A 144,179-nucleotide genomic window follows, 5' to 3' on the forward strand; every position below is an offset into this window, starting at 1 on the left:
GCTTTTGGGGTTGTTTTGGGGTTTCTTTTCCCAGGTGTCTATACCAGGCTAACCAGGATTCACTCTGCAGTCCCAGGCTAGGTTGGAACTCATAGTGTTCCTCTTACGTCTGCCTCCTGAGTGCTGGGATTAAAAGGCATGCACCACCACACCTGCCTTTTTAAATTGAGAATTTCATTTATTTATTTATTTATTTTGAGGCAGAGTCTCACTCTAGCCTAGGGTGAATTAGAACTCTTTAGCCCCAGGCTGGCCTTGGGCCATCGCAATCCTTCTATCTCAGCCTCATGAGTGGAGAATTGTTTTGTACAGGGGCATACATACATACACATGCCATAGTTTCTCACCACTGCAAACAACAGCCAGATGCTTGTGCCACTTTTTCCCTTTGGCTTTTACATGGGTGCTGGGGAATTGAACCCAGGCTGGTAGACTTTGCAAGAGAGCGCCTTAACCTGTTGAGCCACTTTTCCAGCCCAAATTGAGAATTTTAATACACACTTTAATTTGATCATATTCCCTTCCTGTTTCTCTCTTATGTTTCCCCTCCCTATCCCTATTCCACTGAGCCCCTTCCTCTTTCAAGTACTTTTTTTTTTTTCAAGGTATGTTATCAGCCCAGCCCAAACTGACCAGGAATGTACTCTGTGATCTCAGGATGGCCTCAAGCTCACAGCAACCCTCCTACCTTGGCCTCTCAAATGCTGGGATTAAAGGCATGCACCACCACCCCTGGCAGTTCTTCTGTTTTGATGCCTCATTCTTTTTGTTCTCTTCTGTCCTCAATACCAAAATGTTGGTGGGCTTGATATTGTGTAGCTGTGGTTGTGGGGCTAACTGGATCCACTATGAGGTCATGAATGTACTGGACACCTCTAGCCTGAAGGACAGCAAAACAGGCTTCCTACGAATACTTAATATAATCCCAAATTACAACTAAGTGTGGTACAGAAAGGGACATTTTCAAGTTATTGATTAGTGCATTTGAAACTGCTGAGAACTGAAGGGAGACTGTAGACGCTGGGAACATGGAGGAGGAGACAGGCTCACTGTCTCATAGGTGACAAGCACTCAGTGTTGACAGCTTATTATGAACTGGAATGCCAGGCATTGCTGGCAGGAAGGCAAATCAACACAGGGCCAGGAAAACAGGTATTTTCTTAAAATGATAAACATTTGCCTACAATGTGGTTTAAACAATTTGATTCCTAAATACTTACCTAAGAAAGAAGAAAGTATCTGTCCACACAAAGAATTACCCACGGACAAGAGAGACAGAAGTCTCAAAGTCCTCATCCTGAATAAAAAATCCAGATACACATGAGTATATAAAAGTCTAGAAAGGGAGGCAGAGGTAGGAGGATCGCCATGAGTTCAAGGCCACCCTGGGACTACATAGTTAATTCCAGGTCAGCCTGGACCAGAGTGAGACCCTACCTTGAAAAACCAAAAAAAAAAAAAAAAAAAAAAAAAAAAAAAATTCTAGAAAGGGAGGGCAAGAATATGGCTCAATGGTTAAAAGCACTTGCTTGCCTGCAAAGCCTGGTGGCCCAGATTTGATTCCCCAGTACCCACATAAAGCCAGATGCACAAAGTGGTGCATGTATCTGGAGTTCATTTGCACTGGCAAGAGGCCCTGATATGTCCATTCTTCTCCCCCCGCAACCATCAAATAAATAACTAGAATTTAAAAATAAATAAATAAATGGGGGCTGGAGAGATGGCTCAGCAGTTAAAGGCACTTTAAAAAAATTTTATTGATAACTTCCATCATTATAGAAAATAAACCATGATAATTTCTTGTCCCCTCACTTTCTCCTTCACAACTCGACTCTCCATATCTTCTCCCCCTCTCAATCAGTGTCTTTTTTATTTTGTTGTCATCATCTTTTCCTCCTATTATGAGGGTCTTCTGTAGGTAGTGCCAGGCACTGTAAGGTCATGGATATCCAGGTCATTTTGTGTCTGGAAGAGCCTGTTGTAAGGAGTCCTACCCTTCCTTTGGCTCTTACATTCTTTTTGCCACCTCTTCTGCAATGGACCCTGAGCCTTGGAAGGTATGGTAGAGATGTTTCAGTGCTGAGCATTCCTTTTTCTTTTTTTCAGGTAGGGTCTCACTGTAGCCCAGGCCGACCTGGAATTCACTATGTAGTCTCAGGGTGGTCTTGAACTCATGGTGATCCTCCTCCCTCTGCCTCCTAAATGCTGGGATTGAAGGTGTGCGCCACCACGTCTGGCTCTGAGCACTCCTCTTTCACTTCTTCTCTGCACTATGGTGCCTTGTGAATCACCCCAGAAGTCACCAAAAGGCACTTTTTTGTAAAGCCTGTCTGCCTGGGTTTGATTCCCCAGTACCCATGTTAAGCCAGATGCACAAAAGGATGCATGTGTCTGGAGTTCATTTGCAGTGGCTAGAGTCCCTGGCATGCTCATCTTCTCTCTTTCTATCTTTCTCTGTTTGCAAATAAATCAATAAAAATATTTTAAATAAATAAAATAAAGCTCTAGAAAAGGCAAATTAATCCATACATAGTGACCAAAAGCAGATTAGTGGTTGTCTGGGGATAGAAAAGGCAAGAGGGAAGGGTTACACCAAGGCACATGGGAAACTGAGGCTGATGTCCATGCCTTCTCGTTTAAATGTGGTGACCAATTCCGGGGTATACACATGTCAATATCTATCAAACAAAAGCACATCATGTTTTTGTAATCTTTTAATGCTTTAATCATTTTCCCTCTGTAACAGAAAAATAGAGGTTCTGGGGTGCTTCCTGGAACCCAAGGCCTGAGCTCATATCTGCAAACTAACCAAAGAATTGGCAATTCTACATTCAAGAGAATGATTTTTTTTTATTTTTTATTTTTGTTCATTTTTTATTTATTTATTTGAGAGCGACAGACACAGAGAGAAAGACAGATAGAGGGAGAGAGAGAGAATGGGCGCGCCAGGGCTTCCAGCCTCTGCAAACGAATTCCAGACGCGTGCGCCCCCTTGGGCATCTGGCTAACGTGGGACCTGGGGAACCGAGCCTGGAACCGGGGTCCTTAGGCTTCATAGGCAAGCGCTTAACCGCTAAGCCATCTCTCCAGCCCAAGAGTATGATTTTTTAAATACCACATTTTATTCAGATTTTACAAAGAAATGGGGAGAGGGGAAGGCTGGGAGGTAAGGGGAGAGAAAGTGGGGAGAAGTACACCACGTGGAGCCCAAAAGCCCATGTGGGCCACCTGCAGCCCAGGAGCTCATGTGAACAGATACAGATCTGGGGCGGGGGAGGGGGGGAGGCATGGAAAGAAAAGAGAAAAGAAATTTTAAGGAACTCCTGCCATGTGGGGAGCTGGAGGGGAAAAAGAACCCATGCATAGAGTAAGGGGGGGGAGGGAGGGGATCTTGGCTGGGCCTAGACTAGGGCCCGGATTAGGGCCTAGGCCCAGCTGAGGGAAAAACTCACCCACAGCTGGAAGTTCCCAAGTGATCAGAGAGCATACCCTCCCTTTGCAGAGGTCTTTATAACCTTAGGGAGGTGGGCCAGCTGGTTGGTTAGAGGCTGTCTCAGGAAGAGGTTAGCTCTGGCACCAAGTTCTGGGGCTGAACTTGACCAACCACAATGTTTAAATCCTATGACAGACCTTCCCACGAGGGGTCCTGATTGTGGAAAAACAGGTCTCTAGGAAACTAAGCAAAAGATAAGAAGTCAGATCATCTTGCCTTTTTACCTTCAGGGGCCCAGTCACCCTAACTCTAGCCCTTCCCCTCACCTCTTTATGACTTACCTTGATTTGAGATCAACCAGAATCACATGCTGCTGAAAAATCTGAGTCAGTTGTTGAAGTTGTAACTTTCTCTGAGCAACTTTTAAGATTTTATTTTTATTTATTTATTTGAGAGAGAGGCAGGTAGAAGGGAAGAGAGAGAGAGAGAATGGGTAAACCAGGGCCTCCAGCAACTGTAAACAAAACTCCAGATGCATGTGCTACCTTGTGCATCTGACTTACATGGGTCCTTGGGGCTTAAACCTGGGTCATTTGTCTTTGTAGGCAAGTGCCTTAACTGCTAAGCAATCTCTCCAGCCCTTGAACAATTTTAATTAGTTCAAAATTAAAAAAAAAACAACATATTGGAACAAAAATGCATAAAAGAGAGCAAGATCCTACCTCAAAAAAAGGAATGCATAAAAGAGATTTCATTAGCAAATTAAAACTCACATTAAAAAAAGTTAAAAAAGAAAAATTTATATTTTGTGGACTTAAACTGAAAAACTCACTCAAAGAAGAAAAAAAATTCAGAACAGAGTTCAGTTCTAATTAGAATTCCATACTATATTTACATTATATTTCTTTTTAAAACATAAATGGATTAATCATTTGCATCCATAATATTTATATAATTTTGCTTCAAAATGGTCAAAAAAATGGAAAGATTAACTTAATGCTTAAATTGGTAAGGAGTCAGGAATCTTTCGGAATGTTGTATAAACTGATAAAAATATGACCACTTTGCAAGAGGATAAGTTATCAAATGTCTTTAAGATGATCTGTAGAGAAATTACTGCTCACACATAGCTAAGATATTGTGATGGCTTTTGAATGCCAACCTAACCTCCAAATAAACAGATCCTCTAGTTTTCAAAAGATGAGTAATATACACTGACAATTCTCCAGAACACTGTGAGAAGCTTCAAAGTATTATGGAAAAGCCGCATTCCCAAATGTTACACTGTGTTGCAATTGTTGCATTACATATGGCATAAATATGCAAAAATCTTTCATTCTATCTATATAACATATGCAGAGTTAGGAGGCGCTTTAAAAATTATTTATTTGTGCATATTTGTGTGTGTTTGCGTGCCTGTGTGTGAAAGGTGTACATGTGGGTTCATGATGGGTGCTGGGGCATCAGAGGTCAGTCCTGGCCTGTCCACCTCATTGAAGGCAGGGTTTCTTCCTACAAAGCACTTTCAAAAAATTGTTTTGTTTATTTTTATTGATTTATTTGAGAGCAACAGACAGAAAGAGAAAGAGGCAGAGAGAGAGTGAGAGAATGGCGTGCCTGGGCCTCCAGCCACTGCAAACAAACTCCAGATGCATGTGCCATCTTGTGCATCTGGCTTACGTGGGTCCTGGGGAATCGAGCCACAAACCGGGGTCCTTAGGCTTCAGAGGCAAGCGCTTAACCTCTAAGCCATCTCTCCAGCCCCCTACAAAGCACGTTTAAAGATAAATAACTCTTTCTGATGTGGTAGGACCACTGAATCTAACTTCTTCTTGCTTAGTAGACAAATCAAATTTCCAAAGAGTTAAGAAGCTAGAACAAATACTATGTACTTAAAAATGAAACCTTCTCTGACATGGTGGCACACACCTTTAATCCCAGCACTTGGGAAGCAGAGGTAGAAAGATTGCTGTGAGTTCAAGGCTACCCTGAGACTACATAGTGAATTTCTGGGCCTAGGCAAAACCCTAGCTTGAAAATAACAACAAAACGAAAAAGAAAAAGAAAGCCGGGCATGGTGGCGCGCGCCTTTAATACCAGCACTAGGGAGGAAGAGGTAGGAGAATTGCTGTGAGTTCAAGGCTACCCTGAGACTACATAGTGAATTTCAGGTCAGCCTGAACTAGAGTGAGACCCAACCTCAAAAAACCAAAATAAATAAATAAATAAATAAAAGAAAAAAGAGAAAAAAATCTTGCTGACAGAAAGCTGGAAGAAGCCATTCTGCATGCAGTTCAATGGGAGAAAGAGAAATCACCAGTGAAGATACTCATCAGTGGACACTGCAAGCCTTATAATTGGCCAGCCAGGCCAAATAAGCCAATGGGTACAATAGTGGTACGTCTGTTATGAGGGAACCAACTGCCCTGTAATTGGACTGGAGGCCCACTCCATGGGTGGGAATATATCCCTGATACTGCAAACCTACAACAGGGGTAGTTATAAGCCCTAGGGGTGTAACATCTGCTGTTGTCTGGCCAAATGTGTATACTATGCTTATCAAACTGCCCAGTAAGCACTTCTGTTAATGTTCACACCCTTATATTAATGCTACTCTCACTTTTGGTAGAGAATCTTCTCTTTTTAGATGGCAGTGACCTTGGGACAACTCAGAAGGTATCATGGTGATGGAAAGAACTGACTGCAGTGCTCAGTTCCGCAATATCTGTATCACACCTTCCAAGGCTCAGGGTCTAATGCGGAAGAGGTGATGGAAAGAATGTAAGAGCCACAGGAAGGGCAGGACTCCATGCAACATGCTCCCTCCAGACACAAAATGGCCTGGATATCTATGGCCTCACAGTGCCTGACACTACCTGCATAAGACCATAATAAGAGGAGGAAAAGATCAAGACATCAAAAGTAAGAGAGAGACTGATTGAGATGGGGAGGGGATATGATGGAGAATGGAGTTTCAAAGGGGTAAGTGGGGGAGGGAAGGTATTACCATAGGGTATTTTTTATAATCATGGAAGTTGTTAATAAAAAAATTTTTAAAAATTAAAAAAAAAAGGTGTGCACCACCACATCCAGCTCAGAATGATGTTTGTTAAGATATTGGGAAAATAAAGCTGAGAAAGTAAAAAAAAAAAATCAATCTTGGGTGAAAGCATTTCATTCAGGGAAAGCGTCAGTATTAGAAGGGCCCAGAATCAGTAGCCAGTAAGACCATTCATGACATGGGGGCTACACAGAGATAACACTGTATAGTTTTAGTGGCCAGGCTTGAGAAGAATTCATACACACTATATGTGCAGCCATTTAAGACTTCAACCACCCTTGTTTGAACTTCTCCTGATTAGAGGCTGCTAGAATCTGGATCTTCAGGGTTTCAGTAAGAAAAGGAATTCAAATGGTCTCCACTGGGGGACTTTGGGGAAGGCATGTTTACCAAAGCCAAGGTTCTGGCAAGGGCTAAATCAAATTGAGGCTACCAAGAACTAGGAAAATGTGGGCTGGAGAGATGGCTTGGTGGTTAAGGCACTTGCCTGCAAAGCCAAAGGACCTTGGTTTAATTCCTCAGGACCCATGTAAGCCAGATGCACAAGGTGGTGCATGCACCTGGAGTTCATTTGCAGTGGCTGGAGATCCTGGTACACTCCTTCCTTCCTTCCTTCTTTCCTTCCTTCCTTCCTTCCTTCCTTCCTTCCTTCCTTCCTTCCTTCCTTTCTTTCTTTCTTTCTTTCCCTCCCTCTCTCTCTCCCTCTGCCTCTTCTCTCTCTCTCAAATAAATAAATAAAAATAAAATAAAAGGACAAAGGGAAGGTGGTGAAGGGGGATTTAAAAAAGGAAATAGGAAAATGTACCTCTTAGAATCACTATCCCAGCTGGGCTTGGTTCTCGCCTTTAATCCCAGCACTTAGGAGGCTGAGGCAGGAGGATCACTGGGAGTTCTAGGCCAGCTGGAGACTAATTCCTGGAGTAGAGCAAGACCCTACCTCAAAAAAAAAAAAAAGCCACCATTACAGGGAGATAGCTATTAAGAGTCAGAGCATCCAGGGAGAACAAACAGCCTGGAAGTTGTAATCTAGACCACTGTTCCTCCTCTTTTCTTCTTTATTATCTTGTACTCCACCCTATCCCCAGAGATAAAGTTCATTTGAGTTCTATCTAATAGAATAAATTAACATCTAAAGAGAAGAGTTCAAAGAAATAATAATAAAACTACATTCTACACTCTTCCACTCTGCCTTCCTCCCCTTTGTGCTTCCCCAGAACCCGTCTTCATCTTGGGACAACATTACACTCTCTGAGAATGAATGTTCTAGAAGAAGAGTACGAGACAGCTGCCAACCACAGCTGTGTGCGCACTGCTGCAGGGATCAGGGTGAGAGGAAGAAGTCCCCTGAAGGTTCATCCTTCTGCCCTCCAGCAAGCAGAGCAGGCAGCTGAATCGTCCTAAAGGTCAGGCATGGGCCCCGAGATCTCCAGGACAACAAATACTACCGAGAATTTCCTTGGGCTTCTTACACCTAATATGGAGCAGAACCACTTCTGGAGCCAGCATGGTGGCTCACGCCTTTACTCCCAGTACTAAGGAAGCAGAAGTAGGAGGACCACAGTGAGTTGGAGGCCAGCCTGGGACTACAGAGTAAGTGTCAGGGTTAGAGTGAGGCCCTACTGCAAAAAAAAAAAAAAAAAGCTGTGTGTGGTTGTGCTCCCCTTAAATCCTAGCAGAGGTAGGAGGATTGCTGTGAGTTGCAGGCCAGCCTAGGACCATGGAGTGAGCCCCGGGTCAGCCTGGGCGAGAGTGTGACTGAACCTCGAAACAAACAAACAAGCAAACAAACAAAGAAAAAAAAAAACTTCTGCAAATGTATGTCTTGGTTAAGAATATGCACCTTTCCAAAAAAAAAAAAAAAAAAAAATGTTGCCAGGCATGATGGTGCACACCTTTAATCCCAGCACTCGGGAGGCAGAGGTAGGAGGATCACTGTGAGTTCGAGGCCACCTGAGACTGCATAGTGAATCCCAGGTCAGCCTGGACTACAGTGAAACTCCTACCTCAAAAAAAAAAAAAAAAAATGCACTTTGTATTAGGGTTCTTAGTTTAAATCCAGTTCTGTCTTTCTCTCATGGAATAAGTTTCCTGACCATTTTTCAACTCTCTGAGCCACAGCGAGTGAGGCAGGGCTGTTAATATCTATTTCTGGCAGTTGCTTTGAAGATAAAGCATACAGTCCCCAGCGCAGTGCCTGGCTGGGTCCTGGCTGCGTGGGGATGGGAGAGTGGGGATTCTCTTCCCTTCAGTGACTGGATCCACATTCACCAAGCGCGGAACCCCAGGGTGTATGGAGGCTAGATTCCTGGGCCTACAAAGGTCCTAAGACACTAGATTGCTGGGGACTGGAGAACTTATGGGGTCGTTGATTCACAAGGCCACAACTGGGAGCTGGGGATGTGGCTCAGAGGTAGTGCTTACTGTGTGAAAGGCCCTGGATTTAATTTCTAGCACGGAAAGAAAAAGAGAGACAGAGTGAGAGAGATGGAAAGAAGAAAATGAAGAAGGAAGGAAGGGAGGGAGGGTGGGGGAAAAGGAAAAGGAAGGGAGGAGGGGGAGGTGAAGAGGAAGGGAAAGAAAGATAGAAGACCCAGTGATGTTGCTTAGTTGGTACTTACCTAGCACTGCGTAAAACTGGGTGCGGTAGTACAAGCCTGTTTGAGAGACAGAGAGAGAGAGAGAGAGAGAGAGAGAGAGAGAAGAAGAGGCAGAGAGAATGAGTGCGCCAGGGCATCTAGCCACTGCAAATGAACTCCAGATGCATGCGTCCCTTTGTGCATCTGGCTTACATGGGTCCTGGGGAATCGAATTAGGGTCCTTAGGCTTCACAGGCAAACGCTTTAACCACTAAGCCATTTCCCCAGCCCATTGGTGAATATTTTTCATGCCTCTAACTCAGCCTTCCTGAGTAGCTGCCTATCAGTTCTTTGAAGTATGTAAATGTAAAAAGAACAGAAAATAATTTAAGTACTAAAAATCTTTCATTGAAAAAATATTCAGCCTCTCAAAACATAGTAGCAATGGCAACGTAACACAACATTGGACATAAAACTATGATGCCAACATAAAATACAGCAAAACTGGAAAAAAAGAATCAACAACGTGCACAAATACAAATTCCCAGCAAAGGGCTGCCTGTCACAGGAAATAGAGATGTGCTGTGACATAGTTCTGGTGAGTGGTCCAGCTACACAGTAGTTATTTCCATTTTACTGGATGAGTTAGACTCCTTTGCAAAGTCTTTTGGGAGTTGCATCATTCTAATGAGAAAAGAGTACTCCAGCTAGAACCAAAAGGCATAGATTAAGGCTTTTAAAAGTGCTGATTAAAAAAAAAATAAAATATAAACAAAATGCTTATTAAGTGAAAGCTGGCTCGCTTTCATGGCATAATTTAGAGCCCTTATCAGACGTTTTTCTCCCTGGTTGCAGGCATTCTGTCCGTTCTAGGAGACTGCTCAGGCATGCTGGCCACAGGCCGCCCACCCACCCATGGGGTAGTTTTTATTTTTCCACACCTGTGCTTAATGAGTTGCATTTTGCAAACTTGGCCATTTTCAGAAGAGGGGAAGGATTTCATCATGGAAAAAAAAAATCAAGATAAGAAACCAAAACAACTGTAATTTCTCTCCATTCAACCTACCTAGAGACGACCCTGAAATATATAAACTTACTGTGGTCTCTTAAGGGTGAAAGTTCCCAAGGTCATCCAGTCAATGGCTTCCCCCTACAGAGTTGAAAGAGATTAACAACAGGATAAGGGACAAAGATTTTTTTTTTTTAGGAAAAACAGACCACTGCCATCTAAATGTAACCCTTGGGGTCAAGGGTCAAGAAGTTATTTCTTATCAGGGATTCCCCTCCCCCCAAGTAGGCAAGGAATTTGGTTAGGAGAAATATTGCCTCTAATGTGTTTATTAGTCTTGAAACAACCCATTTTCCACTCGGAACACAAAAGTTGCCTCTTAAAACATACTTCAAATTATTTTAATTTCAATTCTAAATGAGTGCATTTGATGATGCCTTTTTTTTTTTTTTTTTTTTAGGTAGGGTCTCGTTCTAGCTCAGGATGACCTGGAATTCACTATGTAATCTCAGGGTGGCCTCGAACTCTCATGGTAATTCTACCTCTGCCTCCAGAGTTCTGGGATTATGGGATTAAAGTCATGTGCCACCACGTTCAGCTCTCTCTTGTTCTCTCTCTCTCTCTTTTAAAAAATATTTTATTTTTCTTTATGCCAGGATCTCTAGCCACTGAACTCCAGATGAGTGTGCCCCCTTGTGGGTCCTGGGGAATAGAACCTGGGTCCATCTCCACAGCCAATCTTTTCTTTCTTCTTCTTTTTTTTTTTTCTTTTTTTTGAGGTAGGGTCTCATTCCATCCCAGGCTGACCTGGAACATTCCAGACTGGCCTCAAACTCACAGCAATCCTCCTACCTCAGTGCTGGGAATAAAGGCATGTGCTACCAAGCCCAGTGTGTTTTTTCATGCAACCAAGCCATCTTCAGTCTTCAACTTGAATGAGGTCAATTTAATTCAGATTTCCATAACTGCTCATGTTGTTCATTAACCAGCTCAAGCAACAAGATATGTAAAAAGCACCGCATGTCCCCACGCAAATGTGTGTGTCCTTGCTGTTATCACAAATTTAAGTTGTTAGAAATGTTGGAGAAAGCCTATCACCATGCAGTTCCCAGAAGAAACGAGGTAAGTCCTACATGGACATTTGCTCTGTCTTGGCACACGATGCCAGCACACAAACACTGAACTTCCAAACCAGTAACTGTGTGTAGCTGAGCATTCACTGCAAAATGACGACATGAAAATGCCTTGTGCATGCTGTTGTTACTTGGGAACAAGGCCTTGAGTCAAAATCAGGAGATGCTAAAAGTAACCCAGAATAAAGAAATGGTTCCTTTTCAAGTTGATTTTTCAAAAACAACTTTATGGAGGTATAATTTGCAGAACCTTAAGATTCACTCATTTTGCTGGGTGTGGTGGCATGTCTTTAGCCCCAGCACTTGGGAAGCAGTGGTAGGAGGGTCACTGTGAGTTCGAGGGCAGCCTGACACTATAGTGAATTCCAGGACAGTCTGGGCTAGCATGAAAAACCACACAAAAAAAGAGACTCATTTTAAGCGAACAACTGTAATTTTTAGTAACTTTACCAAATTATGTAGCCAATGCCATATTAGCATCACCCCAATAAGATTCCTCTGTGTGCATTTACAGTTCATTTCTGTTCCCAGTTCCACCCACTAGTCTTCCTTTTGTTTCCATTTTTTTTTTCTTTTTTTCCTTTTTATTTATTTGAGAGTGACAGACAGAGAGAAAGAGCCTGAGATAGCCAGAGAGAAAGAAATAATGGGCACCCCAGAACTCCAGATGCACATGCCATCTGGTTTACGTGGTTACTGAGAAATACAGCCTCGAACCAGGGTCCTTAGGCTTCACAGGCAAGCGCTTAACCGCTAAGCCATCTGTCCAGCCCTGCCTTCTGTTTCTATAGGCTCTGTCTTTCCTCCTCTCTTCCTGTCTCTCCCTTCCTCAGAGAAATCCAAGACTTTTCCTACAAGGAGGATACTTTACTTTTAAGAAGCCATCTGTCATTCTATTCTTCAGAATTCTTTAGGGAACTTAATGAATTCTTGGGACACTAGACAGAGTCAGTGTGGTCTTTAAAATTTAATTATCTCCGAGTTAGAGATAATAGAGGCATAATTACAAGGGATTTTGATAATGAAAGAATACTGTAGCAAGCCCTTTAACTACATATCTTAACTGCATGTCTCCCAAAGTTAAAAAAAAAAAAAAAACTTTCAAGAAAAAAGACAAACTCCCAAAACGTTACTATAACATTCAAATTTTGTTATGTGTTCATTTGTGAGATATTAGAGATTTTCCAGTTCCTTAACTTGTTTTTCTGTGGGACAGAAATATAACTTTCGTCTAAAATGTAAAATAAACCCCACCCCCCGCTTAGGGTTCTCACAAGGTATACTTTTCTAATTTATTTTGAGTATAGTAAATTTATTAAAATCTCACCTTTTTTTAGTAGACAAAATGCTCTTCTTTTTTTTTTTTTTGGTTTTTCGGGGTAGGGTCTCACTCTAGCCCAGGCTGACCTGGAATTCACTATGGAGTCTCAGAGTGGCCTCGAACTCATGGCAATCATTTTACCTCTGCCTCCTGAGTGCTGGGATTAAAGGCGTGCGCCACCACGCCCGGCTTCAAAATGCTTTTTTTTTTAAAAAAAAAAACTTTATTTCCTTTCTCCAGAATGTACATATTTTAAGAAAGCTCCCCCTCAGGTTATCTTGCCGGCATCCGGACTTCCAGGTATTCCCCCCGCCCCCCCAACCACCACCACCACCTGGGACTCTTCCCAGAAGTTTACCTACTGTTTTACAAGGAGCCTTTTACATTTGAAAGAGAAAGCTGTTTTGTCAAATGATGAGAAATTCCAAAAAAACTCTAGTCCAGACAGGATTCTAAATTTGGGGCAATCTCTGGCACTGTTTCAATTAGGAATGTTGGTCACAGAGATTCCTCAAGAGTTATTTTACACCACTTAAAGGAAACTGATATTTGCTGGGATTCCCCCCCCCCCGCTTAATTCCCTACATCAATAAAAACAAACAACAGTTCTGCGTCTTTAATGAGTTGAGGGTTTCATAGACCAGAGAGTTCACTTTACCCTTACGACAGTGACTGAGGGTGAAACTTTTGGAGAAATCAAGTACCTTTCAGAAATAAGTCTAACTTTGCTAGTAGCTTTGCCATATCTCGAAGCAGAAGGATCCCCTCGCTCTAGAGCTGAGGAGGGGAGTAAAACTGGGGGTCGGAGCTCCCCTACTCTTGAAGCCCTCCAGAAGCAAGGGGCCCACGTGACAACCGAGTTGAGGGTCCCCTGCCTGCCACGTCCCCGCGCGCCCCTCGCCCTCTAAGTGCACAAGGACGCAGGAGACTCTTAAGTGGAACTTTGCACATTCTGGAGCAAATAATCTAAATAAAAAAAAAATTGGCGGTGGGGGAGGACGGGTGGCGGAATTCTATGATGACATCGCCGTCTGCAAAAAGAGAATGCCAGATGAACTAGACGTGGGGGCTGGAGGGCGGCAAGAGTGAGGTGAGGGGTCTTCCTGACCCCCCCCCCCGCCAGGTCTTTACCGAGTCCCACAAAATCCCTGCTTTGTGCAAACGGCCCAGCGAACGTGGCACCCACGCAGGGTTTTCCAGCCTTCGAAGCCAGCCTCACTTCCCACTTCTCACGATTTCTCTTCCGATGGGAACGGCACCCCATTCCCCAGGAAAGGGAAAACTTTGCCGTATAAGTTTTTTTTTGTTGTTGTTGTTGTTCAGTAACTGTTGCTTCGTGCTTTCAAAGCAAGAATCAATAAAGTCCCGGTACCGGGTGACTTTTGGGGCCGGGTCCTTGGCCGGCCTGCGCTTGGGGCGCGGAGAACCGGGGTCCCCGGGTGGACACCGGCCACCGCCCCGCCCTGGGACGGCCAAGTCTGGATTTTTGCAGCTCCAAGGTGGTGGCTGCTTTATGGTTTTTTTTTTCCTCCCCACAAAACCTACTCCTGTGAGCACAGACTTTTCTCAGAGGTGACGCAATGTTCTCAAACACCACCACAGCTACCAATAAAAAAGGAAAAGGGAAGGGGGGGGTGAAGCCTTGCATCCCCCCCCCCCACACCTCCCTGGTTCTCTCCAGTCCACACTTTCACAGCCACTTCCCATCCCTAACCCATCCCCACCCCCAACATCCTCCAAAAAAAAAAAAAAAAAGTTTGAGGACCGGAAAGAAAACCAAGGAGAGACAGAAAAAAAAAAAAAAAGTTCTCCAGCCCCAGTCCTGGCGGGCCATCAGCATCTCTTTTGTTCGGGGCGAATCCACAGTCCCCCGTGACGTCACCCGCACTCGGGGCCAATGGGGGGAGCGGGAGCGCGCGTCCCTCCTCCGGGCGCGCAGGGCCTCGCGGGGGGCGGGGGGCACTGTCCCGATATAAGCCCCGGCTCCCGGGGCCCGGCCGCCCGCACCCTCCGCGCTGCACACGTAGGGCACGAGGGGGAGCGCGCCCCGGGGACCTGCAGACACAACTTGGGTGCCTCTCCCCCGTCCCCTTCCCCATCCTCGGGGACTCTTCCCGCAGTTGCTACTCGGTGGTCACTTTGCCTCCCGGGGAGGGTGGCTGTGTCCCCTCTCCGAGTCAAGATGCTCCGGGGTCCGGGACCCGGCCTGCCGCTGCTGCTGTTGGCGGTCCTGTGCTTGGGGACCGCGGTGCGCTGCACCCGAGCCTCCAAGAGTAAGAGGCAGGCTCAGCAAATCGTGCAGCCCCAGTCCCCGGTGCCTGTCAGTCAAAGCAAGCGTGAGTACCGACGGCCCCGGGGCTGGGACAGCCTGGCGGCGGGGAGGGGACCAGACAGCGCCCCGATGAAGTTGTGGCTGAAGTTTTGCGCGCGCGCGCGCGTGAGTGTGAGTGTGTGAGTGTGCGCTTCGTGGAGGAGACAAAAGGCTTTTTGGATTGATCAGGTTTGGGGCGTGTGTGTGTGTGTGTGTGTGTGTGTGTGTGGTGTGTTGGGGCAGAAGTACGCAAAAGAGACTCCCTTGAGGGCATGGGACTCTGCGATGTCTAGTGAATTCTGCACCTTCAGATTGTCTTGTGAATTAATGAAAATTCTTGCCTTTGAAGAGAACAAGAGATAATGTGTAAAATTTCCATCTGTGATGAGCGTGGTCCTTATTCCTCATTATTTTCTTTGTTGCTAGGTACTTGCCTAAGTATTTTAAAGATAGGCCAGGGGAAAGCTTATCTACATAGCGAGGTAGTTTCTGACCAACTTTTTTAAAAAAAAGAGTTGTAAATTGGGTCAGATTGCTCTGTGGCGCCTAGGAATTACCAAGAACGGACTGGAATTCCTCTTTCAGGTTTTCATTTTCAGACACACCCTCCCTCCCTTTACCTTGGCTAGAGGGAACCTCAAAGTTGCTCCCCCCCCAAAAAAAAACACACTTTTTTTTTTTTTCCCCCCGAGACAGGATCTCTAACTTGTTTGATAGTAGTTCTCTGCTCTGAAGCCTAGGCTGGCCTCAAACATGTGGCAATCCTCCTCATCAGCCTTCTCAGTTCTGGGGTCGCAAGTATGGCCCTATCATGCTTGCCTGAAAGTTCTCCTTGACTTGAGCTTTTGTATTGAAGTTCCTTACTTTTTGTTGTTGTTTGTTTGTTTGCTTGTTTTGGGGTAGGGTCTCACTTTATAGTCCAGGTTAATGTGAAATTCACTCTGTAGTCCAAGGCTGGCCTTGACTCACAGCGATCCTCCTATCCCTGCCTCCCCAGTGCTGGGATCAAAGGTGTGCACCGCCACGCCCTGCTTCGGTATTTTTACATCTTTCAAAAAATTTTTTAATTACTTTTTAATTTCAGGGCTGGAGAAATGGCTCAATGGCCAAATCACTTGCCTGCAAAGCCTAACAACCAGGGTTCAATTCCCCAGTACCCAAGTAAAGCCAGATACACCAGGTGGCACAAGGTCTGGAGTTCTTTTGCAGTGCCACTATGCCCTGACGCGCCCATTCTCTCTATCCGTCTCTCTTCTCTCTCTGCTTGCAAATAAATAAATAATTAATAAAGAAATAAAAGTATTGTTAATTACCTACCTTTCGAAATGCTTATTTCTTTGTAGTCCTGAGCAGACAGATGATCTCATTGCATAACATTAAACTGAGTTAAGAGATTTTTAAAAAATATACAAATATCCGCCTATATAAATTGTGCTTAATTCTTGGGATAGCTCCTTTCTATATTTTAGTAGAATATTGCTTATGGTTCTTCAGGTGTTCTGATAATTGACTTACTTCTCTATATTTGATGTTTAGGCTCACCAATTCACATATATTAGGAAAATTATGAAACTTGTTCAGGGGAAAGGAGGGACGGAAGTGTCATAACTTTTTTCTTCGATCTTTTCCAGCTGGTTGTTTTGACAATGGGAAACACTATCAGATAAACCAGCAATGGGAGCGCACCTACCTAGGCAATGCCTTGGTTTGTACCTGCTATGGAGGTAGCCGAGGCTTTAACTGCGAGAGCAAACCGGAACGTGAGTGGCGAAGGGTCTGGTCACCAGCATCCTTTCATAGATGTTGTCCTTCTAAAGCACATGCAACTTTCACCTTAAAAATAACTATGCCAAACTAGTTTCCAAAATCTTCTTGTTTGTCTCTACATTTTAGATAAGAGAATGAAAGATTTTACTTATCCTCCTTCCGTTAGACATAAAAAAAAGTTTTTAAAAGTTTGCTTGTAAAAGTTTATTAGAAAGTTATCTCGGATCTTTAAGATTGTGGGACAAAAGCCACTTTTGAGGCACTAGGCTATACAGACAGTGTGCCAGCAGCAGTTCAATGAAAGACCATTAACTGCTCCTCAGACTTTGAAGCCCATTGATAGGTTTCTTGAAAATTTAGAGTAAGTCCTTCAGAAACACTGGGGTGGTTAGGAGGGAACTATCTGCTAGGATCAACAAAGGCCAGCGCCTGCTGGGAGGTGGGGATCTTCAAACTGTTTGCTTTTCCTGTGGACCTTGGTTTGATTTCCCCAGTGACTGGAATCTGAAATCCTTTCTTAGCAATCTAGCTGCTGGTCATAGGGTCATAGTACTCTGTGTGGCTTTTTTTCCCCCCCCCCTGAGAATTCCTTATAGTACAAATTAATTTATAGAACCTTGGAGAGTTTGTCAAAAGTCGAACACTTTGGTGCTATTAGAGCCTCGGTCAAGAGTCTGTAAGTCTCACTTCCTGTCCAACCTGCAGTTGAGCCCTAGAACGGAAAAGTGGGGTTTCCTGTAGGATGGATTAGTGGGACAGAAAAGCTTGCTTATTTATGTATGTGAAGCTCACACACACTCTTTCTTCCCCACAGCTGAAGAGACTTGTTTTGACAAGTATACCGGGAACACTTACCGAGTGGGTGAGACTTACGAACGCCCTAAAGATTCCATGATCTGGGACTGTACCTGCATCGGGGCTGGGCGAGGGAGGATCAGCTGCACCATTGCAAGTAAGGAATGCATTCTCCACCTGTGATCTGTTACCATAAGTGAGAATTTCTCTGTTAAGTGCTCCTGCCGTCTTATGTTACCCATGACCGAGTATTTCTCACTTTGGGGATTTACCCCTGATGGGTGACCACATAGTCTTCCACCTTCACCCAACTGCTGGCAGTGTTTCTGGAAGCTGAGTCCAAGCAGTGGGTAAAGTCAGTGTTTAAAGTATGTGTGTGTGCACGCATACTTACAAACTTAGGATATTTACCTATGTTAAATTACCTGGGTATCTTCAGGAGATTTACCTATTTTAAATTACCTAGGTATCTTCAAGCCAGACTGATCATGTGGGTATCTGCAGTGATTGAGAAGTTGTTCATGAGGAGTGAAGCAGACATGCTTCTGTCCTTTTTTTGCTTGTGACACCAAGATAATCTTGCATCTCAGAGTCTGGATTCTTTATGACAAATAGGTTATACCAAGAAAGCAAAGCTCTTTTCCTAGGGAAGACATGGATTGAATGATCTACTCTGTGTCTCTAATTAATAATTACCAATGTTCTCTGTTAAAAACTACCCTTTAGGGGGCTGGAGAGATAGCTTAGCAGTTAAGGTGCTTGCCTCTAAAGACTGAAGGACCTAGGTTCAATTCCCCAGTACCCATGTAAGCCGGAAACACAAGGTAGCACGTGTGTCTGGAGTTTGTTTGCAGTAGCCCCGGTGTGCCCATTCTCATTTTCTGCTTTCTCTCTCAAATAAATAAATAACCCTTTAAACAAGTCAGCTTGAAGACTGTCCAAAAGAACAAGTCACTCTCTTGTTAAGAGTCAGAGGTCCACAGTACTTACAGTCTAGCATACCAATTTAGCCTGTGGATGGACCACTGGAGTTAAGTCTAAAAAAATAAAAGGATTTCCATGCTCATGGATATGTCTGCCTGCTTTCCATCAAAGTGACACTTCTGCCCCATATTGGAGTGGTATGATCGTGATGGTCCTTTCATTCAGGTAATCTGGGCTCACCTTGCTGTATGCATGGAAGCCATGTCTCCAAGCCTTTCTTTCTGTGATTTAGGACCCAATTTCCTGGAATCTCTCCAGGGAACCATTATTCATGACCTCTTTGCCATTCAGATTACAATATGGTCCCTTATGTCTTAAGCAAGACATGTAATTGAGTTGTGAGCAGATCTGTCAGTTTTTCCTCTGCCTCTGGTGGGAAGGCTCTGTATCTCATTTTGGCCCACATAATCACCTATCCTAGTAGAACATGAGATTCCTCTCTCCCTAATTCTCCATCCTCAGCTCTCTTTAACACATGCCCTTTGTCTTAAACAGACCGCTGCCATGAAGGGGGTCAGTCCTACAAGATCGGTGACACCTGGAGGAGACCACATGAGACCGGTGGTTACATGTTAGAGTGCGTGTGTCTGGGTAACGGGAAAGGAGAGTGGACCTGCAAGCCCATAGGTGTGTGGCTCTCGAGGGTGGATGCAGGCAGGGATGCATAGCAGCTATATTTATTGTTCAGCTAAATCAGAATCACATCTATGTGGACAGGAAATCTAAATTCTGATAGGAAAAAAAACATAGTGAAGTAGAGGCCGGGCTTGGTGGCACAAGCCTTTCACCTTAGCACTTGGGAGCCAGAGGTGAGTTCAAGGCCACCCTGGGACTACATAGTGAGATCTAGGTCAGCCTGGGCTAGAGCGAAACCCTACCTCAACCAACCAAAAATAAATGAATAAATAAAATAAAATAGTGAAATGGGAATTTCATTCAAACAGTGACATATCATTTGATCCATAGCCTTTAAAGAAATGCAATCACCAAGATCCTAACCACATATGGATATTTTAATCTTGGTTGAAAGCACAAGATGGGGTTGAAAGATTTTAGGAACAAGTCATTTCTTTTGTTTATATCTGATGTCAGGTTCCTCCTTGGTTGAGATCTAAGTGATTTAAGAGAAAAAGAAAATGACACTTCTGACACATTTCTTTGTTGGAATTCACTGGAATGAAACCAAATGGCAGGTGCTCTGGTCACACCTTGGTAATTTCTTTTCAAAAAACAAAGCAAACAAACAACAACAAAAAACTAAGCTCCTAGTCTCAGTCCACAGTTGATTTTGTCTTTTAATGTTCTCTAATGCAGTTTTAGGTTTTTCGAGATAGTCTCACTTTTTCTAGTCTGGGCTAACCTAGAATTCACTATGTGTCTCAAGATGGCCTTGAATGCATGGTGGTCTTGCTACTTCTGCCTCCCAAGTGCTAGGATTAAAGGTGTGTTCATCACCATGTCTGGCTCTAATGCAATTTTTGGCATTTTTTTTTTCTCTCCAGAAACCAAATTTTAAATAGCTTTCTTGTCATTTTTTTTAGATCCTCTGTAATTCATAATTGGTCATTCATAATTAGGACTGCAATCTTGCATATGCAGTCTCCCACAGAATTACATACAGGATTCTTTCCACTCAAAACGCTGGTGGGAAATGTGGGCCTGGCTGAAAATATGCAGTCCATGTAGTCATTTGGAGGACAGGATTTCTGCTGCCAACCCGGCTTGGGCTTCCCTTGGCTTTGGCTACTTGCTGTTTTCTTAGATGGAGGGTGTGCCTTCCTTTCTGAACAGAGTACCACTTAAAAAAAATGTGGCTGGGTTTTTGCTTACATGCTACCCTTTAAATTACAGGGAAACTGCTCAAGTTTAAATAACCTTTTTTTTTTTTTTTTTCCTATTCCTCTTCCAATCCTTTCTACAGCTGAGAAATGTTTTGATCATGCTGCTAGGACTTCCTACGTTGTCGGGGAAACCTGGGAAAAGCCCTACCAGGGCTGGATGATGGTGGACTGTACTTGTCTGGGAGAAGGGAATGGACGCATCACTTGCACCTCCAGAAGTATGTTTTAAATCTTTCTGTTGACTATCAGGCCAGGTACTGTTATCTGGATTTCTAGAGAGACTTGCTATGCTGGATCCCTGGAACACATCCAATACACCAACATGTTTTGGTAATTTTAGATACCAAGAAAAATTCTGTAACCAACATTCTTCCTCTTCAGGGAAGACTAAATCAATCAACAAGAGAATCTCAATTCAGTTATATCGAAGATGATCAACACTAAAAAGAACTTTAATGTGTATTCAAAACTAAATATGTCATGATAGAACTGAAGGTTGTCATTGAGATGTTTTTTGTTTAATGAGGGGAGTAAAGTCAGGTTAAAACTGCACTTGACACCCACTGCATAGTAGAGGAGGCTGAATGAAGGCTCTCTGCCAAGTCCCCCAGTTAGAAGTACTGGGAAGCCTTAACCTCCACAGCACTGCTTTCATTCTCTTAAGCTTCCAATTCTGTGCTTTGGAGGTGATGAATGCCTTTCTCATCTCTCTGACCCAAGCGCTCTTTGAAGTCTGGGATATTTTCCAATTCATATTTTCTTCCTATGCTACCTTATGCAAAATAAGTGCTTGTATAAAATTCCATGGAATAGGATGGGAGAGATGGCTCAGCGGTTAAGGTACTTGCCTCCAAAGCCTAACAACCTGTGGTTGATTCCCCAGTAGCCACGTAAAGCCAGATGCACAAAGTAGCCCAAACATCTCATTCATTTCCAGCCGCTAGAGGCCCTGGTGTACCCAATATTCTTTCTCTCTCAAATTAAAAAAATCCCATGGAATAAATTGCTTGTCTTTGAGAAACTTTGCCCAGCTTGCTATGGGAAGAGGTTTTTTTTTTTTTTTTTTTTTTTAATTTTATTTATGAGAGAGAGAACATTCCAGCCTCTTACTGCTGCAAAATGCACCACTTTGTGCAACTGGCTTTACATAGATACTGGAGGAATCCAGGCTAGCAGGCTTTACACTCAAGGGCCTTTAACTGCTGAGCCATCTCCCCAGTCCAGAAGAGGTTTACATAATAAGTAAAAGAATGTATTAAACTTCTAAGGCCTTGGAAGATTAAAGATCCTCACATTTAAATGAAAAAAGGTCTAATAAGACAGTAAGGTTTGGTTAAATATTATTTTCCATGATTTAGTTTTGGCTTAGCAAAGAATTTGAATTTGGATGAGCATTTTATTAGTTAGTCATTTTAAAATAGATTAGCTTAAATAAAATATAAAAAAAAATATAAAACTTCCAAGGTTTGAGATTATACAAAAGGAGCCTTGGAGACCAAAGGTAGCAATGAAGACTTGAAGACAGTCTTAGAAGGAACACTAAGGATTCCTGAGTCCAACTTCTTCACAGCACTAACAAGCTTTCTAACACACAATTCAAAAAGGCCATTTTGTTGGTGAATCTTGTTTTTGGTTTTTCAAGGTGGGGTCTAGCCCAGGCTGACTTGGAACTCACTATGTATGTAGTCTCAGGGTGACCTCAAACTCAATGGGATCCTTCTACCTCAGCCTCCCTTGAGTGCTGAGATTAAAGGATGCAACACCACTATTGTTGCTGATTCTTGATTGATAGTTTGTTTGTTTTTTTTCTCCTCTCTCTTTCTGTTTTGTTTTGCTTAAAACAGGGTCTCACCCGAAGTCTGGTTGACCTGGAATGTACTCTGTAGCCCAGACTGGTTTCTGACTCTGGTCACCCCCCTCCTTACTTCAGCACCCACAGTGCTGGGATTAAAGGTGTGCCCCGCCACCCCCTGCTGATTTTTATTTTATTTCATTTTGTCTCTTGGGTTTTTTTTTTTTTTTTGAGACTAAGTATGCAAGAATGACCTTGAACCTAGATGTTGGTTTTACAATAGTGGGCTGCCACCTAGGACTTTGTTGATTTTTGTGTTTTTTTGAGGTAGGGTTTCACTCTAGCTCAGGCTGTCCTGGAATTCCCTATGTAGTCTCAGGGTGGCCTCCCACCTCTACCTCCCAAACCTGGGATTAAAGGAGTGCACCACCTCACCCCACCCAGCTACTTCGTTGATTTTTATATGAGTGTTTGAGTGTAGGGTAAGAGAACACTTAGCCAAAGAAATGGTTAGTTTTCAGAAAGGTTTTACTTAACAAATAAAGATACTCCTGGCATTTTATAGCTTGGGGCAATTGGTAGAGGCCTTTCAGACTTGTATGCCTGCCTGTTGTTCCAGGGTTTTACAGAAAGTTCCCCAGTGAAAGGCAAGCTATATCCGGTAATTACTAGGAGAAAGCCTAGGAGAGTAAAAGGGGGAAAGAAATTACCAGAGCATGAAGTCGGTCACAGAAACAGTGGGAATGTATGGAAAGTAAAATGAGAAAATTAGAGAAAAATACTGGACAAGTTTTTTTTTTGTTTTGTTTTTCAAGATAGGGTCTTGCTCTAGTCCAGGCTGACCTGGAATTCACTATGTAGTCTCAGACTGGCCTTGAGCTCCCGCGATCCTTCTACACCAGCCTCCTCCGTGCTGGAATTAGAAACGTGCCTGAGGACGGATTTTGTTTCTTGTGCAAATGGAGAAGCCCAGCTAGACTGAGCGGAGCGGAGCTGGCCCTGCGCTCTCCGCAGGTCTCCCCCGTCTGGGGTCTGGGGTCGGCAGCACCAGCGCTGACTTGGAGCACATGACCACTCTGTGGTTACAGGCTCTCAGTGACTGTGCTCCTTAGAATCAACTACCTGCCAGTGTTCAACCCGATTTCCGTGTTTAACCGCTTCCTTTCTGAAACAGACAGATGCAACGATCAGGACACGAGGACATCCTACCGGATCGGGGACACCTGGAGCAAGAAGGATAACCGCGGGAACATGCTGCAGTGCGTGTGCACGGGCAACGGCCGCGGGGAGTGGAAGTGTGAGAGGCACGCCTCCGTGCAGAGCACCGGCACCGGTGAGCGCAGTGGCTGACCCACCCACGGAACTCACGGTCTCAGCTGAGAAGATGAGGCCATTTGCATAGTGTTGGTTGTTCATTTCCCTTTTAATGTCGAGTGTTAGCTGAATTTTGGAAGAAATCTTTAAATGAAATGAAAGTGCACTTCAGGGAATGGGAAATGGCTTACCTCTGAGACATGAGAGGTTTGAAAAAAAACAGGGGGGCTGGAGAGATGGCTCAGTGGTTAAAGGGATTTGCCTGTAAGCTGGCCAGTTCTGATTTTATTCCCCAGTACCCACGTAAAGCCAGATGCACAAGTAGCGTATACATCTGAAGTTTGTATGCAGTGGCAAGAGCCCTTGGTGTGCCCATCCTTTCTCTCTCTCAAATAAATTTAAAAAAGAAAAATGAATGGACTCTGGCTGAAGATTGTGGGTTAAATCCAACACCCAAACAAACAATAATAATTTGAAAAAGTTGGTTGTTAGAAAAGAAAATTGAAAACAAACAAAACTACCAACCTGCTGAGAAACAAAATTGGGAAAGAGTCTAACTTCTAAGAAATCCAGCATGGCTGTCCAGGGTGCTTCCCAATGAGTGCAATTTGCAAGAAGAGAGGAGGTCTGCTGAAGACTGTCACAATCCCCGAAAGTCAGTCCCAGAAAGAGAGGGCCCAGCTGTGTCGAGCTTAGGAGAGCTGCTGAGAGGAAAGGGAAGTGGACTGCGGTATAAAGCAGGTTCATGAGGGTGGGACAGAAAGACAGCAGGCAGGAATAAAATGCAGCTCAGGTAGACTGAGGCATAGAGCAGGGGAGAGAGTGACCGGAGTGAGGCAGGAAGTACGCTGTGGAGATCTGTACCCTTGAGTGACACAATGTCTATGTCACTTAGAAATATAATCCTGGTGGCTCCAGATGAGACCTTGGTAGGTAGGGTTTTATGGAAGACTTTGAAGGTTGAATGAAAGGCAAAAATGTTGAGTGAGAGGAACATTTCTTTCAAGTTGCAGGCAGTGGTAGTAACATGGAATTAAGAGTGATGCCTGGGGCCGGGCGTGGTGGCGCACGCCTTTAATCCCAGCACTTGGGAGGCAGAGGTAGGAGGATTGCCATGAGTTCAAGGCCACCCTGAGATGACAGAGTTAATTCCAGGTCAGCCTGGACCAGAGTGAGACCCTACCTCGAAAAACCAAAAAAAAAAAAAAAAAAAAAGAGTGATGCCTGGCAGATCCCGAGGGCCCTCACTCAGCTCTTAGTTATCTTTTCTCATCCAGTTTTTGTGACCTGCATTCTCATGCCTTTAGCGTCTGGTTCCTTTGCAGATGTCCGAACAGCTATTTACCAGCCCCAGCCTGCCTCATATGGCCACTGTGTCATGGACAGCGGTGTGGTCTACTCCGTGGGGATGCAGTGGCTGAAGACGCAAGGAAACAAGCAAATGCTCTGCACCTGCCTGGGCAATGGAGTCAGCTGTCAGGAGACAGGTAGACTTTATATCCGTGCACAGACGAGTGCCGGTAACTTGTTAGTCATTTTCGAAAAATACAAAGCAATAAAATTAGAAAAGCTTATGATTTGGGTTGGAGGGATGGCTTAGTGGTTAAAGCGCTTGCTTCCAAGTCAAAGGACCCAGGTTCAATCCCCCATGTAAGTCAGATGCACATGGTGGTGCATGCTTCTGGATGGAGGAGGCCCCACCACACCCATTCTCTCTCTCTCTCTCCCCCTCCTTTTCTCCTTTTGTTTCTTTCTTTCAAATGAATAACTACAAAGTTTTTTTTTTAAGTAAAGAAAATCTTATAACTCATCACTGTATGACAAATCATGATGACGTTTGACATTTGGCCACCATGCCCAGCCTCTTTTTTTTTTTTTTTTGTAGGTAGGATCTTACTCAAGCCCAGGCTGACCTAGAATTCATTATGTAGTCCCAGGCTGGCCTTAAACTCATGGCAATTCTCCTACCTCTACCTCCCGAGTGCTGGGATTAAAGGTGTGTGCCACCACGCCTGGCCCTAAAATGTATTTTTGTTCCCATCATGAGGATCAAACTGCTTTGTATTTTTTTTTTTTTTCTTTGAGGTAGGGTTTCACTCTAGCCCATGCTGACCTGGAATTCACTATGCAGTCTCAGGGTGGCCTTGAACTCCCAGTGATCCTCCTACCTCTGCCACTGCAGTGGTAGAATTAAAGGCGTGCACCACCACCCCTGGCTTGCTTTGTATTGGTTTTGTTTGCCAAAAATGTTGCTACAAAAGTTTCCTGAATATCTAATGATCTGTATCTTATATACTAAATCTCAAATTTTAGAGACATGTCTCATAAAAGTGCAACACATGTCTCTAAGTTACAAACATGGCAGTCACAAAGAAAATTTCACTAGGGGCTGGAGAGATGACTCAGTGGTTAAGGCACTTGCCTGCAAAGCCTAATGACCCGGGTTTGATTCCCCAGGACCCACATAAAGCCAGATACATAAGGTACAGATACATGCAGCACCTCGAAGACCCGGTGCACCCATTCGTCCTGTCTCTCTCTGCTTAGAAATAAATACATAAGATATAGTTTAAAACACATTTCACTAGGATAGCTTCACATACTATTTGTATGACCCAAACAGAGTCACACGTGCCTTTCCCCTCCCTGTCATCTTTGGTTAGCATCTTTGATAGACCTGTACTGATACAGCTTTACAAATGGAGAAACTGAGGCCTGGCAGCAGAAGTGTTTACCCAAGGGCATTGACAGAGGAGCTCAGGCCCATGGCCCCTCCTGAGTAATCATGCCTCCTGACCTAGAGCAGCTAGACGGCCCTTGGCACTCCCTGCTTCTTCCTCTGAGTGTGGGAAGGCAGCCCTATTGACCTGAGATGTGTTTTTGATTTTACAGCTGTGACCCAAACTTATGGTGGCAATTCCAACGGGGAGCCGTGTGTCCTCCCATTCACCTATAATGGCAGGACCTTCTATTCCTGCACCACAGAAGGGCGCCAAGATGGCCACCTGTGGTGCAGCACGACTTTGAATTATGAGCAGGACCAGAAGTATTCTTTCTGCACGGACCACACTGGTAAGCGACCTAGGAGAAATCAGAGCAGCGAGGGCTGTGCCCGCAGTCAAACCATTCGTGGTGAGGGCGCCCAAGAAGCAGCATGTAGGATGTGTTTGGACCCCAGGGACACGGAGCTCATTTCACAGCTGAGACTCTTCCCATGTTCCCAGGAGCCACTGGGAACTGACATTAAGGAGAAAGCCCTGTGGTTCTATTATTTTGACACCTAGGGATTATGAGTGATTAAAGATACTCACATATTGAAATCAGTGGATGAACCCACAGAGCTGAGAAGTACAGGATAAATGTCTGAGTGCCTCTGCTTATCTTCTGGCTAAAACCGTATTTTACACAAAGCTATCATTTAATCTTTTTCTTCTTGGCTGGGTAAGTGAGAGAGAATGCGAGATTTCAATCTGTTTTGAAGGTGAAGATGAAAACTGTGTTAAGAAGCTTAGCACTATATAGTCAGATATCTTTCAACCTGGGAATATTCCCGCTGGGAGTTAGTAGCAGGAACCTGCTCTCCCTAAGCCTCCTGTACATGTGGAAGCTCATCTGTAATTGTTTCACTGTTTGTGTGTTATCCTGGGCAGTTTTGGTTCAGACTCGAGGTGGGAATTCCAATGGTGCCTTGTGCCACTTCCCCTTCCTGTACAACAACCACAATTACACCGACTGTACTTCTGAGGGCAGGAGGGACAACATGAAATGGTGTGGAACCACACAGAACTATGATGCTGACCAGAAGTTTGGATTCTGTCCTATGGCTGGTAAGATGACCGGGGAACGCCCCTGGGGGCCGCAGGAACCGGCCGCTGACTTGTTGTTTACTTTTCTCCTTAAGACAACTTGGAAAATTATGCATATGTGTATGTATCATATGTATTATATATATATGCAAACTGAGAAGATAGACATCTAATCACTAATATGTTATAAAATCCCAGATGATTTGGTATCAAAAGTATATAAATTCACGGCTGGGGAGATGACTCAGTGGTTAAAGGTGCTTGCTTGAAAACCTTATTGGCCTGAGTTCGATTCCTCAGCACCCATGCAAAGTCAAAGTAGTGCATGTGTGGCACATGTGTACCCATGCACGCAAGCATGCACACACAAATATTTTTCAAGTGAATATAAACACAGTAAAATACATTTATTGGGCATGGGAATGTAAATTTGCAGCCGTGTGTCTGTAAAGAGTCCCTGGGTGAGTACCTTACAGTAATCAAACTGTGGTTGTCACAAACCTATAATTCTTCACACATGACTGGCATGATGCATTCTAACACTTGTTAACTACCAAAGTGATAAAAAAAGTAAAAATGGGAAAAAAATATGATACATAGAATTGTTTTAAGTCCCCAGTTTACCTTCATGAAAAAGAGGAACTAAATATTGATTATTTTGTTTTCAAATTTCAAGAGTTCCATTTGGTTTCCCAGTTGCAGAACCAGGAACCTGTGCTTTATGAAATGTGAAATGTGATAGAAGCAAGAAAACTCTACATTTTTATTTTTCTCATTCCAGCAACAGACATCATAGGGTATAAGAAGGAAACTCATTTTTGCTTGCAACTCTGTGCCCCAAATACAGTTTTACTTTGAACTAAAGTCAATTAAAACTAGGCAAAGTGAGGAGGCTGTAGTAAAAGTCAGTCTTTTAGAACAATGTGAGCCTGTGAAATGAATGTGTAGGGATTGTTCTCCAGTATTCCCCACCACGTTTCCTGGAATTGCCAAAACTTTGGACTATGTTTATGTCCCCCAGAGTTAGAAACTCATCTCATCAGCCCAGTAACATTTAGATATTGTTGAGGCATGCTCTTAGGGTATCTGGTGATTTTGCCTACATACCCATTTGGACCTTGTCATTTACTCTTAAATATTTTACTTATTTATTTGAGAGAAACAAAAAGGGGAAGATAGAGAGAGAATTGGTACAGCCAGGGCCTCTTACCAAGTGTATTTCTTACCCATTTTCTAACAGCCCATGAGGAAATCTGTACTACGAATGAAGGGGTCATGTATCGCATTGGAGATCAGTGGGATAAGCAGCATGACATGGGCCACATGATGAGGTGCACATGCGTTGGGAATGGTCGTGGGGAATGGACGTGCGTCGCCTACTCCCAGCTCCGAGGTATGCTGGCTCACTAGTGGAACTATTTCAGAAGGAAGGCACGAGTCCTGAGAGACAGGGCTGCTGCTGTGTTTACTGTGCTGGGGAAGTTTGTCATCCCCAGAAGCCAAATTCCAGAGCTCTGGAACATTCCCAGGATGTGAGTACTTAGGCTAAGCCTAAAGGATGCCTTCATAGGTGAGAACACCAACATGTGACCATTAGCTTTAGGTTGTGCCCTAGGACTTACTGAAGTTTGCTGCTCAAACATCTGATCTTTGCATAGCCAAACTTAAGACCCATAGAGAGGCTAATTTCCTTGTTCAAATTCAGTTTTGTTCCCTTTGGACCCAGTCATACAGGAGGAGTTGTTGACTTAGTAAAAACAATTTCAGTTTCCCATTTCTTTGTTTTGAAAAGTAACATTTAGGTAGAACTCTGAGCTGGTTAAGTATTCCACATAGCTAGTCTGCAGGTAGGGCCCTGACTTTATTTCTGTAATGATTTTCGGTGAGTGAAGCAGTCTGGGAGTAATCTTTATTGTGATGATGGCATCGCTGGAGGAGCCTTGCGACATGTACAAGAGCACTCTTTATTGCACGGATGAGGAAACAGACCCCAAGAGGGAAAATCATTTAAGGATTTCTCAGAATAACAAACAAGATTGATCTAATTTTTAAAAAACTGCGAACACCATAAATGCCATTTTATTTCCTTCCCATGTCTCTTCCTTCTTTACCCGTTACAGAGACCAGACTATGACATCATTCTGTGTGCTATGTTTATTTAATCTTCTTCTAACAAAGCAGATGTTTTGTTATCAACTAAGCAAGAAATTTAGACATATATGTGTTCCAAAATTGATTTTCCACAGGAAGGTGTATTCTTACCAGTCTTTAGTTGCATAAACTATGACAGTTATATCTATGAGTGAAAATGAGGAGGACCAAATACACTTTTTTTTGGGGGGGGGGAGCTTATTCTATACCAGTAGGAGAGTTATGTTAGTGGAAAGTGTTGAAAACTCAAGTGGTAGAACTATATGCTTTGAAAAGTAGTTTCTTTTTGTTACCACTGGCACTGAAAGCTCCTCACCTAGTCACCTGTTTCCTGAACAGATCAGTGCATTGTTGACGACATCACTTACAACGTGAACGACACGTTCCATAAGCGTCACGAGGAGGGACACATGCTGAACTGTACCTGCTTTGGTCAGGGCCGTGGCAAGTGGAAGTGCGATCCCATCGGTAAGCAGCGCCCGCGCCGCGCCTCCCCTCGCCTCGGGATGCTGGCCTGCAGGGCGCCTAAGGCAGTTTGACGCTTGTCAGCGAGTTCTCTGGTTCGCAGACAGTGCTGCAAAGGGTTTGCTCATTGTCAACCCGTCCGTTGCTCACCATCTCCTTGTAGTTGCTGAACTTGGTGACAAGTGTAACTCTGCTTTATCTGAGTGGAGTTTGTTCTTTGGTCCTAAGCCATGATAGTGCTTGCCATGACTGTTCATTCAATATCACAGGCAAAGGACTATGCCAATAAATACTTCTCTTAAAAAATACCCTAGGTTTTTTTTTGTTGTTGCTGTTTTTTGTCTCTCTCTCTCTGTTTTTGAGGTAGGGTCACACACTAGGGTAGGCTGTCCTGGAATTCACTATGTAGTCTCAGGCTGGCCTCGAACTCTCAGAGATCCTCCTACCTCTGCTTCCCAATTGCTGGGATTAAAGGCGTGCACCACCACGCCTGGCTTTTTAGTTTATTTTTTTTCTTAAAAAAAGATTTATTTTTATTATTTATTTATTAGAGTCAGAGAGGGAGAGAGAAAGAGCGAGAATGGGCATGCCAGGACCTCTAGCCTCTGCATACGAACTCCAGACACATACATGCACCACCATGTGCATCTGACTTATGTGGGACCTGGAGAATCAAACCTGGGTCCTTAGGCTTTGCAGGCAAACGTCTTAACTGCTAAACCATCTCTCCAGCTCTAATACTTTCTTTAAGGCAAAGAAACAAAAATATTTTAATTTCATCTGTTTGTAAGAAGAGTTGCAAATTTTTGTTCACATTCATAGACTATTGTGCTTTGGCACACTTTATCATTTCCTTGCATGTTTTCTAGATCAGTGCCAGGATTCAGAAACCCGGACCTTTTATCAGATTGGCGACTCGTGGGAGAAGTTTGTGCATGGTGTCCGATACCAGTGCTACTGCTATGGTCGTGGCATCGGGGAGTGGCATTGCCAGCCTTTACAGACCTACCCAGGTAAGCATTTCTGACAGTGAGCGATGAGTGGTCATAACAAGATATTATCTGTCTTTATTAATATTCAAGCCGTAATTGGGGGCCCCCTTCCCTATCCCATCCTTTTCTCATATCACTGTCCAATAATCAACTGGATTGCTAATAAAGTAATTCCTTACTCCAATCAAAAGGTATCAAAGGCTGTGAAAAGCTAAATGTTGATAATTTCATACTTTACACTGTCGAATACTCATTAGGTTAAAATATTCCAGTTTTATTTCACATTCATACCTGGAAATAGAAACCATAAAGTGGCTTTGGCTGGGAAAAAAGGTTGGCGGTTTCACATTCTGGTTCTTAAAGAGAAGACCCATAGAAAGAGGGCATGAGGTTCATTCAGCATGGAGTGTATTTTCGTCTACCATGCGCTCTATCCTGTGGTCTGAGTTCAGCTCGCCAGCACCCACTTAAAGGCTGAGTGGTAGAATGGGCCAGTCATCCCAGCAATGGGCAGGCAGAGACAGAAGACTCCCTGGGGCTTTCTGGCTAGCTCATGGAGCTGGATCGTGAGCTGCAGGTTTAGAGAGACCCGAAAACGACTGAGGAAGACACTCGGTGTTGGCCTCTAGCACACATGCATCCTATATGCATATGGTACCACACACACCCAACATATACATGCTCATAGAGGAAGAGAGTTAAGCTATCTTCCATTCCTCCACCTCCTCTTCTGCTCAGGGGGAGAGTGTAGCTAATTCTCTAGCTCTAACACTAGCCATTTGTGAAACTGAATGTCAACCACCCACCTGCATCCTTCATATGAACTTGAAACATCTACTACAAATTTACTATCAATTATATTATAAAGTTATAAAGCTACCATTGGGTTGGTTGGATTTTAAAAATGATACAAAGGATAGAAGTATTTAAGAAATACTATTAATATTTATGATCAATATTGGCAGTGCAGTTTGTTGAAAATAGTTTTTCATATTTTATTTTTTACATATAGATAATAAACCCTGGTAATTCCCTCCTCCCATTCCCCTTCCCAACTCCACTCTCCATCATATCCCCTCCCCCTCTCATCAGTCTCTCTTTTAGAAAATAGTTTTCTTTTCAGACCTTTTCTCTCTTAAAGTAAGCCACATAGCTGCTTGCTGGCAGCATTAAGGTAGACCTGTTGAATGGGACAGAGATTTACCTGTTTGCTGCACTTTAAAACCAGGAAATAGCCAAAGCTCATTGAGCCCTGAGGAGGTTCCAGGGAGAGGAGATGAGTGCTTGACCTTAGACACGCTGCTGCCTGCTTATCTGTGTGGCTGGTTTGCTTAGTGCCTCCTGCCTAGCATGTGGGGCCTTGAGAGTGTGGGAAGCATCAAGGAGCCATAGATTGCGGACAGACTGTCTCTGAGCCTTGCCCTGTTTATCCTTCCTCCACAGGACTTGGTAGAGTTGTTCAAACGAACAGAAAGATAACAGGCATGTGCTTTGTCAACAAGCAATCAGGAAAGCACAGCTCTCAGCAAATTAAGTAGAGAGAAAAGGTCCAAGTCAAAAAAAAAAAAAAAAAGAATCATGAATGTTTAACTTCTCCAGGGTCACCATTATTGGAAATTACTCATTTTGACCTTATTTTAAACTGATTTTGAAAGTGTAGATATTGTGCCATACTTTTTTTCTCAACCAGTTTATATAGTTCTTTTGAACAAACTGAATAAGAAAAGTAAAGACTTAACAATGATAATTGTTAGTGTCTGCCAGCTGGGTTGAAGGAAAAAGCTATCCTAACTAACCAGGCTCAAAGGATTATTGCAAATTTAAATTTAAATATTGCAAATGATGTATGCGTTTTTAACCTTCCTGGCTTCAAATTATATATGGTAGAGACAGTATAGGGATGAACAAGGATTTTATTGAGCTGGCAAAGTGTTGTACAAAGCAAACCTATCCTAAATCCCCTATTTGATTTAGCAGAGCTTCCTTAAAGGTGAACTGTGCCATAAGCCTAAATTTTTTGCTTTTCTTTAAAAAAAATTTATTTATTTGAGAGTGACAGATACAGAGAGAAAGACAGATAGAGGGAGAGAGAGAGAATGGGTGCGCCAGGGCTTCCAGCCTCTGCAAACGAACTCCAGATGCGTGCGCCCCCTTGTGCATCTGGCTAACGTGGGACCTGGGGAACCGAGCCTCGAACCGGGGTCCTTAGGCTTCACAGATAAGCGCTTAACCACTAAGCCATTTCTCCAGCCCCATAAGCCTAATTTTTTTTTAATTTATTTATTTATTTATTTGAGAGCGACAGACACAGAGAGAAAGACAGATAGAGGGAGAGAGAGAGAATGGGTGCGCCAGGGCTTCCAGCCTCTGCAAACGATCTCCAGACGCGTGCGCCCCCTTGTGCATCTGGCTAACGTGGGACCTGGGGAACCGAGCCTCGAACTGGGGTCTTTAGGCCTCACAGGCAAGTGCTTAACCACTAAGCCATCTCTCCAGCCCAAGCCTAAATTTTAAGAGAATTTCCCATCCATGCTAGAGGTCCGAGAAAGAACAAGCTTCGGTAGTCTCTCCTTCCCTTTCTTCTTGGTCGTGTCCCTGCCCCCTCCCCGTGTCCCTGTGACCGAAAGGGTGTGATTCATCTTAGAGGTTGACAGTTAAGTGCCTTTTTTGTTTGTTTGTTCGAGGTAACGTCTCACTCTAGCCCAGGATGACCTAGAATTCACTACGTAATCTCAGGCTGGTCTCCAACTCTCAGTGATCCCTCCGAGTGCTGGGATGAAAGGCATAGGCCACCATGAACGGCTGCGCTATCTCTTTAGACTTTGTTTTCAAAAAGATTTAACTTCACCCTCATAAGTGTTTTTTCTTCAATTGTTATTGACACCACATGAAATACATATGAGATCTCTGTATACCTGGAGAGATTCAATAGTAAGATTTCTTGAAAGGATCAATATTCAAACAACCGTAAGCATATAAATAACTTAAGGATGGAATGTCAGTAGTATTTCACATTTAAAAAATTTACCTAAGTATTTCTTTGGACTGTATCTCCATTTGTGACACTCTTCATGAACATGGGGGTGGGGTAGGGTTGTGGAATTGATTCTGCCAGTTGATTATGCAAACATCCTGCCTACTCTGGTATCCAGGCCACTTCAGAATGGAAAGCAGAATTTTAGATGTGGTTTTGACATTCATGTGCCTTGCAAAAGTGTGCATTAAATGAAATTAAGATTCAGTGAATATTTGTTAGTCTTCAACAAACTTTGAATTATTTCCAGCTGGAAGTGAGTATGCTCTTCTAGAATTTTTGGGTCCACACAGATCCATAAGTTACATATTTATTCTGCCAAAGAAAACTTTGTTTTCAAGCAGACTTTAAAGGCTAAGATAATAATTAAGTTTGAAAATCAATGTGTTCCCCCCACATAGGAGCTTTCAAAAAACCTTGAATATGTTAATAGTCTAGAGTAGTATTTTCTTAAAATGCAAAATTTTGCTCTGTTCGACAGCAAGAAATTCTAATTCTTACAATGTTATTAGAAGGAGCTTGTGCAGATGAACATTGACTGACATCAAAAGGAACAGCATTTGAAAGAAAGATAGGTTTCTGTTCTGTAAACATCATTTTTTTCAGCATTATTTCATTAGTATTCTAATTTTTTTGTTTATTTTTATTTATTTATTTGAGGGTGACAGACAGAGAAAGAAAAAGGGAGAGAAAGAGAGAGAGAGTGAGAGAGAGGGAGGGAGAAAATGGGTGCCCCAAAGCCTCCAGCCACTGGAAAGGAACTCCAGATGCATGCATCACCTTGTTCATCTGGCTTACATGGGTCCTGGGGAATTGAGCCTCGAACCAGGGTCCTTAGGCTTCACAGGCAAGCACTTAACTGCTAAACCATCTCTCCAGCCCTCATGAGTATTCTAAATGGAGTCTAATATTGAAATGGATTCCCTTAGTTTTTCAAACAAATATATTTAAAATTTTGTTAATGGTCATACATATCAATTGCTCTTGCTCAGGCTGACCTGGAATTCACTATGTAGTCTCAGAGTGGCCTTGATGTCACCATGATCCTCCTACCTCTGCCTCCCAAGGGCTGAGATAAAAGGTGTGCGCCACCATGTTCGACAGAGTGCAAATCTCTTAAGTGAGGTTACAGTCAGTGGTAGTAAGTGAAGCCACTTGTGTTTGTCTTTCTTGGTCCCCAGCCCCATGCATTCTGTGGTGGTTTGAAATAGATACCCCATAAACTCATGTGTTTTCACTGCTTGATCCCTAACTGGTGACAGTTTAGGAGTTGGAGCCTTGCTGGAGAAAGCATGTTACTGGGGACAGGCTTTGGACTGTTATAGTCCAGGAGACTTTGCCAGAGCTCAACTCACTTTATTTCTGCTTTCTGCCAGCTACTTTGGCAAGCAGTGATGCCCAGCCTCTGCTCTGCCATTTTACTAATATTTATTTATTTGTTTGATTTTTCAAGGTAAGGTCTCACTCTAGCCAAGGCTGACTTGGAATTCACTATGTAGTCTCAGGGTGGCCTCCAACTCACAGTGATCCTGCTACTTGAGTGCTGAGATTAAAGGCGTGTGCAGCCATGCCCAGCTATAACTATTTTTGAAAATATTTAATGTCTTAATAATTTGGCCAACAATGATCTTTAGAGTATACATTTTTGTTTTTCAAGGTAAGGTCTCACTCTAGCCCAGGCTGACGTGGAGTTCATTACATAGTCTCAAGGCGGCCTCAAACTCATGGCAATCTTCTTGAGTGCTGGGATTAAAGGTGTGCGCCACCATGCCTGGCTTTTTTGGTTGCTTTTGAACTAGGATCTTATTCTAGTCCAGGTTGAACTATAGCTCAGACTGGCCTCAAACTCATGGTGATCCTCCTATCTGAGCCTCTCCAGTGTTGGGACTAAAGATGTGTGGCACCATACCCTTCTAGTGTATACTTTTGAAATAAAACTAGATTTTTTGCCCCTAAAGTGATAAAGTGCTTAGACTGATGAAAAATAGAACTGGGTCTTTAATTATTACCTTTGTCTATTTGTCTAAGATTTGAGCCCATTTAGAAATATGTTTGTGTTACATCATGTCATATGGCCTTTGGAGTGTTGTTTGCTTCTTGGTAGATTTGTTCGTGGTAAAAACCTTCACAAATAAGAATCAGTCTTTAAAAAGGTTTACTATGATCAGTAAATGAAGTTTGCATTCTGAATTATCTTATTTGTGCTAGGGCAATTTTACTGTTGTTTCACAATTCTTACTTAGAAAACAGAAAAAAAAGCAAACTAAGAGGCATTTAGCTTTTCTTTTTTTTTTTTATAATTTTTATTAGCATTTTCCATGATTATAAAAAAAATCCTATGGTAATTCCCTCCCTTCCCCCCACACTTTCCCCTTTGAAATTCCATTCTCCATCATATTACCTCCCCATCACAATCATTGTACTTACATATATACAATATCTTTTTTTTTTTAAGTAAAGTTTGTATTTATTTGTGGGAGAGAGAGAGAGAGAGAGAGAAAGAAAAAGTGAATTTGTGTAAACCAGGGCCTTCAGCCCTGCAAACAAACCGCACGTGCATGCGCCGCCTTGTGCATCTGGTATATGTGGGTAATGAGGAGCCAAACCCAGGTTGTTAGGCTTTGCATGCAAGTGCCTTAACCACTCTGCCATCAAATCAGCCCTTCTGTTCTGTTTTTTAAAAGATCTTTATTTTATTTATTTATTTTTTTATTAATGACAGAAGGGAGAGGGAGTGAGAATGGATATGCCAGGGCCCCTTGCAAAAGAACTCTAGACACATGCACCCCCTTGTGCCCCTGGCATACATGGGACCTGGAGACTCAAACCTGGGTCCTTAGACTTCACAGGCATGCCTTCCTCTCTAAGCCAGCTCTCCAGCCCCTTGTTCTATTGTTTGTTTTTTTTTTTAAATGAACAAACTGTATTTGTGTCTCTGGTGGAAAGAATATAATCATTAGCTAAAATTGGATGTTTTTATTCCAATGCCACTATGTAAACTCTTAGTTAAACCCAAACACTTTTTTTACTATACTCACCTTTTTTAAAAATACATTTTATTTATTTCTTTACTTAGAGAGAATAGGTCTGCCAGGACCTCCAACTACTACAAACGAACTCCAGATTCATGTTCTACCTTGTGCTTCTGGCTTTATGTGGGTCCTGGGGAATCGAACCTGGGTCCTTGGGCTTCATGGGCAAGCACCTTAACTGCTAAGTCATCTCTGCAGCCCATTTATTATACTCATATCTTTAATGATGGCCATTCATGTATACTACAGTTTTAAGTCATAGTGGAAGAATACTTAACTAAATCACACATTGCATTTCCAGGCACAACTGGTCCTGTCCAAGTCATTATCACTGAGACCCCCAGCCAGCCCAACTCCCACCCCATTCAGTGGAACGCTCCCGAGCCGTCTCACATCACTCAGTACATTCTCAGATGGAGACCCGTGAGTATGCTCTCCGAAACCTGGCGTATTGAGTGTCCTGGTCTTACTAGATTAGGATGTAGGGCTTTCTGGCTTTTGAGTTAACAAATCTAATTAAGTATCATAATTTTGTTTTAATATTCTTAGTGATTAGTCAATAGGTGGCCAATCAAATTGATATGTAGATTTACTGTTTTAATATTTACAAGGAATTCCATCTTTATGTTAAGAAGATCTCTCTAACAAATATCCTCATCCAGTACTTGTGAGGAAAATCAGCCACTTTTGAATGTTTTTCAACTCCATTTGAGGATGAAATTGTTGGCATTCTTTCTATAGTTTGAAAAACATAGCTAATTTAAAATTCCCTTCTGATTAACTTCTTATGCAAAGCTTTACTTTTGATCCTATAAAGTTAGTTAGACTGCAGGAAAATGGGTAATGAAGCTGGGCGTGGTGGCGCACACCTTTAATCCCAGCAGAGGTAGGAGGAACACCATGAGTTCAAGGTCACCCTGAGACTACAGAGTTAATTCCAGGTCAGCCTGGACCAGAGTGAGACCCTACCTCGAAAAACCAAAAAAAAAAAAAAAAAAAAAAAAAAAAAAAAAAAAAAAAAAAGAAAGAAAGAAAGAAAATGGGTAAGTGGGTAATAAGGGAGAGAGGGAAGTGAGGGTTTGGGAGGGCAGTTGGCTTGTTTAAAGAATTGAGTATGAGTGTTTAAGTGTATCTACAAATTGAAAAAAATCATACTAAGGAAGCTATTGTTCTATTCAACTTACACTTTTCTCATCCTCTCAAGTCTGCTCTTTTTTTTTTTTTTTTTTTTTGGTTTTTCGAGGTAGGGTCTCACTCTGGCTCAGGCTGACCTGGAATTAACTCTGTAGTCTCAGGGTGGCCTTGAACTCATGGCGATCCTCCTACTTCTGCCTCCCGAGTGCTGGGATTAAAGGCGTGCGCCACCACGCCCAGCTCACAAGTCTGCTCTCTTATATCTCCAAAGTTCCTGACTTAATTTGAAAAGCACAATTTTTTAGACATAGGAGAAAAACGTCTATTTTTATCCGTCTTTATTTGTGAGAGCGTGCGAGTACCAGCAGGGACGCCTCAGGGCCCCTTGCCCTGTAAATGAACTCCAGATGCATGCGCCAGGTGTTGCATCTGGCATCATGGGGGCGCTAGGAGCTCAAACCTGGGCCAGAACGCTTTGCATGCAAGTCCCTTTAGCTGCTCAGCCATCTCCCAAGCCCCAAATGTCTATTTTTAAACAAAAGCAAAATGCCACATATGACTAACTTGTAGTTGAATTTAAACCCTTCAAGAGGAAGTCAAAGGTTTTTGGTTTTGGTCTTTTATTTTGAGGCTGGGTCTCATTCTAAGAGCCCAGGCTGACCTGGTGCTCCGTCTGCAGCCAGGCTGCTCTTGTGGCAGTTAGTTCTCTTACTTCAGCCTCCTGAGTGCTGGGGTTAAAGGCATGAGCTGTCCCCTCAGTCAAGCTTTGAAGATAACCTCTTTTTGTAATGAACAATGTGGAGTGTTGGTCACATGAGCCACTGATTTAACATCTGTCTCTCATCTTTTCATCTCACCTTCTCCCCCCCCCCCACTATATAGTCTCAGGGTGGCTTGAAATTCACAGGGATCTTCCTATCTCTGCCTCCTGAGTGCTGGGATTAAAGGCAAATATACCACAAAGCTCATCACCACCAATTTTATTTGAAATTTAGCTCTGAATTATTTGGCAAAGCCTATCCAAGTGGGGCATTCAAAAGTAGGTGCAGGGCTGGAGAGATGGCTTAGCGGTTAAGCGCTTGCCTGTGAAGCCTAAGTACCCCGGTTCGAGGCTCGGTTCCCCAGGTCCCACGTTAGCCAGATGCACAAGGGGGCGCACGCGTCTGGAGTTCGTTTGCAGAGGCTGGAAGCCCTGGCGCGCCCATTCTCTCTCTCTCCCTCTATCTGTCTTTCTCTCTGTGTCTGTCACTCTCAAATAAATAAATAAAATAAAAATTAAAAAAAAGTAGGTGCAATATGCATATTCAAATGGAAAATCACCAAAGAATGAGTTTTTAACAAAGAATTCCTCTTTTTTTAAATTACTGTGTGCCACCTGAGTTTATTTTCTGATGTTTGACAGCTAACTAGAGAAGCTCTCTCGTTGCATATAAATTTTGAGCTAATTGTAATGACTAATTTAAATTTCTTTCACAGTGAACTTGAGTTTAAATTTAAAGAGAGCTAGTGTCACTTTCATTTATCCCCAAGATATAAATGGGCACTTGAACATTTAAGTATGGACAAACTGGGTGATTGGGTAACTTAAAAAAAACTCACTGAAGCATTAAAAATGTATTTTGATACTTAAACTGCTTTAGAAGATTTATACTTAAAAGGATTTCTTCTTGTTTGAAGTCAGGGTGGTTCTTTCCCACATACTCTATTGCAGTGGCTTCAGTGGTCCATGACATATTAATGAAGTTGGACAGGATGTAAAAATGTAAACTGGCAGCAAAAGATTAAATAAACTGAATTACATTCTTCTCTAGTTTCTCCCAAACTTGGCTAACCACTCTTGATGGGTTGATGGGATGAGTCACAAAATCTTATAAATTGAACTTTCTTTGTTGTGGCCCCAGGGTGTGCATCAAAGCAATCTTCTGCCTCCCAGTGCTTCTGTGAGGCAAGACGCTTGAACTGTGTCCCCTTAAGTTCAAAGACAGAGTGTCTGTGCGCGGTAGTGCATACCTGTTAGTCCCAGAACTTTGGAGACTGTAGTGGAGAGGATAGCTGTGAGTTCAAGGCCAGCCTGGGGCCAGCCAGATCAGCCCAGGCTAGAGGGAGATCTTGAGCCTCGAAAAATAAACAACCAAACTAACAAGACACTGGAGAGGCAAAAATAAGTGTCCTGGTATATAATATTCCAATCTGGCCACAGGGAAGGTGTTCAGCACCTCAACTATAACTTTGAGTGATTCACTCTTCATCGCTCCACCTTTGAAGTGAGAGCGGTACCACCTGCACGGAGTGCAAGATGAGATGAATGAGGGGGCACCAGTGTGGCACCACATGTGGCACACGTTAACTTACCTGCTCATGCCAAGTTTTCATGACTTTCGACAAGAACGGAGCTACAGAACCAATCCCCCCCCACCCCATTCTTCTTTGAAACTGTTGACCCTCCTCTTGGAATATCCACCCTTGTGTAATATTTCCTTTTAATTTAAATATTCAGAAAAACTCCGTGGGCCCCTGGAAGGAAGCTACCATTCCAGGCAACCGCAACTCGTATACCATCAAAGGCCTGACCCCGGGTGTGATCTACGAGGGGCAGCTTATCAGCATCCAGCAGTACGGCCACCGCGAAGTGACTCGCTTCGACTTCACCACCAGCGCCAGCACGCCCGTGACCAGTACGTGTCCAGCGTCCTGGCTGGGCCCAAGTTACTCACCCTCGGGGTCTCCTCCAGAAATGCTCTCCTTTTCTGTTCACTTCCTTTCACAAATGAACCTTTCTTCCCTTCTTTTTTTTCTTTTTCTTTTTTTGTTTTGTTTTGGGTTTTCGAGGTAGGGTCTCATTTTAGCTCAGGCTGACCTGTAAATCTATGTAGTCTCAGGGTGGCCTCGAACTCACAGTGATCCTCCTACCTCTGTCTCCAAAGTGCTGGGATTAAAGGCGTGCGCCACCACACCCAGCCTCTTTTTTGCTTTTTCAAATAATCTGCAGTCAAGGATGGTGATTGTTCAAGGTGATCTAAGGCTGTCTTTCCCCTTTCTGCGATGTCCTAGGCAACACCGTGACAGGAGAGACAACACCCTTTTCTCCTGTTGTGGCCACTTCGGAGTCTGTCACTGAAATCACAGCCAGCAGCTTTGTGGTGTCCTGGGTCTCGGCTTCAGACACAGTGTCGGGATTCCGCGTGGAGTACGAGCTGAGCGAGGAGGGAGATGAGCCCCAGTACCTGGGTGAGCTGACTGGGGGCCTTGGTGGGGGCTGTGTGGGTGGGTGGCGGGCATCTCGTCCTGGGAGATGCACCTAGACCTGTGCTCTTTGAAACTGCTCCCCAGCTCAGACTGAACACACTTTCTCCTGGTCAAAGGAAGGAGGGGCAGTCCCTTGCTAGGCCTGGCTGGATCTCCCGGAGCACTTTCACGTTACCCTGGTTTACGTGGCATCAGGCCACATAGCAAAACCTATTTTCTTCACGGTTCTATTTGTCAGGATGAGGACAGTAGCTGGCGATGTTAGCTTTCGTGCTGAAGAGCACCTTCATGTATGTTTTTCAAATTCCCATGTAAGGGACTTTTTGACAAAAATTCTACTGCGCCATGGCTGAGCTAGGAGGATTGCCGAGTTAAAGGCCAGCTTGGGCTAGAGTGAGACTTTGCCTCAAAAACAAACAAGCCAATCAATCAATCAATCAATCAATCAGTCAGTCAGTCAGTCAGTCAACAAACCAAATAACACACCCATATGACCAGCACTAGAGCAAGAAAAGGAATACCCCCTTTGCCGGGCATGGTGGCATATGCCTTGAATCCCAGCATGTGGGAGGCAGAGGGACGAGGATCACAGTGAGTTCAAGGCCAGCCTGAGACTATATAGTGACTTCCAGGTCAGCCTGAGCTAGAGTGAGACCCTACCTCAAAAGACAAAACAAAAAACCAAACAATATCCCCCCAGCCCCTTCGCCACCATCCTTCTACCCATGGCTACCCCCTGACTAATAACTACAGAGAGCTATTTTTCAAAACGTGGAGATGGGTCATAAAAGTTACCCCTGAAACAATGGAACATGAAAGAACTATCCCGTAGTGCAGTGAAGATTGCTGACACTTTCCTTCTAGTTTTTTTTTTTTTTCTCTTAAGAGCTCGGGCGCTCTTGAACTGTGGGGGTGTTGCTCACTTCCAGCCAGTAACCTCTCCTTGGTCTTTCAAAGATCTTCCAAGTACAGCTACTTCTGTGAACATCCCTGACTTGCTTCCCGGCCGCAAGTACATTGTCAACGTCTATCAGATATCGGAAGAAGGAAAGCAGAGCCTGATCCTGTCTACTTCCCAGACAACAGGTACATGTGCCTCCGAGCTGGCCAAAGGTTCTGCCTGCGCGCTGTCGTCTTGAATGCCTGTAATCGCAGCACTTCCGAGGTAGGAGGATCGCTGTAGGTTCAAGGGCAGCCTGAGCATGCAGAGTGAGTTCCAAGTTTGAGCTAGAGTGAGACCCTGCCTCATACAAACCAACGAACAAGAAGTGCTTTCTTCCTGTAAATCACGGGCCCATAGCAGCACTGACTGTCGCATTTCCACCTTTCTTTCTAAGCACCTGATGCCCCTCCTGACCCTGCCGTGGACCAGGTTGACGATACCTCGATTGTTGTTCGCTGGAGCAGACCCCAGGCGCCCATCACAGGTCAGCCTAGCTTCCTGCGTTGGCTTCTGTGTTAGGCTCGGTCTGTAGGTATAGAGGGAATATATTTTGATTAAGGTCTGGCCTAAATCTGTTTCTCATATAGGTATTTGTGGGGGTGTGGGGGTGTGGGGGTGTGTTTACCAACTCCTTACATGCACATGCACCTATAAAGGCAGCCCATGGGTAGACTGAAGCAAGCATTCCTGGGTTGCAAAGGTAGAATGTTCCTGAAACCTCACTCTAATGCTTCCTTGGCAAGAAGGAGCTAAGTTTTCCACCCCAGCGTCTTCAGTGAGGTTCCCAGAAGACACGTACGTCTACACAGTGTTTGCTCCAAGAAGAGAGATCAGCTCACCATGACTAGTTACATCCGCAGCTTCTCTAGTTGACATTTATTAAGGCTCTGGAGTCTTCAGGGATGGTGGTCACGATTAAGAAAACTGTTATTAAGAGCACGGCTGTTCTGATTTTCTCTTTGGGCTGAGCAGTCGGCACCCTTATCCTACGAGGCTGTAACCATGAGAGAGTCCTCATGCCTTGCAGTCTCACAAGATCCAAAGGGCTGCTAGAAAGGGGACGATCTGCCATTTGTCTGCTCTCCGTTTCACAAGGCCTTGCTCTAACTTTGCTCACTCCTGCAGGATACAGGATTGTCTATTCGCCCTCAGTAGAAGGCGGTAGCACCGAGCTCAACCTTCCTGAAACTGCCAACTCCGTCACCCTCAGTGACCTGCAGCCGGGTGTTCAGTACAACATCACTATCTATGCCGTGGAAGAGAACCAAGAGAGCACTCCTGTGTTCATCCAACAAGAGACCACCGGCATCCCGCATTCAGGTGGCTGACACATGCCTTGGTGTGGGATTTCTTAGGGCTTGATCACGTTGTATCTTTAACCTCCTTCCTTGGAAAGATGAACCTCTGTGGGTTGTGGTCTTTGAACCCCCAGCCTCCTGAAAGGAGTTTCCAGGCACAGACATAGATGGTGCTCCCCAAGAAGAGCGCTCTATTTATTGTCTCTGTCAGCAGTTCCTGCATCCAAGTAATCTGATATATATATTCATTTTCCCCCTTAAACTTAGGGAAGTCAGCTGAAAAGTTGACACCTTATCAAAGACAGCTATTGAGTTTTCTTGTTAAAAACTGACACCATCACATCTTATTTTTCCCCATATACTACAAAATGAATCAGTGATGTATGTTGAAAGTTTTAGGGATTTTGTGTATTTAACTTCTGACTCTAATATGCTAGAAACTCGTATGCCTGTCTGTATATTTTAGATAAGTTTCCAACATCAAAATACAGGTTGTACGATGGAGCTAATAAGAGTATCTCTACAAAGTCTTTTTCTGATTATTAACCAACCTAGCTTTGCTCTGAAATTAGTGACTCTAAGCAGTGCCTGAAATGTTGAGGAACCTGTTTGTTTTTCTTTTTTTGCCAATAACTTTTAAGAAGAGTTAATGACCCATTTTTCTCTTTTCTTTTAGGTAAAGTTTCCCCTCCCAGGGACCTGCAGTTTGTGGAGGTGACAGATGTGAAGGTCACCATCATGTGGACTCCCCCTGACAGCGCTGTGACTGGCTACCGCGTGGATGTGATCCCCGTCAACCTACCTGGGGAGCACGGGCAGAGGCTACCTGTCAGCAGGAACACTTTTGCGGAAATCCCGGGACTGACCCCTGGGGTCACTTACTATTTCAAAGTGTTTGCTGTGAACCAGGGCAGAGAAAGCAAGCCACTCACTGCTCAACAGACGACCAGTACGTCCCGCCCCTCCCTGCCTATCTATCCTTCTGCCCTCACCTCCAAGTTCTCCCCTTTTAGGGTTATCTGTGATGGATACAATGCGTCAGTCACTCCCTGTCAAGTTGAGCAATAGGAAAACATCCAGTTATAGGGGAATAAACATAAAGCAGATCACAGATAGAAATAAAACTCAAGGTAGGCTCTGTGGGTGCTAAGTAATGGATGCCAACATGCATTTGCCACTGGTTGGAACCAACAGAGGGGAGTTTAAAATAACTAATTTCTTTTGTGAATGGAGACATGGATAAGTAATATGAGTGCACTTTTCTTTTGCCTCCCTTGTTTCTTTCATTCCTTCCTCCCTCCCATATGGGGCTAGGGATGGAAAGTACTCTACCACTTTTGACTACACAAATGCAGTGCTCTGCATCATGGTGACATTTGTATATGTGTGGAATTAAGTCTAGATCAAAGTTAAAATGCAGTCGCAGCTTTTACAGTAGAATCTCAAAACAGTACTTGCTAAGCTAGACCTGCAACGCACTGGCGGGATGCTTGGCGGCATGTCTGAGTCCTGAGTTCTATCCCCAGCACCTCAGTGAGAAGATACAGAAATAACAATTCCTAAGCATTTACTGCTATTGAGTTCCAAGTTGCCTGCTCAAGTTTTTACAAGCACCATCCTTGTATTTAGTCTATTTTTCTAATTTAGAAAGGAAAATTATGTTATTTTTGTTGGATAAGGAAAGAAACTTGAGACCTTTTTCAGTTCTGCAACGTGTCAGGTCACAGAGCTCAGAACTGATCGAGCTGGTTCTAAACACTCTTTCTCAAAGTCCATCTTCGTGGTTGTCACTCTCAGCTGCCCCTCGAAGGCCCTTCTCTCTGAAAGGCATTTTAAATTCCTATGGGAGCTGCTAGTTTTCAGACTCCCAAGAAAACTGACCGCATATGTGATTCTTTGAATTAGTACAAGCTCCCAGTGTCCCACCGTGAGTAATGGTGATTGTTGTCTTACCTGATCCATGAGAAAATAGCTTTTATTTCCCTAGTAAAGGACTAGTCATTCAGTAAATGCATAGACTAGTATCCTCAATCCATATGAAACTTTATTATTGGGCTCATTTTATTGGGCTTAGCCCCCCCCCCTTTAAAAAGGAGCTTTATTTATTTATTTATTACAGAGAGAGAGAGAGACAGAATGGGCACGTCAGGGCCTCTAGCATTGCAAACTGCAGATGCATGCACCACCATGTGCATCTGGCTTATGTGGGGCCTGGAGCATCAAACTGGGGTCCTTAGGCTTCACTGGCATGTGCATAGCCGTGTGTTAAGCCATCTCTCCAGCCTGGGCTTACCCTTTTTGGACCAGAGCAAATTGGGTTTGTAAGAGTTTGTTTTGCTTTAAAAAAAAAATACCATGACTATAATGAAACTATAATTTGTGAAGGTGATGGCAAAGTCCAGCTGCAATATCAACCTTTCCAAAAGATGACAGTCAAATAAAAAAGGTCAACAATTTCTTATAGCAGACGTAGAGTTTTGGCCAAATTCTATGAAGCACTCCATCTCCAGGGTCTTGATTTTGACTTCAGTTTCAACCTTCGGGAGAGATAATATGACTTAGTCAAGATTTAGGATTTCAATATGGTAATTACACTTTGTTTTTTTTGACATGTTGCATCTTATTATTTTTTCTAGAATTGGATGCTCCCACTAACCTCCAGTTCTTCAACGAAACTGACAGGAGCGTCCTGGTCACCTGGACTCCACCTCGGGCCCGGATTGCAGGTTACCGACTGACGGTGGGCCCTACCCGAGGAGGCCAACCGAAGCAGTACAATGTGGGGCCCTCAGCCTCCAAGTACCCCGTGCGGAATCTGCAACCTGGGACTGAGTACACTGTGACCCTGATGGCTGTGAAAGGCAACCAGCAGAGTCCCAAAGTCACTGGAATCTTTACTACTCGTAAGCTGAATTTCAAATGTCATGTAGCTTCTTGGTTATATTGATATTCTCTTCTCTTTATTTAATTAATTTATGTTGAGGGGGGTCGTTGAGGAAGGTATCACTGTAGTTCAGGCTGACATGGAATTCACTGTGTAGTTTCTTACTGGTCTCAAACTCACAGCCATCCTCCTACCTCAGCCTCCCGGGTGCTGGGATTAAAGGCATGCACTGCCATACCTGGCTCCATTTTTATTTTTTCAGTTTAAACAGTGTATTATTTAAAGCATGCTGCCAACAGTGTGTGCCATGGGCTGAATTCCAGCCTGAATTGTTTGTTTCTGGTCTGTACCAAGGCAAGGTGCATGTACCAGATGGTGCATCACCAAGCATGCTGTTTGGGCTGAGTGATAAATTTTTTGAGGTAAGATTTTCTCAATGAAGGAAGCAGTGTGTTAATTTGCAGACTTTTCTAAGCTCCTCCTATCCTCTTGTGCTGGTCAGGGTTTTGCTAAAGGAACAGACACAGCAGAGTGGATAGGTATTGTAAAAGATTCGTTACACTGGCTTGCACAGTACAGGTTGGGCAGTCTAGCAGTGGCTGGTGGCTGCTCAGTCCTTGAGGCTGGATGCTTTGGCACTCAGTCTGGTGCTGAGACCTGGAGGGGTCCATGGATTGCTGCTTGCTGGTTTTCAGTCCATGTTCAAAGACTGAAGAAGATGGTAGCAACAGGGTAGATGAACTCTCCAGCAAGGCGCAAGGAGAGAAGGCCTGTTTGGCCCTGAAACCTCCTCAGGTACAGGCTGCCACCAGAAGGAATGCTCCCTCTGGGTCTTCCTTTCTCAGGGAATCCTTGGGAATGCAGATCAACCCTAGACATGTCTTTTACTTGATTCACAACCTGATAAACACACTTTTAGTAAAAAAAAAAAAAAAAAATTATTAGATAATATGAGAAAAACTGAACTCTGTTATATAAAATTAATTTGCCAAATAATAAGACAAAAAAAATCAGCACCTGTGTCTCCATTGTAGCGTGTGGGCATAAAATGATAGCAAGACATGCTGAGTAAAAGATGTCTGTGGACTGAATGGATGCCAGCTAATAGAAAAAGAAGTTAGGGGTCTGGAGAGATGGCTTGGAGGTTAAGGTGCTTGCCTGTGAAGCCCAAGAACCCAGGTTCAACTCCCCTGAACCCACATAAGCCTGATGCACAAGGTGATGCATGTGTACAAGGTGGCACATGTGTCTGGAGTTCATTTGCAGTGGCTAAAGCCCTGACATGCCATTTCTTTCTCACTCTCTCTTATAAAAAGAAGATAGGAAAATGATTTCTTTTCTATCCTTGGCTGCTAAAGTCTATAGGACATCTCCAGAACAGAAGAGCTATTTTTTTAGTTTCTAAGAAACTTGAAATTCCACATAGAAAAAAAATACTAGTAATAATTTTTGGTTATGTTTATCCTTTTGCCAACAATTTAGAGGAAATGGTCTTAAACCTCCATCCTACATATCTATATCCCAATAAAGGCCTCTATTCACAAACTGATTTCTATTACACACATTCCATTTATGTTATGAAGAATTATGAAATACCCTATCAAGCTCCATGCATGTTATTTTCAACTTGACATTTTGAATTATGGAAGCACCTAACATAAGAACTTAATTTTCTTTTTCTGCATTTACTGCAATTGTCTACTCTGAGTTTATAGTTTTAAACAGCTTTCAACACATCGCTTACTAATTTAAAAATATAGATGTTCAAAAAATTTTAAAAAATTGGCTGGGGAAATGACTCAGCAGTTAAAGGCATTTGTTTGCAAAGCTTGCTTACCCAGGTTTGATTCCCCAGTACCCACATAAAGCCAGATGCACATTATGGTGCAGAGAGGCCCTGGTGTTTTCTATCTCTTGCAAATAGATTAAAATTAAAACAAACAAGTTAAACTTAGTTTATCAATAACTTGGGAATCTATTTCTCAAAGAAAAATAATTTTTCCTATAGAAATATATAATCTCCCATAAACCTCCATGTGCATTTTGTACACAGTGTTGGATTATTAATTACAGGTAAATGAAATATGCTTTTCACTTGAAAGAAAGCTCACTTGAAAATTTTACTATTGAAGTATGGTTTGAGTTAATCTAAAACCTACTCAAGAAATTAATCTATTTTTGTTTCTTATGCATGTCCATGTCCATTTCTTTGGATGTCCTCCAGGGAAGGAGAGTAGAGATACCATTATATGTGGACTTTCAGTAGATGTTTTCTATTTCTCTGCAGTGGAATGTAGAATTACATGTAGTCTTTTTCACATGCCTCAATATGTAGTTTATCTTTTGTTGGAAAAGCATTTTTAATGATGATAACTATAATTATGCATAGGGATTGTCAGTATAGATGTTTTAATCACTTTGGGGGCCTTTGATGTATATTAAATGCTGCCTTATGCTTTATTGGATGAATTTATATAAAATGTAATTATATTTGAATTCTTGGGTAGGTTTTTATATTTATATAGGCTATAACTATTTGAATTAAAGTATAATTATAAAGCTAATTTTATTAACTAAAATTTAATTAACAGTGCATTGCATGTAGTATGCTGTCAAAAAATATGAATAGATGATTGACTGAGGGACAAGTCATAACGAAAGCAGTTCAGCCATGCTCAGATTCAAATCACCCACTGTAAACAAGGAGTTACAGAACTCCATATGAGCCTCAAATATTCCCCAAGGCTGTAAATACCAGAAGGGTTTACATGTTTTTGAAATTAACTTTCTTGCTCTTTTACTATAACTGAATTCTGAAAATAAGTGTTAATGAATTTTCTAACGATTGCTAAATTCTTAAGAGCCATTGTGAGACCATGCAAAGCGGAAGCTATCTCAGCCTCTCCCTTACCGATAGGGCCCAGGTGACGCTCGACAGCCCAGCTGCTCTCCTGCCGAGACCGGCCGCCTCCCCCACTCACGCTCGCAGCCACGTTCTGTGTCGTACATCAGCTTGTGGTCTGGTGATTTTTAATTAATTTATTTATTTTTTGTGATAATGGCCTTCCCAGGCAGAGAGCATCAACTTGAACTTGGGAAGATTTGAGCTGGCTGCCTCAAACACTAGAAAACACCCAGTCTTCGGGCCTAGGACACATGAGGAGTCTGGCACTTGTGAAAAGGCTGTGGCTTTCACAGATGTTTCTTGAAAGAAATTGACTGTTCTCTGTACTGTTTCTTGTGAGGCGAGAACGGACACCCAGGGCTGGCCCAGGCATTTCAGCAAAGTCAGCAGCAAGCAGTGTCTGATTTCTGAGGCGCTGGAAGGCACCAGGGGTCACTCACTCTAGTTCTCCCCAAGTGCCATCAAAATAACACACTCACAAATTGGCTAAGAAGCAGTACAGTCATTACAGGAGTCTCTGAAAGTTGTCCACACATACGTTTGACAATGTCCAACTGTTTTAGAAAGAAAAATAGCCAGGTGTAGTGGCATACTCCTTTAATCCCAGCACTTGGGAGGCAGAGGTAGGATTGCTGTGAGTTCGAGGCCACCCTGAGACTACATAGTGACCTCCAGGTTAGCCTAGCTAGATAGAGTGAGACCCTACCTTGACCCCCCCCCCAAAAAAAAAAAACAAGGAAAGGTAAATGAAACATTAAAATCTAGACTGGAGAAAACATGGAAGCATTGCAAGACTGAACCTAGATTTCCTCATGAAATACACAAAAAGTGATCAATTGGAACTGAGTAGAGCCTGGAGTATGAAAATGTTTTCTTCTTTGCTTGGGGTTAGGGGTGAAGCCCAGCTGGTAGAATGCTTGCCTGCCTTGGGGGGTTTGCTCCCCAAGCACTGCATAAACCAGGGGTGGTGGCACACATCTATCTGTAATCCTACCACTTGGGAGGCGGGGGCAGAAGGATTAGAAGTTTGGGGGTTATCCTTGGCTACATAGTGAGTTTGAGGCCAACCTGAGCTCCCTGGTCTGAAAAATAAATTAGTCCTTATTTGTATAAGTCTGAAAGATAATGAGCCATTCATATTTAGAATGAATGCATACAGTCATTTGGACTGGTTTTTCTTCCCCTCAGTGTGAACAGGGTTTGGTTGTGAAGCAAAGAGGATATAATTGTAAATTTATCAGTCAGGGATATCAACAGATTGGACAACACTTGAACTTAACTTTCCCAAGTCAGACATCTTGGATTTTGAGACCTAAATTTATAACCAGACTTATAAGATTATTCAGAGCATCATCTTAAACGTGGGATAGGCTGTCTGGCTCAAGTAGAAAATACTCAGCCTAACTTTAATTCTGCATACATGTGATTTTTTTTTCTTCTCTCTCTTTCTTTCTTTTTTGAAGTAGGATCTTACTCCAGTGTAAGTGCCCTTGAACTCACTCTGCAGGCCACCCGTGAACCTCACCCAGCTTGAGTGCTGGGATTAAAGGCGTGCACCACCATGCCTCCCTTCCTTTCTCTTCCTATCACTTCCCTCCCCTTCCCTTCCCTTCCCTCTCTTCCCCTTCCCTTCCCCTCTTTCCCTCCTTCCCTCCTTCCTTGTGTCAGGATGCTGGGAGAGGCAAAATATACTAAATTTCTTCAGCACTGGTATTCTGAGTGAATGAACCCATGTCTGAAGAATGGATTTTTAAAAATATTTTATTTATTTATTTATTTATTTGAGACAAAGAGAGAGAGAATGGGCATGCCTGAGCATCCAGCCACTGCAAATGACTTCCAGATGCATGTGCCATGTGCATTGGTTTACATGGGTCCTGGGGAATTGAACCTAGATGGATTCCTTGGCTTTGCAAGCAATGCCTTAACCACTAAGCCATCTCTCTAGCCTAAATCTTTAAACTTAAAGTGCACCTATGGAGCTTGTCTTAACTGCAACTAAAAGTAATCTGCCATAAGTATGAAGTAACGGCATGAAGCCATCTTTTTATTATATCTAATTATAAGCCATTGTTCTTAATGTTTCAGAAATAAAATGACTATCAGTTTTTGGTGATGTTATATATTTTATAAGAAATTTTATACTGATGGTATAAGAATTTATTGCCACCAAATTCAGAGCCCCAAAATAATGAAAAGACAGAGATCATAGGATCCAAGAAGATGAAAGTGATTTCATGAGAGCATGTGGCCCCATTGTTTTATTCAAGTGTGAGCCACAGACCAGAGCTGGCATCATCTGCCAGTTAGAAGTGTAGTCTTGCCAACCCAGCATTGGACTTGCATAAGCAGCACCTGTAATTATACCAGGTCCCAGGTGATTTGTGTGACACATTACTGATAAGGAGCACAGATCCCCAAGTTCTCAGCTAATTGGAACCTAGGCTACATTCTCTATTTGTTGATTAAAGTCCTCAGCAAAAGTGCTTGTTAAGGGCTGGAGAGATGGCTTAGCGGTTAAGCGCTTGCCTGTGAAGCCTAAGGACCCCGGTTCGAGGCTCAGTTCCCCAGGTCCCACGTTAGCCAGATGCACAAGGGGGCACACGTGTCTGGAGTTCGTTTGCAGAGGCTGGAAGCCCTGGCGCGCCCATTCTCTCTCTCTCCCTCTATCTGTCTTTCTCTCTGTGTCTGTCACTCCCAAATAAATAAAAATTAAAAAAAAAAAAGTGCTTGTTAATCTACCTTCTCTGCAGTCACCTATGAGCGAGCCTAAGGTTTGGACACATGTGTTGGTTTATTTCACAGTGCAGCCTATGAGCTCCATTCCACCATACGACACAGAGGTGACGGAGACCACCATTGTGATCACATGGACCCCAGCTCCTAGGATTGGATTCAAGGTAAATCGCTCATGCTCCTAATCTCATGACATAGCCCCGAGGCACCTTTCTGTTTCTGGATGTGGTAAACAGGATACTGGAGACCTGGGTTTTGTAACTGCTCAGCCCTCCAGGGCCACAGTGTGTGAGAAAGTGTGATTGCTGCAAGGATGGACTGAGGCTTTTCTCTTTGGCAAAGGAGAAAAAAAAAATACTCATACAGGGAGCTGCTAGTTCCTGTTTTATTTTCTCTGTCCTTCCAACCCCAGCTACATTTTTTAAAAATATAGAAAAATTTCATTTGAAGTGTTGATCTAAATGGGTGTCACGCAGTTTACGAAAGTGAGACCAATTAAACTCAGAGTCACTTTAAAATCACATTTTTTTTTTTTTTTTTTTATCCAACCAGCTTCATCTTAGCTTGTGCAAAGCCCTGTGGGCAAATCTCTTAATAGGAGTTAAGATTGAGGTCTTCCTTGTAGGAAGCTGGAGTCGGGTTCTTAAAAGTAATGATAATAGGGAAGTAATGCATACAAATGAAGATGTTGAAGAGAATTCCATCTTTTGGCATTGAGAGTATGGGGAAAGATCAACTTACTACGACTGGAAATCAAAACTGAATCTCTGTGGTTGATCATTGATCAATGTTCACTTCAGTTTTGAGTAAGCAAGTAACTATACTGATGACCGTGGTACTTAAACATAGAAAGTGCCCTTTTGAGGACTGCCAGTATGCATACCTTTTAAATTCCCCTTAATGGTGCCATCCATTCTTTTCAGAAGCCCTATAGCATGTGAAGGCTAACTCTGGAGTTGAACACTGTTTGATGACACAGTATTGCCTAGACTTTTGAAAAAGGATTTAATACTATAGACACATTTATTTTAGTTCTTTTGTCCTTCAGTTAAAGTTATGAACATATTTCTGCAGTGGGAATGTTTTTGAGTACAAAGTGTTAAAGCCATTTATGTCTTTTAAATGGCAAGTAAAAAGTGAAGTGGGTGTGAATAACTCATTAGAGAGAGAGAGAGAGAGAGAGAGAGAGAGAGAGAGTGAGCGAGCTTGGGGATTCCTTGTAGCATAGAGAAAACAGAAAGGAACATGTGGTCCAAAGCCCCTGTGTTCTTCTGATTTGTACCAGGAGGTCTTTATCAAGCAAGGCAGTAATGACATTGCTCTGGAACCTTCCATTGTTGGGAAGATAACTCTTCTACACTGGTCCTACAATACAGGGAAATTCCAGCGAAACTGTAAAATAGAGTTAAAGCAAATCCCCAACCCAGCTCCTAATAAGGCACATTGTGAGTTTCTAAGGAGCTCACATAATACCAAGTGTGACCGCAGCCTCTCAACTCTGGAGAAGCTGTCTTCAAGTTGACTTCACTTTCCTTGGTCTAGCTGGGTGTGCGACCGAGCGAGGGAGGTGAAGCCCCCCGCGAAGTAACTTCTGACTCTGGAAGCATCGTAGTATCTGGTTTGACTCCTGGCGTGGAGTATACCTACACCATTCAAGTCCTGAGAGACGGGCAAGAACGGGATGCACCAATCGTGAACAGGGTGGTGACACGTGAGTCGAGGCTTTGTACATTGTTCTTTTGCTTTTAAATTATTTTCACATTTTTAAAAAAAGCTCCCGTATTAAAGCCAGGCATAATAATACATGCTTGTAATTCCAACACTCAGGAAGTAGAGGCAGGAGGATCAGGCATTCAAGGCCAGCCTTAGCTAAATAGTGAGTCTGAGGTCAGGCTGGGCTACATGAGACCCTGTCTCAAAAAGCCAAAACATGGAGTATAAAAAAAAGCCAAAACAAATCAAATTAACAAACTTCTCATCAGTGTCACTGTTTACTTATTATAATGGTACAGGTAGCTGGGTGTCGTGGTGCATGCCTTTAGTCCCAGCACTCGGGAAGCAGAGGCAGGAGGATTGCCGTGAATTCAAGGCCACCCTGAGACTCCATAGTGAATTCCAGGTCAGCCTGGGCTACAGTGAGACCCTACCAACAAAAACCAAAAGAAAAAAAAAGAGTGGTACAGGAAAAATAAACCATTACTTCAGATTTTGGTGCAATGGGTTCAGCTCTATGTATATTGTGTTATCACACTGAAAATCTGAATGGCACTATCTGGAAAAATTTTAAATTACATTGACTAGATGTGGTGGTGCATGCCTTTAGCCCCAACACTCAGAAGCAAACGTAAAAGAACTGCTGTGTAGCCGGGTGTGGTGGCACACGCCTTTAATGCCAACACTCAGGAGGCAGAGGTAGGAAGATCACCATGAGTTCGAGGCCAACTTGAGACACATTCCAGGTCAGCCTGGGCTAGAGAAAGACCCTATCTGGAAAAGCCAAGAAAAAAAGAACTGCTGAGAGTTCGAGGCCAGTCTGGAACTACAGAAACTACGGAGTGAGTCTCAGGTCAGCCCTGGGCTAGAGTGAGAACCTACCTTGAAAAATCAAAAAAAATAAAAAATAAAAATGTACATTGACAGTCTTCAGCAAGGGATTCTCTAAGTTCCAGTGGTATCGCCACCAGTATGGGCATTTGCATAATTAAGAAATGAAATAGACTTTGTTCCCTGTATCCAAACAATACATGCCATGTATTCCATGGTGTCAGAAGTGTCCTTCCACCACAAGAACACTTAGGAACTTTCAAGGTGGAAGCAATTTCAGTACTAGTACAAAATCAATCCTGAAGAGAGTCTTCGATCAGAAGGTGGCGGTCTGCCTCGCTCCTGAAGGCGGAAGGGAATGAGCAGAGGATGAGGGCACGAAGTACAGGGAACAGCTCACAAGGCAGCTGTTTGACCTTAGCTCAACTTCTCACTTGACATTTTCTTCCTGTGTAGCGTTGTCTCCACCGACAAACTTGCACTTGGAGGCAAACCCGGACACTGGAGTGCTCACGGTCTCGTGGGAGAGGAGCACCACCCCCGGTAAGCCTGGGAAGCACCTCAGGGCATGAATGCACAGTGCTCCCCAAGACACAGACTTGGGAAGTGGCGATTCCCTTCAGGGAAGAATAGAGGCCAAAGATAGGGTCCAAGTACTTGGCTCTCCAGATGAGTGAATGTTCATTTCCCACCATGTTTACTTAAGTCACAGGAAACAGTCACAGGCTGTGGAGGAAAAGGTCAGACTTCTCTATTGCAGAGAATCCTGGGGGCTGGATGGATAGAAGCATTCTGGATGATAACTTTTTGTTCAGTATATTTTAAAAAATGGCCAAGCAAATGTCTTAAACGATGCTACAGAATTCCTTTTATTTTGGGAGTTGCCATAAATCCGAAATTTATTTTTCACTGTCTTTTACAAATACAGTTATCCCCTTGAATCTCTTGGGACTGATTTCAGGATCCCCCATGTTTACCAAAATCTTCAGATGCCTAGATTCCTGGTGTTATATTTGTTTATCATCTACACACATCCTCCATAGATTCATTCAATTTATTTACTTGGGAAAGAGAGAGGGGCAGATAAAGCGATTGGGTGTGTTAGGGCCTCCAGCCACTGCAAACAAACTCCAGACACATGCACTACCTTTTGCATCTGACGTATGTAGATACTAGGGGATCGAACGGGGTCCTTAGACTTCACGGGCAAGAGTCTTAACCACAAAGCCATCTCTCCAGCCCCTCCATATACTTTAAATCATGTCTAGATTACTTATGATACTCAATACAATCTAAATAAAATAGTTTATACTAGATTGTTTAGCAAATGACATGTCTGAAAACAAAATCTATATGAGATGCATAGTTCTTTTTAAGTATTTTCTACCCATGTTGGTTGAATCATAGATGTGGAACCTATAAATTCGGAAGGCCGACTATATTTTGTAATTAGTTTCATCACACAAATGGCAGAAACGACCTTCATTTTACACCACAAGAAAACTTGACCTACACACAGTGACAGAAATTACACGATTCTCTTGGCTCTTGGGATTTTAGTCAGCCTCAAAGAGTTTTGTAAGCATTGAATGACAGGGGAGTCCTCAATAAATAGCAAGTCACTTGCTGCATCCCTTTTTGAGTCCGTCATTACAGTATGTCTGAGATCCCCTGGCTCATAAATGTTCCTTGCAGTAACGTTCTCTTGCTTTCTCCAGATATCACTGGCTATAGAATTACCACAACTCCCATGAATGGGCAGCAGGGAAGTTCTTTGGAAGAAGTGGTTCACGCTGATCAGAGTTCCTGTACTTTTGAAAACCTGAATCCTGGCCTGGAATACAATGTCAGTGTTTACACTGTCAAAGATGACAAGGAAAGTGTCCCTATCTCTGATACCATCATCCCAGGTAATAGAAAAATGAGCTGTTATCCTGAGTGGCAGTTTCCATAAGAGCAGGGATTAGCATCTTAATCCTCAGATACTTGAGTGTGTCAAATGTTTGTGGGGTGTAATTCCGACCTCCCGGTGCTCTCCGAAACCACGGAGCCAGTGCCGCTGTTTGGACAGAGGCTTTGCTGGTAACACTGCTTCACTGCCTGCTTCACTGGGACGCTGTGTGTCGCGAAGGGTATGTGACAGAGTGGCAGCCGTGGCATTAACTCTGCACTGTTTGCTCACGTGAAAAATTACTAAATGGTGTCATGTGTCTGTACTCTGTGCTGACAGGCTAAAAGTAATGTGGTAAATGCATCCCATCAGTACACTTGGGCCTCAATTTTACAGTCCATATCAATTTCCAACAGCTTTCTATAAGATTTTTTTTTTGTCTCCATATGTGAGCCCTGAAATGCACTTGGTTGACAACATCCAATTCTTTATCTTGCAGCTTCAAATTCCTTTTTCAAATTGGAGGAAAGCAGAAAGAAAGAAGTCAGGCCAAGCCTTCAGGGCATTCTTGTGAATTGAAAGGTAGCATCCCAAAGGCCTGGCTAGGGACAGGTGTCTTGTTTGTTTAAACTGGATTCTGACAGAAGGAAAGCATTGAGCACTATTTCATTTGCATTTATGAATATGAATTCATTAACCAGTTATAAATTAAAATGTGAGCTAATGGCCTGGGCTCAGAGCTGTCCAGCCTTGGCCTGGGAGTGTATTCATAATGCATAAGCACTACAGCCATGTCGAGTTTTGTATGGGGAACAAAACCAATTCAGCAAGCTTTTTTTTTTCTCCAACTTTCTTCATGAAAGCTTTTATTATAATTATTTTTTAACCAAAGGCTTTGGATGTTTATTCTCCACTTTGATGATTTGTACTACAGATATTATGTCTAAGTTCTTGGAGTGTTCTGACACCCTAAACATGCTTATGATATTTAGGAACCTTTGAAAAGTTCAAACTGTACTGGATGCATGAAAATCCCTAAAAGAATATGGTAACCTGTTCCATTCTCCCAGGGAAGGACATGACTCAGGATGGTCGGGAAGGCTTTTCAGATACTTTGGAACAAATTGCATATTACCATCATTGCTTTACCATTCAATTTTACTACTGGTAACCTGATATACACTGCTTGATTTTTACCTCTTTTTTGCCTCTATTTTCCTTTTGCCTCCTCTTTGCTTCATAACTCAATAGAGGTGCCCCAACTCACTGACCTAAGCTTTGTTGATATAACCGATTCAAGCATCGGCCTGAGGTGGACCCCGCTAAACTCTTCCACCATTATTGGGTACCGCATCACAGTAGTTGCGGCGGGAGAAGGTATCCCTATTTTTGAAGATTTTGTGGACTCCTCAGTAGGATACTACACAGTTACAGGGCTGGAGCCTGGCATTGACTATGACGTCAGCGTCATCACTCTCATTAATGGCGGAGAGAGTGCCCCTGCTACGCTGACACAGCAAACGGGTGAATTTCGAAAACTTCTGTGTTTGAAACATGGATAGTGTTGCATGCTGTCACCAGTCACTGTGGTTAGATGTGGACAAGCCCCATAGAAAAAGACAGGGTGGTCTGGGCAGATGAGGAATCAAATATGTACATTACCCTATTTAACCTAATTGGATGAAGACATATATGCATGTAAACTTAAGTGTACTTTCATTGAAACCAAAAACGTATACGTACATAAAGCTAGAGGAATCTAGATATCTGGTTGTAAGTAACAAATATGAAGACCTAGATGTTTGTTCTTTTTTTCTTTTTTGAAAACAATTCTGTGATAACCAGTTAATGCCAAAAGTACACACTTCCACAGTGCTCCATAATGCAGTGCCTTCCACCTCCTGTTAAATTCCCATATTCCTTCTTTGCTGCTGAATTTTGACTATCAAAATTCATGGTAGAATGGGAGGGGGTTGTTTCAAGGTAAAAAAACAAACAAACATATATATGTATATGTATATAGACTTCAAATATTCAACATTTTGCTGCATCACAAGGTAAAGAGACTCCTCTCTAACCACAGTCTGGAGACCAGCATGCAACATTTTATAGGTTCTCTGCCCTGCATGGTAAGAAACATGCTGAGAACCAATTTGCATGAACCCTTCTCACTTGTGAGTAGAATTCACTGGAGAACTGTGGCTATGCCAGTAGCTGGTAGAGATCTCACTTGGGGGGCGTGGGGGGGGCTCAGGTCCTTTCGTCTTCTGTCTTGTGTGCATGTGGTTCTTTGGAAAGAACTGCTGCGTTTCATTTTGCTGTGTGGCAACTTAAGCCTCTTCAGCCTGGGATCAAATCATCCTCAGTGGTAATGATGTACTGAAAACCAATATTTGAAAGTAGATTAAAATGATTCTTGAAAATACATTGATGGCAGAAAGGTTAAAGGGGCCTGGCAGTATTGTGGTAGTATTTTATTTTTAACGGTAGTCCACTATGATTTAGATTAGATTTAGACTTAGACTTTTTGCATGATTGAGTGTTTGCCTTTATGCATGAAATATTGATTTTACCTTTCCAGCTATTTTTTATTTGCTTTCACCTTAAAATCACATTAACTTAGTCTTCCCTCTCATTAAAAAACCCAGCTGTGCCTCCTCCCACTGACCTGCGATTCACCAATGTTGGTCCAGACACTATGCGTGTCACCTGGGCCCCGCCTCCATCGATTGAGCTGACCAACCTGCTGGTGCGCTATTCACCAGTGAAGAACGAGGAAGACGTGGCCGAGTTGTCCATTTCTCCTTCTGACAATGCAGTGGTCTTAACAAGTAAGCACTCCCATATGTGCTTGATACCTGCGAACTCTGACTTCTCACTTGCCAGACTCTGGGTAAAAGAAGCAGCAACAGACTTAATGGGTTTCCAAGCTTAAAATTCCGAAAGCTAATGTGACTGTTATTTTGATCTACCTTTGAGCTCTATAGCACTTAACAAACATAGCTCCAGACTTCGAGCACATTCTGCTTCCAAATAAGTCCATCAAAATAACTGAATATCAATAAATTTATATAACTAAGGGGGCGATGGGGGGAATGAGGACCATGGTGTCATCATATCTGTTTTATTGGCATTCTTTTGGTAAAGGTGTCATCAGGTAATCTAGGACTGCTTGGGATGTATTAGGATTTGGTGAAGAAGGAGCCAGGAAGAGGGTTAATTGGTACTTTGGGAATCACCTGTTTGCAGGGTTTCTCCGAAGGTTGAGGCTGTAAAAACAATGATCATTAAATAAGCAAGCAATGTATGAAATTTCTAGTTCCTACCAGTTTGGACAAGTCATTTTTTAAAAGTTTATTTTTTGAGGCAAGCCCAATGGACTGCCCCCCCTTTTTTTTTGCTTGAATACATTCTAATATTTATTTTGTCACCCCCACTTTTTTTAAAAAAGAGAGAGAAGTGGCATGCCAGGGCCTCCAGCCACGGTAATCGCCACCTTGTGCACATGTGTGACCTTGCACACTTCTGTCACCTTGTGTGTCTGGCTTATGTGGGACCTGGAGAGTCAAGCATGGGTCCTTAGGTTTTGCAGGCAATTATTAAGGCAATTAAAAATGCCTTAACTACTAAGACAATTCTCTAGCCCATAGAACAGTCATTTTAAAAAATATCTATTTGAGAGAGAGAGAGAGAGAGAGAGAAGCAGAGAGAGAAAATGGGCGCACCAGGGCCTCCAGCCTCTGCAAACAAATTCTAGACTAATGTGCCACCTTGTGCATCAGGCTTTATGTGGGTCCTGGGGAATCAAAACTGAGGTCCTTTAGCTTTGCAGGCAAGTGCTAAGGCATCTCTCCAGCCCACAGTGATTTTTTTATTAAAGTAAATAAGAGTTTCAACATGGTGCTGCATTTCACATAAACATTGCTTATTCCACTATTGTAGTAAAGTGCATAAAAACCACAAAACATTCCACACAAATAGCTTACATTTAGGTATATTCCCAAATAGAGCTTTGAAAACAGCCTTTCCCTTTCAAATATGTTTTAGAAAGTGAAGTACAAAGAAAGGCAGCTAAGCATGAATGTGGTCTCAGTTTCTCACGTTGTAGCCGAGGGCAAGAACATCCGTTTTCCTGTCTGGCTCTGGGCACAGGGCTGGTTCTGTTCCCGAGCTCCCAGCTATGTACCCAGCGTACTAGAACCCCCATCACATGCTGGCTCCAGCTTAGCCAGGCGCTGTCACATGATAATTATGTGTTCTAAGAATTTGCTATTCTAATACTACAACCTCATGGCAATTATTTACCCTCCAGAATCGTTATTGCCATTTTTTTTAATCGTTTTTTGTTCATTTTTGTTTATTTATTTGAGAGTGACAGACAGAGAGAAAGAGGCAGAGAGAGAGAGAGAGAGAGGTTGGGTGTGCCAGGGCCTCTAGCCACTACTAACAAACTCCAGATGAGTGTTCCTTCTTGTGCATCTGGCTAATGTGGGTTCTGGGGAATCAAGCCTTGAACTGGGGTCCTTAGGCTTCACAGGCAGGTGCTTAACCACTAAGCATTCTTTCCAGCCCCTTATTGCCCTGTTTTAAAGATGAAGCAGCCAGGTGTAGTGGCTTCCAGTATTTGGGAGGTTCAGGCAGGCAGGAGGGTTATCACAAAATCAAGGCTAGCCTGGGTTACATGGTCAGACTCTTGCTCAAAAGCAGGACCAGGGAAGTGGCTCAGTAGGAAAAGCTTTTGTCATGCAAGGGTAGTACCTGACTTCAGATCCCCAGAAAGAGCTTATGGAAAGCCTAGACACTATAGAACTGGCACCTATCACCCTACGAGTCAGATGGGTGGAGAAGACAGGAAAATAGCCTGGAAACTTGTGGGTCCGCTGGCCTGGAGAATTCAGTGTGGTGAACAAGGAGACCCTGTTTCAACAAGGTAGAAAGCAAGGACCAACACCTGAAAGTTGTCCTCTGACCTCAATACCCTCCCCCCACACACAATAAACAAATAGGCTCCCAGAAGTGACCCTTAATTATAGATTATACCACATAGTATTGATCACTTAGCTATAAGCAGACTAGACTGAATGCTTGGCCATTTTGTCAGTTGAAATAGTCCCAGAACTGCTTTTTTGTTGTTGTTGTTGTTGTTTTTGTTTAATGCTTTCAAGCAGAAGTTTAAAATAAGTTCCACTTGTCTCTTCAGATCTCTTACCTGGGACAGAATATTTAGTCAGTGTCTCCAGTGTCTACGAACAGCATGAGAGCATACCTCTTACAGGAAGACAGAAAACAGGTGAGTTGTGTTGCCAGCAAGCTTATAAAGTAGCTCTTGATTACTAATTTTAAATAAGAAAATGATATGCACCTTCTAAAGGCCCATCTCTGGCTTTGCAGTGGTGGTACATAAAGCCTTCCAAAGCAATGGGTGCCATTGTGACATTTTCCCGCACACTGTGTTTTTGGTGGTCTCTCTCCACCCCAGTTCTTTTCCACTTCCTGACCCCCTTCCAGGTCACTTCCCTTCTGCTCTCATGTCACAAAGTACAGTCTGTTCTCCCTTAGGACTTCTTCCACCACCCACCACCCTGTCACAATGCCACTTATAGTTTTAGAACTCATACCCACACCTCCACACACATTTGTACACAGAAAAATTAAGTCCAGGAGTCCATATGAGAAAATGTGGCACTTGTCTTTCTGGGTGGGGCTACGTTGCTTCACTTACTCATTCCCAATTCTTGCAAGTGTCATGATTTCATTCTTCTTTATAGCACATGTACCACATTATCTTTACCTGCTCCTCTGTTGATGGGTGTCTTGTCTGGGGCAGCAGTGAACAAGGATGTGCAAGTGTCTCTGAGGCAGGACTTAGAAGCTGTTGGAGTGGTATAGCTGGGTCATACTTCTGTGTTTACCCTTTCAAGACACCACACTGATTTCCATAGTAGCCATACCAGTTTACATTTCCACCAGCAGTAAATAAAGGCTTCTCCTTTTTCCACATCCTCATCAGCATTTATTGCTATTATTATTATTATTATTATTATTATGTTTGTTTGTTTGTTTTTGTTTTTCAAGGTTGGGTATCAGTCTAGCCCAGGCTGATCTAGAATTCACTATGTAGTCTCAAGCTGGCCTCAAACTCACCATGATCCTCCTACCTTTTTACTTGCTTCCTTGAAGATAGCCATTACGACTAGGGTGAGATAAAGTCTAAGAAACTTGCTTATTTCTCATTGGCTAAGGATGTTGGAACACTTTCAAAAATAATTTATTTTTCATTTTCATCACTGGTCTAGAAAATTAAAAGACAGCTTGCTTTATAATTAGTCATTGCTAATTAGGGCTGGGATGTAGCTCAGTTGGTAGAGGACTTACCCGGCATGCATGAAACCCTGGGTTTGATGCCAAGCATAGGATTAATGAGTGTTATAACTCCCAGAGAGGTTAAATGATTTGAGTATGAAATGAACATTCTGTTTTTAAAATTGCACTATATTTTTGGGTTGCTCAATGCCTAGAATGCGTGAGAACATGGGTTCAATCCCTACCACTGCAGAAAAACAACAAAAAGTGCTAGATTCTTAGCTCACGAGGAATTTCCTATATTATAACTTGTCCAGGAGAGTTGGTGTCTTTTTTATTTATTTATTTATTTATTTATTTATTTGAGAGCAACAGACACAGAGAGAAAGACAGGTAGAGGGAGAGAGAGAATGGGCGCGCCAGGGCTTCCAGCCACTGCAGACGAACTCCAGACGCGTGCGCCCCCTTGTGCATCTGGCTAACGTGGGACCTGGGGAACCGAGCCTCAAACCAGGGTCCTTAGGCTTCACAGGCAAGCGCTTAACCGCTAAGCCATCTCTCCAGCCCGAGAGTTGGTGTCTTAAGGACTGGAAGGTTCGTGTGCACTCTCACCACTCTCCCAATGATATCATTTCCTTCTTGAACACAGGAAGATGCTTTGGAAGCCACACATCTAATATGTAACAAAGGCTTTTACCTCAGAGATACACTGGTAGAATACACAGACATTGAAACCCCCAAAATACCAATGCCTGTATTCCAATGGGATACAGAAACCTACTGGAATTACATATATAAATTATGCATGCAAATTGCTTGGATTACTTAGCAAAAGAAAAAAAAATGTTGAATTATCTGATTAATTTTAAAATTCATGTAAGGCTCCGTACCTTACAACCTAGGTGGTATTTAATATCCCCACATCTTTTTTGCTTTCTAAGCTAGTGGTTTGTTTTTCTCCCCCTTTTCTCCTTGTCTGGAAAAAAAAATAGGTCTTGATTCCCCAACTGGCTTTGATTCTTCTGATATCACTGCCAACTCGTTCACTGTCCACTGGATGGCTCCTCGAGCGCCCATCACAGGCTTCAAAATTCGTCATCACCCTGAGCACGCTAGTGGCAGACCCCGAGAAGACCGAGTGCCACCCTCGAGGAATTCCATCACTCTCACCAACCTCAGCCCGGGCACGGAATATATCATCAGCATCGTTGCTGTTAATGGCAGAGAGGAGAGCGCCCCCTTGATTGGCCAACAGTCGACAGGTAAAGTTGTTTTCTGACTTTGCTGGGTGGTTGATAAGATCCATCAAAGAGCATCGCGGGGTCTGAGTCATCCTCTCCCAATAAATACACTGTGGCTAGAGATGCACAGGGGGAGGTGATGGAATGTGTGGCAAAAAGCAAAATCTCCTTCTTAGACTATATTTGGAAAGAGAATTTCTTTAACTTGAGAAAAATTTGAGCAGTCTGTATTTTGAAAATTTTTCCCTGGTTTAGATATTTCTGTTTTTTTTTTTTTGAGACAGGGTCTCATAGCCCAGTCTTGCCTGGAGCTGATTAGAACCCAGGGTTGTTTTGAAGTAAAGATATTACTGTCTGCACCTCTTAAATGTGTTAGTGTTATGAGAAAGAGTTACCACTCCCAGCTAGGATATTTATTTGTTTTTAATAATTAAAATTTTGCTCAGTACTCAGTAGGCAGGGGTAAGAGGATCATTGTGAGTTCTAGGCCTATCTGAGACTATACAGCGAATTCCAGATCAGCCTGGACTAGAGCAAGAACCTACATCAAAAAATATAAAATATATAAATAAAAGTTAAAAAATATATATAGAAAGACCATTCAAAATATAATGTTAAATTTTGCCTGGTGGTTCAGGTAATCCTAGATACTTGGCAGGCTGAACAAAAAGATGGGAAGGTCAAGGCCAGCCTGGGCAACTTAGTGATATCCTGTACATGTGGGATTCAGAGACATTTACCTAGTGTGTGTAACGTCCTAGGTTCAGTTTCTAGCACTGAACAAAATATATTTATACACATGTAGATAATTTTAGTTTAAGAGTGACATTTTTGCCTGGGAAGGGAAGAGAGAGATTGAAATAAAAGCCATACATATGTACATGAGTGTTCCACTGTAGTTTGGTGATTTTTGTGATTTCAATCTGCCCCCTTGCTGGAGAGATGCCTCAGTGGTTAAAAGCTCTTGCAGGCAAAGCCTACTGGATTTTCCCAGTACCCAGGTAAACAAGGCAAGATGCACAAAGTGGCACATGCATCTGTAGTTTGTTTGCAGTAGCAATAGCCATTGTTGTGCCCATACCTACTCTTTTACTCCTTGGAAAAAATGTTTGTAAATTTTTCCCAAATAAAATGTTGAAAGGGAAAAATCCTTTGATTGATTCTGAAGCCTTATTTTATATTCCAGTTTGAATGCTGTCCAATTTGAGATAGGGTCTCAGTCTAGCTCAGGCTGGTCTGGAATTCACTATCTAGTCTCAGGCTGGCCTTGAACTCCCAGTGATCCTCCTGCTATGCCTCCCAGTGCTGGAGTTAAAGGTGTGTGCTACTCTGTGCCCAGTTTCATTTTAATTTATTTATTTGAGAAAGAGAGAGAGAGAATGAACAGACACTGAGAGAGTATGGATGCATCAGGGGCTCTTGCCATTGCAGAGGAACTTCAGACATATGTGCCACTTAATTGCATGGGTACTGGGGAATTGAACATGGGCCGTCAAGATTATCAAGCAAGTACCTTTAACTGCTGAGCCATCTCTCCAGTCCTTTATTAAATTTTTAATTCATCAGACATGGTGACACATGCCTTTAGTCATAGCACTTGGGGAGGCAGAGGTAGGAGGATTGCTGTGAGTTCGAGGCCCTCCTGAGACTACATGAATTCCAGGTCAGCCTGAGCTAGAGTGAGGCCCTACCTCGGGGGGGGGGGGGAGAAAAAGAGGATTTTTTTTAAACATTCTTATTCATAGTTTTTAATCTTTCTAACTTCATTTGGCACTTATAATTTTGGATGAAGAAAACAAAGACAATTATCTTGAAAAAATAAGAGTGAATCTGAGTGTTTGACCTTTATGGGTGTGAAAATTTTACTTTTTTTTTTCTTCTTTTAAGTTTCTGATGTCCCAAGGGATCTAGAAGTCATTGCTTCAACCCCCACCAGCCTGCTGATCAGCTGGGAGGCACCTCCTGTCACCGTGAGGTACTACCGGATCACCTATGGAGAAACAGGTAAGTTAGTAATGAGCTGGTTTACAGTGACTGCATCAGAGTCCTTTGTGGGTAACCTAGAAGACCAGTAGTGGACACAAAATTAAGGAGATAACGATGGGCCCATTCAGCAAACCTTATCTTTCCCCAAACTATGTAGAAACTATGAATGATAATAGAAAATTGGGTATAAAATCAGGCTTAAAGGGGTTTTGTGCAACAAAAGCAGAGCTGAGGAAATAAGATTGTAAATTCACAATGTATTATCATTTATTAGTGAGTTTTCTTCTTTCTGTATTTTCTCATAAATATCTTCTGGTTTTACTTATTTATTTTATTTAATTAATTAATTAATTAATTTTTGTTTTTCACGGTAGGGTCTCACTCTAGCACAGTGTGACCTGGAACTCTGTATTCTTGGGGTGGTCTTGAACTCACACGATCCTCCTACCTCTGTCTTCTGAGTGCTGGGACTGAGGGAGGGCTCAACTTCCCCCCCTTCATTTTTTAAAAAATATTTTGTACTTATTGGGGGTGGGAGGAGAATGCAGCACAGCTGCAATGAAAGAGAGAGACAATGAGAACACACCAGAGCTGCCGTCCATACAAGATCAGTGCACCACTCTGCATTTGCCTTTATGTGGGTACTAGGGAACCCAGGCCCCAGCAGGCTCTGTATGCAAGCACCTTTCACCACTGAACCAGTTCCCAGGCTCTTCTTTTAATGTGCTACAACTCAGTGGCATCTTGAAACATTTTTTATGTGTGTGAATATACAAACGTGTATGTGTTCATGTGTGAGTGTGGGTATATAGGCACCACACTTGGCTCGGGTCAGAACAACTTTTGGTTCTGTCCTTGCCATTCCAGCTCATTTGATCTCACTCTGTTCTTTTGGCCATACTTACCAAGGGCTTCTGGGAAACTCTGTCTCTGCCTCCCATCTCGCTGTCAGTAGATGTCTGCTGTCAGAGTGCTGGAATGATAGAAGTCAGCCATAGCTTTAAAAAAATATGTTTATTGGGCTGGAGAGATGGCTTAGCGAGCGGTTAAGCGCTTGCCTATGAAGCCTAAGGCCCCTGGTTCGAGGCTCGATTCCCCAGGACCCACGTTAGCCAGATGCACAAGGGGGCGCATGCGTCTGGAGTTCATTTGCAGTGGCTGGAAGCCCTGGCACGCCCATTCTCTCTCTCTCTCTCTGCCTCTTTCTCTCCCTGTCTGTCACTCTCAAATAAATAAATAGAAATGAACAAAAAAAATTTTAAAAATGTTTATTTATTAGAGAGAGAGAATGGGCATGCAAGGGCCTCTAGCCATTGCAAATGAACTACAGATGCATGCACCACCGTGCACCTCTAGCTTATGTGGGTTCTGGGGAACCAAACCTGGGTCCTTGGGCTTTGCAGGCAAGCACTTTAACCACTAAGTCATCTCTCCAGCCCTGACTATGGCTTTTGTTAGTTTTTTTTTTTAACATGGAGTCTGAGGATTGAGCCTAGATACTCACATGTGAGTTTTGAGAATTTTATGTACTAAGCCATCTCCCCGGCCCAACTTCAGTGACATTTTATAGCAGTAACATTAAATTAAGATTTCTCCCAATTTTTATGTACTTATTAAGGCTTACTATGTGCATAAATATACTTTCCTTTTCAGGCTTTGTTAATAACACTCGTGAAAAGTAAATAAGCAGCAAGATATGATTTGCATAAAGTTTTCGGTGTGCTGATTACTCAGTAATACCCAAGTAATTCCAAGCGCCTCATATTCCCCACTAACCCCTTTTTCACGCAGGAGGAAATAGCCCTGTGCAGGAGTTCACTGTGCCTGGGAGCAAGTCCACCGCGACCATCAGCGACCTTAAGCCTGGAGCTGATTATGCCATCACCGTATATGCTGTCACTGGCCGTGGGGACAGCCCGGCCAGCAGCAAGCCGATTTCCATTGATTATCGAACAGGTACAAACTCTTGTGAGATGACAGAGGCTTATTTATTAAGATAGTTGTTTTTTTTTGGGGGGGGAGGTTCAAGATAGGGTCTCACTGTAGTCAGGACCGGCCTAGAATTCACTATGGAGTCTCAGGGTGGCCTCGACCTCACAGCAATCCCTATATCTCTGCCTCCTGAATGCTGACACTAAAGTTATGTGCCACACCACCTGGCTTTGAAGATAGTTTGAATACGGCATTCTCTTCACCATGAAGTTGATTTCTGTAGTTTTCTGTGTGGTGCTACAACCCAGAATCTCAATGTGCCTTATCACTGAGCTACATCCCCAGCCCTCATTTTTCTTTTTATTTGAGACAGAAAGTGAGGGGAGGCGGAGAGCATAAGTGCATTGGTGCCTCTAGTCACTGGAAACGAACTCCAGATGCATGTGCCACCTTGTGCATCTGGCTCTTAGGTGGGACCTGGAGAATCGAACCTGGGTCCTTACTTAGGCTTCGCAGGCAAGCACCTTAAGCACTAAGCCATCTCTCCAGCCTTCATTTTTCCTTTTAATATTGGACAAAAACCTGTAGTTGAGAACACAATTTTCATTGTTGTATCTCATGTGCCTAGTTTGTAAGAAGAAACTCCCCGCCCCCCCCCCAGACACAATTTCTCTGTAAATGGAACGATCACCTTGAAAACAGTTGTCTGGATGAGGCATCCTCCCCCCACACATCCCTCCATCAAAGCCAACTGTTTATTCTTGCCAAAGGCACACCTGGAAAGAACTAATAAGGTCATTTGGTCATTGAAAGGTTGCCTGTGCACCAGTACTAGAGGCAAAGGGCCTCGGGACTGAGGCTTCACTGCTCTTCCCTGGTTTCATTTGCAGAGATTGACAAGCCATCCCAGATGCAGGTGACGGACGTTCAGGATAACAGCATTAGCGTCAGATGGCTGCCTTCCAGTTCTCCTGTCACAGGCTACAGAGTGACCACCACTCCCAAAAATGGTGTAGGACCATCAAGAACAAAAACAGCAGGTCCAGGTAAGAATACTAAAGCCTGTCAGGCTGAATGGAGCAGAGCTACATAATTTTGCTTGTCTTGAGTCCTATAAGCTATATATGTATTCCATGGTATTGTTGCTCATAGTTCAAGGGTCAGGACTGTTTCCCACTCACTTCACGGCTGATGTTTGAGGATACATGCATTCTTGGTTTTGTACGCGTGGTTTTATTGTAGTGGTATGGATACTTTACATTACTAGATTCACCTTTGTGGTTTGTTTAGCATGCGCACCAGATGATGGACTGACGTTTTTATGTCCTTATACATCGGGTGCTATCTTTATGCAAAATAACATGTAAAATAGGATCTCAAGGCAGTCTCCTAAGGTCAAATTAATTTTCTTTCTTGCTTTTTTCCCCCAAAGTACAATATTAGTTGTTGGGGCATCATATTCAGTTCAAACTCACAGTGATCCTCCTACCTCCTCTCAAGTGGGGCACAGAAGAGGGGGCAAGTATGTGAAAGAGAGAGATGGGCACTCCAAGGCCTCTAGCCACTGCAAACAAACTCCAGATGCATGTGCCACCCTGTGCATCTGGCTTTTTTGGGGCACTGGGGAATCGAACCTGGGTCATTAGGCTCTGCAGGCAAGTGCCTTAACCGCTGAGCCATCTCTCCAGCTCCTATATTAAGTTCTAAAGCTTCCCTTTTGTGTGACCCTGTATAGCCATGAGCAGGTTTCCCCAAGAGGAAACTGAGGTTTGACATCTCTAGATTTTCATGAGTAATCCTGCAAATGAAAACTGCAGGCTGCCATGTGCTCAGATGGCCTTATAGTGCACAGTCACCACATTTGCTTTTCCCTCCCTTTGCAGATCAAACAGAAATGACCATTGAAGGCTTGCAGCCCACAGTGGAGTATGTGGTTAGTGTATATGCCCAGAATCGAAATGGAGAGAGCCAGCCCCTGGTTCAAACTGCGGTGACCAGTACGTAACTAATGCTTGGTTTCCATTTCCAAAGTTCAGTTTTGGTTCTTCAGTATCTGAATGCCCACGGCGTGTCTTTGGCAATCATACATAGGGAAAGACAACTTGTTGAGCTCAAGGAATCTTGAGATGAGCGTAGACACTTCCCCTGTTGGTGCCGTGGAGCAAGCTGACAGAAGTCGTGGACCTCCCCTTGGTGGATGCTGTGCTTTGAATTTCTTTTGCTCAAATGGCCTCAGCAAAATCTTAATTTGCCTTCAGCAAATCTGTGAAATATTTTTCTTGGACCTACTTTTCTATGACGGAATGGTAAAGTTGATTGCAAGTGTGCCTCATAAGCTACTATATTTGGAGGGTTGGGCTGGGATTAACATATTATAAATACTTGATAGAGAAGAATAAAAAGAGTTAAAGATTACATTGACAATCAACTGTACCATTTCCAAGGTATAGAAAAATCAGGTCTGTGAAACTAACATTGCAATGCAAAAACAAATCTTGGTAGAATATCTTTAAATTAATACAATAAATCTAAATCTCCATTGCGGGGACATTTGCAGGGTGTCTACATATCTCATGCACTACAACATTAAATATTTTTCTAAGAAAAAAAAACTAAGCAAATATCCAGAAACTTCCTATTTTAATAATGGGTTAATTGGAGTTTAATTCATCAAAGAAAATAGTATCTGCAAAACTGCTTTGCATGTTATAAAAAGGCTTATTTCACAACTTGCTTTTCACGTGACCTCTTACCATTAATTTGCCTAACAGACATTGATCGCCCTAAAGGACTGGCATTCACTGATGTGGATGTCGATTCCATCAAAATTGCTTGGGAAAGCCCACAGGGGCAAGTTTCCAGGTACAGGGTGACCTACTCGAGCCCTGAGGATGGAATCCATGAGCTATTCCCTGCACCTGATGGTGAAGAAGACACTGCAGAGCTGCAAGGCCTCAGGCCGGGTTCTGAGTACACAGTCAGTGTGGTTGCCTTGCACGATGATATGGAGAGCCAGCCCCTGATTGGAATCCAGTCCACAGGTATATCGGTAACCGCACCACCCGGGTGCTCTCGGGAGCAGCGGCTTTATGCCTTGAGCTACTGATTCCCATGTAAGGGGGAGTAGAAGGGTACCCTGTAACTCTTTAAAGAGGAGTGATAAACACAAAGTGAGGGTGAGAGTTCATAACTACCTCTAATAGAAGAAATCTGAAGTAGCTTGGCTTATAAAAAATGAGCCATCAAGGAAGATATTTGAAGATGATACTACAATTTCCTAAGCTGTATCTCCCCATGGTTACCCTAGCTATGTGTGAAGGAAAGCAGGTTAGCATCATAGAGCCTACTCTGAGAAAAGACCCCCAGACCAGGGTATTTCATAGCAAGCATTCCCTGAGAACACAAGGGTCCTGCCCTCGTTAGGCATGTGCTGGTGGGTAACTTGCTTAAAGGATTCTGACTCAGACACATAGGATGCAGTCATTAGGGAAAGTGCTCCCCACAATTCTCTCTCCTCCTGGCGCCATGCCTGGAGCAGAGTTGGGCTGGTAGACATGTGTCCTAGCGACACGCGCTCTGTGTTCCTGCTCTTTGCACCTCTTTCCTGCTTCTACTGGGAACAGTTTTCTTCTGCCGCTGCACCTCAGAGAGTTCTTGAAATGTAGCAGTGATTTCTCCGTGGGGTTCAAATAAAGAGACAATTAAAAGATGGAAAAGGGGCCATTGCTCATCTTTTCATATAAATAGGAAGTCAATGCTAATGACAAAGAAACCTATTTATTTGACTTTGGTTTGCTTAAGGGGTTGTTATTCTGAGACTCGATGGATATAAACACATTGTTCCAGCACTTTCTTCATTTTGTATCTCTTCTTGTCACTTTCTTGTACTGTCTTTGTTGGGCAGGGAATCCACCTGACCCTACAAGAACAATCCATTCGACTTGCAGTTCACCATGTTTTCCCTGTAAAGTATTCTCTAACCAGTGCTCATCCCGACAGCCATTCCTCCTCCAACCAACCTGAAGTTCACTCAAGTGACGCCTACAAGCTTGAGCGCCCAGTGGACAGCACCCAACGTTCAGCTCACTGGCTATAGAGTGCGTGTGACCCCGAAGGAGAAGACTGGGCCGATGAAGGAAATCAACCTTTCTCCAGACAGCTCCTCTGTGGTTGTATCAGGACTCATGGTAAGAAGTGACTGCCTGTCACTGGAGTGTGGAAGCAGGCCATTTCCTACAGCTCAGTTTGTGACAGTAAAACCTCAAACACCTAATTATGTTCTTTCCTTCTACCATAAAGTAATCTTATTGCAAATTTCTACCCATACATTCCTTTATATGGACCTAAGCTTCTCCACATGACTATTGGAGCAGTATTGCATAAATAGGTTTGAATTCTATGTGGTTCTTTTTAAGAGTATTTTCATTTCAAAAAGTTGTATTATCTATCTGGAGGGCAATATAGATAATTGATGCATCTGATGGCTGAATTTATATATATGAGCGGTGTCATCTTGACAAGAAATATTCTCAGAAGAGAAAGGAAGGGAGGAGGGTACTGAATAGGTTGATATTGTATATATGTAAGTAGAATGATTGAGATGGGGAGGTAATATGATAGAGAATGGAATTTCAAAGGGGAAAGTGTGGGGGGAGGGAGGGAGGGAATTACCATGGGATTTTTTTTATAATCATGGAAAATGCTAATAAAAATTAAAAAAAAATTCTCTAGTTTATACCAACTCAACTTGACTCTGATTAAAACATTTTTAAATCCTATACATTCATGCAGAAAGCTAGCTAGTATGGTAAGGGATTGATGTAAACATCAATTCCAAGGGAAACTACAGAAGAAGGTTCTGATACAGAATAGAAAACTTCTTTTGCTTCTCTGATCAGAAAAACATAATTGTCACCTGTCAAATCATAAAGGGGAACAAAAAAGCTTACTTCCATTTAACCCCAGAGAACATTTTAAAATTCATTTTATTTAAATCTATTGTCAGTTATCTGTAGAGAGGAGTGAAGCTAGATTAGGAATTTATGTAATTTTTTTCTTTTGAAACCATTGCAGTAATCTAATGTTTTAATGAAACTCCCTGAGCTTCATGCAGTGACATGGTGAAAGCTTACCATGCCTTTATTTCCAGGTGGCTACCAAATATGAAGTGAGTGTCTATGCTCTCAAGGACACATTGACAAGCAGACCAGCTCAGGGAGTCGTTACTACTCTGGAGAGTAAGTAAAACAATGTTCTAACAAACCTTCAGTATAAATAAAAATGAATATAATCACCTATCTTTTTGATTGGCCCACCTTGTGTTCCCCCCAGAATGTGGTCTGCTCACACACAGAATGGAGTCACTTCATGATGACTAATTCTATTTGCTATAATTCCTTTTGTATGGAGTTTAATTTGAGAAGACAAATTCTCATCTGTTATATCTTAGTGCAATATGAATGGGGCCAAATTTGGCCCAAATTATAGTTCTCTGCTTTACCAATAACTTGGCATATGTTCTTTAGTAGTTAAATACAGTCATGTTTCATCATCTACAAAATAGGGATCGATGATATTTTCTGTTGAGAAAAGTTGTGAAGCCTTACCCCAAAACAAGAAGAAACATGACAAGATGCAAGCACTGCTAGCGCGTATATATTCCTGCTGGCTGACTACGCTACCATCACCCTCCCACACGTTTCTACATTAGAGACAGTTAATCACTGTAGCACTTAATGAGGCATTCGCAGACACAAAAATATCCATAGGAACCGCTGGTAGATTTTATAAATCCTCTCTGTTCTTCAAAGGAAAAACATGAAAAGTGAATATTTTCATACTTCCCTAGTTACTGTTGACCTTTCCAAATGCCGAAGGAGATAACCTTCACAGTATTCGTCATTGCGCTTTCTGAAGTGGATGTATTTGTATAATTAGGAAATGGTTTAAAATACCAAGACCTTCCATGTATAAGCCAAGCAGCCACCAATCTCTAGCTATTATTGGTGCAGATGTCAGCCCTCCAAGAAGGGCCCGCGTGACAGATGCTACGGAAACCACAATCACCATCAGCTGGAGAACCAAGACAGAGACGATCACTGGCTTCCAAGTGGATGCCATCCCAGCCAGTGGCCAGACCCCAGTTCAGAGGACCATCAGCCCGGATGTCAGAAGTTACACCATCACAGGTCAGGAGCCTCTCCCGTCTGACCACGTGTGTGCCTGCAAAGTAAACTAGCATGTTAGTTATTGTGAGATTGAAATTATTTTCAAAATGTTTTAAGATACCCCAGTATGAAAAAGTTGTTATTCCATGATCCTTTGGATCTCTGATTTTTGTGCCTGTTTGTAAGATAAATAGTCTAAGCATTATTCATCAATTTTTTTCATCAATGGTTTTACTTATTTTAAATGTTTTTATTTATTTATTTGAGAGAGAAATAGACCGAGAGTGAGTATGGGTACACCAGGGCCTTCTGCCACTGCAAACAAACCATGATCTGAATTAGTCAGGGTTCTCTAAACAGAACCAATAGAATGAATTGTATTAAAAGGGAATTTATTGGATTAGTTTGTGGCAGTCCTACAATAGCAGTTTGCATGCCTGAGAGTCCAGGAACCCAGTAGCTGCTTAGTTCACAAAGCTGGATTCCTCAGCAGTACCAATCCAGCACTGAAGGCCTGGAGGCTTCCTGGAGAGCCACTGCTCTTCAAGTCTGTGCTGGTCTTTAGTCCACAATGGGAAGCAGCAAGCAGCATGTACCACCCTGAGACTACATAGTGAAATCCAGGTCAGCCTGAGCTATAGAGTGAGACCTTACCTCAAAGAGCCAAAAAAAAAAAAAAACAACCTTAAGTTTATAAATATGAAAAGAACTACTGGATAAAAGTCAAAGTTACCAGAATGTTCAATATTAGAGTCAACTTAAGTCGTTTTGGAGCCTTAAAATTCTGATTACAGGGACCAACCAGTGATTGATTACCTGCTTCCTCTCAAGAAACCTATTAAATATATGAGTTCCCTCCATCTTCTTTAAGAAGATAACTTCTAAAATAGCATTTTTGCATTTCAGAAGTGGTTTTAGACGGTATCTTTGTGGGCGTGACTGACTTATGAGATACACTCCTCATTAGCAGTTTGCATCCATGCTGTGCTCTGCTTTATTGTCCTGGTGTGGGCCACTTCCAGCATCTACATAAACTCAGGATGGTAGAAGAACCACGAAAATTGCAGGCCAGCTTGAGAACTCTCCCAATAATGCAGGGAAGGATAAACGCCATGCTCTTTTCAAACCCCAGGTTTACAGCCCGGCACTGACTATAAGATCTACCTATACACCCTGAACGACAACGCCCGGAGCTCACCCGTCATCATCGACGCCGCCACTGGTAACTACACATTGCACAAAGGAAACTGCCAGTTGTGTGAAATTCAGAAACAAATGAGATGCCAAGATTTCCCCATTCTAGCTCCCACTGCACCATGTTTGCAGTTTACAGAATTCTCAGCTCTCCTCAACTCTGTTTAGAAGGCTGGGGCATCGCATCGGGGGAGTAGCTTTCGTGGTCATTCATCTGGTAAGACGTTACCTTGTCTTTCAGCCATCGATGCCCCATCCAACCTGCGCTTCCTGACCACCACGCCCAACTCCCTGCTGGTATCATGGCAGCCGCCCCGTGCCAGGATTACTGGCTACATCATCAAGTATGAGAAGCCCGGGTCCCCTCCCAGAGAAGTGGTCCCTCGGCCCCGCCCTGGTGTTACAGAAGCCACCATTACTGGTACTGCTTCCTTCCTGTGACTGTCCTTCCTGTCTCAGATACTCAATGTCCTTAACACTGTAGTCTCTCTGGGTGCTATGTCATGAGCCAGAGATGCCCAGTCCTTTAGAAGGCATTCATGTTGAATATATCTCAAGGGGTACAAGCTCATCAGCATGCAGTTCCAGTGCTGGCATACGGCTCTGCCTGATTTGTTACTCTTATTGTATGTTCTATGTTTAGGAAAAAGATATTTTTCAAAACATACGTGCTAGGTAATTGAGATCCCTTCATTAATTTCCCATAAATCTGGTAATCTTATTGAACAAAGCCTCTCCGACCACCCACTGGAGAGAATGCTTGGATTGGGAAAAAGATTATAAATCTCTGATATTATTTTTGCCTCAAAGAGAAACTATACATATAGTATCATCTGGAAGTTAAAATCCCTAGAGAAAGCACAGATGACCTGCTTTCTTTTGTGGAGGCAGACAAACAGAATCTAGTGCAGGAGGCCTTGAGTTGGATCTTTCCATAGGGACCAGGTGAAGACTGGCCACTTTCTCCTGCACAGGGCTCAGCCTTGCCCTTCATTAAAAAAAAAAAAAAAAATTATTTGCGTGTGAAAGAGGGGCAGATATGAGAGAATGGGCCTCTAATCACTGCATACAAATTCCAGATGCATGTGCCACCTTGTACATCTGGCTTACCTGGGTACTGGGGAATAGAACCTGGTTCCTTAGGCTTTGCAGGCAAATGCCTTAACCTCTGAACCATCTCTCTAGCCCTTGCTATTATTCAGTTTTGCTCTGCCTCTTAGACCTAAATTCATATATGAAATCTGTTAGGGCCTCTCCCAAATTCATATTCCACTAATGAGATACATGCTGATGGACCCAAAGACTCAAAAGAAAGAACAGCCCAGAACTGCTCATTCGGGTGTCAGATGTGATTGTAAGATGATTAATTGGCCTAGTAATCTTCGTATACAGAACCATGAGTATTTATAGAAAAGCCAAGTATGTTTTGTTGTCAAGGGGTGTTTGCTCCCCAGTAGCCTCTGTTACGGAAATGACTCCTGCTTGACCATATGACCAATGTAATAAGATGCGTCTGATCTCCTGTCAGGCCTGGAGCCAGGAACCGAGTACACCATCTACGTCATTGCCCTGAAGAACAACCAGAAGAGCGAGCCCCTGATCGGCAGGAAAAAGACAGGTAAAGTGCTCTCCCTGGCTAGCAAGGGAAGGCTACGGCCAGACTGCTAACAATGCTTGGTGTGCACTGAAGAAATTCTCCAGGTTTTTGTGGACTTTTTTTCCTAATAGGTCTAGCTTCTATATTGTACTCCTGATGGGAATCACCAAGCATGCTCTCAGAGTTCAATTCTACAGCTAGTCAGAATAAAGCCTTGTCCATCTTTCAGAAATTCAAATCAGAATGTTTTTAAATTATTTTGAAACATGTTTTCTAATGGAGGGAGCGAAACTCCATATTTGTGTTTGTTATTTGGTTTATGAAAGTTGGAACCAAATAATGTAGTACTTGGTCACTGTGCAATTTTGGTTTATTGTGTTTGCAGTGATAGGAAAACTTTAAACATAAACATATGTGTTTTAAATCAATTTTTTTTTTTTTTTTTTACCATTTGAAACCACAAACTACTGTTGAGAAAATCTTTAATTCTCATGCTTCAGACACCAACATGATGATTCTGGCTTATACAGCTTATCTCTCAAATCCCAGAAGAAACAACAAGGGGGGGTCAGGCTGCGTGCTTCAGCTCCAATAGCACAGGCGTCTTCTGGGGCTCAGCGGTCCCAAGCTTTGTCTGATGAGCTCACACTAACACTTAATTTTCTGTCTGAACTGTAAAGAAATCTTTGAGGAAAAAAAAGTCATAAAGATTTCTTTCTAGAAAGTTCTGTGATATGACATGCGCTGGGTTTTTAGGGCTTGGATCTGGTTGATAATTAAATCGTTGCCTGAACTGATGATAATTTATTGCTGCTTCTGGGAGCTTAATGCGCTTTGCTTTTTTTTGGCTCTAACCTCTCTTGGCTAGATGAGCTTCCCCAACTGGTAACCCTTCCACACCCCAATCTTCATGGACCAGAGATCTTGGATGTTCCCTCCACAGTTCAAAAGACCCCATTCATCACCAACTCTGGGTATGACACCGGAAATGGTATTCAGCTTCCTGGCACATCCCATCAGCAGCCCAGTGTTGGGCAACAAATGATCTTTGAGGAACATGGTTTTAGGCGGACCACGCCACCCACCGCGGCCACCCCAGTAAGGCATAGGCCAAGACCATACCCGCCGAATGTAGAGGAGGACATCCAAATCGGTCACGTCCCCAGGGGAGACGTTGACCACCACCTCTACCCCCACACCGTGGGGCTCAATCCAAATGCTTCTACAGGACAGGAAGCTCTCTCTCAGACAACCATCTCTTGGACGCCATTCCAGGAGAGCTCTGAGTACATCATTTCATGTCAGCCTGTGGGTGTCGACGAAGAGCCTTTACAGGTAATTAGTTTTTGTCTTTGCTTGTGCCAGGAGCCTGAAAAGGAGTCAAATGGGTTACTGAGCAAGCCAGAGCTCCGTATGTAAAACAGCTTCCCTCCTAAGGAGTTTAGAAAGATGGCACATTTAAACTCTAGTGATTTTCTGACTTTTTTCCTTCTCTCTCTCCATGTGGCTCTACTCTGGAGGGTGTACCAGAGTGCCATCAACTTTTATTCAGTAGAGAGAATGAAGTTATTTTTATTATTCTCACACATTGGAGGGTCTGTGGTGAGATGGGCAGAGATGATCGTAGAAAAGGAAGAAGTATATTCTACCTGAATGTGCACTTGTGTGTGACAAGTCTGCAATGCCATTTGTCCTTGAAGAATTGCATGACCCACCGTATGTGCAAGAAACTTTGAAGCATATCAGCTGTTACAAGTGACAGATTTTTCAGTATTCTAATTTGTCCTACAGGACCTTTTCTTTTTAAGAAAATTTTCTTTTTTCTTAACTCTTTATTTTATTTATTTGAGAGGGAAAGGGCAGAGGCAGAGAGGAAGAGAGAGAATGGGCACTCCAGGGCCTTTAGCCACCATAAACAAACTCCAGATGCATGCACCATCTTGTGCATCTGGCTTACGTGGGTCCTGGGAAATTGAACCTGGGTTCCCTGGCTTTGTAGACAAATGCTAAGCCATCTCTCTAGCCCACAAGATACATTTTTTATAGTGCTATTTTTAGAAAGTGACAGAAATTTATGAAGTGTACTGTAGGAAACTTATGAGCTTAGAAATATGAGGATGTGCCTGTGTTTTTTTTAAGGACTCCAAGTTCAGGTCTAATGCCACCTTGCATGACATGAGTTTATCTTCAGAGAGTGCACATGCTTTATGGAAAGGGATAAAGCCAGGGGTTCCAACTGTGGACCCCTGACTGCCATAGGATTCGGAGGAGGCTGATACTGCTGAGGGGTCCCGGTAGCTGAAGGTAGATTTTTGGTGTAGAGATGCTGGTGGTTCACCCTCATTTGATGTCTCTCCTCTGTCCTCCTGCTTTGTTTAAACAGGGAGGGTGATTAATGGAATTAGAGAGGTCCCGTTTCTGTCCTCACTAATGCTTTTTCCTTTGGATGTACAGTTCCGAGTCCCTGGAACTTCTAACACTGCCACTCTAACGGGCCTGACCAGAGGGGCCACCTACAACATCATAGTGGAGGCACTGAAAAACCAGAGGAGGCACAAGGTGCGGGAGGAGGTCGTTACTGTGGGCAACTCCGGTAGGTGTCCTGTGCTCTTCACAAGTTCCCAGAGCCTGTCTCTTAGTAGTTCCTTTGCTCTTGCTGTCTTTTGCTGAGGCTGCACATCAAAGTGAAGTAAAAAGAGCATCTTAAAGTTCGGCTGTCTCCTAGGTCTTCACCAACATGCACACACACTGACAAGCTGTGACGGGTTGACAGGCTTGGAAGGCACTAGTGTTTGAGTTGACACAGACATGTTTTCCAGTTCTCCTGACTATGTTTTGGTCCTTTGGGAGAGTCTTACCTTACCAAAACTGGACAACTTTAAAGAAAAGTCCTCTTGTGCAAAAGTCAAGGACACCTGGCTTTTGTTCCTAATACTAAGCGCTACCAACACAGCCCACTTTTAGCCAGAGAGATCCATTATTCCAAAGTTCATTTTTTAAATACATTTTAATATTTGATAAATGTATATATATGTGCAAAATATTTTTGTTTTAAATCAGCATACTTACTTATGAGGGAGTGGGAGGGAGAATGGGTGTGCCAGGGCCTCTTGCCAGTGCAAACAAACTCCAGACAGATGCACCTACTCGGCGCATCTGGCTTTACATGGGTACTGGGGAATTGAACCTGGGTTGTCAGGCTTTGTAAGCAAGTGCCTCTAATGACTAAATGACCATTGGTTGATTCTTTGTATCCTCTGAAAAAATCCTTTTAAACCAGCAGCCTTTGCTTTTCAAGTCACAGCAGCTACAGCGTCTCCAGGGAACATAAGAAAGGGGGTAATGAAGTCATGAATTCTGAATCTTGCTGTATTGCAAGGAATGACACATTTTCACTTCCTCCATGTGGCAGGATTCTTTCTTAAAAGCATAAAACCTCTTGTATTTTTCCTTTATGTGGCTCGGGCTTCATATACTTTTTTTTTTTTTTTGAGGCAGGGTTTCACTCTAGCCTAGGCTGACCTGGAACTCATTCTGTAGCCCAGTCTAGTCTCAATCATGGTGATCCTCCTACCTCAGTCTCCAAAGTGCTAAGAGTGCCACCATGCCCAGTTTCATATTTTATTTTAAAGGTTTCGTCCCCATAATGTAAGTTCAAGTGGAATTTTAACTCCTGGATTTTTTATATTAATTTTATTTACTTGAGAGAGAGAGAAAAAAAGGCAGATAAGAGAAAATGGGCATTCCAGAGCCTCCAGCCACTGCAAACAAACTCCAGATGCACGTGCTTCCTTGTGCATCTGGCTTATGTGGGTCCTGGGTAATCTAACTAGGGTCCTACAGCTTTGCAGGCAAACACCTTAACCACTAAGTCATTTCCCCAGCACACTCCTGGACTATTTTTAAAATAGTGAAATCCCACTTAAGAGGCTCAGGTGGTTTGTCCTTTTTTTTGTAACTTCTTATTGCCAGCAGTAATCTTCTTCATTCTAGCCAGGTTTTCTTGGCTTTGAAATAATTCAGACTTTTTAGTTCTCGAAAATACTTTTTTCTTCCAGAGTAATGTATCTTTTGAAAGACTAGACACCTCAAATATCTACTGCATTTGAATGTTTCATTTTTACAAATGTTAGAAGAAATGTACACAATGAGATTTAAGTCGCAGCAAGTCAGCATGCTTAATTTTTAGAGAATAACTTGAGGCATGCTTTATTTACATTCATTATCAAATTTATATAAGACATAGAGATAGGATCTTAGGTAATGTGCAGGAACTTTGTTACTTATTCCTAAGTTTTCTATAGCCTTGGGATGACTTTATCGATGAAATCATGCAGTTTTACTTTGTATGTATTGACAAAGGGCTATTGCTTGGAATTCTTGACCACGTGTAACTCCTACACAATCTCAAGGAGGTACAGATAAGTTTTATTATTGTCTCTATGCTGTAGATAAAGGAAGAGAGGGAGGGAAATGCTAAATAATTAGCTCAAGGCCACCTGGGTACTTTGGAGAGGCATTCTGACCCAAATTCTTAAAGTACTTTAAATTGTTTCAAGATCTGTGCCATGTTGGAAAAGTGGACTTCTCAGAAGTGATACACTTAAAAAAAAAAAAAAAAGACGGAAAAGAAAGATGGGCTGATTTCTATCATACCTGTGGCAAGTGCCCTGTGACTCCATCAAAGTATTGCTTGTGGGAGAGGCCGGTGTGTGTGTGCTGGGGAGACAGAGTGCTTCTGAGTTCTCCTAGGTTAAGGCATTGAACACACTACTTCTGTCTCTTCTTATGGTCCAGAATCACCAATAAGATGTCTCTTCTGCGTTCTCCTCCTTTTCTTCCTAGTCAACGAAGGCCTGAGCCAACCCACAGATGACTCATGCTTTGACCCCTACACGGTCTCCCACTACGCCATCGGAGAGGAGTGGGAGCGGTTGTCCGAATCTGGCTTTAAGCTCACGTGCCAGTGCTTAGGCTTTGGCAGTGGGCATTTCCGATGCGATTCGTCTAGTGAGTAGCTTGCTCGGTCACCTCTTTGCTCCTCCAGCTCTCCCAGCCTCATACACTTGCACTCATTTGCCGTGGAAGCATGTTTGGTGGACGCTGGTTCTTCCAAACATGGTGCAAACAGTGGGTCCAGCTGGACTCGAAGTAACGTTTTGCATCATAGAAAAATGATGGGAAATTTTACTTGTTGAATATGGCTTCATTTCAAGGATTGAATGCTACAGTGACTATTAGTTAAAAATAAGTTTGCAGTGATAGGATTTTTTTTTGTGTGTGTGGTATGGTCTTGCTTTAGCCCAGGCTGACCTGGAATTCACTACTATATAGTCTAAGGCTGGCCGTGAACTCATACTGGGTCCTACTTCTGCCTCCCAAGAGCTGGGATTAAAGGTGTGCACCCCACACCTGGATCAAGTCCTTTTTAATCTTTGAGTGAGGTCAGAGGAAAGCATTTATACTCACAAGTACTATCTTTTGGAACACAAACCATACGTACATGTATTATAGTAACACTCATTATACACACACACGTATCACACATTTACCTTACACTCACGATCCTGATCATTACTAATAATCTATAGATAATATACTTGTCAATAATTAAGAATCAACTTCAATTAACATGTGATGTTTACATTTTAAAGACACTTTATTTTTTAATATTTTAAAATTTTTATTTATTTATTTGCGACACACACACTCACACGCACAGGAAGAGAGAGAGAGTAGATATGCCAGGGCCTCCAGCCAATGCAAATGAACTTCACATGTGCCACCTTGTGCATTTGGGTTATGTCGGTCCTGGGGCACTGAACCTGGGTCCTTTGGCTTTGCAGGTAAGTGCCTTATCCACTAAGCCATCTCTACAGCCCCAAGATACTTTATTTTAAAAATATTTTTAGTGAAAATTATTCTAGAAATTATTTTTCCTTAACATTTAGTATTTGAATATATAACCTTTGATTTAGTCTTTGTTTTTAGGAGATTTAATTAACAGTTAATTCACTTTTATACCTGTTGACCATTATGTCTTATGAATAAGTGTCCTGTGTAAAATTATAGAATTCATGTAGTGCAGAAGTGAAATTGAACAGATTTCTAGAATTTTCTTCAAAACATTGTACCTTACTTATATACATGAAATGGTTTAATCTAGACCAAAATTTTAAACCAGGAGGTATTTTCAGTATAGACCTGTGCTTGAATGGAAAGGAGTAGAATGGATTGTACACTGTCTTAATTTCTAAAACTGAACTCCTTTGAAGTTTGCTTGTTTGTTTTTGTTTTATGTGTAAGTACTTAGTTGTGGGAGGTCTGTTATAAGTTTATTTCTGTGAGCCTTGTGGCTCAGCTTACATTCTTTGTTGTAATGTAGTCTCTAATAGCTTTGTTTGCAGTTTAAAGAGGGCTGGACTGTTGATAAGACTGAGGAAGTAATGATTTATTGATCAGCTTGGGAAGTATGTTCTGCTCAGTATAAGTTATAGAGATTAAAAAGGTAGCCGGGCATGGTGGCTCACGCCTTTAATCCCAGCACTGGGGAGGCAGAGGTGGGAGGACTGTCTTGAGTTCAAGGCCACCCTGAGACTCCATAGTGAATTCCAGGTCATCCTGGGCTACAGTGAGACCCAGTTAAAGACCTACTTGGGAGATAGTCTTCTATTTGTAGAACACTTGTCCACTGATTTTTCATTTTATTTTATTTATTCTCTTAGTCTTGATATAATGAAACAGGTGGTGGCAGGTAGAACTTAGCTGACCTCTCTGTAATGTGGAATTGAACTACTTTACAGGTAGTACCTCTGCAAATCCAACATGACTTTTTATTCCTAGGAGGTTATTCCAGTCCTACTTTTGGTTTTCCACAATTTTAAACCTTAATAATGAAAATTCAAATGAAAATTGCTGACTAGTCCTTTTCTTATGCATTAAAACAGGCTTAGAAGATATTGAGTAGGGAACATGATCTTTTAACTTGCCAGGTTTGGGGGCTTTGAATCCTGTGGGGCGCAGTGCACTGTGTGTCCTGAGTCATAACAGTAGTAACTCTTTGCCCGCGATGTCCCCATCCCTGCAGAATGGTGCCATGACAATGGTGTGAACTACAAGATTGGTGAGAAGTGGGATCGCGAAGGAGAAAATGGTCAGAGGATGAGCTGCACGTGCCTGGGGAACGGAAAAGGCGAATTCAAGTGTGATCCCCGTATGTCTTGCAGATCACTTTTATGCCTTGATCAGGGATCCTAACTTCATGACTGAGCTATGACTCTCATTGTGGGGTTGATGGAGACTTTTATCTCCAGTGGGTTTGTTCATCTTTTGACTTGGAAAGGTGGCAAAATGCTTCAAACATGGGTCATGGTTGAGTGCCCTAACGGCACTTTGGCACTTTCTAACCCAAGTGTTTTGACCATTATCTGTGATGAGATGTTATAAGTCAGCTGTTGGTCTATAAATTTCAAAATTTAAAATATAACTTCATTTTCCCATTGGACCTCTTCGGCCTAGACCTAGGTTTTGGAAAGGCCATCCTGAAATCAGTGGTGGTGGTACCTTTTGAATGGTGGTTCATGTAAAGTTATGAGTCGAGTCTGCATTACTATTCTCAGTCAAGTCTTACAAGTGCTTCTGATGTGTGTCCACGTGTAGATGAGGCCACATGCTACGATGATGGAAAGACATACCATGTGGGAGAGCAGTGGCAGAAGGAGTATCTGGGTGCCATTTGCTCCTGCACGTGCTTCGGTGGCCAGCGGGTAAGGCTGGAGGGACCCCCTCCCTGCAGGTTAGAGGAGCCCAGAGGAGGCTCCTGCATGGGTGCGCTGTGTGCACGGGTGTGCCCCAAGCCTCAAGAACGGTCCCTAAGACTCAGGAGTGTCCCCTCCATAGCAGCTATGGTCTCTCTCATGAAGAGGATTCTCAGCCCGTCCTCTTTGTCAGCACCTGAGCTGTCAATGCAGTGTGCCTTTAAACTTCTAGCTCCGGGCTTGTTGGGCTAGTGTCCCTGTGGCATTGTTGGGTTAGGGGAGACAGAGGCGGAATACATAGTAAGCATATCCCATCCCAGCGCACCCCTGGCTTTGGAAGGAGCTGGCTCAAGGATGTTTTCATGAGGTCACCTTTTGTATTTCTGGTATTTTGGTCAGAAATTAGATGGCAGGAGAAGGACAACTGGGTGGCTGAGAAGTTCACTATTTAAAACAGTGTCCCAAAGCACTTCTCATATGTACCCTCCTGCACTTGGAGTTATGGAAAAATTGCTATGCTTTTTAATATTTGAAATTTCAAAATGAAATGATTCTTACAACCCATATAAAACCAGTGCGCCTGACAGTCCTTTGTTTTCAGTGAAGACATGGCCTCATTCCATCCATAGTGAATGGGGTGGAGTGTCCCGTGTCCATCTTAGTCTGGAATGTGTGATGGAGAGCGATTTTTCTGGGAAGTAGACTTTGGCCTCCCATCGTCCTCTTCATGGGCCACCCATTCTGCTCTAAAGTGTTCGGTGAGGCATGTAAGAAAGACAGCAGGGATTGTTCGAGTTGTATAGGAAAGCTACTTTCTTTGATTTTGTAAGTATATCAGCCCCTCCTTCCAGCTAAGAACAGAAAAGAATACATTTACAGCACAAATCTCAGGAGCAGCTTTCGTGGGCCCAGTGTGGTCCCTCCTCATCTCCCTTCCCATCTTCCGAACCAAGGCAAGGTGGCAGGTTCCAGGCGAGGGTGGTTTAGGAAGGGAGTGCACAGAGCATGGCAGTCACTCAGCTCCGCCTGGGGCCGCCACACGCCTCTTCCCGTGTGCACTCACTCCCTCTTCTGCGGGGCTCAGGCCCTTCACGGTGAGACAGGTTTGTGTGCGTGAGCTCACGTTGCTGGTGGAGCTCTGGGATTCTATGAGAGCTTCTGAGGAAGTTGGGACTGGAATGAGCCTTAGCAGATGTAGGTTCGGTATGGGGACATTTCAGGAGAAAGGTGCAGGTAGACAAAGCGAGTACGTGTGTAAGAGATGGTAGTAAGTCACAACATATTCAGAGAGTTATAAACACATGGGAGCACCTTCAAAGCTTCCCAAGTGATTAGCTGCTTATGTTTTTGTCAACGCACAGGAGCTTAAGCTCTTCCTTAGCTCAAGCATGGAATTGTGATGTCCTTGGGTTACCCTAAACCCCACTTGACTTCATGCCTCTCTTCTCAGGGCTGGCGCTGTGACAACTGCCGCAGACCTGGGGCCGAACCCCATCCTGAGGGCGCCACTGGCCACTCCTACAACCAGTACACACAGAGATACCACCAGAGGACAAACACGGTGAGTGTACCAGCCCCCCGAGTCCTCCCGGGGCGCCGCTGGAAGCACAGCAGAGAGTCTCTGTACAGAACGAATAAATCAGATTATTTCTCCTTTGAAAACATCACAGATGTGCAGCTCCTATGCTATAAGTTGCTATAGGTTCTTAAAACTAGATAGTATTCTTCGTAAAAACACACGGCTCTCCTTCCTTCCCCTCTCCTATTCTTTAGAGTACAGGCTATTGATTGTTTTTCCTTCTGTTTTAACAGAATGTCAACTGCCCAATTGAGTGCTTCATGCCTTTAGATGTGCAGGCTGACAGAGAAGATTCCAGAGAATGATGTTAGCAACGTAAATGAACAAGCGTGCTTCTCTGCCAAGGTCCATCCAGACTGGAGTGATGTTAGCAGATCCCATCTTTGAGTGTGTTTCTCCCTTAAGCCTTTTGCTCTGGAAAACTCTCCAGCTTCAGCTCAACTCACAGCTTCTCCAAGCACCACCTTAGGGGGGTGTTTGAGACGTGTCTCATAAACATGGCCATTTGTTGCTTCAGAATATTCAATACCGCTCAGTATTTCAAAGATTCTCAGAGTGAATTGGTTTGGGATCGATAGGGAAGCATAGGTAGCCAACCCAGATGCCAAGTGTACTGAATGATATCACCCAAATCTTGTGTAGGAAAGTTACCCAACACTTCTGCCTCCACGTAACTGGCCTGCAACATGCAGGAATGGCATGTGATGTTTGAAATACCCACAGTACTCACTTTGTCCAAACAATTCTACTAATTGCCTAGATATACTTTTTCTTACCTGTTATTTATCAATTTTTCCCAGTATTTTTATATGAAAAAAATTGTATTAAAGACATTCAGTATGCAATTGATAAGAATTTGGTATAATTATGGTTGGTGATTATTTTTTATACTGTACATGCCAAAGCTTTACTACTGTGGAAAAACAACTGTTTTAATAAAAGATTTACATTCCACAACTCAAGTCATTCTTTTTTTTTTTTAACATAAGGTATTTGGGGAAAGAAATTATCCTCATGAATGTTCTTTTGCTTTTCGGTTCAATAAACTGGAAATTCAGGGTGTGCTGGGATCTCTAATTCTTGGGAGGTTTCTGTACAAGAATTTTTGCCTGTCTGTACAAAAACATATTCATTGCCATTTCTTGTCTTCACTAGTGGAGAAAGCCTTATCATATTTAAGTAGACTAGTTATTAAACTTGCTAGCTAGTGACTCAGTAATGTGACTGAGTCAAAGATTATGTGTAAAAAAAACAAAGGGTGCTGCACGGTTAAAATTGCTTGAATAGCATAGTATAGAGAAGTTACATTTTAGGGAATCTCTTATGCATGTGCATGTTTGTGTGTGTGCATGCATGCCCATGTGGAGGCCAGAGGACAACCCCAGTTGTCCTTGGGAATGTAGCCTGTATTTTCTTTTCTTGAGAGGGTCTTTCATGCACCTAGAGCTCACCAGTCAGACCCAGGGCCCTTCTATCTACTCCTCCCAGTGCTAGGGTTATAAGTGTGTGTACACACCCAACATTTATTTCTACATGGGGTCTGGGACTTAAACTCAGATCTTATGCTCAGGAGTCTCAAGACTGACTGATTCTGGTCTGTCTGCAAAGGGGAAACAAAACTTTGAGATTTAAATGTAGCAACAGAGAAGGGGTTGATGGATGCACAGCTGGGTTAGTGGTAGGGGCCCAGAATGTGTGAAGTCTTGGGCTCATGTTTTAGTACCATTAAAAAAACAAATCTGACAATAGTAAATAGTAGCCCAGGAATCGGTTTATTATTAATGGAAGAGTCAGGAAAGCATATTTTTTACATTATTGTTCAGTTAAACAAGCACCTTTTTTTTTTTTTAACCTAGCAAAGAATATAAATTCGGAAAGATTTTCTCATGGCTTTTTTGTGAGGAGAAAGCATTAACACATTAGAATTGATTAATTTACTTGCAAGCAGAGAGAGAAGACAGACAGAATGGGCATGCCAGGGCCTCCAGCCACTGCAAAGAAACTCCAGATGCGTGTGATGCTTTGTGCATTTGGCTGTGTGTGGATACTGGGGACTCAAACCTGGCTTCTTTGCTGGCAGGCACTTAAATCACTGAGCCATCCCTCGAGCCCTGATTTATAGTTTAAAAAAATGCTTTGGCACTTAGCATCTCATTCAGAGGAGGGTTCAAAGCTTCAAAGCTTTTTTAAGTAAACTTTAGACACAGGCCCCAGATTTTACTTAACATCCCAAATCACTCAGCCTTTCATTCCATCAAGTTAACTGCACTGTATCTGTTTGAAGAAGTCACAGGAGCTGGGCATGGTGGCACACACCTGTATGAAGTCCGGCTCTCAGGAAGTGGAGACAAGAGGACCTGGAGTTGGAAGCGTTCTCGGTTTGGATTACATGATGAGTTCAAGGCCAGCCCAGCCTGTATAAGTTTCAGGTCTTGCATAGAAATACAGTGAGAACATTTCAAGAAGCAAAAAACAGAAGCAGCATAAAGCAGCTTCTGTTACACCGAGGACAATCATAGTGTGCCAACTATAAACCAGAGCAGTTTCCCTGAAATGCAGCCTTCCTAAAACCACTCAACTGAGTGGATGACAAGCCTTTTTGACTTTATGTAAAATCCACAAATTCCATAGTTAAGATGAAAATAACCAAACAACTTTTTACACAGTCTCTCTCAACAGGATCTCACTCTAGTCCAAGCTGGCCATGAACTCAACATGTAGCTCAGGCTAGCTCTGAACTCTGTTATTCTCCTGCCTCAAGTTTCCTAAGTGCTGGGATTACAGATATGCACCACCACACTGGCTTTATTGGATTTTCAAAAGGAGCATATTAAACTCAGAATAAATTAAGCAAATTCACGGGCCTTTTCTAGTTGAGCAACATAATGTAAGAATAGTAAAGCTTTCTTTTTTTAAAAAATATTTATGTGAGATAGGCTGGCAGATAAAGAGAGTACGGGCATGTCAGGGCCTTTAGCCACTGTAAATGAACTCCAGACACATGTGCCACCTTATGTATCTGGTTTATGTGGGTCCTGGGGAATTGAACCTAGGTCCTTAGGCTTTGTAGACCTTAACAACTAAGTAATCTTGCCAGCCCAACCTTTTTTTTTTTTTTTTTTTTTTTTTTTTTTTTTTACTGAGCATTTCTTAGCAAGATGGTTGAACATGGGATACATTATTTCTGAAGATCTTTTTCGGTTTTACAGATGACATCACTGAGTCCCTGAGAATTGCCTTAAATTGGCTTACCGAGCATAAGTAAAGGGCTTCTGGATTCATGGCAAAAATGGGCAAAATTCCAGAAAATTCAGATAAGGGGCTAGGAAGATTGTTCAGTGGTTAAAGGCATTTGCTTGCAAAGCCTCCTGTTTTGGGTTCAATTCCTAAACCACTCAACATAAGCCAGATGCAAAAAGTAACATGTGCCGGGCGTGGTGGCGCACGCCTTTAATCCCAGCACTTGGGAGGCAGAGGTGGGAGGATCGCCATAAATTTGAGGCAACCCTGAGACTACCTAGTGAAGTCTAGGTCAGCCTGGGCTAGAGTGAGATGCTACCTCAAAAAAAAAAAAAAAAAAAAAAAAAAAAAAGGACACATGTCCTGGAGCACTTACATACATATACACCCACGTACAAATGAGGTGTTTTTTTTTTGTTTTTTTTTTTTTAGAGGGGATAAGGTAGTAGCTCAGTGGTTAAAGACGCTTGCAAAGGTTTAATCCCCCAGCCACCCACGGAAAGCCTAAAAAGTGGTGCAAGCAGCTGGCACTCTTCAAAGTGGTAAGATGCCTTAGAACACTTACACACATGCACGTGCGTGTGTGCACACATACACAAAATGAGGTAGGGTCCCCGAGTTTAAGGCCAGCCTTGGACTCCAGAGTGAGTTCTAGGTCAGCCTTGGCTAGAGATCCTTTCCTTAAAAAAAAAATAGTAATTGATAAAATTCTTTTCAGGTAAAACTAGTAAATATGAGATATATGAGATAACAGTTTTGAAGTTTTTCGGTGCCATGCTGAACTTGATTTGTAGTGAAATTGATCTGTATTTATATTGTTTTCAGCTCTAATGACCTAAATGAATTATGCAAATTAGTCTATAATCATATCACCATAAGCCTGGAAGGCACACTTTCTGGGGAGGTGAATAAAGAAATGATCAGGTGAAAATTACAAGTATAGAAAATGGCTTTTCCTATTTAATTATATTTCCATTGAAAATGCTATTCCATTTCCAGTTGCATGAAACTCATTAAAGTGATTAAGAAACATCACATCAGCACATTCAAGTGCTAAAAGTGCTTCCTATTCACTAAGTTCCCATTACTGCGGTAGGGAAAGTGGCAGGCTGCAATTTAAAAAAAAAATCTCATTTCAAGGGATACAATTCGAGAGTTGAAAAAAGAAGCCATTGTTGGAAAGTGTCATGTTGGGGAACATCTGATGATGACCATAGGCTGGCAGTGCAGAGGTGGCCCAGAGGGGCCTGTGCAGAGGAAGGTCCCTGAAGTGCCAGGTTTGCAAGGAATTATTTTCATTGCCACAACGTCCCATTCTACCTTCATTAAATTTGAATTGCAAACAAAAATCTATATAAGTTATAAATGAACAAAGGAAAATACTGTAAGTTATCAAACAGCAAGAAAGATGGTTCTCCAACTAAAAGTCCCAAGTGGGGAGTTCCTTTCCTAACATTCCACAGTAGAATCAGGTATGAGCTATTCAAGCATGTTTTACATTTCCTTCTCACTCTTTAGAGACAGACAGGCTTGAACAATCCTAGGAGCTGAATTTATCTATAAAATAGCTCTTACGTGAGCCTCCCGATGGCTTGAAATTAGCGCTGTGGGGAAGCAGTTGACCTGGACTCACGTCAGCACTCTGCACTGGCTGGGGTGCGGTGCCCTGTCCTGAGGCTGCCCACCACCACTGGCTCCCTTGGGTCCAAGCCCCGGGTTCTACCAGGAAGGTCTCTGCATCATGGTGCTTTGGACTAGACTACAAGGTGGGACTTTACGACGACACCTTTGTCATCCAGCATGGGCTGGAAGATGCGGAGTCAAACTGACAAGCTGCTTTTGACCAAAAAGCACATCTCTTTGGTGGAGGAACTGGAATGTTCATGTTGCTAGTGGGAAAACAAAATGGGGCAGCTCCTGTGGAAAAGGCCACAGCTCCCCAGAAAGTCAAGACAGTTATCAGTTCCCTTTGCAGTTCCACACCTGGGTAGACGCTTAAGAGAACTGAAACCACGTGACGGTAAGGGCAAGGCTAAGGGATCACCTAAGCTCGGGTTACACAGACAAAAGCGTCTTCTCACGTGCTTTCATCTTTTTCTTTCATTACTTGAGAGCTACATACAGAGAAAGGGGGGGGGGGAGGAATGGGCGTGCCAGGGCTTCCAGCTGCTGCAAATGAACTCCAGACGCATGCGCCCCCTTGAGCATCTGGCTAACGTGGGATCTGGGGAAACGAGCCTCGAACCGGGGTCTTTAGGGTACACAGGTGCTTAACCGCTAAGCCATCTCTCCAGCCCTGCTTTCATGTTTTTGGTTTTCCCAGGCAGGGTCTCACTCTAGCCCAGGCTGACCTGTAATTCACTATGTGGTCTGGAGTTGGCCTCGAACTCACACTGGGTCATCTTACCTCTGCCAACCCAGTACAGGGATTAACAGTGTGCTCCACCATGCCCAGCTGTTCATATGCTTTTAACTGGAGGCCTTAAATATCCCAAACCCGTTCTAGAGAAGATACAAAGTGCAGGTCAGGGCACATGCCCAAGGTCACCCAGCTGCTGAGTGGCAGAGCCAAAGAAAAAAATGGAGCTGCGTGGAAGACACAACGCGAGGGCCGCTGGCAACGTGCGCTCTTACCCTCACGGTCGGTGACAAGTTGCTTCATGCACTTTTAGATGCAAACAATACAGTGTCTGTGGCAGCTGCAATGTATGACCTCATAGACTCAGGTGTTTTATTAACACTGAACTTGCAACATCAGCCCTTAGCAGGCAGATTCCTGCTTAGGAAGTGTGTCACTGGCTGGGGGGTGAGGGGGGACGGATAACACACCACGAAACGAGATTTGAAGTCCAGCCTCAGGTACGTGGAGGACTGTTTGAGTTTTGGCGTCCCGTTTGCTGGTACTTAGCCCTCTCTCTCTCTGCTTGGGTGCTGGAGCCAGCGTCTGCCGCCATTGATGGTACTCCCCTGGATCGAATGTGCAAGTCTGAAACCAACCCTTCCTCCTCTAAGGTGTGTCTGGTTGGATGTTTGTCCCAGCAACAGGATCTGGCTGCAGCAGTATCTTTAAGTGGACACTGCCAGGGATGGGAGAAATAGGTGCCTCTGACAAGCAGGTGTCCAAGCCAATGCTGCTTTTCTCCCTCGCTACAGGCCCCAGCGTTGCGCTATGGATTTTCCCTTCTGAGCCACTGATGTAACAGGTAAGTCATTAGGCCTTTCAATTATAACAGTGAAAATCCTGATTTTGATTCCTAGCAGGAGGGTGGGGGGGGTGTGGGAGGCTGTCTCACCATGTACATCAGTTTGCCCCTGAACTTTCAACTGTCTTGCCTTCATGTCCCAGGGCTGGGATTTCAGGTGTGAACCACCTCATACCAAACACTTTGAATGCTTTAGGAAAACTATGTTCATTTTCAGACCCTCTAGTGCTGAGCTCCCTCCACCAAGTGCATAAAAGGAAACTAAGACACAGTGCCAGGAGGAACCAGGGAAGAGGGTGTGTAGGGGTGATGGCTTTGGCCTACATCCTTAGTAAGACAATACGGTGTCAAGCAGAGACTAAGCTTCAATTATAGTCTTAATGTTAATGTTCAAACTAAGTAACAACTTGAGAGGGACCGAACAGTCACTACTTATGAGACAAAGCCTGCATGAGCTACCTAATAAATTACAAAGCATTATGGCTAACAATGTTTATCGATGGGTCAAGAATCTGTAGGATGCTCCATGGGCACAGCACTTGCTTCCCATGCCCAAGCTCTGGGCTCACATCCCTAGTACCACCAAGTGCCCTCTGAGGAGGGTGATTCCAGTGCCTCTCACTCTCAAAAGGCACAAGCCAGATGTCAGCAGTGACTGGAGCTGGAGGATCCCATCCAGGTTGGCAGGTAGTAGAAACAAGATGGTCTGTCTCCTCCAGAGCAGTAAGCAATCCAAGAAACAAGTTGGAAGATTTGCTGTCCTACGACGTTACTTTTCCCATAGCAACTGACTGACTGGGATCCTTGTTTCAAAGGCTATCTCAACTTAAGAACTGACAGATTAGTCAGTGTATAAATGATTCATAAGGATGACCCTCTAAAAAAGCTATTTTTTTATTTAGGGAAGGAGTAAGAAGAGGGCAGGACTTATCTATTGGGATGAACAATGTTCAAAGGTTTTAGCTGACCACAAGTGTCCTTTATGTGAGTGAGGTCAGGACTCCCTGGGCAGGAACACAGGTGCATAATTACATCCTGTCTGGCACAGGGAGGCATGATTCTTGCACTGTGCTCACCTTTAAAAAAAATATTTTATTTATTTATTTATTTATTTGAGAGAGAGAAAGAGAGAGAGAGGATACACACACACACAGAGAATGGGCACGCCAGGGCCTCCAGCCACTGCAAACGAACTCCAGATGCTTATGCCCCCTTGTGCAACTGGCTTATGTGGGTCTTGGGGAATTGAACCCGGGTCCTTAGGCTTCGCAGGCAAATGCCTTAACTGCTAAGCCATTTCCCCAGCCCCCTGTGCTCACTTTTGACGAAAAACTGTTAAGTGGACACCAAACACTGATTAGAGTGATTATATTCTATGCAATTCCAGAGGGAAGGTCTTATGCTGCTGATTTTATGGGCAACATTTAAGAGAGGAAAGTATGGATCAGCAATATCCAGAAAGGTCAGCATGACTTACTAATCCCCTGTGGAGACCCCTGTTTGCTTAGGAAGCCCAAGTTCTTGAGGCCTGATGACACGAGGCTCCACTGAGAGGAACCCCTCAGGAAAAGCGCATGGCTTGAGGCCGTGCCAGCCCTCCCTGGGTGGCCGAGCTGCTTTGGCTTCCTTGCAGATTTCAGTTATCACTCAGGAAATGTCTCTGGGTGAGCTAAGTGCCAGGAGGGAGGGGTGCTCCCGTGCTCACACACAGTCCTGAGTATGTGTCAGTCTGAGAGCCTACCTTTCAGGCAAGGAAGACCAGACATTCTAAAACTATGGACCCATTTATTAAGAGGTAAATGCTTTATTATTTTTTTAAAGGTACTTTCAAAATGTCACACGTGATTAATCACCTACGCATCTGCCAACTGTGAAATGAGGTGCAGTCAGATCAGTGGTGGAACAGCCGGAGGTCTGTGTGAGCCAGGACTATCCCCAGCTCATCGCAAGCCTCAATCACAACCTTGTCAGCAGTGGAACCAGAAGGAGCTGCAATATAGGCCACGCCGCTCTGAGGGGAGAAACAGATAATGATTTTCAAAGCACAATGGCAGGTGTGCACCTGCAAATGTCAAAACCCCTCTCTAGGAAGCAAAAACCAACAATGTGATTCATTCTGGCCAAGAAGTGGTTCGGGTTACTTATACTCCAAAAAGAAAAGTCCAATGATTCTCTCTACATCACACGGCCACAGCTTTGTTATAAAAGTCTAGGAAATCAAAAGAATTTCTATCTTTACTTTACTGTAGTGCTGGGTATAAAAGCTGGGGCCTTGCGCATGTGTCAAACACTCCATACTGAGCCACAACCCCCAGCCTTCAGAAGCAGGGTGTCTGGAGTCCTTTCTAGGTGATGCTCACCCAGCTCTATGCCAACGCACACTTACCCGTTTAGCTCTGTCAACATTGTCTCTGAAAGGAAAGAAGGCGTCAGAGCTGACAGAGACCTCGCTTAGTTTGTCAACCCATTCCTTCTTCTGTGCCTCTGTCAGCAGCTCAGGGACTTCCTCAAAGAGTGCCTTCCACTTCATCAGATCTTCTCCCTGGGGAGGCAGGAAGCAAGGGTAGTCCCATACCATCTTTAGTTGTACCTGATGAGATGGAAAGCTCAATGCTGGGCTAGAGAGATGGCTTAGCGGTTAAGGTGCTTGCCTGAAAAGCCTAAGGACCCAGGTTTGATTCCCCAGAACCCATGAAAGCCACATGTGTCTGGAATTCATTTGCAGTGGCACGCCTATTCTCTCTTGTATGTATGTGTATATATGTGCATCTTGTATGTATGTAAAGAAAAGCTCAATGCCAGAAAGCTTGTGGGTATATTCCTATGAACTCTTTACTGGCGAAAAAATGACACTTCGAAGTTCAAAGCTTTTGAAGCTCATGGACTTTTTCAAAACATTTCATTAAGGAAGAAAGACATTCTAAGATACCAAATAGAGACTATATTCTTCAGCTAATTCCAAGTATACTTTGTTCTTGAATCTGTAAGTTAAATCCACTCCTTTATATACCTGTACTAACATACATAGAAACTCATATTCCAGAGCATTTAAGAAAATCACATTCAATGCAGGAAGAAGACAAGAGGCATTCTGGAATCACATTTGTGCACTTAGTCTCAGGTATAAAGCCAGCTGTAGGCATATTAAGCACGACTCACAGGATTGATTACTGCCAGGATGTTTGTTAGCGCCTCCGAAAGTTAAGCGAAATTTAATCCTCAGTGCAATGTATTAAGAACTGGGGCCGTTAGCCAGGTGTGATGCCAAATGCCCGTAACCCCAGCACCCAGGGGCTGACTCTACAGTCAGGCTGGAGTCCACTGAGAGTCCCAGGACTACCTAGGCTACAGACTGATACTGCAACAAATCTGGCCCTCTCACTCTTCTATGCCCCTCGCCAGAAAACAGAAGCGAGGTGTTTCATTTAGGAACATGGAAGATGGGCTGCAGCGATGGCTCAGTGGCTAAGGGGTTGCCTGCAAAGCCTATCTAAACTATCCAAGTTTGATTCTCCCAGTACCCATGTAAAGCCAGATGCACAGTGGCACATCCGTCTGCAGTTCCTTTGTATTGTCGAGGCCCTGGCACACCCATTCTCTCTCTCTGCCTGCAAATTAAGTAAATAAATAAAAATATTTTAACACATGCAAGATAATGAGAGGCTAATGGCATTTGTAGACAATGTGGTGGGAGAAGAAAGCCCTTGATTATCAACTATCAGGTATTTAATGTCAGGACACAGTGCTCAGGCTGCAAGTCTGCTGACACTGGGAGATTCAATATGGGTGAAAACAGTCTTTACCAGGACAATCACATCACCCGTGGGGGAAGGACAAGCATACCAAATGAAGCTGATGGTTGTAACATACAAAGGGAAGGCTTGTAGACTCAGAAAGAGATTAGCCAGTGAAGTTAAATGAGAAAGGAGATAATGGGAAAATAGGAAGCTGTTTTAACAAAATACAGGATTTTAGGAAAATCACTGAAATTTCTGTGTAGTGATGAGGTGAAATTGCTGCCAATCAGGGGGATTTAACAATCTCCCGAGGGCTCATGATCAGCCTTTTACCTCACCAATGGTGCCAGTCACATACTGATCGATGGCGTTGGAGATCTCTGCTCTCTTCACCCCAGCTTTGAACTTCATGGAAAGCACTTTTGGATGGTGTCTAAGCCACCAGTAGTTGGCCTTATCTCCTGCAAGACGTGTGCAGTGTATCCGAGACTGCTGTCCTGCTCCGATACCAATAACCTAAGGAAAACAGACACTAAGGTCATATCTCTAATGGCAACACTTTCTCCCCAAAGTACGTCAATAGTGACACATTCATTCTACATGGCCTTACTGGCTCTTCTTCTACGAACTGGAACCCAAGGGCTCTGGTAGCCATGACCTCCAAGATCTGCTTGCTAGAACTAGAAATCTTAACAGAGGGCAACCACTACAGTTCCAAAAGGGTCTTCTGGGTCAACTGCTAATTAATATCCACCTGATGCAATATCCACCTCAGCCTCAACTCGTGGGCTAAGTAAAAATGGCAAAAGCTGAAATGCCGAACTGGAAGAAGAAAGGCCTCCCATGCTGAAGGTAAAATCAGGGTCACCTCAGGCTGGGGGAGGTGTCAGCCATGAGCCAGTGCAACCCCGCATCCCACAGCCGTGACGCAAGGACACTTCACGGCATTTATACTGCACTGAAAGTGCAAAACAATGGTATACGCACATGCATTCAACCATCCTGAAGTTGAAATGTCCCAATAAAGCAATTTTCAAGTGGGTGCTTTCTATCTCGACAACAGAAGTAGTCACCTGACTGTGTAATTTGTAAAAACTCGACACACTGTACATTTAAAAGGCAAATTTTTACTGTGTATAAATTATGCTTTAATGAAGCTAATTTAAAAAAGAGCAGGTTAATCCCCAGACCAGAAGTCTTCCCATCCATTAAACTCTTAGTACACAATTCAGGAGGCTAGGGGGGATAGCCTAATAGTAGAGGAACTTCTTAGGGTGCGCTTGAACCTGTGTTTGATCCCCCAGGTTGCAAAAAGTTAAACAAATAAAAGCACAGCCTGTTGGATTCTTCCCTCATTGATGCAGGGCAAGGGAGAATGAGGAAACTGGGTACAGAGCCCCACAAACCCAGAAGGTGCCAACTATTCTAAGCAAGAAGTAATGCAACTAATTTTAGTACCTGGTTCCAGTACTTTTTAATTATTTCTTAATTATTAGTCTTCAATGTCTACCAAGGTGTGGGACCCAAAAGAGCAAAACTTGGCAAAGTTTCCCTCTCCAGCTGTCCAGGACCTGAGGCAGATGGTCTCTGATCCCATGTGTAAAACAACAGTGCTCACAAGGTGCTGGCAGCTTGGTTACCTGCCCGTTCTTGGCGTAGCACACGGAGTTCGACTGGGTATACTTGACAGCCACGGTGGCTACGATGAGATCTCTGAGCGCAGACTCCGGCAGCTGAAATGAACACAACAGTGAGCCTCGTCTGGCTTTAAAACTCCACTTCTGACATACCAGTCAAATCAGCAGACCTCGAATGTAATCAGGTCATGCAAACGACAGGAAAACGAACCAGTCACGCTACTTACTAGTCGGAAAGACCAGTGTTCTTGTGATGAACACAACGTGACGTTGGATGCAGCACTCTACTGCCCATGTGCAGTAACTTGGGATGAAGCCAATGTACCTCAAATACTGTATTTGTTGGAAAAATTACCAAAATCATTGTATTTTCTCAATCAGAAAAATCTTTAAATAACTGAAGACATGATAAAACTTACACACTTAAAAAATGCAGAGAAAAAAATTGACGCTTACAGACCACTGAAATGTAGCATGCACATCAATCCTGTAAGGGAAAAGTCAACCACACCATTTTTTGATCTGTTTAGAATATTTTAGGTAGAAACTATTCAAAGATGCTTTGTAAACTGCCATGGTAAATATGACAACAAATCTGTAACAGCGAAAATGGCACTATCTTGAACAGACACCAGGCTCACTGCTACACAGTGAATATGTACTGGTAAAGACATGATCTACGTCCGCATGCTAAGCAGCCAGGGAATAGAGGCTGCAGCTAATTAAAAGCTACTCCTCCCAAATGATCAGGCTAGTGATGCCTGCAATCTGAGAACTCAGTGGCTGATGCAGGAGGATCTCTACTTCCAACAAATGAAACAGGGGGGAATTCAACCTCATTCAAATTAAAAGTTTCTACTCTGTCAAACACCTCTTGGCCTTTGTTAGGAGGATGAAAGACACAGCACACACGTGGAGAAAACATCTGCAAACCATGTAATCTATAAAGAACCAGGACTTAGGGCTGAAGAGATGCCTTAGTGGTTAAGGCATTTGCCTGCAAAGCGAAAGGATCTAGGTTCGAATCCCCAGGACCCATGTAAGCCAGATGCGCAAGGGGACACATGCATCTGTAGTTCGTTTGCAGTGGCTGGAGACCCTGGAGCATCTATTGTCTCTCTCTCTCTCTCTCCCCCTCTCTCCTTCTCTGTCAAATAAATAAAAATAAAGTATTTTAAAAAAAGGAACCAGGGGCTGGAGAGATGGCTTAGCGGTTAAGTGCTTGCCTGTGAAGCCTAAGGACCCCGATTTGAGGCTTGATTCCCCAGGACCCACGTTAGCCAGATGCACAAGGGGGCGTATGCGTCTGGAGTTTGTTTGCAGTGGCTGGAAGCCCTGCTGTGCCCATTCTCTCTCTCTCCCTCTATCTGTCTATCTCTCTGTGTCTGTCGCTCTCAAATAAATAAATGAAAAATGAATTAAAAAAAAATTTTTTTTTAAAAAAGGAACCAGGACTTGCAGCAAACAAAACTTCCAAATCAGTAACAAAAAACAAATAGTTTAATGGACAAAAATTAAATGAATACAGAGAAGGCCAAAAAAACCCACATGTAAGTATCTGATATCCTAAGAGCTTAGACAAAGCAAACCACTGAGAAATACTATGCGCTCATTACCATGTCTAAAAAGAGCAATACCACCAAAGCTTACCTACTGCTGGTGGGAATATAAAATGCTACAGCTGCTCTGGCAAACAAAGGGTCCCTTAAAAACGACACTAAGCATAAAACTACCATACCACACAGTGATATGGGATTTGTCAGAGAAATAAAAACCTAGCAAAAACCAGCACATGAATATCCAATGACTGACATTTAGAAAACAGGACCAGGTTAGTGGTTTCCTAAGCTGAGGAGGGTGGAGGAGTGAGCCTGCCTATCAGTAACAGAGACAGCAATTCTGCAAGAGATCACCCTTACTAGTGGAAAAGAGTGAACAGAGCAACTCTCTAAAACTGCTGTGAACCTACGACTTTTTACTCTTTTAAACAATATTTTATTTTTACGAATTTGAGAGAGAAAGAATGCATGCCAGGGCCTCCAGCCATTGCAAACGAACTCCAGATGTGTGCAGCACCACCTTGTGCATCTGGCTCACATGGGTCTTGGGGAGTTGAACCTGGGTCCTTCGGCTTTGCAGGCAAGCACCTTAATCACTGAGCCATCTCTCCAGCCTTGCTTCTTTTAATCTCAAAAATCAAACGTTAGTTAAAAAGATATTGAAAGAATTTATTATTCTAAGATGTTACTAGTCTAATACATCCTTCTTTTCTCTGTTGTTTGAGTCAACAAATACAAATCTGATCCCGTAGAAAGCTATCCTCCTAGAGGTCTAGCTTGGTAAAACCCTGGTCTTGAGTCAGATCAAGGACTGTGAAGAGGTCTGGGAGGACTTGGGGGGTGAGGGAATGCAGTACACTGAAGCGGCATTCAAGAGACACAGGGAAGAATTACTTTGAGCACATTCATTTTCCTGTCAACTCTCAGGACTCAAGCAGCTTTAGTGCTCCTCCATCTTAGGTCTTGTTACAGTGACTGGCATGTCGAGTGACCAGTCTGTCCTACACGAACACAGAAAGGTTAGGCCCAGCGCAAACAGTGATGGGCAAAACCCAGAGATAAGGAGCACAACTCAGTACACAGGAACTCAAGAAAGAAGCTGAGCACAGCTTTCAGAGCCTTGCAGGATTGAGGGACAGAGCGCGTTCAGAGTTCAGAAGAGAAAAGGGTTCAAGGAGACACCAAGGGCCTCTGCTGAGCTGAGCGGAGTCACCAACAGTCACAAACGCTGCCGCCCAAAGCCAACCAGCTCCACTCCTGACAGCAGGAGATGAATGGCTCCACCTCCCCTGCCTGCCAGGCGAGTAAATAGACTCTGGAGGAAAATAACACCACCCAGACCAGCAAAATATCTCCATGGTTTCTTCATAGGCAGGGCCCAGCACTTAATAAAAAACTCCAGGCACATCAGCAGGTAAAGCAGCAAGCGAAGGGGTGGCAGCGTCAGGGACCAAGAAGAAACACAGCGGCCTGCACGGCGAGAGGGTGTTTCTTCACAAGGGAAGTACTTCTTCAAAACTGAAGGCTCACCGGGCGTGGTGGTGCACGCCTTTAATCCCAGCACTCGGGAGGCAGACAGGTAGGAGGATCACCGTGAGTTTGAGGCCACCCTGAGACTCCATAGTGAATTCCAGGTCAGTCTGGGCTAGAGTGAGACCCTACCTCGAAAAAGCAAAAAAACCCAAAAAAGTGAAAGCTCAACTTCAGGGACCGAGGCTACCTGAGTGGCAGAATTCACTTAGGCTGTGACAGACACTGCAGTAAATTCCAATACCAACAAGACAAAACAAACCGCAAGAAGCAACAACCAACCACGTATATTTTACAAAATAAACACTAGCTCATTCACTCGCCTACTTTGTAATCTTAGACAAATTCTTTACTCTGTCATGATTCTTCCATCTTTGCAACAGACAGAAAACTGCCCTCTATAATGTACCTAGATTGGAAGAACTATTCCATGCCAGCAACACCCTCAAACCATCATTCTCGTAAGAGCCCGAGCACAAGACCTTGTCTACCGAGAAACAGTGAGCGCCCTGTGGCTTTGCTGGCGGAGAGGCGAGGCCTCTGCACTGACACAGAAGCCCACCTGCAGCTGAGTGGGCACTTGCAAAAAGCAAGTGGGTCCCAGGAGACACGACCCCATGTATGTGGAACTGAAGGCATGTGTCTCTTAAAAAAAATTTTTTTTAATTTATTTGCAAGCAGAGAGAGAGACAGACAGAGAACAGGCACGCCAGGGCCTCCAGCCACTGCAAATGAACTCTAGATGCATCTGGCTTTACATAGGTACTGGGGAATCAAACTTAGGCCATTGGGCTTTGCAGGCAAATGCCTTAATCGCTGGCCATGGCTCCAGCCCTGTATCTTTGTGTGTGTGTACATGCACTTGTGTGTGTACTGTGGTGTGTGCACCACGTGAGTATGTAGAGGCCAGAAGAGAATGCTGGGCGGCCCTCTTACTCTCCTTCATATTATATTGAGACAGGGTCTCTCCTTCAACCCACAACTGCGGCCTGTCAGCAAGCTCCAGCATTTCTCTCCAGTCTCCTCCCCCCATGGACTGCGGTTACAACTGTTCAGCAAACCTGCTATGTGGTTTTTGGTTCATTGGTTGTCTCTGGCCTGAGAGGCCCTTAGGCTTAATGAGCAAGTGCTCTTATCACTGAGTGGTCTCCCCAGCCTGAGATGCATTTATCTACACATGTGTACATATGTGTCCATATATGTATGTAAGCACACAGGCTTCTATGTAGTCATGGCATTTTATAAGCTTACCTGAAAACCCAAAGGTGAGCTAGATGCCTGCACATCTACTAGTTATAAATATGGGTCGTAACAGACAAGTATATACATTTATCAGTATTGAAACCAAACTTATTAAGAGTTGCTGGTATTCAGCTGAGGTATTCCCAAATTTACCTTTTTATTTTGGGTAACAACATTGCCAAACAGTGACTTGTCAATGACACCATTATTTCTCTGCTGGCTTAAATGAAGGCCAAAGAGTGTTCGAACTTCATTTTCATCTGGTTTGTAGGACTGGTCCATCTGAGACAAAAATTTTTAAAGAAGAGTATTACATCTCTTCATCAAACTTTTCACAAACAAGATTTCATTCTTGCTGGGCATGGTGCATGCATGAATCCCAGCACTCAGGGGGCTGAAGCCAGAGGGCTGCACATTAGATGCCACCCAGAGTCACATAGTAAGTTCCAGACCAGCCTGAGCTACCTAGCCAGACCTAGTTTCAAAACCAAAGCAAAAGAGAAAGTCTAACAAAAACAATAGTAACATTAAAGTTATGTTCAAAGGTGTTCTTTTCTTTCTTTTTTGGCCGTGTATGTACATGTGTTCATGTTTATGTGCCGACAGCCAGTGTCATGTCTGTGGAGACAGAGAACAACCTGAGGTCAGTCCTCGCCTTCCACCTTGTTTGAGGCAGGGTCTTGCTCGCTGCATTTGCCAGGTTCACTGCTCTGTGAGCTTCTGGGAGACTCTCCTGTCTCTGATCTTTTCTTGCCACAGGAGAGCTGGGATTCCAAATGTTCATGCTACAGCATCTGGCTTTACATGGGTTCTAGGAATCTGAACCCAGGAAGCTGGGCTTGCATGGCAACACTATCCACTGAGCCATTTCCTCAACCCCATATCTAGTTTTGTTTTTAAATGAAAACGTGACATCATTTTAGTGTAGGTATAATAAATGGCCAGGCACCAGTGCCCCACTAAGAAATATAAAGGTAGTAAGTTACAACTTATGCACAGCATATTAAAATCACTGATCCTAATGAGTCTACTTCTGGTGATAGTAACTATAAGTTTCTGTCTGTTCAGTCCCTTTGGGAGGACAGTAGGTATAATCTGCTCGTGAAGGGACCACGGCACAAAGGTTACATTTTTTTTCCTTTCTTTTTGAATACTTATTTTAGAATACCTAGTTCATAATTGAATTACAAGTTGAAATGGGTCCAGTATGGTCATCCCATCGACCTGGGAGGCGGAGAAGAGACAATCCCAAATTAAAGGTCTGCCTTGGCTACAGAGTAAGTTCAAGTCAACCTGGGCAACTTAGCAAGACCCTGTGTCAAAATTTAAAAAAATAAAGAGATAGTTCAGTGGTACAGTACCTGCCTAGCATGTGCCAGGCCCTAGTTCAATCCCAGCAGCACAAGGCTGAATCCATGAAGTAAGATGGGGAGACAGCACTTGTGTGCTATGTCTGGTGTTTTGTCAAACTACATTTTGAACAGGAGAGGTATTAAGGCCATGATGATGACCTCAGATTCTTAAAAGCATTATCCACACAGATACACAGAACTGCCACTGGCTGCACTTACGCATTGCTTTTAATAACAAAAAAAAATGGTTAAGAAGTTGAAGAAAAAAAACACTGAAAATTATATCTGTGTTAGACTTACTCAAGTATATTTAAAAACAAAAACAAGTGTGTGGGGGGGAGAGGGAGGGCATTACCATGGGATTTCTTTTTATAATCATGGAAAATGCTAATAAAAATTTTTAAAAAAGAAAAAGAAAAAATAAAAAAATTAAATTAAATTAAAACAACAACAACAACAACAACAAAACCCTAGCTACATTTGTATTTTAGAATAAAGGATACAGACCTGGTCTTCCATATTTGTGGATTCAGTATCTATGACTAAGCCAACCATGTTATTTTTGTTTTTTTTGAGGTAGGTCTCACTCTAGTTCAGGCTCACCTGGAATTCACTCTGTAGTCTCAGGGTAGCCTTGAGCTCAAGGCAATCCTGCCACTTGTCTCCTGAGTGCTGGGATTAAAGACGTGTGCCACCATGCCCGGCTCAACATATTTTAAATATTAAGAAAAAACGAATTTCAACTGTACTGTGTACATTCTGATTCTCATCTGATGGCCAATACAGCATAACAACTATTCAAAACATTTACACAGTATTAGGTACTATAAGTTACACAGAATACAGAAGTCCCCGAGGACATAGGGGATGGCCACACACATGCACCTGCCACTGCGTGGGGGTGGGGTGCTGTAGATCCTTGGACATGATGCTCTGTGAACACCCTCTTAGGAAGGGGTCTTTATTAATTTAAATAACTGCTGTTATCAACTCCCTGTCTTCAACCGTGGATCTAATTGGTCAGTCTGTTGGGCTTGCCTCAAAAAACAAAAAATGTAGAGCCAGGCATGGTGGCGTACACCTTTAAATCCCAGCACGCGGGAGGCAGAGGTAGGAGGATCACCGTAAGCTTGTGGTCACCCTAAGACTACATAGTGAATTCCAGGTCAGCCTGAGCTAGAGTGAGATCTTACCTTGAAAAACCAACCATACCACGTAAGTAAAAATAATAAAAAAAAAGGTAAAGATTAAAAGGAAGCAAATGCTCTCGTCTTAGATTTAAAAATGAACACTATAAAAAGCTGAAGCTTTGAGGATAAAGGAAGCTTGATATGGTAGTGCACGCCTATAAACTCAACTTGGAAAGAATGTGACAGGAAATTTGTAACTCAAGGCCAGCTTTGACTACATTTTGATGTCCTGTCTCGAAAAGAAATGACAGAAAGATCAACTGTAGTAAAGAGGGATAAATTAAAAGGTTGTCCCCGTAAAGGGAAGTTTAGACATTGGAGAAAGGAATACAAAATAAAAAAACAAATTACTCTTCTAAAAAGGAACTGTTATCAACCTGAAGAACACAGTAGTTCCCACTTTTCTTTTTAGAAAGTATTTTTACAGCTTCTTCTTCATATCCTGGTGCAATGATGCCATCGGACACCTGTGAATATATCAAGTGGTAATTTTCACTTTTAAAAACCACAGAAAGACTCTAAAAACTCAAGCCACAATTATCTATCCTAAATAATACTATAATACTATGAACAGATTTTGCTAATTAAACATTGAAAAGAAAATTCTTTGTTAGAAAACACAGAATTATTCTCTATGGCAGATCCCATTTTGTGTGCTATCCTGGCATTTTTTTTCTTGGTTAATTTGGATATATGAAGGATTCACTCTAACACATGGGCCTTGGGAAGAAGAACTAACTCTCCCACCATTCTTTTCGTGGAGTGGAGTTCTGAAGTAGAAAGAGCACATGCTTTGTCGGCTCTTGGGTGAGGCACATGTCTCGACCCCGCACTGGGACTGTATCCACAGACTCAGCACCCTGGAGCTGAGCACCCAGCACCGCGGCCTCACCGTAACCATGAGCGGCGCGGCATGCCCGCCCCACTCTGCTTGGGATGGTGAAGCCATGGAAGAATCCCTCAAGCAAGCAAATATTCTGAGCCCTGAGTCCCTTGGACTTTCATCCTCCCCCTGCCCCCTTTAAGCTATTTGAGCTACCTTCTTTTCTGTCTTCCTGATTCTAATGTCATCTCCTTTCTGGAATACCTAGTTGTTCAAGTATTTTATTTTCCCCACTATACTGTCTCGTTCAGATATCTATGGGTTGGCAATGATACTCAATTATTTCATCACCACCAAGACGGTTCTATCTACCCTTCAGCAATAGTAACGGGCATTCAGGTACACTTAGCAGGGAGGTTAAAAGAATTAGATACATAATAAAAGCCCCTATCAAAACAGCTAAATATCCATATAGAACATTAAATCTCAAAATTAACAAAAATTCAAGGAATTGTGTTCCACACAAAATGTCAATAGCTTACATAGCTAATGAAACTAGTTTACAGCTGTTACAAATAAATACTGTAGGCTACAGTTTTGATGAAAACTATGAACAGGTAACACTTTACTCAAGGACCAAAATACATGAGTGCTCACTAACTTCTCTGGAGATTATTTTTGCAGTCGGGACATCACAAACATCAGATAATGCAACAAAGTCACCAAATGAAGACATCCGATCAGCTCCTGTGAACAAATGTCACATACAGCACTCATCAGAAAGTTCCTTGCATAGAACAATTTTTGGGTGACCACAGAAAACACTTTCTCTCAGCCCCTATCCTGGCTCATCAGCATGACCGGGAGTCACACTATGGTGTGACGTGCGCCTCTCTCAAGCCTTGTTACCACACGTAACATGAGAAACTTGTTTCTTAAATAGGCACTTTCTCTAAAGGTAACCTTAGGCCACTTAACAGTGTCAATTAAGTAATCAATAAGAATATTTGACTAATTTTATCTTCTAATTTGGCAAATGTTCTCTGTGAAGGGCCAGGAGTGACTTTAAAGCTCTGCGGTCCCATGACCTCCACTGCTGCATGTGTAGCTGGGCTCTGCATCAGCCCGGGACAGCACCTGAGTGGAACAAGTGGCCTAGATGCACTCAAACTCTATTTACAGAACAGGAAGCGGCTGGGGGCAGTCCAGAGGCTATGCAGTTTGCTGACTCCAGCCGTGTAAAGCATAGGTTTCTCAATAATCTACCATAAACACTACCATAGCCACTAGACTTAGGAGTATGATGCTTCTGAATATATAGAATATATGTCTAATCAACTTTAAGAGGTACAAATTTTGCCATGTAATAAAAATGCATCCAAAGGTGCAATCTAATACCAATGTACCAAATTCCACTTGGGCTTGCATCCACTACATTAAAATGCTATCATGTACTTGTGTAAATAAATCTATCCTGAGCCACTCACATACTTCTCATGTATTAACAAGGACAGGAGACAAATTTCAACCATATAAAGAAACAGGCACTTTGACATAAAATACTGCTTTCCCTCCCAAAAGACACGCCCCCTCCACCCTTCTGTACCTCTCGCTCTGGCATACGCAGTGGCTATAGGTGTGAGGGTGGAATAGAGGTCATAGACCATGCACACTTTGGCCTCATCCTCGCTGAGTGGAGTTCCAACTGCAGCTCCTGCCACAGAAAGCCACAAAATAACCAAAACGCTCGAAAGCTCACGGTGCTCCTTGTCAACGTCTATGCCTGCCAAACACGGCCGTGAAAGGACTGCCTCCACGGTGTAACGTGCACTAGGGTCTGGGGTCAGACCAAGTACCACCACCACCAAATCCACATTATTTGAACATCTAAACCATTTTTGAGTACCTGCACCAAATTACATAAAATAATTAAGCACTGAAAATACAGTAGCAGAGGCAGGGGAAATCTCTTCTCTGGCCTCGGAGAGCAGAGCCACGGAAGCCTGACAATGTGGGCTTGTGCAGGGAGCTGGGCCACTCCAGTACTGATGGTTCTGCTTGCGCCACACACGATTTACTTCCTTCCCACCCACTTTGATCCAACATCCAATAAATATTAAGAACAAGCATGTGTGAGACAGCCAGCGGACCTGTGAGGTCTATGGATAGCCAGTTTGTAGAATTCAAGGACTTGGATGCAAGACAAAAAAGAAATGCAAAATAATAGTGACGGTGTGTCATGAGACAACAACTTCACGTTTAAACACACTGTGACATGGAGAAGTGCTCCTTGTGGCCACGACACCGTACATACTTGTATTAACATGGAAAAGTGCTCCCTGTGGCCATTACACTTTACATATTTGTATTAACATGGAAAAGGACTCACTGTGGTCACTACATTTTACAAATTTATATTATATTCATGACACATTATATTCACTTTCTTTTCCAGTGTGTGTGATATAGTGGGTACACATGTATGTGGATGTGTGCGCCACAGGTGCACACATGCAGAGGCCAGAGGACTCTAGATGTCCTTTCTTTCGCTCTCCTACCTTGTTTCCTTGAAGCAGGGTCTCACTAAACCTGGAGCTCTCCATTTTTTGACTACAAGTGCTGACCTGTGACCTCCCGTGATTCTCCTGTCTCTGCTCCCCCAGTGCTAGGGTTCCAGGCATGCACGGCTCACCTGGAGTTTCACACAGGCGCTGGGGATCCAACTCAGGCCCTCACTCTGGCAGAGAAAGCTCTCTTGCCTCCCCGCCACCAAGCCATCTCCTCAGCTTCCTCACTTTTACTTCTAAACCTTCAGCTTGACACAACAGAAGAACCAACAGCCTAACTTTGCTATCTCTTAAGAGCATCACATGGTTATCTATGTTGTCACCAGATTCTGTATTCCTGTATTAACACTTATCAATAACCTTGCCAGAGGTGGCTCGGCAATAAAGCAGTGAAGTCACATTGGAACTTATCAACATTCGAAAATCTTAAGGAAAATGCATTTTGAGTAGTGCTGAGGCATTCCAGAATGTAATGCTTTACCTGCTGGGCTGACATGTTTGAAAGAAGCAGCGGCTGGAATGTCTAAAGCTTCTTTGAGCTCCTTCACCAGCTGCCAGGCATTCAGAGCATCACACAGGTTGATGAACCCCGGGGCTCCGTTGAGAACTACAGGCAAGAACACAAGCACACTTCACAAACGGGCTCACTAAGGCCAGAGTCTGCACATTCCTTAACACTAACAACACACCTAGGCCACACACCAACATTTTAAGAGTAACAGACAGACATTCACAAACATGTTAGTAACCTGACAAAAGGGGACAAAGTTACGCACACATTCTTATGTGTGCACAAAGAAATACGGGGCCACCACTCCTTCAAAACATTAACGTATTGCTTCACTGCTTCAACGTGTTACTGTGGATAGTAGAATTTAAAAAAAATAGCCAAATGGCTAGCAGCTATCTTCCATAGTACTAGACATTACTTTAGGAACTTGGGATCCACCAGTGAACAGTGTAGTCTATCTGCCCACACCCCTTCAAATCACTGTTCCCATGGAACTTAATGTGGGAGAAAAACAGGATGCGAAATAGTGAATAGTAAATGACAAAAACATTAATAAGTATTTACCCAAGTGAACTGGAAACTTACATCCATATCCATTTTGTACACGAGTATTTATTACAGAATCAACTGCTCCTGGCTTCTCTTTCCTTTAGTAGTGGCCTGGAATTCTATGATCACCCGGCACATAAGCTTAGGGGACAAAGCCCACAGCTGTCTGCAGCTGGCCGGCTCACCTCTCACTACCACACCAGCCTCTTCCTGATGTGAGGAGGAGGTATGAGATGCCCACAGACGAGGATGCTGATGGCAGGAGCTAGCACTTATTTAGAATGCACTGTGCCAAACAGTCAATTATTGAGAATCTTAGCCTATTCTATGCCCTAGTGACAGGATACTGGGTCATTTGTAAAGAAAAGTAACACAATTCTTGGGTGAGGACGTTCAAGATGGAGGGACCGGCAACCGATGAAGGTGTTCCTGCTGTGTCATGACACGGCCGTGGTGGGGAGTATGACATGTAAGAGGTGAGGGAGAGGGACTGAAGAGGGGCTACCCTTTATAAAGAACCTCTCCCTTAACAACTCTATTAAGTCACAGAGGGCAGAGCTCCCATGACCCAATAAGCACCCAAAGGTTCCACCTTAACACTGCTGCACTGTTTCCAACACACAGACTTTGGGGAACACACACAGGTCAGTTAACAGCCATGGCAATTCTGTGGGGCACTGAAACCGTTGAGGAAACTGAGATATTGAGACTTAAAAACTTGTTCCAAACCACACAGATGAAGACAGTAGTGAAGCTAGAACAAGCCCAGAGCCAGCCAGTAGTACCTGGTGTGCATTAAGTGGATGGGCAAGGGAGAAGCATAAAGAGTGAAGCCGTTACCTTCTAAGAAGATGCTTTATATAAAACTGAAGTTTAAGCAGGGCATGGTGGCACATGCCTTTAATCCCAGCACTTGGGGGGCAGAGGTAGGTGGATTGCTGTGAGTTCAAGGCTACCCTGAGACTACTTAGTGAGTTCCAGGTCAGCCTGGACTAGAGTGAGATCCTACTTAGAAACCCCCCCCCCCAAAAAAAACCCTGAAGTTTAAAAACTCAAAATATAGTCATATAAGCCTATCATTTGGAAATATGAAGATAACCATGAGAAATAATGAGGCGCTAGAAGCAGCTCCTAGGAGCACAGCAGAGTTGCTTGGGATCAGGCAGGGAGGTGCTACTGTTGATAACACAGGCCTTCTGGAAGTCTACGTCATCTTCATCACAACTTTCTTAAACCCTCACGAAGAACACTCATTGGCATTGTTGTTAACCAGGGACCAAAAACTTTAAAAAAATTACAGTTTGTTTTTTTTTAAATCAGAACTACCATAAACTGTCCTCTAAATTCTGCATTGAGACAGGGTCTCTATCTGCAGCTCAGACAGGCCGAGCACTCAAAATCATCCTGCGCCAGCCTCTTAAGACTGCGGTTGCAGGAGCGCGTCGCCAGCCTGCTCCCGCTCCTCTGAAGTGCTGCTGTCCTTCAACCCAGCAGTGGAGGCTGTGGCACAGTGACAAGAAACGAGTTCCAGGCGCTGGAACACACACTTAGCAGCGCGAGGCCGTGGGTCTGACCCCTAAGCAACAAGGAAGTAAGCGGGCTATCCACTCATGAAAAGACCACTAAACGCTAAAGAACACTAAAGGCACGTGACTAAGTGCAAGTGTTGCAAAGGATTCACATCGCATGACTCCACCTACGTGGTGCTCTGGAAAAGGCAAAACTATTGTCAGTGAGATCAGGTGTCGGAGAGTTGGGGACAGGGGAGGAACTCCGCGACAGGACACTGATGGGGACGTGGCATCACACGAGACGGACAGGGACATGACATATGACTGCTGTGCAGGACACTGTAACAGGAGGCATACAATATTAGAGGACACTGTGACAGGAGAAATACAGTATTATGCAGAGCTTGATGTTGCACACCCCCAATTTGTGCTCACAAACCCACTTGATGCCTCAATTTTGGACGGTTGTAAAGATGCAATTTACTTTATCTTCTAAGCACAACCACACAGACACAAAACGGAGAGACAACACCCAGAGGTGGCAGGCTGCACCCATGGCCCTCAGCCTTACCTGTGAGGGGCAGCTTAGGCTTCAGAGTGTACAGCTGGGCAGGAGTCTGATGAGGGTTCATGCCGTACCTCAGGGGCATCTGAGAGATCCCTTTGCTGTACTGTTTCCGGAAGTAATCTGAGATGGCTGCATCATACTGCGCCGTGTGAGTAAAAGCCTGCAACGAGAGGTACCGTGAGCAAGAGCAGCACCCTCCCAGTGCGACAAGATGCTTCCAGCGCACAGCAACTCCATCCAACTGCGTGCTTCGAACACACGCACACGCACACGCACACACACACACTCTAGTCCCTTCCCACTTTCCCATTTTTTTAAAGTTTTTGGTCCCTGGTTAACAACAATGCCAATGAGTTTCAATCTTTTTGACAAAATATTCCCGGGACATCTGGTCTCTGTCTGTAACAAAAAGACAGCAGCTCCAAGCAGAGCGGTTAGCTGATAATCATCTGTCAAGAGCTGAACACCCCGTTGTCCAGTGCACACTGCTAGATGACGTGCACCCCCACCTTCAAGGCTAACTGGCGTCTGGTCTCCAAGGATGTGTCCTTCCGGTCAGAGTTCTGCATCTCTTTGGATACTGCCACATAGTCTTCTGGTTCGCATACGACTGTCACACGAGCATGGTTCTTGGCTGCGGCTCTCAGTAAGGTTACTCCACCTTTGAAGGACAAGAGACATTGTTTTGATATTTTGGTAATAGCCAGTGAGTCACTGCCAAATGAAGTCATTGTGAACATAACACCCACTTTAATTCTTAACCTAAAAAAAAATCTGACATGAATTACCATACATAAAAATAGCTTATAAAATGTCTTCTAAAGTGGACGTGGTGACACACACCTATAATCCTTATGCTTGGGAGGCTGAGGCAGGAGAATTGGAAGTTAGAAGTCAGCTTGAATAACTTAGTGTGATTCTGTCTAAAAAAACATAAAACTCCTCAGTAACGAAAATCAAAACCAAATCTTATTAAACTAAACAACCCTCTCCCTGTCAATCTTCACAACAGTTTTTCTCACTCACCAATATCAATTTGCTCAACAGCCTTTTCAACAGTTACATCTGGAGAAGCCACGGTCTTCACAAAGGGATACAGATTACAGGCCACAACTCTAAAGCCAAGGGAAATTTAACTGTTAAAGAACTCACTCTATGTGGTTTACAGCTATTTAAGAAAGTGTCAGTACTATAAACAAGACAAAAGAGCCCAGAAAGATCTAAAATAAACTTTTCCATGTACAATTAATGATACCCTGGGTATATATGTATACAAAATAGATATACAAACAATTGTTTAATGAAAATAAATTGTAAACGGATACAGTTTTCAGAGCTGACTGGTATTTGATTTTACCATCACTAATACTACTACTCATAAATACGTAAGTACAAAACGGCACACAGATGCTTAAGACCATTTCAGAAATTGCTGGAAATTCTGTCTTAATCCCAAGCCAAAATTCATGTAGTAAAGTTAAGAAACTCAAACACAGCAATTCAAACAGCAATGTTTAAACCCAACATTCTAATACAATGCAATCTGAAGACACTGGTTTGATATTCGCATAGTGCACAATAGTGGTAGCAAAAATAATGTCTTTGTTTTCCATAAGCCACTATTTCTCTAAGAGTAGGAACTGCATGGACAGTAAATACACCTCAGTTCACCCCACACGGCAACAGTCTTGAATGTCAGCTAAGGTGTTTCAGGCAGTGATCAAGGCATGCACAGTGCAAAGTGAGTGGTCGTATGTCAGAACCAAGGCTAGAGGCTAGCTATCCTGCTAGAAACATCCGAGTCACTGTGTTTAATTTTGAATTTATTCCTGGCTGTTGTGCCATCAGAAAACTTAATTGTTGCCAGCCAAATTTCTGGTGACCTGCACATTTAATTATGGGGCCCTGACCCACAGTTCAAGAAGTGAGATCTAACATAAACGTGAGCCTGACACTTTAACATTCCAAAAGGTATGTACCAGAGTCCAGAGGCCCTCCTGTTGCAGAGCATAAATAATTTATCCAGGTGGTGCTCTGGTTATGGACACATTATTCTCCCAAACCACTCTGCAGGTTTGCCACCTGTGTAACATTAGCTACTGACTACTATCAAGCCATCAAAAATGTCAAGCATCTTTTCTGGCAGGATAGCATATACTATATAACTGCACCACAGAGTTTTGAAACAAACAAGTAAAAAAAATACAACATCTTGAATAATAATAGTAATTATAAGGTTACAAAAATGTCCTCATTTTAGACACACCTAGGATATTCAAATTTAGATATTTTTTTCCCCTCAAGAGACTGTGTGTAGTGATGAAAACAATGGAACATTCTACAGGTAAAATATTTGTTTTGCCTAAAAATGATGGTAACAAAAGGCCAAATGAATAATTTAAAATACAGAACTAGTCTAAAACAACAGCCAATGAAGATGCTGAGCCTAACTAGTGGAAACAAATGAAGCAGAAGAGGAGAGATCCCTCTTTCCAGCTCATCAGAAGAAGGTTCTCTCCTTCCACCCTATCAGGCTATATTATTACTATTATTATTAATCTTGGTTTTTTGAGGCAGGGACTTGCTTTTGACCTGAAATTCACTATATGGTCTCAGGGTGGCCTGGAACTCACAGCAGTCTTCCTACCTCTGCCTCCCAAGTACTCAGATTAAAGACGTGTGCCACTGCACCCATCAGGCCAATATTCTGGTATCAAAATCAGGCAAATAGATCACAAGAAAACTACAGACCACTGCTTCTAATATATGTGGACACACACACACACAAACACACTCTCTTTCTCTCTCTCTCTCTAAAAAAGATATGCCAACCAAACCCAGACAAACAAGAAAAGAAGCAGGGTTTAATATCAGGAAGGTAGGGATAGTGTAACATCTAAAGATAGTTTATGTATTGACAATGGAAGAAAAGACAAAACCATATGATTACCTAAGAAGATACACAATAGCTGGGTGTGGTGGCGCACGCCTTTAATCCCAGCACTTGTGAGGCAGAGGTGGGAGAATCACCATGAGTTCAAGGCCACCCTGAGACTACATAGTGAATCCCAGGTCAGTCTGGGATAGAGTGAGATCCTACCCCGAAATCAAAAATAAATAAATAAATAAATAGAAGATACACAAAAAGGTATCTGGAAAAAATTAAATACCCTTTCATAATTAAAAGAGAACTCAGCATGATGAAGTGCGACAATCTAACACCATACTTGTCCATGAAAGCCTGACTACTTTCCCCCAAGGCTCAGGAGCAAGACTTCTTAGCCCTGCTAGTCACCATTGTGCTGGATGCTCCACGCAGGGAAACTTGTAAAGAAAATGTTATACAACAAGTGACACGCTGTTATTATATACAGGAAATCCTATGGTGTTCAGAAAAAAACCCATCAACCCTAATAAGATCAGCAAGGCTGTGGGATAGATAATCAATATATAAAAATCAATTGTACTAACACAATTAGCAAGGAACAATCAGAAAGGAAATTACAATAACAATGCCAGTAGGACCTCATGGCTCATGCCTATAATCCCAGGTACCCAAAGCTGTGATCCAAGGACTGCTGAGAGCTCCAGCTCAGCCTGGGCTAGAGAAAGATGCTGCCAAAGAAACAAAAAATACCTTTTCTTTCTGTTTCTATCCTTGCAGATAAATGAAATAAAAAATGGACCTGAGTACATGACTCAGTGGTTAAAAGCACTTGTTTGCTAAGTATGCTCACCTGGGGTTCAATCCCCCACTAGCTTTACCCACGTAAAGCCGGATGCACAAAACGGTGCATGTGTCTGGAGTTCACTTGTTGCAGCTAGAGGCCCTGGTGACAGTCATTCTCTCCATCCTTGCAAATAAACTTTTTTTTTTAAAAGCAAAAGAAAACAATGCCATTTACATCATCAAAACCCCAATATATTTAAGAATAAATTTAACAAAAGTACAAGAGTTACACACTGAGAAGTATAAAATAATGTGGAAAGAAAACTGAAAAACGGAAAGAGAAACACCTGCTCCTGAGCTGGCAGGCAGTGCTCTAAAGATGGCAATCCCTACGATCACCCACAGACACAGACAGCACTCCCTTTGAGAATGCCAAGTGCCCCATCACAGACATCCACGTTGATCCTAAAAGTCATTTGGAGACTTCCTTGGAGGAGACTGTTAGTTAACAGGAGCCTAGGGAAAATGTCGAGATAATACACAATGCACTCTTCCACCAAAGAGCTAAGGGAGTGTGAAGAATTATTAACGCAGGCTAGACCCTGGCAGAGAGGCAGGAGGGAACAGCCTGAGTCAGCAAGCGCAGATCTACTGCGAAGGTCTTCTCTCACTGACACTGGCCTTGCAAGATCAAAGAACCTGAAGACAACAGGGACCAATTGAGCATCTCCAGAACACCTTCAGACAGCTTTCCATAGCCTGTCTTAACCCCTAACAAACACCAAGGGATCAGGGCCACCCTCCCTCACACAATACTCAGTGCAGCTGATCTGAAGAGAAGACCCACCTAACCAGCAGAGCCAAGGCCACAGTACACCAAAGAGGGAACCGGCCTCACAGCCAGTGCAGGTGAGATAGAAAGTCACCTCCAAAAGAAGTTGTATAGCAGGCATATCCAACAGCTGGGATCACTCCTGCCATTACTCTGGAAGTAACACAGAAGCCACACCGGGCACGTTGGGCTCCTACTGAGAGATGTAACTTCTGATCTACATATCTTAAGAATATAGCAGATAACTAGAAAATACAAGCATTAAAATAACTTGAGATGCAAAACTTTCTACACAATAGAAACACAAAAAAATTCAAGACAACATAATTCCTCCAAAAATTATAAATGCAATAGTAATGACATCCAATGAGACAGAATTAGATGAAATACCATACAGAGAATTCAAAAGAGTAACAGTAAGTATTATGGCAGTTAAGTTTTGTTGTCAACTTGATCTGTCTAGTATCCACAGATGTTCCTCATGAGCAGGTCTCTGAGGTTGCTTCCAGGAAGGATTAACTGAAGGAGGAAATCCTTCTCAGAGTGGGTGACCCCTCTCGGAGGGGGCTTTTAGATCTAAGGAAGCGTTGGGAGAAAAGAATCCCTTCCTCCCACCTGGCTGCAGTGCTGCTTGTGGCCTTCCAGCCTGGACTGAACAGCGGGGCTCTCCAGGAAGCCGCCAGGCCTTTAGCACTGGATTGGGGCTGCTGAGGCATCCAGCCTCCTGGACTGAGCAGCTACTGGGTTCCTTGACTCTCAGACCTGCAAACTGCTATTGTTGGGACTACCAAAAGCTAATCTAATAACCCCCCCCACCTTTTTTTTTTTGTTGTTTTTTCAAGGTAGGGTCTCACTCTGGCCCAGGCTGACCTGTAATTAAGTATGTAGTCTCAGGGTGGCCTCGAACTCACAAAGATCCTCCTACCTCTGCCTCCCAAGTGCTGGGATTAGAGGCGTGCGCCACCACTCCCTGTTAATTCAATTCACTCTGTAGCTTCTGTTCCTCTAGAGAACCCTCACAAATCCAAGTACGTTCAAGGAAAGAAATCAAGGAAGAAAACAAACTCCTGAAGGAATCCCAAGAGAGCACAGGAAATCAACTTACCGTGAAATAAGGAAATTGAGCAGGGCATGGTGGCACACGCCTCTAATTCCAGCACTTGTGAGGCAGAGGTAGGAGGACTGCCGCGAAACACACTATGTAAGTCAAATAAAAAAACTCTGTAAAATACCTCACCAATAGAATGGATCAAGGTGAAACATCTACAATATTCCAATAGAGAAAGACAAACTAATAGGAAGTATGAGTGAGAATTTCAAGATATTCACGACACTATGAAGAGATCAAAGGTAAGAATTCCAGGTAGAGAAGAATTTCAATCTAAAGGCATAGGAAGTATTTTCATCAAAATCATAGAAGAAAAATTTCCCCAAAGGGAATGAGATGTCAATAGGGATACAGGAGGCCTTTAGAACACCAAGACCAATAGACAGACCTAAAGATAAGACCAAAGAAGAACCTGTCCTTGACACAGCATAGATGAACTACTAAACACACAGGCTAAAGGAAGCATATTGACAGCAGTAAGAGAGAAGCGCCTAGTCACCTGTACAGGCAAGCCCATCAGGACAGCAGTGGATCACTCAACACAAACCTTAAAAGCCAGAAGAGCTTGGAAAGATGTACTCCAAATTCTAAAAGACAACTGCCAACCAGCCCACTATATCCAGCCAAGCTATCCATCATAATGGAAGGAGAAACAAGCACTTTCCCTGGAATACATGATCTCTAAGCCAGCTCTACAGAAAACACTTGAAGGGATCCTTTGGACTGAAGAGAAGGAAAAGACATACATGTGACCACAGGAAAGAGTAAGCCATGCTAGAGTAATAGTTAATAAAAGAGAGGAACAGGGCTGGAGAGATGGCTTAGCGGTTAAGGCACATGCCTGTGAAACCTAAGTACCCAGGTTCGATTCTCCAAGTCCCACGGTAAGACAGATGCACATGGTGGCACGTGCGTCTGGAGTTCATTTGCAGTGGCTAGAGGCCCAGGCCTGTCCTCCCTCTCTCTCTCTCCCCCTCTATAATAAATAAAGATAAATTCTTAAAAAAAAAAAAACATGAGAGGAACAGAAACAGCCAGCACTATAAAATCAGGAAGAATGACAGGAATGAACCCACACCTTTCAATAATAACTTAGTATCAATGATCTCAATGCCCCAACCAAAAGACAGACTTGCAGACTGTATATTACAGGCAAGATCCTTCTGTCTGTGGATACCAAGAAACTCATCTCTCCATAAAAGACAGACAGAACCTTAAAGTGAAAGGATGAAAAATGGTATTTCAAACAAATGGGCGATTGTTGCTGTTTTAATATCTGACAGGACAGACTTCAAATCAACATCAGTTAAAGAGATAAAATCACTTTATACTGATTAAGAGAATAATCCAACAAAAGGACATTGTAATTCTAAACATACATTAACACTGAATATAGGTGCAGTCAATTTCATTAACTACTACTAGATGTAAAATCACAGATAACTCTAAACAAGACAGAAGTGGGTAACTTCAATACACCATTCTCACCTATTGACAGGTTATTCTAGGAAAAACTAAAAAGAGAAGTATCTAGATGAAATGATGCCACAGAACAAATGAACCTAACACACCAACAGAACATTCCATCCAAATGCTGAATATGCATTCTTCTCAATCTATTTTCTCTAAAACAGATCACATATTAAAACACAAAACGAGTTTTAACAAATACAGGAAAATTAATATAAAAAGAAATCACTGCTGGGCGTGGTGGCACAAGCCTTTAATCCCAGCACTCAGGAGGCAGAGGTAGGAGGATCGCCATGAGTTTGAGGCCACCCTGAGACTACATAGTGAATTCCAGGTCAGCCTGAGCTAGAGTGAAACCCTACCTCAGAAAAAATAAAAATAAAAAAAAAAATCACTGCCTGGCATGGTGGTGCACACCTTAATCCCAGCACTTGGGAGGCAGAGGTAAGAGGACTGCTGTGAGTTCAAGGCCACCTTGAGACTACATGGTGAATTCCAGGTCAGCCTGGGGCCAGAGTAAAACGCTACCTCAAAAAACCAATAACAACAACAACAAAAATGAATAAATCATCAACCTCTACCCTTTCCCAAGTAAAAAAAGATAAATGAACCAACAGAACTGGATGTAGCAGCACATACTTGTAAAAATTTTCACCCACCATGGTTAGAAAATGGTGCATTCATCCTGTATAGTTAGGTAATGGCATCTTCACCCCCCCCATATGGTTAGATAATGGTGCGTTCATCCTGTATAGTTAGATAATGGTATCTTCACCCCCTCATATGGTTAGATAATGGTATGTTCATCCTGTATAGTTAGGTAATGTTATCTTCACCCCCTCATATGGTTAGATAATGGTATGTTCATCCTGTATAGTTAGGTAATGGTATCTTCCATCACCCCTCATATGGTTAGATAATGGTACGTTCATCCTGTATAGTTAGGTAATGGTATCTTCACCCCTCCCCATGGTTAGAAAATGGCACATTCATCCTGTATAGTTAGGTAATGGTATCTTCATCCCCCCCCATATGGTTAGATAATGGTATGTTCATCCTGTATAGTTAGGTAATGGCATCTTCACCCCCCCCCCCATATGGTTAGGTAATGGTAGATTCATCCTGTATAGTTAGGTAATGGTATCTTCAACCCCCCCATATGGTTAGATAATGGTACGTTCATCCTGTATGGTTAGGTAATGGTATCTTCAACCCCCCCCCCCATATAATTAGATAGATCCTGTATAGTTAGGTAGCAGTATCTTCACTCCCATGGTGAGGCAATGATACCTTAGCTGTGATAGTAAAAGCACACACAGTAAAAGAATGAGTAAGCATCATTCAAGCTAAACTTGTGTGACTGTGCCAAAGGCAAGCAAATCCAGGAACAGAAGGTAGGCTGGTGGCGCCAAGGTCAGCAGGAGAGTGTTGTGAATTCCTGGGCTACAGCGAGACCCTACCTCCAATTCCTCTCCCTCCCCCAAATGAAAACCAGGCAAGTGCTGAAGTAGCAGAGACTGGACGCAAATGAGTACGGGGGCTCGAGGCTTCGTAAAGGAGTGATGAAGTCCTAATAGTGAATGTGGTAATGGCTGGCTGCACAACTTCTCGTGAATATACTTAAAACCACTGGGTTTTCTATTTTAAATTGAGTGAATTATATACTATGGAGTTCATATAATAACTAATTGCATGGCTATTGAATATGCTTTAAAGAAACAATTGTCTTTATGCTAATAAGTAAGTTGGCTGTGTGTAACAAAATTTAAATAGCCTCCTAAAATAACAAAGATTAGTGATGAGGGGACCTGGTTCAGTGGTGTAGCCCATGCCCATGTTAAAGGCCCGGAACAACCATCACCACAGAGCAAGGTTATTTTAGTTCAAGTTCTATATTTTGGAAATGCAAATTTGGCAAAGTCATAACGCTTACACATGACAAATATTGCACCCAAGTTTCAGTCTAGTTTATTACAGTGAGTACAAGAGGGAAGGATATCACAGTTCAGCATTGTCTTAATCCTTAATGTGCCTGAACCTCAACTCCACCCTAGAAGAGAGCTCTCAGTGGTTAACTGTCCTCCAGGGACTGCGTACTAAAGGCCTGCTCACCAGCCGGTGGGCAGCACTACTGGGAGGTAGTGGCTTCCTGAGGAGGTAGGGCCCTGTGGTGGCTTGATTCAAGTGTCCCCCATAAACTTAAGTGTTTGGAATGTGAGGTTCCCAGATGATGGAGATTTGGAATTAACACCTCCTGGAGGCAGTTGTATTATTGGAGGTGGCTTATGGTTGTTATAGCCAGTGTCCCTTCCCAGTATTTGCCACACTCTTACTATTGTCCACCTTATAATGGCCAGGGGGTAATGTCACCCTCTGCTCATGTCATCGTTTCCCCTGCCACCATGGAGCTTCCCCTGGAATCTGTAAGCCAAAATAAATCCTTTTTCCCCAAAAGTTGCTCTTGGTCGGGTATTTCGGCCAGCAATGTGAATCTGGCTGCAACAGGCCCAGTGGGAGAAGGTAGGTGATGGGGAACACTTCAGGGAGGAGGCCGGTGGGACACCCCTCTCTGCTTCCCTGCTGTCATGAGCTGCACGGGGTTCCTCGAGCCCGTGCTTCCATCATGAGATTCTGCCTTACACACGCCCCAGGACAGCAAAGCCAAGTGACCACGGAAATGAAATCTCTGAACAATGAGCAAAACTAGCCAAACCTTTTCTTCTCCACACCCGTCAACAAACAAATGCAAGAAATTCAACTTTGTAATTTTTACCTTATAAGACTGAAATCAAGTCTGGCCATATCAGCACTGTCTTCTGGGATATTGCGGGCCAAGATTCCTAATTTAACCAAGTGTAAAAAAAGTATTAAGATCAAAAAGTAAGGTGTTCTGTCAATAGAGGTTCATTTAAGCTTTTTCTTTTCTTTTCTTTTTTTTTAAAGACAGGGTTCTAACTGTTGCCCAGACTGGTCTGAAACTCCTAGGCTCAAGTGATCCTCCTGGCTCAGTCTCCTAAGTGTTAGAATTATACAGGTGGGGCTGGAGAGATGGCTAAGCGGTTAGGCACTTGCCTGTGAAGCCTAAGGACCCTGGTTCAAGGCTTTATTCCCCAGAACCCACGTTAGACAGATGCACAAGGGGGTGCATGCGTCTGGAGTTCTGATGCAGTGGCTGGAGACCCTGGAGCGCCCATATTCTATCTGCCTCTGTCTGTCTCTCTCAAATAAATAAATAAAAGAAAACAAAAATAAATTTAAAAAAAAAAAAAGAATTACACAGGTGTATGCCACTGCATCCAGCACTTCTAATATTTTTTTTGAGGATCACACTCTATTCCAGGCTGACCTGGAATGTACTATGTGGTTTCAGGGTGGCCTTGAACCACAGTGATCCACCTACCTCTGCCTTTCAAGTGCTGGGATTAAAGGCATGTGCCACCACATCCAGCACCTCTAACATGCTTACTGAACACAAAACAAGGAGCTGGGGTGATGCCTTATTGGGTAAGGCACTTGCCTACAAAGTTTAAGGAGCCCGGTTTGATTCCCCAGTACCCACATGAAGCCAGATGCACAAGGTGGCATAGGCGTCTGAAGTTTTGTTTTCAGTGGCTAGCAGCACAGGTGTGCCCATTCTCTCTCTGTGTCACTTTCTCTCACGGTGGAGCACACGTTTTTAATCCCAGCACTTGGGAGAGGAGAGCATGAGGATCACTGGAGTTTGAGGCCAACCTGGGACTATATATATAATGAATTCCAGGTCAGACTGGGCTAGAGCAAGACCCTACCTCGAAAAACCAAAAAGATGGAGTATATTTAAAAACGTTAGCCAGGCAAGTGTACAGCCTGTAACGTGAGCACTGAGGAGGAGGATGCAGGAGGGCAACAAGTTCAAGGCCAGCCTGGGCTACACAGCAAGACCTTGTCTCAAATTTCTAATTCCTTTATCTCAAGCAACAAAATACTTTTGGTCAGTCCATCACAATCAATATGTTTCCATCAGCCAATGGCTTATCTGATGGCCATTAACCTTTCTCAGCCTGGATTCAGGCAAATCATATTGTAGCTGGCGAGACAGGAATATGCTTACTCTGCCCATTTCCTCCATTTATATGCAATTCACTCTGTCACACCAATGGACAAAAGCAAGCAATTCAGCTACACTGCAAAGTCTGTTCTAAGTCTGAACTTTACAAAGCCAATGCTTTTGCCAGGCATGGTGATGCACGACTTTAATCTCAGCATTTGGGAGGCAGAGGTAGGATTCACCGTGAGTTCGAGGCCACCCTGAGGCTACACAGAGAATTCTAAATTAACCACTTACCAGGTTACAACCTCCAGTAAGAAGAAAGCCATCTGCACTTGCCATGTAAAAAGGCAAGCCAAATTTTAAACAGGTTCTAATACGGAATTTAACAGCAAATGTGACAAGAAGGAAAAACTTTTTGAGCATATGACTGGCTTTTTCCTTCTTATGCTCCATGTAAAGGTATTGGCTAAAACCATCCTATCACTGTTTTACACTGAAGATGCCATCCACTTACCGGCATGCACTGCAGGATGCAGGGTTTTCACACGCCCGCCTAACATTTCAGGAAACCCCGTTAGCTCAGACACATCTCTGAAAACAGAATAAAACATTATTCCTACCATTCGTCATTTTCCACCATTCAAAGTATCTTCCATCAAGTTCATCATTCTTAGATCAAGAGATTGTTTTCACAGGGCATGATGGCATACGCTTTTAATCCCAGCACTCAGGGGGCAGAGGTAGGAGGGTCGCTGTGAGTTCATGGCCAGCCTGGGATTATAGGGTGAGTTCCAGGTCAGTTTGGGATAGACCCTACCTCAAAAATACAAACAGAGAGAGAAATTCTTTTCAAGCAAGAATTTAAAAAAAATATTCTGAGGCTGGAGAGATGGCTTAGAAGGACCCAGGTTCAATTCCCCAGTTCCCATGTAAGTCAGATGCACATAGTGGCACATGTATCTAGAGTTTGATTTAAAAAAACAAACAAACAAAAACCCTCCAGTTTCGAAAATTGTTTTACTAGGTTTGATTTCTTTCTTACAAACAAAAAGTGACACACACGTATCTGTTTTTTGTTTTGTTTTGAGGTAGGGTTTTGCTCTAAACTAGGCTGACCTGAAATTCACTATGTAGTCTCAGTGGGGTCTCAAACTCATAGCCATCCTACCTCTACTGCTGGAATTCAAGGCGTGCACCCTTAAAAAAAATAAAACAAAACGCACACACGCACATATATAATTGCAAGCAGAGAGACACAGAATATGGATGTATTGGGGCCTCCAGCCACTGCAAACAAACTCCAGATGCACGCGGCACCTTACATGGGTACTAGGAATCAAACCCTGGCCATCAGGCTTTGTAGGCAAGTGCCTTAACCAGTAAATCATCACTCTGCCCATTTTATATATATTTTTTCTTTTTTTTCGAGGTAGGTTCTCACTCTAGTCCAGGCTGACCTGGAATTCACTATGTAGTTTTAGGGTGGCCTCCAACTCAGTGATCATCCTAACTCTGCCTCCCAAGTGCTGGGATTAAAGGAGTGCGCCACCACGCCTAGCTTCATTTTATATTTTTAACTGATGTGTTTTTAGGGAACATTAATCGCTATTAAAGCACTAGCTCATAATTTTCAGAACTGAATCACAAGTCATACTGATAATTAAATATTGGGAGATAAATTCAACGGAGAACTGTTTATGGAGAATGTTAATAAAAAATATTAACAATATCCTGGGGCTGGAGATGTATAGCCCAACTGATAAGAGTGCTTGTCTAGCATGCATAAAGTCCTAGGTTCGATCCCCAAAACTGCATAAACCTGGGCAAAGTGGCACATGGTACGATCCCAGTACTTGGGAGGCAGAGCTAGGAGGATCAGAAGTTCAAGGTCATCCTCAGCTACACAGCAAGTTGAAAACCAGCCCGTGAGACCCTGTGAAAAATGAGGAGGAGGGAGGGAAGGAAGGGAGCATACTTAAGGAAGGGGGACAGTCTCAAACACAGGAGACCCTGTGTCAAGAATCAAGGGGTTCAGTAGAGAGAGGAACAGAAAGGAGGACAAAAGAGAGTGGTGGGGAGGGGATCAGAGTTTGTTGTGTATATGAACAAGACTGTCAATAAGAAGCCACACCTTTAATCCCAGCACTCGGGAGGGAGGCAGAAGTAGGAGGATTGCTGTGCGTTCAAGGCCGGCCTAAGACTACATAGTGAATTCCAGGTCAGCCTGGGCTAGAGAAAGACCCTACCTGGAAAAAATTAAAATTAAAAAGGCAGGAAGCTAGATTATCAATCTGTGAGCTACGAAATGGCTGCATAAAAATACTGTAATAGTCGAGTGTGTCGAAGTGAGACCCTACCACAAAAACAAAAATAAAAAAGCTGGGCTGGAGAGATGGCTTCGCAGTTAAGGCGCTTACCCACAAAGCCAAAGGACCCACGTAAGCCAGATGCACAAGGGAGTGCACGCACCTGGAGTTCATGTGCAGTGACTGGAGGCCTTGGCACGACCATTCTCTCTCTCTGCCTATTTCTGTCTCTCTCTCAATTAAATAAATAAATTTTTAAAAAGCTGTAATACATTATACAATGTTAAGACTGAGAAGCCATGCTTGCTACCTTTATAGTTTTCCAGTTTCTTTTAATTTTACTTATTTGCAAGCAGAGATACAGAGGAGACAGACAGACAGAATGGGGGCACCAGGGCCTCCAGCCATGACAAACGAAATCCAGACGTGTGCACCACCTTGTGCAACTGGATTTAGATGGGGACTGGGGAATCAAACTCAGGTGGTCAGGCTTTGCAGACAAGTGCCTTAACTGCTAAGCTGGTCTCTTCAGCCTAGACCATAGGATCATGTCACCTATCTTCACATATTGCTCTCCACTCCTTTACCTACCTGGGCAGGGTGTGTCACTTGCCATCAGAGCTCACCAAATCAAGGAGTCTACTTAGCCAGCTTGCTCCAGGGATCCCGTTTCTATCTCCCCAGAGATGGAATTATAGACAACAGGCACGACTGTTGATGTGGGTGATGCAAATGTTAGCTCAGGGCCTTACATCTGTGCAGCAAATGCTTGAACCATCTTCCTAGCCCCAGTCTTACTGAACCTGAGCCATCAGGCTTTGCCAGCAAGTGTCTTTGTTTACTCTGAGCCATCTCCCAAGCCACTACAGTTTTTACTATCATAATAAACATCTTAAGGCAGAAAATTCTGACCACAGGATACTGAATGTCCTGGGTAGGAATGCCATTTACAAAGGAGCAGTGACCATACATTTCTCACATCAACTAACAAACAGGAGAGGCAGTCTCAAAAGCCAAATTCCCTTTTACAGAATTCAAAGGCAATAAAACCCAGTTCCTTTAAGGACAATTATTTCAAATTTATAGATGGTAAAGTTTCTTAAGACTTAAAACACTTCGGGTAATAAAAAGCTTGCTACTCATTTGTATTTAAGAATCTGTCTGCAGCACTGTAATCTTCCTAATTCTCTATGCACACCATTACTCACTAATGCCACTGCCATCAATTTATTGCAAGAAGCAATGTTTAACTTCCAAAAGTAAAATGTTGACCTTTTACTAGCAGTGTGATCTTGGACAGAAACTTCTTTGTGTCTCAGTTTGTCTATTTATCCAATGGAGCTAATAAAAAAAAAAAGATATTATGATTCCATGAGTTCATTAAATCACACCCCACCTGTCTGTATTCCCCATTCAGTGAGCGCCAGTCAGGTGGGCTCTAAATAAACCACTCATGATGAACACTTTCACAGAAGATAAAGATATTTACATTCTCAATTTTTATAAAAAGACATACAAAGCCAGGCACAATGGTGCACATTAGAAATCCCAACACCCTGGGAGACTGAACACGAGGAACACAAGTTCAAGACCAGCCAGGGCAACATAAGAGACCCTGGCTCGAACGAGTATGGTCAGTAGTATGGCGGGTGAGACACCAGGTTCAATCTCCAAACTGGCAACACAAGGTACCACCACAACTTGCTGAAGGAAGGACTGAGTGGCAGCATGGGAACAAGACAACAGCTGAGGAATATTTCAACTGGGTGAAGTGCAGTGTTAGGAGTGCATTTACTGTCTCACTTTGACTATAAAGTCTGGAGGGGGAAAAACAGATAAAGAAGCCTCTCCTTAGTTTGACTAATGTTCTAACTACTGTAATAGTAGACACCAAAAGAGCACAGGCCTAGACTTGGCACCTCACTGTCCACTAGCACCCACCAGCCTGCCTGCAATTTTCAGGGTTCCCATGAGAGCCACATGATTCCCAGGCCCCATATGAGCCAGCTGCACAAGGAGGCAAATGCTTCTGGAGCTCCTTGTCAGTGGCTGGAGGCGGCCCTGGTGTACCCATTCTCTCCCTCTTTCAAACAAAAATTACAAGTAAAAAAAAAAAAAACAACCAATAGTAGTAAAGGCATTCTTGTTAGGTGACCCTGTCACATCTGTAGAAACTGCACACTGCTCAGCCTAATTACGATGAAAAGGTGGACAGTCCATCACTACAAGGACCTGGAGAGTAGGAAGCAAATATTCCACATGCCAATATAAGCAGGTGGAGCTTCGGTCTCTTCTCAGAACTATGTCCAGGGTGGGTCCATCTTTGTTCTGAACTCACCCTGCGGTTTATCTGCCCTATGGTCCTTTCCATTTCTACCTTCCTGCAGTTATCTTCCACAGACACCTATCTTCTGAGAATCTCTTCCTGCTAGTAGTTAGGTAACTAGCAGCTTGTACAGGTACCTTCACAGGGTCAGGGCATGCTCAGGGAGGGGAGCCACGGGTGAACTGTCATGATACAAACAGTCCCGTAAACATTTCAAGAATCCTACCGTTTGTCGTGCATAACAAATGGCTCACCCAATTAATGTGCTCAAATGAAGTGTTTGAAGGGTTGGAGAGACGGCTGGGGGTTAAGGCACTTCGCTTGCCAAAGCGGAGGACCCTGGTTCGATTCTCTAGTACCCACTTATTTGTGTATGAGTTCACTTACGGTCTTTGATTATAAAGATGCAGCGTGAGGCGTGCATCTGAAGTTTGTTTGCAGGGGCCAAAAGATCCTGGCACGCTCATTCCCTCTCTTTCTCCTTGCAAATAAACTATATATATATGTGTGTGTGTGTATACATATATATATGAGAAAGGAAGTGGTTAAGAATGTGAGTTTCACCTCTACCCCTGCTCAACTCTGTAAGCTTGTGCAGTTACGGTCTCCTTTTTCTCTTGCAGAGTGGGCAAGGGGTGGGCATGGCACAGAGTTGCTGGGCGCTCCCCAGTAGGAGGCCTTTTACTCTGGGTGCACGGACTAGGTGCCTCCCCGCCTGGACTTACCTTCAAAGCTAGCTGGGCCTTACCTGACTGCCAGGCCAGCATCCCTGAGGGCTTTCGCGGTCCCTCCAGAAGCGACCAGATTCAAACCCAGGGACGAGAGGGTTCTGGCAAATTCCACAAGGCCAGTTTTGTCGGACACACTAAACAGGGCTGAAACAGAAAGCGCTTGTCATGACCTGTCCGGGGGCCCGCGCTGGGGGTGGGGGTGGGGGGGAGAAGGCCCGCACGACCCGCCAGGCCGGCCCCGGGGCCCACCACCCACCGACCGCCCGCAGGCCCGGGCCTCCCCGGCTCCGGCGCCCGGCGGGGGGCCTCACCGAGCTGGGCGGGGGCCATGGCCGCGGCGGGGTCCCGGGAGCGCGCGCGCGGGCGGACGGACGGAGCGGAGCGGAGCGGGCGCAGCGGAGGCGACACGTGCGGCAGGAGCGCGCAGGCCGGCGGCGCCCGCGGATCAGGAAGCGGGGGGCGGGGCGGGGCGGGGCGGGGCGGGGCCGCGGGCCACGTGACCCCAGCGCCGGCCCGGGCGGGCGGGGCTCCGGCGGGCGCTCGGGGCGCGGGAAGCCGGGCTGGGAGCGGGCCGCCCCCTCTCCCCATCCCCGATCCGCTCCTCCCCCCGCCGCCCTCGCCCGCGGCGTGCCGGGCGCATGACGCAGCGGCTTAATTTACCTGCAAAGCTCGCGGATCTGGGTTCGATCCCCCCCCAGTGCCCTCGTAGTTGCAGACACATGCGCATCGGGATGCGTGTCTCTCGAGTTCGTTTGCAGAGGCAGGAGATCCTGACGCACTCATTTCTCCTCCTCACCCACCCCCTTCTTGCGAATGACCACAAGTTTAGAAAAAATAAAAATAAAAAAAGACAAAAGGAGTATTCACAAACTGGTAAAGCTACAAGGGATTTTTGGCAATCCTCTATCCTGCTCCCATCTTAATATTCTTCTTGGAAAACCAGGTCGAGGCCTATGGGGTGGGTGACTGATTCCACACTCCACAGGTTAGAGCCTGAAAGAAGTGAGATTGAGAAAAAATTATTTCAGCTTTTGATTCCACATTGTATTTATTATAATTATTATTATATTATTTATTATATTATTATGATTTAACTTTTATTAACATTTTCCATGATTATAAAAAAAATCCCATGGTAATTCCCTCCCTCCCCTCTGACACTTTCCCCTTTGAAATTCCATTCTCCATCATTTTACCTCCCCATCTCAATCATTGTACTTACATATATACAATATCAACCTATTAAGTACCTTCCTCCCTTATTATTATTTTTTATTTATTTGAAAGCGACAGAGAAAGAGAGAGGGAGAGAGGGGGGGGGAGGGGGAGGAGGAGGGGCAGGTATAGAGACCGAATGGGCACACCAGGGCCTGCAGCCACTGCAAACGAACTCCAGACGCATGCGCCCCCTTGTGCATCTGGCTAACGTGGGTCCTGGAAAATCGAGCCTCAAACTGGGGTCCTTAGGCTTCACAAGCAAGCACTTAACCGCTAAACCCTGATTCCACATTATAAACTGGCCTGAAACCTGTGTCAAGAAGGACTTATTGCAGACCTGTAAATAATGCTTTTCTTCAAACCTTCAGAGAGTATTGACAATCATGAAAGTGTGAGAAAAGACATTACTTAAATTATTGAAAATAGGCTTGGAGAGATGGCTTAGCGGTTAAGGTGCTTGACTGCAAAGCCAAAGGATCCTGGTTTAATTCTCCAGGGCCCATGTAAACCAGATGCACAAGGGGGTGGATGCCTCGTTTATAGTGGCTGAATGCCCTGGTATAACCATTTTTTTTCTCTCTCTCTCTTCCTCTCTCTCAAATAAATAAAATATATATTAAATTATTGAAAATAGCAATAGCAAGATTGAATACTGTCATTTCTTTTTTATTTTATTTTTTATTAACAAGTTCCATGATTGTAAACAATATCCCATGGTAATTCCCTCCCTCCCCCCACTTTCCCCTTTGAAACTCCACTCTCCATCATATCTCCTTTCCTTCTCAATCAGTCTCTTTTATTTTATATCATGATCTTTTCCTCCTATTATGATGGTCTTGTGTAGGTAGTGTCAGGCACTGTGAGGTCATGGATATCCAGGCCATTTTGTGTCTGGAGGAGCATGTTGTAAGGAGTCCTACCCTTCCTTTGGCTCTTACATTCTTTCTGCCACCTGCTCCGCAATGGACCCTGAGCCTTGGAAGGTGTGATAGAGATATTGCAGTCCTGAGCACTCTTCTGTCACTTCTTCCCAGCACCATGGTGCCTTCTAAGTCATCCCAAGGTCACTGCCATCTGAAAAGAGAAGGTTCTCTAATCAAAAGTGAGAGTACAATTAATATATGAGTATCAACATTAGGAGAAGTGCTTACTGGGCAGTTTGATGAGCATAGTATATACACTTAGACAGACAGCAGCAGAGGTTACAACCCCTAGGGTTCATGACTACCCCTTTGTAGGCTTTCAGTATCAGGGCTACATTCCCTCCCATGGAGAAGGCCTCCAGTCATATTAGAGGGCATTTGATTTCCCCCATAATGGACCTGCCACTATTGCACCCATTGGCTCATTTGACCTAGCTGGTCAAATATAACGCTTACAGTGTTCACTGTTGAGTATCTTCACTGGTGATTTTTCTCTCTGCCATTGAACTGCATACAGCATAGTTTTTCCAGCTTTCTGTCAGCTGGTCTACATGGAAGAGGTTATCAGCTCAGCTCTAGCAGGATTTCTCAGTGACCTTGCAGCCCAAGTATGTGGAGTCTTCAGCAATAGGGTCTTACCATCTATTCCTGGTGGGAAACAAAGGGCTTTGGCAATGGCCTGTAATGTTTTGGGGGCATCAGGGACCTCCCTGGCCAACAACTCACTGGGAGGTATCCCATCCCTGGCACTGACAATTTTCTGGTAACAATCTTGCTCCTGTGTGTTCAATTGCATTTCTTTATTTTTCTTTCTTTCTTTGTTTTGGTATTTTTTTTTTGAGGTAGGGCCTCACTCTAGACCAAGGTGGCCTTGAACCCATAGTGATCCTCTTACCTCTGCCTCCCAAGTGCTGGGCTTGAAGATGTGTACCACCACACCTGGCTTAGTCATTTCTTAAGTGCCTCTTTTGCCTTGTCACTATAAATGTACTCCAGACACATGGGCCAACTTGTGCATCAGGCTTTCCACAGGTACCCCAGGCCAACAAGGTTTGCAAGCTAGTGGCATTAACTGCTGAACCAGCTTCCCAGTAGCATTGCTTTTTATTCTCAGTCTAGGTTCACTGTCTACAGAGAAGTCTATTTTCTTATTACCTGGATGCTATTTGTTTTGTCTTTTCTAATATTTCTAGCCGCTTTTTAAATTTAAGTTATATATTTGCATGTGGTGTGTGTGTGTGTGTGTGTGTGTGTGTGTGCGCGTGTGTATGGACACACAACAGTCTCTTAGCACTGCAAGCATTTACGCCACATTTTGCGTCAGGCTTTACGTGGGTGGCTGGGATATTGAACCAGGGCCAGCAGCCTTTGCAAACAAGCACCTTTAACCGCTGAGCCATCTCCCCTACCCCTCCAGGCTCTTGTTTACTCCACCACATAAATACTTACTGACTAGACTCAAGAGTTTAATTTTTTGACCTTTGAATATATTACCTCCTTGCTCTGAATGCCTCAATATTCCTTTTTATTTCCCTGCACGTGCATTATGTCGAATGTGGTGTGTGTGTTAGGGAACTGGTGTGTGGAAGAGCAGACGCAAGCCTGATGTGTGTGCAAGTGCGTGCATGTGTGTAGGCTGGAGAAGTCGGGTGTCCCTCCATCACGCATCCACCTGACCTTTCACATTTCTAACAGCTGTTATTTTATCTTACCATGCATACACTTTTTTTTTTTTAAAAAAAGCTACTTATTATTTATTTATTTAAGAAAGAGACAGACAGAAAGAGAGAAAGAAAGGGCACACCAGTGCCTCTGGACACTGCAAACGAAGTCCAGATGCATGTGATATCTACAGCACCTGACTTCTGTGGGTACTGGGTCCTTAGGCTTTGTAGACAAGTGCCTTAACCATTAAGCCATCTCTCAAGCTCCCATGCATACTCTGAACCAAAAGATTTGAGATTATGGACAAGAAGGGATTATGTGAGGGCTAGGGACATGACCAAATGGTAGAGTACTTACTAGGTTCCCCAGCACCACAAAAATAGATAATTAAGAAGGGATCTATCTGAGGCAAAGCCAGAGGACAAGATCACCAGGACATGAAGATCTATGGGCTATGGGAAACACTATTAAGAAAGAGATGAGCCGGGCATGGTGGCTCACGCCTTTAATCCCAGCCCTTTGGGAGGCAGAAGTAGGAGGTTCTCCAAGAGTTCAAAGCCACTCTGAGAGTACAATAGTAAATTCCAGGTCAGTCTGGGCTAGAGCAAGACCCTACCTTGGAACACCAAAGTAAATAAATAAATAAAAATTCATATAAGGTCTGAAGAAATGGCTCAGTGGTTTAAGGCACTTGTTGACAAAGTGTGATGGCCCGAGTTCCATTCCCCAGTACCCATGTAAAACCAGGTGCACAAAGTGGTGCATGCATCTGTGGCAACAGGCCCTGGCATGTCCATTCTCCTTCTCTCTCTGTGCTTACAAATAAATAAATAAATATAAATTTAAGAAGTAATTCATATAACTAATGTCAATAAAAAATTGAAAAAGGAAAAAACCTTTAGTGTGGAAGAGAAAAAAAAGTTAAAATGATCTTAAGAATCCTAACCAGATGTTTTATCTGTTTTCAAATTCAGTACTACTACGAATGATCTCTGAGGCATCACTTACTTTGAGAATTCTCTCATTGCAGACTGTTGCCTGAAGCACTTGGAGATGTTTCAGTTACACAATGCTGACATTCTCTTTAAGCAATGTGCTCTGACTTCCAGGACTCATTGACAAAAGAGACCATCAAGGAATGAGAAGGTTGGCCTAGCAAGAAACAAGTAGGTGGTTGTGATTGTTGTTTGGGGGAAATGTGCAAATAAGAGGAGAAACTAAGAAAACCGATTCTGATTCAGTAGAAACACTGTCTTGGAAGTTGTGTAGTTTCTTGAGGAGCAAGCAAATGTTCAGTGAACAGTTAATAATTGTAGTAAAGCCAGATGTTTAGATAACTCACAACTATAATTCCAGCATTCAGGAGGTTGAGGTAGGAGGGTTACCATGAGTTTGGGGGCAGCCTGGGGCTATGGAGTAAGTTCCAGGTCAGCCAGACTAGAGAGTGAAACCTTACCTCAAAAAACAAAACAAAAAAAACCCCAAGGGCTGGAAAGATGGCTCAGCAGTTAAGGTGCTTGCCTGCAAAGCTGAGGACCCATGTTTGATTTGCCAGTACCCACATAAAATCAGATGTACATGGTGGCACATGCATTTGGAGTTTGTTTGCAATGGCTGGAAGCCGTGGTGCAGCCATTCTCTCTTCTATCTCTCTTTTCTATCTCTTGCTACTTGCAAACAAAAAATAAAAATATTTAAAAAAACCCAAAAAACAATAATTGGGCTGGAGATCTGGCTGAGCTGTTAAGGTGCTTACCTGCAAAGCCAAAGGACCTTGGTTCGATTCCCCAGGACCCACATTAGCCAGATGCACAAGGCGGCACATGCATTTGGAGTTCGTCCGCAGTGGCTAGAAGCCCTGGAGCACCTATTCTCTCTCTTTCTCTGTATGTGCCTCTTTCCATCTCTCAAATATATATTTGAAAAAAGTACCATTAAAAAAAGAAGCCAATTTATTTTAAATAAATACACAAACAGAAAGTTAAAAATAGAAGTCATATGATTAATAGTGGTTGCTCGGGTTAGATTGATGATGCTAAAGCAAGTGTTGTCTGATGAGCCCTTGCTTAGGGTGCTGTGGGTCCTGGGTGTGCACGTGTGCTTGTGACGTCAGGCATAGAGACACATGCCTGTAGCTCAACATTTGGGAGGGAGGTGGGAGTTTGAGATCACCCAGGATAAGAGTGAAAACTTTTCCCAAACGAGGAAACAACAATCACAGCAACAACAAAAACAAGGGCCAGGGAGATGTCTCAATGGTTAAAAACCTGCTGTCCTGGGTTCAACTCTCCAGCACCCACATAAAGCCAGACACAAAGTAACACAAAGGTTTGGAGTCTCTACATTGGTAAGAGATCCCGGCACACCCCTACAGACACATACACACACACACAAAAAAAAAAAAAAAAAATTTTTTTTTTTAATTTATTTATTTGAGAGTAACAGAGAAACAGGTAGAGAGAGAGAGAGAAAAAACGGGTGCGCCAGGGCCTCCAGCCATTGCAAAGGAACTCCAGATGGAAGCACCACCTTGTGCTTCTGGCTTACGTGGGTCTTGGGGAATCGAGCCTTGAAATGGGGTCCTTAGGCTTCACAGGCAAGTGCTTAACCGCTAAGCCACCTCTCCAGCTCAAAGAAAAAAAAAATTAAGTTATTAAAACAACAGCAAAGCAAGAACAAACAAACAAAAAATGCAAAGGAGCCAAACCCAAGTATTTACTGAGGGCCGGCCATGTGTCAGAAAGGCGTAAAATTTAGTGTTAGACTAACAGATACTTTGTTTCCGTGGAAGAAGTAAAAGAGGGAACAGGCCAAAGGGGAGTGGCAATATTTTACAAGCATGCCCTACCATGTTCAGCTCAAGGAGCTATAATTTTAAGAGCTTGCCAGATAAGTTTTAAAATTTTTTTATTGACAACTTCTATAAAAATAGACAACATTCATGCCAGGCATGGTGGTGCATGCCTTTAATCCCAGTACTTGGGAGGCAGAGGTAGGAGGATCACCTTGAGTTTGAGGCCATCCTGAGAGACTCCACAGTGAATTCCAGGTCAGCCTGGGTTAGAGTGAGACCCTACCTCCAAAAACCAAAAAAAAAAAAAAAAAAAAAGACAACATTCCATGATCATAATCCCCTCCCACTGAAATGGGGTGTTAGGGGTTCAGGAAAATACTTGAGCTCCAAACCCTGGGTTTGTGTCTACTTTTAACTAGAGAATTGAATAAAATAAGACTGAGAAGAAGGATAACTATTAAATTATTATATTTATTTTGGGAAGTGCAGAACCACGGGAAGGAAAATGAATATACCCACATGGTCTAAGCACCTTGTGGTGGGCCTGGAAAAAGCATGGAGGGGACAGAAAAGAAAGTACAAGCCGGGTGTGATGGCAGACACCTTTAATCTCAGCACTTGGGAGGCAAAGGTTGGAGGATTGCTGTAAGTTCAAGGCCACCCTGATAATACATAGTGAATTCCAGGTCAGCCTGGGCTAGAGCAAGACCCTACCTTGAAAAAACAAAAAAGACAAAGAAAGACAGTACAATGAACTCCAGCCATGTGGAGAGCAGGAGGGGTCAAAGAGCCCACGTGGACAGTAGGGGCTGAACGTGGAGGTTCACCAGTGGTCAGGCAGCCCAGAGACCTTGCCCAATCCCCCCCCCCCCCCCCCGCCATAAATGTATTGATAACCTTATGGTGGTGGGTTTTACCTTCTGGCTCAAGTGAGCCAGTGGGACAGCTGATTGGCCTGAGTTAGAGGCTGGCTCAGGAAGAGGCCGGTCATGATACCCAGTTCTGGGGTCTCAGCTTGGTCAACCACAATGTCAGGATTGTAGAAAAAGACCTCTCTCCCAGGGAGGGGCTCAAGTATGGAAAAACAGGTCTAAGGAACTAGGCAAGAGATGAGAGTCAGATCATTCTTTGACGTCCAGCAAGTGTAGACCTTCCTGCCTATTTACTTTCAGGGGGTCCAGTCACCCTAACTGCCTAACAAAGCTACCTGACCCCCGCTCGCCACCACCCACTCTTCCCCCCTCCGGTATCCCCACTCCACTGCACTCCAGCTTTCCGACTAGTCTCTCTTCTTTTTCTGTGTCTTTAGTTTTTTTTTTTTTTTTTTTTTTTGTTCTCCTATTATACAGGTCTTGTGCTAGAGAAGTTTTTACTAACCAGATACCTTTGAATAAAAAGCTGAAGGTTGTGTGGAGGGGGGACGGGTAATGAGCCTCAGAAAACACGCGGAGACTGCTCTGGACAGAGAGAAGAGCCCGTCCACAGGCTGTGCCTAGGGAGTGTACCGGTGGTGTCGAGCGACCATTATGAAGGGCAGTAAGGCACAACACAGCACAAGACTAGGGAGGAAGAAGTGGGGTGACCTTCAGTTGGGACAGAGAGTTACAGGCCAATGTGAAGACCTTGACGTTTACTCTGGATGAGCAGTAAGCGCTGGAGAGCGTTGAGCAGGAGAAACGTTGAAACTGCTTTCTCAGGCTCGCTCGGTTGTATGAGAGCAAATGTGGGAGAAGCAGGGAGATCCCCAAGTAGACTGTTGCAACAATCTAGTTCTTACACGCACAGGGAAAGATGGGTGTGCATGGCTCAGAGCTCAGCAGCAGATATGTTTGAACATATATTGACAACTTCTATACTTGCAGATAACAAACCATGGTATTTCCCTCCCCTTCCCCACTTTCTCCTTCATAACTCTGCTCTCCATCATACCCCCGCCCTCTCTCCATTAGTCTCTCTTTTAATTTGATGTCATCATATTTTTCTCCTATTATGGGGGTCTTGTGTTGGTACTGCTAGGCACAGCGAGATCTTGGATATTGGGGCCAATTTCTGTCCGGCAGTTGTATGTAAGGAGTGGTACCTTTCCTTTGACTCTTACATTCTTTCTGCCACCTCCTCTGAATGGACCCTGAGCCTTGGAGGGTGTGAGATGTTTCAGTGCTGGACACTCCTCCGTCCCTTCTTCTCAGCACTATGTTGCCTTTTGGGTCATCCCAGTGGTCATTGGCATCTGAAAAGAGAAGCTTCTCTAACCAGAAATGAGAGCAGCACTAATACATATACATCTATACATATATACAAACATACATACATATACATATACATATACATATACATATACATATACATATACATATACATATACATATACATATACATACAAATATACATACACACACACACACACACACACACACACACACACATATGCTTTCAGGGCAATTTGGTGAGAATAGTATATGCATTTAGACAGACAAGAGCAGGCTTTAGACCCCTCAGGCTCATGACCTCTCCTGCCATAGGCTTTTGATTAGGTTTTTAGTACCAGGCATGTATTTCCTCCCATAGAGCAGGCATTCAGTCCAGTTAAAGAGCAGTTAGTTTCCCCCAGAATAGACATGCCATTATTGCACCGTTCAGTCATTTGGTCTGTCTGGCCAAACTTGAGGCTTCAAGTGTCCACTATTTTCACCACTGCTGACTTCTGTCTCCCATAAGACTGCATACAGTGCAGCTTTTTCCAGCTTTCAGTTGGCTGGGCTATATAGGGAGAAGGTTTTCTGCTCAGCACAAGCTTGATTTCTCAGTGACTTTGCCACTCAGGCATGAGAAGTCTTCAACAATAGGGTCTTACCATCTCTTTCTCACAGGAAACCAAGGGTTTTGGCAATAGCCTGTAATGTTTTTGGAGGCAACAGGGACCTCCCTGGCCAAGAAGTCACTGGATGGTATCTTGAAGTGGAAGTTCTTTGTTCCTGTGGATCATCTTGTATATTGTAGGATTCTTGGCAGCAACCAGGGCTTCTTCCCTCAAGATGCCAATAGCAACAACTCTCCAGAAATGGCTGAGGGCCCTGTTAAATGTCTCCTGGTGGTAAAGTTTTTCCAAGGATCATTCATCTACAGAGACAGCAGCAGCATAGTGTGGTAGCTGTTGGTAGAAGTAGCCCATAGAAGATTATTTATCGCTTGACCAAAAATAACAAGTAACCACATTTGTATGTCAATATGATTTACCTGGTAGAGAAGAGGAACTCTGGACAGTGTGGAGAGTGTAAAGCTTTTTCATAGAAGGAGTGTGGGCATTTCCAAACCCAGGCTTAGAAGCTCACTCTCCCCTAGAAATTTATGGAAAGAGATGAGTGTTGGGAAAAATGGGTTTATTGAGAGAGGTCAGGGAGGTAGCCCATGTTTATAATCCCAGAATTTGGGAGGTGGAGGCAGGAGGATCAGGAGTTCAAAGTCATCCTTAGCTGTATAGCAAATTCAGGCCAGCTTGGGTTACATGAGACCCTGTCTGAAAAAGAAGATAAGAGACTTATTCAGTGGCCAAAGAATGGAGAGAGTCTTGCCCAGAAATTAACTTTTCAACTCCAGGAAGTTGAAGGGTGATGGCCATGGATGTAGGCTGAGAATAAAGAGAGAGGGAAATTGGGCTAACTAAAAGGGGGACTCGCTTGTGTTTTCTGGAAACAGGTGGAGGTAGCCCAGAAATTTGGGTGCCACTCCTTTCCTCTCCTTTCATGGTCTGGTGTTTTCCATCATGGAAGCTGGTAGACATCGTCAGCCTTGAAGGGGGAGGAATGAAACTATGCAAGTCTAGGATATTTAGCCATGTTAGACAGTGCTGGACAAGACATTTCTCAAATAAGCAACAAAGGGGACACATACAATGTGAAGACAGAGATGGTCATCCTCCTCAGCCTGTCCTAGCTACCCACTGGACATTTGAAGGCCATGGATGAGTCAACTTTTTAGTGAAAGCAGACATAACAGACATAAATCACTTCAAAAATAACCCAGACAACTGGTTTCCTAACCCTACATGACAGATGTTATCTACAGCAAACAGTGGGAAACTAATAATGTGATGTCCAGTTGTTTGACCTATACAATTGTCCATTTTAAGTCACCTACCCAACAGCTAGTGAAGCTAGGGGGTGTAATACCAAGGGAGAGAGAGAGACGTGGAGGGAGAATTATGGGGACATGGGAAGGAAAAGGTGTGAGTGTCTTACCCTGGAGTCTAACTGAAGTCTCACCAGCTGAGAGTCAAGACTCCAACTCAATGAACCAAATTGGCTGTGAAGAGACAATATTCCTTTTATATAGAGATATTTCAAATAAGAATGCTAAAACATGGCTGGAGAGATGGCTCGGTGGTTAAAGGCACTTGCTTGCAAAAGCCTGGTGACCTGGGTTCAATTCCCCAGTGCTCACGTAAAGCCAGATGCACAAAGTGCCAGATGCATTAGAGTATGTTGGCAGTGGCAAGAGGCCCTGACGTGCCCATACTCTCACACACACATAGTCTCTCTCTCTCTTTCTCTCTGCCTCTTTCTCAGTCCGCCTCTCATATATAAATAAAAATATTTTAAAATGAACACTACAGCAATGAACCATGCTTATGACCTAAGCACAGATGACTTTCTAGTATAGCCTAGTTCCTTGCACAAACGTGCCATTTTCTGGGAATCTCACAAACAATGCTGTACACTTCATTTACAGTAGAACCATATCTTAACTCACATGTACAACTCTTGTGAATTGTGTGTTTACCTTATCAGTCATCACCCTAGTTAATGCACTTTATCAAGTACTCTGGGATCTCATTTCAGTTCCTCAGCAACCCTTTGCGGACAATTTCAGAAGGTAACAAAGCCATGTCTATAGTTACCCTAGAGATGGTTGAGTGCCACCCTGACATGCTCACGCCCAGGCTTGTGTTACCACCATCTCCCAGGGCTTCTCTCTCTCTTATTCTCTGTAGTTACAATTGTTGAGATCTCTAATAACCTTCCATTCTGCTTCACACTGACTCATCCTGAATATTTTTCTGCAGCTTCGGGGCTGAGGAGATGGCTCAGCAGCTAAAGGCACTTGCTTGCAAAACCTGATGGCCCTGGTTTGATTCCCAGTTACCTACATAAAGCTAAATGTACAAAGTAACACATGTGTCTGGAGTTCTTTTGTAGCAGCAGGGGACCCTGGCATGCCCATGCACACTCTGTACACTGTCTCAAATAAATAAATAAATAAATACATAAATAAAGTATTTCTTTTTCTGATTTTTAAAGGTAGGGTTTCACTCTAGCCCAGGCTAACCTGGAATTCACTATGTAGTCTCAGGGTGGCCTTGAACTCACGGTGATCCTCCTACCTCTGCCTCCTGAGTGCTGGGATTAAAGGCATGCACCACCATGCCTGGAAATAAAATATTTTTTAATAAAAAGAATCTTTGGACTGGAGAGATTGCTCAGCAGTCAAGGTACTTGCTTGCAAAGCCTAACAACCCAGGTTCAATTCCTTAGTACCCAGGTAAAGCCAGATGCACAAAATGGCACACGCATCTGGAGCATGTTTGCAGTGGCTGGAGGCCCTGGCATGCCCATTCTTTTTGTCTATCTCTCTTCTATTTCTCTCTGCCTATAAATAAATAAAAAATATTAAAATTTTTTTGCATTAATTTACTTTTATTTGAGACAGAGAGAGAAGGAGAGAGGGAGAAAATGAACACATCAGGGCTTCTAGCCACTGCAAACAAGCTCCAGATGCATGAGCCATTTTGTGTATCTGGCTTATGTGGGACCTGGAGAATGAAACGTCAGTCCTTAGGTCCTTAGGCTTCATAGGCAAGAGCCTTAACTGTTAAGCCATCTCTTCAACCCATACATTTTTTTTTGAAAAAGAATCCTGGCTTCACTTGAGTAGAGGTCTCTAAAAGTAAGGCCTTGGGCTGCTACTAGCGGCAGCCTGTGGCTGAGTCTCTTGGGCACACTGCTGCAGACAGTGACTCTGTCCTAACAGACCGAATGGACTCCGGGCCATACTGAGATGTCCGTGGGATGAGGTCCTCCTCAGTCATCTGGACAGACAGGGGAAAACTTCTTGAGGGAAATTATTTTTGAACTGATATCTTTCAGAACAGTACTTGTGACAAGAAAACAAATAAAAACAAAACAAAGCAAAATCAAGGGCTGTGGTCTATGCTCGAGGACCTTTACTCAATCCCCAGCACTTCAAGAGAAGAAACAGGAGCATTTGTCAAAGCAAGAGATGGGGGAAGAGAGACTGTTTCAGCAAGAGAAGTCCAGGTGTGCCAAGACCAGAAGCCAAAGGACGGGAAGCCAGTCTGTGGAAGAGCTGGAGGAAGCCTCGCTGACCTCTGCTGTGAAAGTGAGAGAGGCAATAAGCTAGAGTCACCCCATGAGTCTATCCAAATGGGTTCAGTAGAATTTCATCTTAATACTAGCAGCGTGGTAAATCACTAAAGTTTGAATTTAGGGATTAACTCACCAGATTTGCTTTTAGATACAAAATAGTAAAACTTTTCTGTGTTTGGCAGGGAGCAGAAGAGATGTAGGTGATTGCAAGAGAAATGGATGCTAACGAGGATTGTGGTGGGGGTAAAACAGGAGTGAGCAGCGCTGCGGGAACGTTCACGAGGTGGAGTGGAGTGATGGAGGCACGTGGCAAGTCCACGGCTATAGACAATCCCACGGAACTCCACGTTGCTCTGCTCTCAAGGGAGCCCTATCCAGAGGTAGCGCTGGAGGGTGGGAGATACAGAGCTGTCTGGGTCATGTTACACCAACGGTCTCTGAGATCTGTTCCTTAGCATAACTCAGAAAAGTCTCCTCTGAGTCTTGGTTTTGTGTTTCAAGCCTGTAATCCCAGAATTTGAGAGACTGAGGCCAGCCTGGGCTACCGAATGAGCCCTTGCATTCACAGAAACAAAAAGCTGGGTGTGGTGCTTACACCTTTAGTCCCAGCACTTGGGGGGCAGAGGGAGGGGGATATCTATGAGTTCAAGGCCACCCTGAGATTACACAGTGAATTCCAGGTCAGCCTGGAATACATCAAGATCCTACCTTTGGGGGAAAAAAAACCCACTTCCTGGAGATGTACATTTTTTCTCTCAATACATTAATGACTGTGGACTTAAGGCAACTAGACAAAGGGGCTTGCAGAGTGAGGAGAAAGGCCAAGACAAAGTCCCTTGAGGAAGCAGCTCAAGGTACAGCGGGAAGTCAATCACAAGAAATAAAAATGCTGTCGACTACATTTAATGTTGCCTGAAGATCATATGTAAACCAAACCATGACTTGAAATTAACAATGCTAGGAGGATCGCTGTGATTTCAAGGCCAGCCTGAGACCTCATAGTAAATTCCAGGTCAACTTGGGCTAGAGCAAGACCCTACTCAAACCTCCCCCCCAAAAAAGGGGGGGCTGGAGGGATTGCTTAGTGGTTAAGGCATTTACCTGCAAAGCCAAAGTTCCCAGGTTCAATTCCCCAGGACCCACGCTAGCCAGATGCACAAAGGGGCACACATCTGGAGTTTGTTTTCAGTGGCTGGAGGCCATGGCACTTCCATTCTCTCTCTCTCTTTCTTTTTCTGTCACATAACTAAATAAAAATAAAATTAAAAAAAAATAAAAAAAAGAAAGAAAGAGAGAAAGAGGAAGGAAAGAGAGAAATTAACAATATTGTCATTACCAAGGTCACTGGTGGTACTGGCCACCAGCTTCTGTAGTGGTGGCAGCAGAAGCCAGGCTGGAGAGAGACTGCCAGGCAGTATTCAGGCCCATCAGAACTCAATGATGGTGAATTTATAGAGACCATGGAGCTGTGTAATTTTTCTCCAGCAGCTTAATAGTCCTCCTACAGACACACAAACAAGGCAGATGGTTCCATTTATCCAGGACTGGGACTTTGCCAAGAGGCTATGAAAAAAAGCAAGAGTGAAGGGATTTCAGGCTTTTGGCAGGTATGATGGACTTGATGAGCTGTGAAAGCTGAGCAGGGCAGGGAGGAAGGAAAGGCAGAAGGGGCTTGCCAATAGTTCTGAGGATGAAGGGCAGCTGTGAGCTAGGCTGAGCTGGGAGGATGGGCGCTGTTTCACAGGTGGGGTTTCAGGAGTGGAGCAGTTCAGGTGTTAGTATATGCAGAGTACGATCATAAGGGTAGAAGGGGAGGTGAGTGTATAGAGGTCACTGGTGTCCCCAGGAGATTGTCTGCTTATTTTTTGGTTCTCATTAATAACACCAAACTTTACTTTCCAAAGGGTCCTCTACTAGAGAACAAGTTGCAGAGTTCAAATGGAGCTTTTGTCAACAATTTTTGGAACAATATAAACAATGCCAATTCTAGTAATATATTAAGTAGGAATTGCTCAAAGGTAATTTTGTTCCAAGGCTAGATGCTGACTTCACAGTGAAGATTTGGGGGCTTTGCTTTTATTATTCTAGTCACTTTAATAAGTGTTTAAAGAATTTAAGGTAAACTCAAATAATCACTGTTTTTTATCACCTTTACTATAATACTTCATAATGACAGAGGCTTTTGCTACTATGTGGTTTCTCTGACTAACAACTATTATGGGCAAAGATTACAAAAAATAACAAATAAAAAGTCTGTAGTGCTGATTTCTCATCTAAACTTCTACCATCCGCCATGGATTACAGCAGTCCTGGGCTAGCTTTGGAGTCCTGTCTTTTCTTTGCCAATCTCCCCACTTTACAAACTGCCTGGATTTTCAAGTATGAATTTTCTAATGCCTGTGTCTCTTGGGCCAGCTGCGCTGACCTGATGCCGCTTACCTGGATCACGTGCGTCAACTCTGTGTCCTGGTGGGTTAGCGATTCCTGCCCAGCCCCAGCTCCTGTCATATTCCACACTTGGCTGAGGGGCCAGCATCAGCATGCACATCTACCACGCTTGCTAGTGATGTTTCCACAGGACACATTCCATCATGAATCAGCCCCAAGACAGAACACATGGCTTTCATGTTGTCTTTCTCCCTTAAGGTTATTAAAGCCAAAGTCTTGAGATGGAAGCTTCACAGATGCCAGCAGGAAAAGAACCATGTTCCGGGACGAGACCCGCACAGCTACTTGCAGCCAAGCTAAAGACTAGACAGAAATTGGAAATTCGTCTACCAGACCTTAAGGCCAAGGGCATTTTTTACAATGAAAATGTGGGGAAGGAAAGCATAAACTGTTCATGTTGAAGTTATGGCTCTAGATAAATGGGGTGGGATTATTCAAAGTGGGGACAATTTGTATAGAGATAGCAGGTCTCACAGTCAGCTTCTGTTGCTGGCAGAAAGCACCCTACCAAATGCTGTTTATGGAGGAAAGGGTTTATTTTGGCTTATAGTCTTGAGGGGAAACTACATGATGGAAGGGGGACATGTGGCATGAGCCGAGGGTGGACATCACCTCCTGGCCAACATCAAGTGGTCAGCAGCAGCAGGAGAGTGTGCCAAACACTGGCAATGGGAATCTGGCTATAACATCCATAAGCCTGTCCCCCAAAATACATCACCTTCAGAAGGCTCCAATTCCCCAGTTGCCACCATCTGGGGACCTAGCATTCACAACAAACAAGTTTATGGGGGACACCTGAATCAAACCACCACAGTAGGATATTCTATAGGAAGAAGGAGTTATGGATGGCTGGGGTTAGTACCCTGGAAGGTTTATAATAAGTAGATGATGGTGATGCTGCC

The 144,179-nt window shown here is 43.4% G+C and overlaps 2 protein-coding genes across 13 annotated transcripts; one reads left to right on the forward strand and one right to left on the reverse strand.

Moving 5' to 3' along the window:
• The first annotated feature begins 14,554 nt into the window (after positions 1-14,554).
• Positions 14,555-87,111, forward strand: Fn1 (fibronectin 1). Of its 12 annotated transcripts, none has more exons than XM_045148557.1 (46): positions 14,555-14,869; positions 16,476-16,604; positions 17,426-17,563; positions 18,886-19,017; positions 20,312-20,449; positions 23,198-23,356; positions 24,663-24,824; positions 26,230-26,409; positions 26,988-27,164; positions 28,384-28,536; positions 29,634-29,762; positions 30,629-30,772; positions 37,119-37,240; positions 40,449-40,626; positions 41,003-41,179; positions 42,155-42,283; positions 42,535-42,624; positions 43,266-43,460; positions 44,115-44,387; positions 46,075-46,341; positions 52,033-52,127; positions 53,506-53,674; positions 54,964-55,050; positions 56,226-56,417; positions 57,650-57,922; positions 59,047-59,229; positions 61,599-61,688; positions 63,694-63,963; positions 65,830-65,946; positions 67,720-67,884; positions 68,751-68,906; positions 69,744-69,857; positions 70,632-70,901; positions 71,860-72,047; positions 73,010-73,097; positions 73,872-74,048; positions 75,160-75,249; positions 75,463-75,642; positions 76,750-76,839; positions 77,687-78,153; positions 79,273-79,411; positions 81,664-81,828; positions 83,906-84,031; positions 84,478-84,584; positions 86,026-86,136; positions 86,388-87,111. In XM_045148557.1, the coding sequence occupies exons 1-46, from the start codon at positions 14,716-14,718 to the stop codon at positions 86,457-86,459; spliced, it is 7,407 nt and encodes a 2,468-aa protein (XP_045004492.1). In that variant the 5' UTR covers positions 14,555-14,715; the 3' UTR covers positions 86,460-87,111. The 12 variants fall into 12 exon arrangements, with proteins under 12 accessions (XP_045004492.1, XP_045004486.1, XP_045004491.1 ...); XM_045148551.1 differs by having other exon boundaries at positions 14,575-14,869; positions 77,762-78,153; XM_045148556.1 differs by having other exon boundaries at positions 14,575-14,869; positions 78,047-78,153.
• Positions 87,112-94,381: 7,270 nt separating this feature from the next.
• Atic (5-aminoimidazole-4-carboxamide ribonucleotide formyltransferase/IMP cyclohydrolase) lies at positions 94,382-128,209 on the reverse strand. The gene is made up of 16 exons (XM_045148325.1): positions 128,158-128,209; positions 127,864-127,990; positions 122,998-123,074; positions 121,227-121,293; positions 112,400-112,488; positions 111,883-112,034; positions 111,377-111,533; positions 108,716-108,841; positions 107,274-107,381; positions 106,329-106,414; positions 105,222-105,311; positions 102,456-102,584; positions 97,975-98,067; positions 96,668-96,850; positions 94,984-95,139; positions 94,382-94,608 (listed from the first exon to the last, which is right to left on the reverse strand). The coding sequence occupies exons 1-16, from the start codon at positions 128,174-128,176 to the stop codon at positions 94,489-94,491; spliced, it is 1,779 nt and encodes a 592-aa protein (XP_045004260.1). The 5' UTR covers positions 128,177-128,209; the 3' UTR covers positions 94,382-94,488.
• Between the last annotated feature and the right edge of the window lie 15,970 nt (positions 128,210-144,179).

Source organism: Jaculus jaculus, chromosome 4 (genome assembly GCF_020740685.1).
Source record: "Jaculus jaculus isolate mJacJac1 chromosome 4, mJacJac1.mat.Y.cur, whole genome shotgun sequence".
Lineage (NCBI taxonomy): Eukaryota > Metazoa > Chordata > Mammalia > Rodentia > Dipodidae > Jaculus > Jaculus jaculus.

Excerpts from the sequence above, each read along its gene's own strand:
- Atic (XM_045148325.1), bottom strand. Across the intron at positions 121,294-122,997 it reads GCATCCTGCAGTGCATGCCG|GAATCTTGGCCCGCAATATC; the intron begins GTAAGTGGATGG and ends TGGTTAAATTAG. Across the intron at positions 108,842-111,376 it reads GCCTAAGCTGCCCCTCACAG|TTCTCAACGGAGCCCCGGGG; the intron begins GTAAGGCTGAGG and ends TCTTGCCTGTAG.
- Fn1 (XM_045148557.1), top strand. The coding sequence starts at position 14,716 with ATGCTCCGGGGTCCGGGACCCGGCCTGCCGCTGCTGCTGTTGGCGGTC. Across the intron at positions 24,825-26,229 it reads AGTCAGCTGTCAGGAGACAG|CTGTGACCCAAACTTATGGT; the intron begins GTAGACTTTATA and ends TTGATTTTACAG. Across the intron at positions 61,689-63,693 it reads TACAGGAAGACAGAAAACAG|GTCTTGATTCCCCAACTGGC; the intron begins GTGAGTTGTGTT and ends AAAAAAAAATAG.